Source organism: Nomascus leucogenys, chromosome 7b (assembly GCF_006542625.1).
Source record: "Nomascus leucogenys isolate Asia chromosome 7b, Asia_NLE_v1, whole genome shotgun sequence".
Taxonomy (NCBI): Eukaryota; Metazoa; Chordata; class Mammalia; order Primates; family Hylobatidae; genus Nomascus; species Nomascus leucogenys.
The window spans coordinates 7801112-7920939 of NC_044387.1; the positions used below are offsets into that span (position 1 = coordinate 7801112).

Below are 119828 nucleotides of genomic sequence, written 5' to 3' on the forward strand. Positions count from 1 at the left end.
ACCTCCCTTAGCCTCCCCCCACTTGCCCCAGTCCTGGTAAGACGGCCTTTTTGAAAATTGTAACAGTGAAGGCCGGGTGTGGTGGCTCGTGCCTGTAATCCCAGCATTTTGGAATTGAGGCTGAGGTGGGTGGATCACCTGAGGACAGGAGTTTGAGATCAGCCTGAACAACATGGCGAAACCCCGTCTCTATTAAAAATAGAAAAATCTTGGCCTGGCGCGGTGGCTGACGCTTGTAATCCCAGCACTTTGGGAGGCTGAGGCAGGTGGATCACAAGGTCAAGAGATCGAGACCATCCTGGCTAACATGGTGAAACCCCATCTCTACTAAAAATACAAAAATTAGCCGGGCGTGGTGGTGGGCGCCTGTAGTCCCAGCTACTAGGGAGGCTGAGGCAGGAGAATCGCTTGAACCCGGGAGGCGGAGGTTGCAGTGAGCCGAGATCGCGCCACTGCACTCCAGCCTGGGCAACAGAGCGAAACTCCATCTCAAAAAAAAAAAAAAAAAAAGAAAAAAAAAAACTTTATGAATTTGTGTTGGGCCACATCCAAAGCCGTTCTGGGCCACCTGCGACCCACAGGCCAAGGGTTGGACAAGCTTGGTTTAAATGATCATGGCCTTTCCCCAGAACTGAACCACCTTTGTAAAGCGAATGAAAGACCCACCAGGTTAAGAGGATGAGGAGCCTGAATTTTGCTAACGTGTAGACGTAAATCATTACCAGCCATTATTCCAGAGGCCACAAGATTTGCAACTCCCCCAGTTATTTCTGCAGATAACATCCCTACTGCAGAACCTAAGATTTGGCCTTTCAAGATGTCTTCTCAGGCTTTTGCGTTTCTCGTGACCGATGACTCCGCCCAGACCCTGACGCCCACAGACTAGTTCCATGGCCACACTCAGAAGTTGACTCCCTGACTGGGCAGTCCTTGAAAAACCCTAGTCTCTGAATTTTCAGAGAGATTGCTTTGAGTCATAACTACATCTCCCATGTGGCATGGTTGGTTTGGTATGGGTTCAAGCAATTCTCCTGCCTCAGCCTCCCGAGTAGCCGGGATTACAGGCATCCACCACTATGCCCAGCTATTTTCTTTGTATTTTTAGTAGAGACAGGGTTTCACCATATTGGCCAGGCTGGTCTCGAACTCCTGAACTTGTAATCACCCACCTCAGCTTCCCAAAGTGCTGAGATTACAGGCGTGTGCCACCGTGCCTGGCCTAAACTCTCTCTTTATTGCAATGCCCTACTCTCAGTGAATTGGTTTTGCCTGTTCAGTGGGCAGCAAGAATCCACTGAGGGGTTATCTGGTCAGAGCTGGGAGCCCTTCTTCCTCCATGTGTCCTCAAGGAGCTCTGCCCAGGCCAGGCAACTTTCTCTGGCTCACTCCTGGCAGGCTGCAGCTTTCTGCCCCACCATGCCATTTCCCTGGGGCAGCAAACACAGGGAAAGGGAAGAGGAAAATACAGGGGAAAACAGGGAGAACATCACGATCCTATCTCTCCACACAGGCAAAGCACCTGGCACCTGTCAGAAGCTCCATGTAGCTCATCACAGGGCGCCGCCCTTCCTCCATCGTTTGCATAAAATCACACAGCGTGTTAGGTCCTCAGAGCTCAGATGTCACCTCCCTTGATTTCACCCGTCAGTGAAGAGCCTGGTGTTCCTACCCACCGTTTTCAGCTTGGTGTCTGTCTCTGGGGACTGAGCCTCATTCATCTCTGGTTTCCCAGTCTAGCCCTGGGCACACTGTTGACCCTCAGTTAATGATACCTCTTGTGTGTGTGTGTGTATGGGCGGCGGGGGGGAGTATTTGTTTATTTATTTATGAGACAGAGTCTTGCTCAGTCTCCCAGGCTGGAGTGTAGTGGTGCTCTCAGCTCACTGCAACCTTTGCCTCCCAGGTTCAAGACATTCTCCTGCCTCAGCCTCCCGAGTAGCTGAGACCACAGATGCGCTCCACCATACCCAGCTAACTTTTAGTAGCGACAGGGTTTCACCGTGTTTACCAGGCTGGTCTCGAACTCCTGACCTCAGGTGATCCACCCACCTCGGCCTCCCAAAGTGCTGGGATTACTGCCACCGCGCCCGGCCCTGTTTTTGTTTTGTTTTGTTTTGTTTGAGACAGGGTCTTGCTCTGTCGCCCGGGATGGAGTGCAGCGGCTTGATCTCAGCTCACCGCAACCTCCACCTCCCAGGTTCAAGCGATTCTCCTACCTCAGCCTCCCGAGTAGCTGGGATTACAGGCATGCACCACCACACCTGGCTAATTTTTTGTATTTTTAGTAGAGACTGAGTTTCTCCATGCTGGTCAGGCTGGTCTCGAACTCCGGACCTCAGGTGATCCACCTGTCTCGGCCTCCCAAAGTGCTGGCATTACAGGCCTGAACCACTGCGCCTGGCCGTGCCTGGTGTTTTTATTCACTCAATCTGGCAATCTAGTTCCTGCACCCCTAACAGTGACTTAGGGGACTGCCTGGGTAGTACAGCTCCTACCCAGGCCCAAAACTCTGCCCTTGCATCTGCCTAGGAGCCTCCTTCCCAAACTCCCCCTCTTGGCCATGGAAGGGCTGGAGCTCAGAGATTCCTGGAGGAGTTGCTCCACTACCCTCCTGATTCTCTGCTCTCTCTAGGCCTCCTTTTCCTCCTCTAGAAAATGACTGTTTCTCTGCCCCGCCTACCTGCCAGCCTTTCCCAGGGATCAAACTCCTGAGCGGGATGGGTCAGGGATCCTCAGCTAACATGCCCGAAGGAAAAGGGGTTTGTAGGGAGTTTCTGTTCTTTGAATCACAGCAGGACTTTGAGGGAATAGGACAAGGGTCTTTTTTTTTTTCTCCCCCGAAGCAGTTTGTAAACCAGTTAAACCACTCAATGATGATTGACTCAGGCCAGGATCCCGGATAGATGCAGAAACCATTATATGAAGTCTATTGGGGATCAGGGCATTCACAGGGTATCAAAGCAAAAGGTTATCTTACATCGGGGAGGCCCGGCAGGCGCCACCAACAATGGGACAAGCTGACATCACATATCTGTACCTCCCGATCCCATCGGTCTCCAGATTAAAGGAGACTAAAGAGACTTTCCAAGTAAATGCAATGCTTGACCTGGGATTAGAGCCTGGGTCCGAAAAAAAAAGAATAGCTAGAAAGGACTTTATGGGGTAATTGGGAATATGGACAGATAATAGCACCGGGTCAATGTTAAGTTTCCTGAATTTGATAATCACACAATGTAGGAGAGCGACCCTGTTCTTGGGAGAAGCGCGCGGAAGTGTTTAGGGGTAAAGGGTCAAGTATCTGCAACTAATTGTCACATGGTTCACCAAAACCAAATAGAGAGATAGGGAGATAGAGAGAAAAGCAGGGAGAAAGAGAAAGAGCTGAAATGATAACCACTGGTGAATCTGATTGTTGTATTTATACTATTCTTGCAACTTCTCTGTACATTAAATATTTTTCCCAAACAAAAGTCTGAGGGAGAATAAATATAAAATATCAGAAGCAGAAGGAGCTTTAAAGACCTCGAGGTCTGCCTGCCCTCTCTCAGACAAGGGCCCTGAGAAGGAAAGGTCTTGGCCTGCGGTCACTCCATGAGCCATAGCAGAGCTGGCCAGACCCAACCTTGCTAGCTGCAAACACGAGGCCCCAGCCCAGGGTCTGAGAGCTCCCAAGAACAGCAGGCGAGCATCTAGTCAATGTCATTCCTGTTTCGTCTCCCTGCTCCCCGGGCTGCCTCACAGTCAGCCCCTTGCAGTAGGTGAGCAGCCCCCACGAGCTTCAGGGGAGAAACCTACCCTTCTCTTTCCAAAGAAACTGGACCCCCAACTTCCCTCAGCCTGCTCTGCTGACCACACTGGGGAGACATCCCTACCTCCCTGGGTGCAGGCAGGATTAGACCTCAGGGTAAAAAGGAGGGCTCAGAGAAAAAACCATATGTAATTTTATTTTATTTTTTTAATTTTATTTTTTAAGACAGAATCTCGCCCTGTCACCCAGGCTGGAGTGCAGTGGTGCGATCTCGGCTCACGGCAACCTCCAACTCTCAGGTTCAAGCAATTCTCCTGCCTCAGCGTCCTGAGTAGCTGGGAATACAGGCGCCCTCCACCATGCCCGGCTGATTTTTCTATTTTTAGTAGGGACAGGGTTTCACCATGTTGGACCAGGCTGGTCTCGAACTCCTCAGGTGATCTGGCTGCCTTGGCCTCCCGAAGTGCTGGGATTACAGGTGTGAGCCACCATGCTTGGCGGAAAAAAAGACATTTTAACAGTGTCCCCTGGAAAGCAGCAAGTTCTGGGGCCTCTCCTGGCTGTTGCAAGCAGATCCAAACCCCAGAAAGGAAATGTGTTGGAAGCTGAGGCCCAGATCAATAAAAGGGCAAAATAAACACCCTTGGCACAGTCCCGTGCCAGGTTGGGGGCAGCCAGAGGACAGGATTGCTGGAACTGGGGACCAAGGCAGCTGGAGGGTATGGATGGTGAGGGGTCTCCAGTGATCCCATCTTCATAGCTCAGAGGTCACAGCAACTGTACTGAGCACATGAGTGCTCCAAGCAGACAAAATCTGCTCCCCACTTTTGGCTTCAGCTTCAGCCTTTATCTGCTTCTGCATCAGGTCTGCCTAGAACTCACACAGCTAGTTAGGAGCCAATGCCAGTTCAAGGCCAGGTGTGGCACAGGGGTCACTCTCTTGGGGAGCTTTAGGTGTAACCAGGAGTGAAATTTCCTCTTGTGCTTTACATATTGAAATTGTGTCCAGGGGTTGAGGTATAAATGCAGAGAGAATTTATCACAGGAGGAGCAAAGTGCTTCAATAATATATGTTGACTGTGAATGATGTTAATCTTATGTACAGAAACAATCACGAAGGGGTTCAAACAGACCGTCAACTGAAAAGAAACCCAGAGAGATAGGATCTCCAGAACAAATGATTTTATTTGAGAATAGCAGGAGGATTGCAATCCAGGGTATGCAAGCTATGGTGGGCCATAGGGTATTTGTTGGCTTTTCTTTTGGGAAGCAGAGGTGGGTGGATCACGAGGTCAAGAAATTGAGACCATTCTGGCCAACACGGTGAAACCCCATCTCTACTAAAAATACAAAAATTAGTTGGGCATGCCTGGCGTGGTGGCTCAGGCCTATAATCCCAGCACTTTGGGAGGCCGAGGCAGGCAGATCACCTGAGGTCAGGAGTTCGAGAACAGCCTGACCAACATGGAGAAACCCTGTCTCTCCTAAAAATACAAAATTAGCTGGGCGTGGTGGCGCGTGCCTGTAATCCCCGCTACTTGGGAGGCTGAGGCAGGAGAATCACTTGAACCTGAGAGGCGGAGGTTGAGATGAGCCAAGATCACACCATTGCACTCCAGTCTGGGCAACAAAAACGAAACTCTGTCTCAAAAAATATAATAATAATAATAATAATTAGCTGGGCATGGTGGCATGCACCTGTAGTCCCAGCTACTCGGGAAGCTGAGGCAGGAGAATCGCTTGAACCCCGGAGGCGGAGGTTGCAGTGAGCCTCGATTGCAGTGAGCCTGGCAACAGAGCAAGACTCCGTCTCAAAAAACAACAACAACAAAACAAACAAACAAAAAAAACAGTAGGTCAGGTGGGTGGGTAGGCAGACAGGCATGGTGACTCATGCCTGTAATCCCAGTGCTCTGGGAGGCTGTGGTGGGAGGATGGCTTGAGCTGCAGTGAGCTGTGACTGCATCACTACACTCCAGCCTGGGCATCAGAGCGAGATCTCTTCTCTGGGTAAATAAACCCAGTAAGTCACTCCCTCACCTACCTAGATCCTGCAAGGCTCCCCATTCTCCTTGACATTCCAGTTCTTTCCACCCGGGGCTCCACATTGCCTCCCCAACGTCACATCGCACCCCAGCTCAGCTGTATCAACCTCTCTAACCTTGCCCATCAGGCCTCTGTTCACCTGTCTCCACCTCCAGGCCCTGCCAGCAAGGCGCTTCTCCCTTTCTCTGTCTGGTCTGTGCCACGTTGCCTGAACACACAGCCCACCCAATCTCCTCAGAGCACCAGGAGCTCACATCTGGGTCCAAGACACCTACCAGGAGAGCAGGGTGAGAGAATGACGCTAAGGCCCAGCATGAGCCTACACAGAGAAGGTGACCACTCTGTCGAATTCATCCATTCAACAAGTATTTAGGCTGCTCATGGTGGCTCACGCCTATAATCCCAGCGCTTTGGGAGGCCAAGGTGGGAGGATGGCTTGAACCCAGGAGTTCCGGACCAGCATGGGCAACAGTGAAACCCGTCTCTACAAAAAATACAAAAATGGTTCCTTCCTTCCTTCCTTCCTTCCTTCCTTCCTTCCTTCCTTCCTTCCTTCCTTCCTTCCTTCCTTCCTTCCTTCCCTCCCTCCCTCCCTCCCTCCCTCCCTCCCTCCTCCCTTTCCCTCTGTGGCGCAGGCTGCAATCTACTCAGCTCACTGCTGCCCGCGCCGCGGACTGCCTGGGACTGCGCCGCGCGCCACCGCTGCCTGCTTTTTCTCGTTTGCTGCAGGCGCGCGGTCGCCATGTTGGCCACGCTGTTCACCAGCTCCTGACGCCGAGTGCTCTGCCCGCCTCAGCCTCCCGAGTCCCTGCCCGGCCACCGCCCCGTCTGGGAGGTGGGGAGCGCCTCTGCCCGGCCGCCCCGTCCGGGAAGAAGTGAGGAGCGCCTCTGCCCGGCCGCCCCGTCCGGGAAGAAGTGAGGAGCGCCTCTGCCCGGCCGCCCCGTCCGGGAAGAAGTGAGGAGCGCCTCTGCCCGGCCGCCCCGTCCGGGAAGAAGTGAGGAGCGCCTCTGCCCGGCCGCCCCGTCCGGGAAGAAGTGAGGAGCGCCTCTGCCCGGCCGCCCCGTCCGGGAAGAAGTGAGGAGCGCCTCTGCCCGGCCGCCCCGTCTGGGAAGTGAGGAGCACCTCTGCCTGGCCGCCCCATCCGGGAAGAAGTGAGGAGCACCTCTGCCCGGCCGCCCCGTCTGGGAAGTGAGGAGCGCCTCTGCCCGGCCACCCCGTCTGGGAAGAAGTGAGGAGCGCCTCTGCCCGGCCGCCCCGTCTGGGAAGAAGTGAGGAGCGCCTCTGCCCGGCTGCCCCATCTGGGAAGTGAGGAGCGCCTCTGCCCGGCCGCCCCGTCCGGGAAGAAGTGAGGAGCGCCTCTGCCCGGCTGCCCCATCTGGGAAGTGAGGAGTGCCTCTGCCCGGCCGCCCCGTCCGGGAAGAAGTGAGGAGCGCCTCTGCCCGGCCGCCCCGTCTGGGAAGAGGTGAGGGGTACCTCTGCCCGGCCGCCCCGTCTGGGAAGTGAGGAGCACCTCTGCCCGGCCACCCATCGTCTGGGAAGTGAGGAGCGCCTCTGCCCGGCCGCCCCGCCTGGGAAGTGAGGAGCGCCTCTGCCTGGCCACCTATCGTCTGGAAGGTGAGGAGCGCCTCTGCCCGGCCGCCCCGTCCGGGAGGAAGTGAGGAGCGCCTCTGCCCGGCCGCCCCGTCCGGGAAGAAGTGAGGAGCGCCTCTGCCCGGCCGCCCCATCTGGGAGGAAGTGAGGAGCGCCTCTGCCCTGCCGCCCCGTCCGGGAAGAAGTGAGGAGCGCCTCTGCCCGGCCGCCCCGTCCGGGAAGAAGTGAGGAGCGCCTCTGCCCGGCCGCCCCGTCCGGGAAGAAGTGAGGAGCGCCTCTGCCCGGCTGCCCCGTCTGGGAGGTGAGGAGAACCTCTGCCCGGCCACCCATCGTCTGGGAGGTGAGGAGCGCCTCTGCCCGGCCGCCCCGTCTGGGAATTGAGGAGCACCTCTGCCCGGCCACCCATCGTCTGGGAAGTGAGGAGCGCCTCTGCCCGGCCGCCCCGTCTGGGAAGTGAGGAGCGCCTCTGCCCGGCCGCCCCGTCTGGGAAGTGAGGAGCGCCTCTGCCCGGCCACCCACCGTCTGGGAAGTGAGGAAAGCCTCTGCCCGGCCACCCCGTCTGGGAAGTGAGGAGCGCCTCTGCCTGGCCACCCACCGTCTGGGAAGTGAGGAAAGCCTCTGCCCGGCCACCCCGTCTGGGAAGTGAGGAGCGCCTCTGCCCGGCCACCCCGTCTGGGAAGTGAGGAGCGCCTCTGCCCGGCCGCCCCGTCTGGGAAGTGAGGAGAGCCTCTGCCCGGCCACCCATCGTCTGGGAAGTGAGGAGCGCCTCTGCCCGGCCGCCCCGTCCGGGAAGAAGTGAGGAGCGCCTCTGCCCGGCCGCCCCATCCGGGAAGAAGTGAGGAGCGCCTCTGCCCGGCTGCCCCGTCTGGGAAGTGAGGAGTGCCTCTGCCCGGCCGCCCCGTCCGGGAAGAAGTGAGGAGCGCCTCTGCCCGGCCACCCATCGTCTGGGAAGTGAGGAGCGCCTCTGCCCGGCCACCCATCATCTGGGAAGTGAGGAGCGCCTCTGCCTGGCCGCCCCGTCTGGGAAGTGAGGAGCGCCTCTGCCCGGCCACCCACCGTCTGGGAAGTGGGGAGCGCCTCTGCCCGGCCGCCCCATCAGGGAAGTGAGGAGCGCCTCTGCCCGGCCACCCACCATCTGGGAAGTGAGGAGCGCCTCTGCCCGGCCACCCACCGTCTGGGAAGTGAGGAGCACCTCTGCCCGGCCACCCCGTCTGGGAAGTGAGGCGCGCCTCTGCCCGGCCGCCCCATCTGTGAAATGAGGAGCGCCTCTGCCCGGCCACCTATCGTCTGGGAGGTGAGGAGCGCCTCTGCCCGGCCGCCCCGTCCGGGAAGAAGTGAGGAGCGCCTCTGCCCGGCCGCCCCGTCCGGGAAGAAGTGAGGAGCGCCTCTGCCCGGCCGCCCCGTCCGGGAAGAAGTGAGGAGCGCCTCTGCCCGGCCGCCCCGTCCGGGAAGAAGTGAGGAGCGCCTCTGCCCGGCCGCCCCGTCTGGGAAGTGAGGAGCGCCTCGGCCCGGCCGCCCCGTCTGGGAAGTGAGGAGCGCCTCTGCCCGGCCGCCCCGTCTGGGAAGTGAGGAGCGCCTCGGCCCGGCCGCCCCGTCTGGGAAGTGAGGAGCGCCTCGGCCTGGCCGCCCCGTCTGGGAAGTGAGGAGCACCTCTGCCCGGCCACCCATCGTCTGGGAAGTGAGGAGCGCCTCTGCCCGGCCACCTATCGTCTGGGAAGAAGTGAGGAGCGTCTCTGCCTGGCCGCCCCGTCTGGGAAGTGAGGAGCGCCTCTGCCCGGCCGCCCCGTGTCTGGGAAGAAGTGAGGAGCGCCTCTGCCCGGCCGCTCCGTCTGGGAGGTCTACCATGGAGGCCAGAAGCAATGTGGGGGCTGGACGTGGTGGCTCACACCTGTGGTCCCGGCACTCTGGGGGGCGAGGCGGGTTGATCACTTCGGGCTAGGAGTTCGAGACCAGTCTGGCCAACTTGGCGAAACATGAAAAATACAACAGACAAACCAACCAACCAACTCAGTGACAACAAAACAGGTCTACCCTGGAGTCATACTCTAATTTTTTCTATTTTCCTCCCTTTCTGATCCTTTATCCCACTTTCTTTTTCTTCCTCTTCCTTCTCCCTCTTCTTTGTCAAATAGAGGATTGAGTTATTATCACTGATCCACATAAAGTCCCTCTCTACCTTATTTTAACTCCCACCCCCCATTTCTATTCCCCGACTTCCCATGTGTAACCTTCCTAATATGTTTGATACGCATCTTTTTGTTTGTATGTATTTTTAGAAAATGTTTATTGTTTTTGTGTGCAAAAAAAATTAAAAAAAAAAATTGAAAAAAAAAAAAAATACAAAAATGGCCGGGCGCGGTAGTTCACGCCTGTAATTCCAGCACTTTGGGAAGCCGAGGCAGGTGGATCACCTGAGGTCGGAAGTTCGAGACCAGCCTCACCAACATGTTGAAACCCCGTCTCTACTAAAAATACAAAATTAGGCCGGGCGCGTTGGCTCACGCCTGTAATCCCAGCACTTTGGCAGGCCGAGGTGGGCGGATCACGAGGTCAGGAGATCGAGACCATCCTCGCTAACACGGTGAAACCCCATCTCTACTAAAAATACAAAAAATTAGCCGGGCGCAGTGGGGCACCTGTAGTCTCAGCTACTCGGGAGGCTGAGAATAGCGTGAACCCTGGAGGCGGAGCTTGCAGTGAGCTGAAATGGTGCCACTGCATTCCAGCCTGGGGGACTGAGCGAGACTCCGTCTCAAAAAAAAAAAAAAAAAAAATTAGCCGGTTAGCCGGAGGTGGTGGCACATGCCTGTAATTTCAGGAGGCTGAGGCAGGAGGATCTGTTGAACCCTGGAGGCGGAGTTTGCAGTGAGCCGAGATCGCGTCATTGCATACCAGCCTGGGCAACAAGAGAGAAACTCCGTCTCAAAAAAAAAAAAATTAGCCGGAAGTGGTGGCATGTGCCCAGCTACTCAGGAGGCTGAGGCAGGAGGAACGCTTGAGCCTGGGAGGTTGAGGCTAACGTGAGCTGTGATCAGGCTCCTGCATTCCAGTCTGGGCAAGAGTGAGACCCCGCTTTACAAAAAAAAAAAAAAAAAAAAAGATATTTATTGAGCACCTACTATATGCTAGACTCTGGGTGTGCTAAGCTCTGGGGATGTACGGGACTTCAAACCAGACAGGGCCTTGCCCTCCGGGAGCCCACAGTCCACTGGGATGGGGTGGGAGTGGGGGAAACACGCAGGAGGCCTTCTGCTAAGTGGGACAAAAACCACTCCACAGTGGGACAATGGCGTGGGGAGCGGAGGCGCCGCCGGGGAGGAGGCTCTGGGCGGGCCGTGCTGAGACCGCAGCATTTGACCTGGGACGTGAGCAATCAGAACGGCACGGCCCGAGGCAGCTGGGAACAGTGCTGCCCAGGGAACTGCAAGTTCAAAGGCCTGGGGAAGGGCCGCGCTGAGCAGCTGCGAACACAGGCCCAGGCCAGGCCAGGCAGGACCGGCCCCTTCAGGCTCGGAGTCCCACGGAAAATTCCGCCTCTTATTCTCGCTCCCATCCGGGGGGCGCCATCTTGCTTCCTTTATGGCGGCGAACGAGGCCCAGAGAGGCCACCGTCCCGCGCGGGGCCGCACAGCGGCGGGAGAGCTCCGAGCGCAGAGGGGAGCATCCCCAGTTCCCAGTCTCCAGACCCCGGCAGAAGTAGGCGGAGCGACCCGGTCCCCGCCCCCGCGCCCGCCCCGCGCGCCCGCCTGGCCCCCCTCGGCCCCGCCCCTGCTCCGGGGTGACGCGGGCCGGGGCGCGACGGTCTCGGCGGCGGCAGCGGAGGAGTGAGCGCAGCGCGGGGCCACCATGGGGGCCCAGCTCAGCACGGTAGGCGGGGAGGGGGCGCCGGGGCCCCGGGGCGTCGCGAGGGACGGGGACCCGGCGGCGAGGGGGCGGGCTGGCCTGCGGGAGGGGACGCGGGACCCGGGCCGCACCCGGCCGCACCCACTTCGCCCGCCCAGCCCGCCGCACCCCACCCCACCCCACCCCACCCCACCCCGGCCTGGGCGAGCTACGTGGTGACCGCGACTCACGCCCTGGCAGTCTGCAGCGAGGACCCAGCCCTTCTGCCCGGGGGGCGCGCCAGAGCCCAGCACCCGGAGGCACCTGGGCCCTGCCCTGGCCGCCGTGGGGCCTTGGCTGCTGGAGGGACCCGTGGTTGTGAGCGTGTGTGCCGCTGAGTGTGAGTGTGTGAGCGAGCGTGTGAGTGGCTTGAGAGTGAATGTGTGTGTGAGTGTGACCGTGGGTGTGAAGGGCGGGCATGGAAACGTGTGATGGGGTGTGTGTGTGTATGGGAGTATGTGAATGGGCGATGTCACTGACGGCGACTGAACGTGTGTGTGTGCGATGTCACTGAGTCAGAGGGTTTTGCACGTTTAGCAACAAGGAACAGAACCCGCATGACACTGGGGCATCCTTCCAATGCTCAGTGGGCCAGCCTCCCAGCAAGGCCAGGCTCTCACTGACCCTGCAAGCTGTGCTGGGGACCTCACACTTTGTGGTGTCAGCGCTGTTTGCCCCATTTCACAGATGGGGAAATGCAAACTAGTCTTGGCCACCGTCCCACAACGCCGCCGCCCGAGGGAGCCTGCTCCATGGGGTTTCTTTTTTTTTTTTTTTTTTTTTTGAGACGGAGTCTCGCTCTGTCGCCCAGGCTGGAGTGCAGTGGCGCGATCTCGGCTCACTGCAAGCTCCGCCTCCCGGGTTCACGCCATTCTCCTGCCTCAGCCTCTCCGAGTAGCTGGGACTACAGGCGTAGCTGGGACTACAGGCGCCCGCCACCACGCCCGGCTAATATTTTTTGTATTTTTAGTAGAGACGGGGTTTCACCGTGGTCTCGATCTCCTGACCTCGTGATCCGCCCGCCTCGGCCTCCCAAAGTGCTGGGATTACAAGCGTGAGCCACCGCGCCCGTCCATGGGGTTTCAAAGTCCACTCTGCTGCTGTCACTCCTGGGCTGGCCTGGAGCCACCTTCCCTTCCCCCCAGGCCGCCTCCTCTCCCCAGTTTCTCAAAAGTTGACCATGGTGAGGCTGGAGGCTTGAGTCTGTGTGGACATGTGGAGGCTGTGGCTGCAGAGGGCAGCTCTCCTGTCAACTGTGACCCGCTAGGCATGGGGAGGCTGGCACAGGAGGAATCAGCCCAGCGCCCCTCCACCTCCACCTCTATGCCTGGCATCTGCCACTTGGAAGGCACCTGGGTCCTCCCTCTGGCGCTGGAGTCTCCTCCTTGGAGAACCAGGCAAAAAGCCTCTTGGCTTGGGCGGTTGCTCAGGAAAGTGTGGCCCAACCCAGAACTTGGGGATGTTCAGACCCCTGGCAACCTTGGCCAGGGTGAACCTGTGGGCATCACCCCAGCCTCCATGCAACACCCGGCCCATTTTTCCCCAGAAAGCACCCGCCTCCTTTATTGTTGAAATGTCCTGCCTGTGTCTCTAAAGCTTCCTCTGGTCTCCACCCAACCCTTCCCTGCTGTTTTTAGTGGTGCTCCTTACCTTCCAGCTGGTGGTTGGATTTATGGCCACGTCCCCTACACCTGGCTGCTCCATACATTTCTTTTTCTTTCTTTTTTTCTTTTTTGAGACAGAGTCTCTCACCCAGACAGTAGTGCAGTGGCGCAATCATAGCTCACTGCACCCTCAACCTCTTGGGCACAAGTGATCCTTCTACCTCAGTGTCCTGAGTACAGGCACGTGCCAATATGCCTGGCTAATTTTTTTTTTTTTTTTTTTTGAAACGGAGTCTCTCTCTGTCACCCAGGTTGGAGTGCAGTGGCGTGATCTCAGCTCACTGCAACCTCCACTTCCTGGGCTCCGGCAATTCTCCTGCCTCAGCCTCCCAAGTAGCTGGGATTACAGGCACTCACCATCACAGCTGGCTATTTTTGTACTTTTAGTAGAGACCGGACTTCGCCATCTTGGCCACGCTGGTCCCGAACTCCTGACCTCAGATGGTCCACCTGCCTCAGCCTCCCAAAGTGCTGGGATTACAGGAGTGAGCCACTGTGCCTGGCCTAATTTTTTGTATTTTTAATGGAGACAACGTCTTGCTATGTTGCCCAGGCTGGTCACAAACTTCTGAGCTCAAGTGATCCTCCTGTCCCAGCTCCTCAAAGTGCTGGGATTACAGGTGTGAACTGCCGTTCCTGGCCTCATTCCATATATTTCTGTTGAATGGCTGAGCAGTCCTCTGTAAGGGGCAGAGCACTGCCTGGGAGTCGGGAGACCTTCACCAACCCTCCCCCCACCAGCCCCATCTCTCCAAGGGTGGGTGGGGATTACCCTTTGTGGGTGCTGCTGGGATCCCCACTTGGCCCAGAATGTCTCCAGCACATTCTGAGCCAGGCCTCCTGGCTTAAGGGCTCCCCACAGTCTGCAGGAGGCTGGCTGGGGGCCTGGTGCTCTAGGTGTCTTATCAAAGACCCGCAGGCCCCATGGGAGGCCTCTCCCAACACTTTGGGGGATCCAGGCCAGGGGTTGGCCCTGGAGTCTGCCAGCCACACTGGGAGAACGTTGGAGCTTGGCCTGCCATCCTGAACTGTGGTTCCCCTGCCTCCCAGCCCGGCTGTGAGTGCTCAGCGACCCTGACAGGTTGACAGGTAGAGTCTGGTGGGCTTTCCTACTGTCCCTGGCAGCCCCATGCTTAGTCTGTGGCCCAGATCCCAGCTCTGTGTCCACCTGTTCCTCCTCCTGGGTTCCCTTCCCCCACAGTTCCCAGCCAAGCCAGAGCCCCCGACTGCAGAACTTCCTCCATACCCTCCCACTTCCTCCCGGTTAGAACAGGACCAGGAGGGAGGTGCCGCTCAGATTCTGGCGGGACTGCTCGTGGGCAGGCAGGGGAGAGGTAAGCAAGTCACTCGACTGGCTTGTCTAAGCTCCAGGGCAGGGAGCTGGCACCTGGGGAGGACCGGGCCTGCCAGGTCGCGGGCCCTGGCAGTTCTCTCTGCCTACCCCAAACCTGGCCTGGGCAGAGTGGAGGCCAGGGTCCCAGTGGGGAATTCCAGGGGTGGGCAGCTGAGCAGGGCATTCTATGCGTGGGGAGCAGAGCTACGCAGCCCCTCAGCTATGGTGCGTGAGCTGGGGGCTCCCTGGGACTCTGGCACCCTGTGTCCCTCTTCCCCTCTGTGTTATTAGAGGCAAGGAGAGGTGGGTGGTGGGTTCCCTGTTGGGGCAGAGCATGACCTGTGGGCATTAGGTCAGGGTCTGGGAGGCAGCTGTCCCCTGGGCCCCCAGGTGGCTGGGGTGAGGTAGGTGTGTGTGTGTGTGTGTGTGTGTAAGTGTGCACGCAGCACAACTGAGGAGGCACAGGGGTGGAACCTTGGCCTCAGCCATCTGCCTCCTGTTTACTTGGCCCACTGCTGGTGGGGGTGGGGGTGGTGCCGTGGACGAGGACGGGGCAGAGCCTGTTCTAACCAGTGTGGGTAGGAAGAGAGTGCACCCCACCGTGTGAGTCTGGTAGGGCCTCTAGCTTTCTGGAGGTGAAACCTTCGCCCCTCCACTGCTCCTGGCTGTGGTGCACCCTCTCTGCCGGTGTCTGTCTCCCCGTCTGGCTTGAACTCAGGTGGGGCCTCCTGGCCTGTGTCCCCCGCATCGCACATGGGACCTGCCACCTTAGTGCCCACTGGGGTTTGCGGACTAAATGACTGACAGACGGTGATGGTCTGCCTGTGGCTGCCTCCCCAGATAAGAACTTTTACCTATAAAAAGCGCCCCCCTTCTCTTTAGTGGCCAGAAGGTGTCCCCAGGCTCAAGTCTGTCCCCTGAGGCTTGGTTTCCTCACCTGAAGTGGGAGGAGTCATGAACAGGCTTGAGGACTGAATGAGGTGGCGTCAGCAAAAGCTGCCCGCCTGGCTCCGGGCAGCCCCTGTTGTTGGGAGCGGACACTGGAAGGAAGGCCCCTGACTCTCGTCTGCTGCCCACGGCGAGCCTGGCCTTCTGAGCAGTGCCTGACTCTCAGCTCGGCCCCGGGAGCTGCGTGTATCCTCTCTGAGTGTGGAACAGGCGTGGAGACAGCCTGGAGCCGGATCCTAAGCCCACCTCTGAGGCCTGTGCTCTTGGAGGACAAGCCGGCTTTTCTGACAAACAGGACAGGCTGTGCCCCGCCCTCACCCAGGAGTCTGGGCTCTTGTCCTGGTTCTGGAAACTTCTAGGCAAAATAAAAAGACTGGGAGGGTGGGAGCCTGTTGTCCCTTCACTAATTCATTCCACAAATATTTGTTGAGTGCTTTCTGTATGGAGTGTTGGAGATACAGTGGTGACGACAGACACAGATCCTGGAGTCTGCTCCAGGGCCACTTCTAGAGACTTGTGGGGAGCCGGCACCAGGGGTTGGAGGAAGGTCTGTGCGACGGCTGAGGCCAGCATTCGGAGACTTGCCATCGGAGCCACTAATACGTGGGTGTCTTTTTCTTGGCCCGGCGCCCACCCAGGCTCACGTCCATGGGTTTAGGTTTAGGGCAAGGGAGGGAAGTGGGAAAGCAACAGAAAATCAGAAACCAACGCCCAGGCTCCACCCTGGGCCTCTTTGAGCTACATTTGTCCCTTCATTGTCACACGGGGAGCATGGTTGTTCCCACCTTGCACCACTGTGGGAGGGCCAGGGAGGAAATGGGGGAAGGTGCCTTGCAGCCCGTGAAGCCAGCTGCCCGCAGAGGGGCCTTAAGCTAGGCTGTGCACTGACACAGCTGTGCTGGAAAAACAGAACTCCAGGGAGCACCAAGCACAACTCCAGCTCCTAATGTCATTCAAGTTCATTGCCAGGGCCCCCAACAATGGTGATTTCCTGTGAATGTAACTTAAGCCAACTTTTTCCCTAGACTCTATTCCCCATGGGCGTGGTTTCTGTGACTGGGAGAGGTTGATGGCAGAGGAATAGTCCTTGCCCCAGGGAGTTTCCAGAGGGGACCAGAGGCTGTGAAAAGTCTACCAAGGGCCTGATTAGCTAGGAAAGGGCTCATCAGGGAAGATTTGATGTTTGAGCTGGGGTCTGAGGAATAAATAGGAGTTTGCTAGTTGGATGCGTGCAGAAGGACATTTGGGGCAGAGAGGAGAGCATATGCAAACGCCTGAAGCAAGATGGGCCCGATGTTGAAAGAGCAGAGAGCTGGGAGGTGAGTCCAGAGTTGGGGCCATAGAGAGGGTGCCTTCAGGTAGGCAGTGGGGAGCTATGGTGGGTATTTGAGGAGGGGGTGGAGCCGCCTGTTGGTTTGGGCCCCTGGGGCTGGGGGCAGGTACTCAGACCTCACTGTGGGAGGCAGGATGTCAGATTTGGGCTGTGAGTATTGTGGCTGAAGCAGAGAGAGTGCCCCTGTCCTGGGAGGTGGCTCAGGAAGAGCAGCACTTCAGGCTGGACATTGGGAGTCCAATCCCGGCCCACCCCGAATGGCTACATGACCTTGGCAGGTCACTTCATCTATCTGAGGGACAGGTAACAATGTCATGTGGTGAGCGATGCTTGGAGGGCTGGCTTTGGTGTACTCGGGGCAGGTCACCCCCCTGTCCTGGTCTCGGTTTCCTCACATGCTGGGATGATCACAGTGCCCGAAGCCTAGGGTTGAGGTGGGGAATATCCCAGGAAACCCGCGGCCCCTACTCGGAACAGTACCAGCTCAGGGGCATTGACCGCTGTGTGCCTTCTTCCTCCCCACCCTCCCCATGCTCCAGGTAGGGCCCGGGGAAGTGAAGCGACTCTCCTGCTGTCCTTAGCTGGGACTCAAACCCTGGTCTCTGGGACCCAAGTCCACAGCTGCCAACTGGGGCCTTAAAGGAGGCCCGGGATGAGTGAAACACCTGGGCCATGCTGATTAAATGGGTGGTGGCCAGAGACCCCAGCTGGGTGGCCCTGGGCATGGGTGAGGGGTGGGCTAGGCATCCACAGCCCTTCCTTTAGACCCATGGGTCAAATACCAAGGGCCCCATGGAGCGAGGCCGCAGCTGCACCCGGCATGGAGGCCCTGCCCGGGAGAGAGGCATTTTGTTTTAAGCCCAACAAAAGGCCTGTAACTGTAGCCGGGCAGCTTGGAGCTGCTGGGCCGGTGGGGCGGGGTGGGTAGGGGCCAGGCCTGGTGTGAGGTTGTAGCACCCTGCCCTTCCTTCACTTGGCTATTCCACACCTCTCAGTTGGTAGTGGCCCCATGAGGGTGGCAGGAAAAGCTCCTGTGTATGAGCCGGGACTTCCCATGTTATAGACCCCTACGTGACCTGGGCCCCCGCTTATCTCATCTCACATCTCTTCAGGGAGATAGGCCAGACAGTGGCCCACGCCTTCTACAGACAGGACATGTGGCTCCACCAGAGCGCCCTCCTCAAATTGTTGGAGAGTAGGGACTCCTGGTAGGGTTTCCAGAAGTGGAGGGGCAATGGGGCTAGGCCTTGAGAGGTTAGGAGCATCTTACCGGGCCCCGAATAGAGCAGAGGCACTTGTCTGTGTTCTGCAGAATACGCTACCTCAAGGGGCCCGTAGCAGATCCCACAAAGGAAGTAGAGAGGCCTGCATGCATGCAAGGAACTTGTTTCTCAGCTTCCTGGCACTCAAGGTGAAAAGGGAACTTGTAGGGTAATGATAAGAGAACACACATGCACATTTGCTGAAGAGAACTACAGTCAGGGAGGTACATGGGGAGGGTGTATAAACAACCTCTGAAACAGGTTTCTTGAGAGCCAGTGTTTTATATGAACTTTGGCTTCTCAGCCTCTCTAGTTGAACTACCAGTATGGGCCTCACACTTTATTTTGAAATAATTTCAAAGTTACTGGCCGGGCGCGGTGGCTCATGCCTGTAATCCCAGCACTTTGGGAGGCTGAGGTGGGCGGATCACGAGGTCAGGAGATCGAGACCATCCTGGCTAACACGGTGAAACCCCGTCTCTACTAAAAATACAAAAAATTAGCCGGGCTTGGTGGCGGGCGCCTCTAGTCCCAGCTACTCGGGAGGCTGAGGCAGGAGAATGGCGTGAACCCAGGAGGCAGAGCTTGCAGTGAGCCAAGATCGTGCCACTGCACTCCAGCCTGGGCAACAGAGCGAGACTCCATCTCAAAAAGAAAAAAAATTTCAAAGTCACTGTAAAAGAGCGTTTATGGGCTGGACGCGGTGGCTTATGCCTGCAATCCTAGCACTTGGAAGGCTGAGGCTGGCTGTTTGCTTGAGCTCAGAAGTTTGAGATTAGCCTGGGCAACATGGTGAAACAGCATCTCTACAAAAAATACAAAAAATTACCAAGGCCTGGTGGTACGTGCCTGTAGCCCCAGTTACTTCGGGGACTGAGGTGGGAGGATTGCTTGGGTATAAGAGGTCAAGGCTACAGTGAGCTGAGATCACGCCACTGCATTCCAGCCTGGGTGATAAAGTGAAACCCTGTCTCAAAAAAAAAAAAAAAACAAAAAGAGCTCTTACGTACTCTTCACCCAGATGTACCTAATGTTATTATTTGCTACATTTGCTTTATTTCTCTCTATACAGTATATATCTAATGTATATTAAATATATTAGATACTACATGTTTGCATATCCATACAGTGGACCCTTGAATGGCATGGGGGTTAGGGGCTGACCTGTATAGTTGACAGTCCATGTATAGGCTGGGTGCGGTGGCTCATGCCTGTAATCCCAGCACTGTGGGAGGCTGAGGCGGGTGGATCACTTGAGGTCAGGAGTTCGATGAGACCAGCCTGGCCAACGATGCAAAACCCCAGCTCTACTAAAAATACAAAAACTGGCCAGGCGCAGTGGCTCATGTCTGTAATCCCAGCACTTTGGGAGGCCGAGGCAGGCAGATCACCTGAGGTCAGAAGTTCAAGACCAGCCTGGCCAGCATGGTGAAAACCCGTCTCTACTAATGATACAAAAATTAACTGGGTGTGGTGGTGGGTGCCTGTAATCCCAGCCACTTGGGACGCTGAGGCAGGAGAATCGATTGAACCTGGGAGGTGGAGGTTGCAGTGAGTTGAGATCTCACCACTGCACTCCAGCCTGGACGACAGAGCCAGACTCCGTCTCCAAAAAACAGAACAGAAAATAAAAATTAGCTGGGTGTGGTGGCGTGCGCCTGTAATCCCAGCTACTTGGGAGGTTGAGGCAGGAGAATCGCTGGAGCCCAGAAGGCGGAGGTTGCAGTGAGCCAAGATCGCGCCAATGCACTCCAGCCTGGGCCAGACCTGTCTTAAAAAGAAAATCCATGTATAACTTCTGGTTCCCCCAAAACTTTCCTACTAATATACTATTGACTAGAAGCCTTACCAATAACATGTTTGTATACCGTATGTATTATATACTATATTTTTACAGTAAAGTAAGCTAGAGACAACTATTATTTTAAAAATCATAAGGGGCCGGGCATGGTGGCTCACGCCTGTAACCCAGCACTTTGGGAGGCCGAGGCAGGAGGATCACGAGGTCAGGAGTTCAAGACCAGCCTGGCCAACATGGTGAAACCCCGTCTCTACTAAAAATACAAAAATAAGCCAGGAGTGGTGATGCGCCCCTGTAGTCCCAGCTACTCGGGAGGCTGAGACAGAAGAATTGCTTCAACCTGGGAGGTGGAGGTTGCAGTGAGCTGAGACTGTGCCACTGCACTCCAGCCTGGGTGACAGCAAGACTCCGTCTCAAAAAATAAATAAAGAGGAAAAAAAGTCATAAGGAAGAGAAAACATATTTACTATTCATTAAGAGGAAGTGGATCATCATAAAGATCTTCATCCTTGTTCTCACGTTGAGAAGGCCGAGGAGGAGGCAGGGGGTAGTCTTGCTGTCTTGGGTGACAGAAGCGGAAGAAGATCCTTGTATAAGTGAACCACCCAGGGTCCTGACCATGTGCGATGGCTCACGCCTGTAATCCCAGCACTTTGGGAGGCCGAGGTGGGCGGATCATAAGGTCAGGAGATCGAGACCATCCTGGCTAACACGGTGAAACCCCATCTCTACTAAAGATACAAAAAATTAGCCGGGCGCAGTGGCAGGCGCCTGTAGTCCCAGCTACGCGGGAGACTGAGGCAGGAGAATGGCGTGAACCCCGGGGGGGCGGAGCCTGCAGTGAGCCGAGATCGCGCCACTGCACTCCAGCCTGGGTGAAAGAGCGAGACTCCGTCTCAAAAAAAAAAAAAAAAAAAAAAAATAAGTGAACCACGCAGGGTCCTTCTGGGGGGTGACCTTCAGGTGGCCATTCGGGATGATGGACTTTCTATCCCAGAACCATGGCTCCATTTGTCCGTAACCTTGTGGAGAAGACCCTAGCACTGGTGAATGCTGCTGTGACTTACTCGAAGCCTCGATTGGCCACATTTTGGGACTACACCACGGTTGAGCTGGTTCCTCCCACCCCTGCTGAGATCCCTAGAGCTATTCAGAGCCTGAAAAAAATAGTCAATAGTGCTCAGACTGGTAGCTTCAAACAGCTCACAGTTAAGGAAGCTTTGCTGAATGGTTTGGTGGCCACTGAGGCGTCGATGTGGTTTTATGTCAGAGAGATCATAGGCAAGCATGGCATCATTGGCTAGAATGTTTGAAGACTAGTCTTTAACATCTGATTATATTTGATTTATTATTTGAGTGTTGTTGGACCAGGTGTGATCAGACTGCTATCTGAATAAAATAAGATTTGTCAAAAATTCCAAAAAAAAAAGTGAACCAAGCAGTTCCAACCCATGTTCAAGGGTCAACTGTGTCTATATTTTGAACCATTTAAGAGTAAGTTGCCCCTTTGCCCCTAAATATTTCAGTGTGTATCTCCTAAGAACAAGGACATTCTTTTGCGTAACCACAGAATAATTACAGGAAAGTAACGTTGGTACAACACTATTATCTAATCCACAAGCCTTATTCAATTTTTTTTTTTTTTGAGATGCAGTCTTGGCTCTTGTCACCCAGGCTGGAGTCCAATGGCATGATCTTAGCTCACTGCAACCTCTGCCTCCTGGGTTCAAGCAATTCTCCTGCCTCAGCCCCCAAAGTAGCTGGGATTACAGGCGCTCACCACCACGCCCAGCTAATTTTTGTAGTTTTAGTGGAGATGGGGTTTCACCATGTTGGCCAGGCTGGCCAGATTTCATCAATTGTCTCAGTATTGTCCTTTGTAACAATTTTTTCCTGGCCCAGTGCTAATCTAAAACCACATGCTGGAGTTAGTCCTTCTGTCTCTTTGGCCTCTGTACTAGGGCTGCCATAACAAATTCTCTGCAAACCAGGCAGCTGAAGACAACAGAACCTTATTCTCTTACAGTTCTGGAGGCCAGAAGTCTGAGATCCAGGTGTCCGCAGGGCAGGGCTGTGCTCTCTCTGAGGTGTAGGGGAGGATCCTTCTACCTCCTTTAGCTCCTGGAGGCTGTCAGCAGTTTTTGTTCATTAATTTTTTGCGTTTTTTTTTTGAGAGGGAGTCTTGCTTTGTCACCCAGGCTGGAGTGAAGTGGCATGATCTCAGCTCACTGCAACCTCCGCCTCCCAGGTTCAAGTGATTCTCATGCCTCAGCCTCCCTAGTAGCTGAGATTGCAGACGCCCACCACCACACCTGGCTAATTTTTGTATTTTTGGTAGAGACGCGGTTTTTCCATGTTGGCCAGGCTGGTCTCCAACTCCTGATCGCAGGTGATCCACCTGCCTCGGCCTCCCAAAGTGCTGGGATTACAGGTGTGAGCCACCATGCCCGGCCCCCCTCCCCGCCTTTTTTTTTTTAAACAGTCTCACTCTGTCACCCGGGCTGGAGTGCAGTGGCACGATCTCAGCTCACTGCTACCTCTGCCTCCCAGGTTCAGACGATTCTCCTGCTCCAGCTTCCCGAGTAGCTGGGGTAGCCCGCCACCACACCCAGCTAATTTTTGTATTTTTGGTAGAGACGGGGTTTCACCATGTTGGCCAGGCTGGTCTTGAACTTCTGACCTCAAGTGATCTGCCTGCCTTGGCCTCCCAAAGTGCTGGGATTACAAGTGTGAGCTACCGTGCCTGGCCTTTTTTTTTTTTTTTTTTTTTGAGATGGAGTTTCGCTGTTGTTGCCCAAGCTGGAGTGCAATGGCGTGATCTCGGCTTACTGCAACCTCCATCTCCTGGGTTCAAGCATTTCTCCTGCTTCAGTTTCCCGAGTAGCTGGGATTACAGGCATGCGCCACCACACCCAGCTAATTTTTTGTATTTTTAGTAGAAACTGGGTTTCACGATGTTAGCCAGGCTGGTCTCGAACTCTTGACCTCAGATGATCCACCCGCCTCAGCCTCCCAAAGTGCTGGGATTACAGGCGTGAGCCACCGCACCCGGCCTTTTTTTTTTTTTTTTTTTTTTTGGTATGGAGTCTTGCTCTGTCTCTCAGGCTGAGTGTTGTGGTGCAATCTCGGCTCACTGCAACCTCCTCCATAGACAACCTCCTGCCTCAGCCTCCTGAGTAGCTGGGATTACAGGCATGCACCGCTGCGCCCGGCCAGGGATTCAGGTTTTCTAACCAACTTTTAGGGTCTTTTGTTTTTTTTTTCAATAGAGACAGAGTTTTGCTGTGTTGCCCAGGCTGGTCTCTAATTCCTGGGCTCAAGCAGTCTTCTACTCTGCCATCCGAGTAGCCGGGACCACGGGCGTGTGACACCACAACCAGCTAACTTTTTTTTTTTTTTTTTTGAGATGGAGTCTCACTCTTGTTGCCCAGGCTGGAGTGCAGTGGCACAATCTTGGCTCACTGCAACCTCCACCTCCCAGGTTCAGACAATTCTCCTGCTCCAGCTTCCCGAGTAGCTGGGGTAGCCCGCCACCACACCCAGCTAATTTTTGTATTTTTGGTAGAGACGGGGTTTCACCATGTTGGCCAGGCTGGTCTTGAACTTCTGACCTCAAGTGATCTGCCTGCCTTGGCCTCCCAAAGTGCTGGGATTACAAGTGTGAGCTACCGTGCCTGGCCTTTTTTTTTTTTTTTTTTTTTGAGATGGAGTTTCGCTGTTGTTGCCCAAGCTGGAGTGCAATGGCGTGATCTCGGCTTACTGCAACCTCCATCTCCTGGTTCAAGCATTTCTCCTGCTTCAGTTTCCCGAGTAGCTGGGATTACAGGCATGCGCCACCACACCCAGCTAATTTTTTGTATTTTTAGTAGAAACTGGGTTTCACGATGTTAGCCAGGCTGGTCTCGAACTCTTGACCTCAGATGATCCACCCGCCTCAGCCTCCCAAAGTGCTGGGATTACAGGCGTGAGCCACCGCACCCGGCCTTTTTTTTTTTTTTTTTTTTTGGTATGGAGTCTTGCTCTGTCTCTCAGGCTGAGTGTTGTGGTGCAATCTCGGCTCACTGCAACCTCCTCCATAGACAACCTCCTGCCTCAGCCTCCTGAGTAGCTGGGATTACAGGCATGCACCGCTGCGCCCGGCCAGGGATTCAGGTTTTCTAACCAACTTTTAGGGTCTTTTGTTTTTTTTTCAATAGAGACAGAGTTTTGCTGTGTTGCCCAGGCTGGTCTCTAATTCCTGGGCTCAAGCAGTCTTCTACTCTGCCATCCGAGTAGCCGGGACCACGGGCGTGTGACACCACAACCAGCTAACTTTTTTTTTTTTTTTTGAGATGGAGTCTCACTCTTGTTGCCCAGGCTGGAGTGCAGTGGCACAATCTTGGCTCACTGCAACCTCCACCTCCCAGGTTCAGACAATTCTCCTGCTCCAGCTTCCTGAGTAGCTGGGGTAGCCCGCCACCACACCCAGCTAATTTTTGTATTTTTGGTAGAGACAGGGTTTCACTATGTTGGCCAGGCTGGTCTTGAACTTCTGACCTCAAGTGATCTGCCTGCCTTGGCCTCCCAAAGTGCTGGGATTACAAGTGTGAGCTACCGCGCCTGGCCTTTTTTTTTTTTTTTTTTTTTTTTTTTTGAGATGGAGTTTCGCTGTTGTTGCCCAGACTGGAGTGCAGTGGCACGATCTTGGCTCACTGCAACCTCCGCCTCCCAAGTAGCTGGGATTACAGGCACCCACCACCATGCCCAGCTAATTTTTGTATTTTTAGTAGAGATGGGGTTTCACCATGTTGCCCAGGCTGGTCTCGAACTCCTGACCTCATGTTATCCACCCGCCTCGGCCTCCCAAAGTGCTGGGATTACAGGCATGAGCCACTGCGCCTGGCCTACGACCAGCTAACTTTTTATATTTTTTGTAGAGACGGAGTTTCACCATGTTGCCCAGGCTGGTCTTGAACTCCTGGACTCAAACTGTTCACCTGCCTCCGCCTCTCAGAGTGTTCGGATTACAGGCTTGAGCCACTATGCCCGGCCCCCTTTCAGGGCCTTTGTGAGGCTGAGATGTCAGGGGCAGGGGCTGGGAAGGAACAGCCCCTCAGGGCCATGTGGCAGGGTCTGCTTGGGCCTGAGGTATTCCAGCGTGGTATAAGGGGATGGGTGGACTCTGGGTCAGCTCCCCACCTGCCAGCTGTGTGACTGGGTGAGTCGCTTTGCCTTTCTGGGCTGTTTCCTCATCTGCAAAATGGTGATGGTGACAGTGCCTACTGCACGGGATTGCTCCGAGGGCCGTGCCTGTGTGGTGCCCGACGTGGCCCTGGGATCCCAGAGGCTGTTGGCCTTGGTGATCTGAGCAGTAGGGTCTCAGCTCTGGGGGCCTTGCAGATCACCTGGTCCACTCTGGTTGAGAGGGGAAGGGACTTTCTCAGGGTCACACAGCCAGTGACCTTCCCAGTGCCTGGCTCAGTGCTTTGCTTCCCCTTACACCTGATGGCAGAACCCCAGGTCTCAGGGACACTCATGGATGTCATTTGGGGGAAGTGGCTCAGTTTACCCAGCTTCACTGGCTTGTTCTAGTGTGCTCTGTGGGAGAGCAAAGAGGAGAGCATCAATCCCAGTGGCCCCAAGGGACTGGATTTAAAGGTGCCATAGAGCCATTTGGTCAGTGTAGGCCTTTCAGATAGATTCTGAGTTGGGGTTATTATTTGCCTGTTTGTCTAAATCAAGCTAGAACTTGACATCACTTAATAAGACCAGGGAAGTTGACTAAAGGAAGGAAGAGAAGGAAGGAGCACAAATACATTATGCTGAAGTCCAATTTTACTCTGAGCTTCCTAGTAGCCAAAGTGAAAAAGGATATGTGCTTAGACCCACAGCTCTTTTTGGTCGTGGCTCTTCAGAGGAAATGGAGCTTTTTCTCATGGTACTGAGCATAGAAGCCTGGGTAATGCTTAATGACAGGTGTCATGAGGCTGGCCTTTATAGCTTCTCCTAGTGGGCACCAAAATGGATGATGAAGCTCTCTGGATGAGGGTGGTGGGGAGAGGGTGCTCCTGGCAGAGGGGGCAGCATGAGCAGAGGCCTGGGAGTGTGGACAAGCTGGTGTGTTTAGGGAAAGGCAGGCTCCTGCACTGACCCCACGGGTCCTGTCGTTTCAGTTGGGCCATGTGGTGCTCTCCCCAGTCTGGTTCCTGTACAGTCTGCTCATGAAGCTGTTCCAGCGCTCCACGCCAGCCATCACCCTCGAGAGCCCGGACATCAAGTACCCGCTGCGGCTCATCGACCGGGAGGTGAGTGCCAGCCGCTGCCACTGCCTCGTCAGCATCACAGCATTGCCCAGCACCTACTCTGTGCTCAGGGCATGGTCCTGCTCTGAAGTAGATACTGTTGTCCACCCGTTTGACAGATGGAGAAAGCAAGGTGATGTCCCTTGCTAAGGCCACCAGGAAGTAGCAGAGGGATTTAAACCCTGGTCTCTCTGTCCACAGAGCCCGTTCTCTGAACCACACTCACTGCCTCATGGAAGGTCAGAGTAGAAAGAACCCCTCAGAACTTTTAGGTCCAATCCCCCATTTATGGGGTAGGAATGCAGGGGGTGAGAGATTTGAAGATAAGGTCTCCTCCCTCCTCCCCCTCCCCCAGCGTCATTCCCCACAGCCTGGTACTGCTGGACCTGGACACCTTTCACATCTGTGCAGATTCCCTGGGTGCTCTGAGCTGTGTGGGCTTCCTCTGCCCTGTTTGATTCTTACTTTCTTTCATTAGTTAGTTCATACTTTTTTCTTTTGAGACGGAGTCTTGCCCTGTGTCCCAGGCTGGAGTGCAGTGGTGCGATCTTGGCTCACTGCAACCTCTGCATCCCCAGGCTCAAGTGATTCTCCTACCTCAACCCCCTGAGTAGCTGTGATTACAGGCGTGAGCCACCTCGCCCAGCCTAATTTTTGTATTTTTTGTAGAGGTGGGGTTTCGTCCTGTTGCCCAGGCTGGTCTCAAACTCCTGGACTCTAGTGATCCCCGCACCTCTACCTCCCAAAGTGTTGGGATTACAGACATGAGCCATAGTGCCCGACCTGACTCCTTTTTTTCAAAGCTCTGATTATGATTTAAAACCATCCTCTCCCTCTTTTGCCTTGCCGCCCAGTAAAGGCTGCTTCCCTCGGTCATTTGCCCTCTTCAGAGCCCCTCCCTTGCTCTATTTCTGGCCACCCCCAGCAGGCACAGGAGGGGTGTGGCTGGGAAAACTGAGTCACAGCAGAGAACATCATCTGCCAGGGCCCAAGTCTCCACCCTCGGCTTGTGCCTGGTGCCTCTGACTCAGGCTTCACAGGAATCTCAGGCTTCCATGGCACGGAGCTGGCTGCTTCCTGTAACTGTTGGGGCAAGTGTCTGTAATTGTTCCAGGAGCTCACAGAGAAGCTGACAACCAGAGAGAAGCAAAAAAATACAAAATGAAAAGTAAATTACCAGCCAGGCATGGTGGCTCATGCCTGTAATCCCAGCACTTTGGGAGGCCGAGGCCGGTGGATCACCTGAGGTCGGGAGTTCAAGACCAGCCTGGCCAACATGGTGAAACCCCATCTCTACTAACAATACAAAAATTAGGTCGAGCGTGGTGGCTCACGCCTGTAATCCCAGCACTTTGGGAGGCCGAGGCGGGCGGATCACGAGGTCAGGAGATCGAGACCATCCCGGCTAACACGGTGAAACTCCGTCTCTACTAAAAATGCAAAAAATTAGCTGGGTGTGGCTGGACTCACGCCTGTAATCCCAGCACTTTGGGAGGCCGAGGCGGGCAGATCACAAGGTCAGGAGATCGAGACCATCCCGGCTAACATGGTGAAACCCTGTCTCTACTAAAAATACAAAAAAATTAGCTGGGCATGGCGGCAGGCACCTGTAGTCCCAGCTGCTGGTGAGGCTGAAGCAGGAGAATGACGTGAACCTGGGAGGCGGAGCTTGCAGTGAGCTGAGATTGCGCCACTGCACTCCAGCCTGGGCGACAGAGCAAGACTCCGTCTCAAAAAACAACAAAAAAAATTAGCCGGGCGTGGTGGTGGGCACCTGTAGTCCCAGCTACTCCGGAGGCTGAAGCAGGAGAATGGCGTGAACCTGGGAGGTGGAGCTTGCAGTGAGCCGAGATCGTGTCACTGCACTCCAGCCTGGGCTACAGAGCAAGACTCTGTCTCAATCAATCAATCAATCAATCAATCAATCGATAAATACGAAAATTAGCCGAGCATGGTGGCAGATGCCTGTAATCCCAGCTACTTGAGAGGCTGAGGCAGGAGAATCGCCTGAACCCGGGAGGCAGAGGTTGCAGTGAGCCGAGATCACACCATTGCACTCCAGCCTGGGTGACAAGAGCGAAACTCCGTTTCAAAAAAATAAAACATAAAAAGCAAAAAAAATAAATCACCACCTCCCAAATGAGACCACACTTACCCTTGCGATATGATTTTTTGTTTGTTTGTTTGTTTGTTTGTTTGTTTTTGAGATGGAGTTTCGCTCTCGTTGCCCAGGCTGTAGTGCAGTGGCGTGATCTCGGCTCACTGCAATCTCTGCCTCCCAGGTTCAAGCGATTCTCCTGCCTCAGCCTCCCAAGTAGCTAGGATTACAGGTGCCCACCACCACGCCCTGCTAATTTTTTTTTGTATTTTTAGTAGAGTCGGGGTTTCAACATGTTGGCCAGGCTGGTCTCGAACTCCTGACCTCAGGTGATCCACCCAACTTGGCCTCTCAAAGTGCTGGAATTACAGGCGTGAGCCACCGTGCCTGGCCCTGTGATATGTTTTATACTTATATAAGCAGGCACACATGTTTTTTTCTTACCCAAATGAAATAATAACATTTTGAAACCTGTTTTTTAACATTATTTTCCCTTGTTATTGTTATTGGTGGGTTGTTTTGTTTTTGTTTGTGTTTTTTTAGAACAAGGTCTCGCTCTGTCACCCAGGCTGCTTGCTGCAACCTCAAACTCCTGGGCACAAGCCTTCTGAGTAGCTGGGACCATGTGCATGCACCACTATACCTGGCTCTGTTACTGTCATTCCTTTTTTTGTTTTTTTTTTTTTTGAGATGGAGTTTCACTCTTGTTGCCCAGGCTGGAGTGCAATGGCACAATCTCGACTCAACCACAACCTCCGCCTCCCAGGTTCAAGCGATTCTTCTGCCTCAGCCTCCCAGGTAGCTGGGATTACAGCCATGCGCCACCACGCCCAGCTAATTTTGTATTTTTAGTAGAGATGGGATTTCTCCATGTTGATCAGGCTGGTCTCCAACTTCAACCTCAGGTGATCCGCCCGCCTTGGCCTCCCAAAGTGCTGGGATTACAGGCGTGAGCCACCGCGTCCGGCCCTACTGTTTCTTAATTCCAGGAATAACGTATGATTTATATGTGCTCACAGTAAAAACTCTGTGAGGTATGACCTCCACCCCTGCCCCATTGCCGCATCCCAGGGCCCCGTGCAGAGGGCCCAGGTCACAGCTCAGCGTGAGCCTGCCAGACCCTATGTGGGTATCACGTTCATACACGGGTGTGTGGAGGTGTGGGTGTGTGCACACTCAGTTTCTTTTTTTGATAACCTGGTTTTTTAGCCAGCCATACAAGATGGATCCTTTTAGTATTTCATCATAGGGATGTTACACAAGAGAGCATGTGGCAGATGTCCTAGGATTGCAGCTTTGCCCCCTCATTGTGCCCATGGTGGCTTTGCGGGGTCCGCAGTGGGCCTGCTCTGGGTGCTCTGTGCTTTGCCCCACCCAGCTGCCCTACTAGAGGTTGGCCAGCACCATAATTTTTCGTCTTTTGTCCTCATTTCTATTCTTTTTTTTGAGACAGAGTTTCACTCTTGTTGCCCAGGCTGGAGTGCAATGGTGCGATCTCGGCTCACTGCAACCTTGCCTCCCGGGTTCAAGTGATTCTTCTGCCTCAGGCTCCTGAGTAGCTGGGATTACAGGCATGCGCCACCACGCCCAGCTAATTTTGTAGTTTTAGTAGAGACGGGATTTCTCCATGTTGTTCAGACTGGTCTCGAACCTCTGACCTCAGGTGATCCGCCCGCCTCGGCCTCCCGAAGTGCTGGGATTACAGGCATGAGCCACCATGCCTGGCCATCTCATTTCTATTCTTCCTCCAAATATTTTCTGGTACATGGGTGTCTGACCTTGACCCTTAGGACCAGTTGATAGTCCTGGAATCCACTTCCAGAAGGCCTTGGTGCTCTGTTTGCCCCTAGTGCAGAAGCTTCTGGTAGAGGCAGCTTTGAGGCCTGGGCTGCCTGGCAGAGGTTGGTGGGGCCCCCTGCACACCTGATCTTGAGTGGCGTTTGCACTGTCTTTCCTGCGATTTGCCTCTGCTCACACGTGTAGGGACAGGTCTCTCCTTGAGGCAGTTGCTCTGTGCTGGAACACTGCTCAGGTCGGAGAGTTCTTGTACTGAGCCAAGACGGGCATCTGTGATGTCCTGCCCTGTTGGAGAGGTCTGTTGTCCCCCTCTAAGTGATGACACCATCCACGTGTGGACTTTGCCACATTTGGACTTAAGCGCCTCTGCAGCGCCCACCTTCCGCATGGCTTCTTCACACTCCCTCTCCTGGCCATGCTGGGTACTGGGGACCCCACAGGGAGTGCACCCTCAGGGCTCTGGGTTTGGTTCCACCTCCGACTGGAACTGGTTATGTGATTGTCCCTGGCCTGAGCGTAAGACCCACTTAACAAGACCTCAGGGGTTTTAGTCTCAGCTCCTTCCCTGGCCCAATCTGGTTCTTAGCCAGCCCCCCTCCTCCTCTGCCACTGTCCCAGCCACTGACCATGCCCTGGGTGCCCACCCCATGCAGGGTGGAAGCCTGGCTTTGGGCTCTTGGAGTTCCTGGGCAGGGAAGGCTCCCACTTTCTGCCCTGTGAAGCCCACTTCAGTCTTGGCTGCCCCATTTCCCAAGGGGCTCTCAGGTGCAGTGGCTTTTGCAGCCCCTCTCTTGGGATGCAGGCCTGGGCACGTGCAGCCTTGTCTAGCTCTGCCCCAGTTTGCCCATCCAGCCCCTGAGTTCTTCCTGCCCCTTCAGGCCACTGCTTGAGCTGATGGCAGAGATGGATTCGTCCCTCCCCGTCCTGGAAGTTTTTAGGGCTGTCTGGCATCCTCCCTTTGGGACCCTGGATTCATTCCCTGCTCTGGCCACCTTGTTTGTGGTTCCTCTAGGCCAGCAGGACAGACACACCCAGCGTGCGCCTGGCCTCAGCACCTCACACGCAGCGTGCATGCATGTGCATCTGCGCTTGGCATCGGCGTCACTTCTTACAAGGACAGTCAGGCACTGGGGAAGGGTGGGGACACAAAGGAGGAATGGGATGGGGGCTCCAAGGCCTGGGAGCCCCCCTGGGAGGCCTCTGCCCTGGGGACCGTTCAGCAGCTTTGGGCCTCTCTCCAGATCATCAGCCATGACACCCGGCGCTTCCGCTTTGCCCTGCCGTCACCCCAGCACATCCTGGGCCTCCCTGTCGGTGAGTCATGCCCCTGCCGGGCCCACTCAGAGCCTGGCAGGTAGCTGAGGCACTAGATCAGAGAGATGGGGGCTTCACATTTCCACCAGGGAGAGCAGGAAGCCTTCAGGAGGCGATGACAGCTGCCCTGGGCCTTTGAGGGCAAGTCTGTTGGAATGAGAGTGGGAAGGCCCAGGGTCCCTGGCAGTGGCACCAGCAGGAGTGAAGGCGTGAAGGCAGGAAGCTGGGACGTGAGGGGAATCCCCGGGAGGGGTGGGAGGGGGCCGTGGGAGCTGAGGCCAGGCCAGACTTTGAATGCCGGGTGAGGTGCAGGGGAGTGGGTTGACAAGACCCAGGGGTCACGCACAGGATGATCTCTGGCCCAGAGTGACCCCATTCTGCCCTGCAGGCCAGCACATCTACCTCTCGGCTCGAATTGATGGAAACCTGGTCATCCGGCCCTATACACCCGTCTCCAGCGATGATGACAAGGGCTTCGTGGACCTGGTCATCAAGGTGAAGCCTCTGGGTCATGACTGTGGAGGTGGTGTGGGTGGGTGGCCATGGCAACAGCCCATGTGGACCCCCTGGACAGGGAAGTCTCCCGCTCCCGCCCTGTGCAGCCCAGCCTTGGTCATGGCTGCCCCACTTCCCCAGGGGCTTGCAGGGGCAGTGGCTTCTAGAGCCCCTCTCAAGTCCACGTGCCCCCACAGCCTGGACTCTAAAGACCCAGTGCTCCCTTGTGCCTGGTTTCTGAGTAAATAGCACGTCATCGTTTACCAACAAAAGCCAAAGAAGGGGGGTCTTGGCAGAGAACAGGGGCCAGGGTTCAAGGCAAGCGCCCTTAAACAAGGGCAGGTACCTGCAGCAGAGGCTCCAGGAAGGCCGGCTGGCGGTGCAGACGCCCCTGCTGCGAGGTGCGCAGTCCCATCCCTGCTCTCACGCTGGGAGATCCCTGGGAGTTGGGTCCCGAGTGTGCGGGGTGAGGCAGCCACTCCACCGTGGTCAGTGGCCGGGCCTCTGTGACATGCAGGCCCTGTTCTTACTCGTTTCCCTAAGAAATGTCCCTCAGGCCTGCTAGGGAAACGTGAGGGGCCCGTGAGGTGTTGTCTGGGAGCTGGGGTGATGGGCTTTCTGGGGTCTCTTGCGGGGTTCGAGGTGGAGGTTCACAGGAGAAGATGCAGCCGTTAGGGGCAGCAGCCCAGAACCTGAAACACACATGCCTAGTGGGAAGTAAGAGGCAGCATGATGACCCTAGCAGGGACATTTTTATGAAAATTGGAAATACAAGCTTTTAGCCAGGCACAGTGGCTCACGCCTGTAAGCCACTTTGGGAGGCCAAGGCGGGTGGATCACCTGAAGTCAGGAGTTCGAGACCAGCCTGGCCAACATGGAGAAACCCCGTCTCTACTAAAAATACAAAAAAATTAGCTGGGCATGGTGGCATGCGCTTGTAATCCCAGCTACTTGGGAGGCTGAGGCAGGAGAATTGCTTTAACCTGGGAGGCAGAGGTTGCAGTGAGCCAAGATCATGCCACTGCACTCCAGCCTGGGCAATAGAATGAGAGCCAGTCAAAAAAAAAAAGAAATACAAGCTTTCCTGCAGAACAGAAGCAGCCTAGACCAGTGGGAATGTGGGGTGTTGGAGACCCTCCCCAATCAAGGCCAAAGCCCTGTAGCCTCCCCAGCCCAGCACCCTCAGGTACCCCTGGAGCCCCCTTACTGGGCTGCAGCTGAGGCCCAGAATCTTGCCAGATCTAGGGGCAGGCACTGGATCTCAAGGGTGGAAGGGGCCCTGGCCTGGGATCCTTTCTTGCTGGGGCGCCCAGGCCTGGCCTCAGGAGCCTGTCTTTGGCTGGAGGACGGACACTGGGCACGTGGTCATGGGGAAGCCAGTGTTCCCTGCAGGGGACGGGTACCTGCAACCGAGCTTCCAGAAAGGCCACCAGAGATAGGTGGGGTTGGCTGGTGAGAGTGGCTCCCTAGCAGGTGACAGTGAAGGTGAGATCTGGGGCTGAGTAGGCACTGACCAGGTGAAGAAGGAAGAAAAGGAGCTTCAGGTGCAAAGGCCCTGAAGTCAGCAGCAGGCTCGAGGATTGAAGTGGCTGGAGGGTTGGGGCAAAGGGTGGGAGAGGTCAGTGGGGCCAGACAGGGCCTTGGAGGCCCCAGTAAGGTTTGGGGCTTTGTCCAGAAGCACAGAGGAGGTGATGAGGGCTCAAGCATCTGTTCACATTGAAGTCTCTCTGGCCAAATGTGGAGAAGCTATTAGGAGGATTCAAATTGAGGATGAAAAATTCACAGGTGACCAGGCCTCCCCTGGCTTGGAGACCTCGCTGGCTCCCTTGGTCCTTGATAAAGGTTAGAGTCCTGGCCTGGCACCCAGGGCCCAGGACAGTGTGCTCTGCCTGCCTGTCCCTGGCCCTCCACTCCCCTCTGCCTCTACGCCCTGTAGCCACCCTCTGTGCTGAAGCCACAACAGGCTCCCCTCCCTGAGGCCCTGTGTATACACTGTCACTCCCCCAGCCACCTTCCCCTTCTCCATCCATCAGACCCTCGGCAGGGTGAGCCGCTCCTCCTCTGTCTCCCCATCTCTTTGTAGGTGTCAGATCGAGGCCCTTCTCTTTCCCAAGACAGTAATCCTAGAGAGTGCAGGGCAGGAAGTAGTTCCAAGAGTGAGCGAGCTTTTTAACGACAGCACAAAACGGAAGGGACTGAGTGTCCACCAGGAGGAGTGTGGCTGACTGGGCCTCCCAGAGCCTTGAATTTGCTGAAGGGTGTCAGTGTCTCCCGTTGGGAGGGGGCCCCAGAGACAGTTGGTGAAATGTGAGCACATCCAGCCCTGGAGTTGGTTGGCCTAGTACATGAGGCTGGTGCTTTGCTTTCCCCGGATATGTCAGGTGGAGGGTGACTCCTGGGAGGACAGGGTGAAGGATGGGGTGCAGGACAGGTACGATTTGACGGCTGGGTGGATGGGGCTCCACAGGAGAAGGCCATGTGTGGGCCTCAGAAGAGCTGCAGAAGAGGCACTTGTCTCCCGCTGTGGGCAAGAGCTCGCCCCTGAGACCTGGAGCCAGGGACTGAGGGCTGCAGGGGTGTCTTGCAGGTTTACTTCAAGGACACCCATCCCAAGTTTCCCGCCGGAGGGAAGATGTCTCAGTACCTGGAGAGCATGCAGATTGGAGACACCATTGAGTTCCGGGGCCCCAACGGGCTGCTGGTCTACCAGGGCAAAGGTGATTTGGGTCGGAATCCCTTGATTACAGAGCAGGCTCAGAGAATTGGAGAGCTTGGGGGTGCTGGGTGTGGGGTGCAGGCCCCTGGCTCTGTGTGGATGGGTGACTCTCGTCGGGCCAGCTGTCCCTCTCTGGGAACTGAGTCTCCCTGGCTGTAGAGGGGGATAAGTTGCTGGCACAGGTGTTGCAGACAGGCCGCTCCTGGGGGCCATGTCTCACCCACTGCCAGCCTCCGTTTGGCTTTCTCAGCATCTGAAACAAGCAAGCAAGAGGACAGAGCTGAGCCTCCGGGTTCCCAGCCTCTCCACTGCTCCTGCACCTTCCTAATGGCTGGCGTAGAATGACAGCCGCCTCCACCTCGGACCTCACGGTGGGGGCAGGTTCTCCAGCCTCTCCAGCCCCCGCGCATGGCATGTTTGACTGCCAGGCCTCACGCCTTCTCTCTCCCCAGGGAAGTTTGCCATCCGACCTGACAAAAAGTCCAGCCCCGTCATCAAGACAGTGAAGTCTGTGGGCATGATCGCGGGAGGGACAGGTACGGGGAACCCCCTACTCAGGCGTCTGGCCGCTCATGTTAAGGGTGGGGTTGGGGTGTGGGTGAGGCGCAAGTTCTGAGTGCCTGGGAGCTACCGGAGGTCAGGGGCCCAGGCCCAGTGGTCCTGGCCCCTCTCACCCAGTACACCTGGGTGGGGTGGTGCCTGTGAGCAGGCCTCACTCAGCACGTGCAAGGCCCGGCTGGCTATTTTGCAGGCATCACCCCGATGCTGCAGGTGATCCGCGCCATCATGAAGGACCCTGATGACCACACTGTGTGCCACCTGCTCTTTGCCAACCAGGTCAGTGGGCATCCCCATGATGGGCAAACTCAGCTTCCCCTGAGAGGGGACTTAGGGCCTGGTCAGGGGCTGTTCAGGGGTCTGCACAGCTCTGCTGAGATTCTGGGGATGACCGGGATTGGGGGGGCTCTGAATGTTCTGTGCACTGGCGGCCTTGGCAGCAGCATGGCAGGCAAGCTTTGTGGTGCAGCGCCTGTGTCTGGCTGAGGGGGCTGCCTTGCGGGGAGCTCCCTGAGCACCCCCTCCCCTGGCTGCTTCCTCCAAAACTCAGAACTCCATTCACCATGAGCACGGTTTGGAACCCACTGGTGCAGTGGGAAGAATGCTGGCCTGGGCCGGCCTGGACGTGGAGGGGCCCATTTTACAAATGACCAGACGTTTGCACGAAGCCCCCGAGCTACAGGGTGTCAGGGCAGGATTTGAATGTTGGTGTCTCTGGCTTCTGATTCATATCCTTGTCCACGAGCCCACTGCCTGCCTGCCCTGGCCTGCTGTGTGGCCTTGGACGAGCTACTTTCCCTCTCTGAGCTTCACTCCCTCATCTGTAGAATGAGCTGATGAAACTGGGTTGTTGCAAGGTCTTTTCAGGTTAGTGTTTTGTGACCGATGACGTAGATTTGGGGGAGAAGATACTTGCCTGAGGTCCTTGGATGTGAGTCCTTGCCCCACCCTGCCTCCCCACAGCTGCAGAAAACTGCCCCAAGGCAAACCGAGATGGCCTTGCTAGGCCCAGGGGAGAAAGAGCCAGAAATTCTAAGCTGGCTGGTGTGGAGGGAGGGAGGGCAGCAGTGAGACCCGGTGGTGCTGGTTCACAGTCTATGGAGGCCGTCAGACCGTCTGTCACCTGTACAGGCCATCTTTGCAGCTGGTAGCAAGGGCAGTGGGGTCACCTCATCTCGTACCTCCGGACACAGGCTCTGGGAGGGGCTTGACTGTGCATGTCTCATGGGAAGTGCTGAAACCAGGACTCAAACCAGGGCATATTTTTATTTTTATTTATTTATTTTTTTTCTTTTGAGAAAAAGTCTCGCTCTTGTCCCCCAGGCTGGAGTGCAATGGCGCAATCTTGGCTCACTGCAACCTCCACCTCCCGGGTTCAAGTGATTCTCCTGCCTCAGCCTCCCAAGTAGCTGGGATTACAGGGTGCCCGCCACCATGCCCGGCTAATTTTTATATTTTCAGTAGAGACAGGGTTTCACCCTGTTGGCCAGGCTGGTCTCGAACTCCTGACCTCAGGTGATCCACCTGCCTCAGCCTCCCAAAGTGTTGGGATTACAGGCGTGAGCCACCGTACCCAGCCTATTTTTATTTTTATTTTATTTTATCTTTTGAGATGGAGTCTCGCTGTCACCCAGGCTGGAGTGCAGTGGCGCGATCTCGGCTCACTGCAGGCTCCACCCCCCGGGGTTCACGCCATTCTCCTGCCTCAGCCTCCCGAGTAGCTGGGACTACAGGCGCCTGCCACCACGCCCGGCTAATTTTTTGTATTTTTAGTATAGACGGGGTTTCACCGTGTTAGCCAGGATGGTCTCGATCTCCTGACCTCGTGATCTGCCTGCCTCGGGCCTATTTTTATTTTTAAAAAACTATATTTTAGAAAACATCATTTTGTTTTACATTTTTGCAAACCTTGGAATGTCTGGCTTCATAGGACAGCTGGATTCCTGTGTTTGTTTCTGCATCCCATCTGTGTGATGTTGCCAGTCACGCAGCCTCTGGAAAGTGGCCCCATCTACTCCTGAGAGAGGAAGAGTGAAAAATACCAATGTCTCAGTATTATATGAAAACCATTTGGCCTCAGGGATCCTCTCCAGGGTCCCAACCCCAGGGGTCCCCACGCTACACTCTGCCGTGCCAGTTGGGTCATTCCTGCTCATTTCCTCCTTCCTCCATGACCTCAGTGCCTGGTTTTGAGCTGGGAGCCCCCTACCCTCAAGTAGCAGCCCCCCAAGGTTCCATCCCTCTGTTCATCTGTCAGGTGGGTCGCGTCGGTGGCCACCTCACAGGATGGCGGTGAGGATTAAAGCATGAGACACACTTTAGCTCAGAGAGGAAGACATAACTTTTTTTAAAAAAATTGAGACGGAATTTCACTCGTATTGCCCAGGCTGGAGTGCAATGGCGTGAATCTCGGCTCACTGCAACCTCCGCCTCCCGGGTTCAAGCAATTCTCCTGCCTCAGCTTCCTGAGCAGCTGTGATTACAGGCACCCACCACCACGTCCAGCTAATTCTTTATATTTTTAGTAGAGACGGGGTTTCACCATGTTGGCCAGGCTGGTCTCGAACTCCTGACCTCAGGTGATCCACCCACCTCAGCCTCCCAAAGTGCTGGGATTACAGGCATGAGCCACCGTGCCTGGCCTAAAAAGAAAGTTAGACATAGTTAATAGAAAAAAAAAGTGAAAAGAGGCACACAAAAATCCTAAACAGTCATTATTTCTGAAGGGTTTCAGGTACTTTTTCTTTTTTCTTTTTTTTTTTTTTTGAGACAGAGTCTGGTTCTGTCCCCCAGGCTTGAGTGCAGTGGCACCATCTCGGCTCACTGCAAGCTCCGCCTCCCGGGTTCACGCCATTCTCCTGCTTCAGCCTCCCGAGTAGCTGGGACTACAGGCGCCCGCCAACACGCCCTGCAAATTTTTTTGTATTTTTAGTAGAGACAGGGTTTCACTATGTTGGCCAGGATGGTCTCGAACTCCTGACCTCGTGATCCGCCCACCTCGGCCTCCCAAAGTGCTAGGATTACAGGCTTGAGCCACCGCGCCCCGCCCAGGTACTTTTTCTTCCATATTTTCTGCATTTTTTTCCTCGAGTTCGTCTAGCCCAAAGCCTGTCCCTGTCCCTGTCCTCACCCCATTAGAGCAGAAAGGGCCCTCAGCCTCCTACCCTCAGAAACTGGAAAAACTGTTCAACACCCCGTGTTCCCTGGGATGTGTTGAGGCTCATGCCCCTCACACAGCTCATCTGCTGGAGGGGAGCACCGAGGAGCTGGACCTGCGATCCCCGACCCTGGCGATTCCCGTATTCAGGCGCCCTTGGGCTACGCAGAGGGTGGGTGTGGTTCCCCAGCCCTGGGAACAGAGGAGTCACATCTGTGGCTGCCTCCTGGGGAGAGTCAACCCCGCCCTTGCCCAGCCTGGGAGCTCAGTAGTGATTTGTTAGTGGGCAGCCCTTTCTGGGTGGCAGCGTTCTTTGGCCCCCGGTTTCTTTGAGTCCCATGAGGTCAGGGACACTGCACACTGGCCTAAGGAGCCCCCTCTGTCCCTGTGTGACCTGCAAACGCTGGGCAACAGCCTGTGATGTGATCAGAAGTGGAACGGGGGTTGGGGGGGGGGGAGTCAGGTGGGGGATTCAGGGGGAGATCCCTGATAGCCCCTGGAGGGTCCAGGAAGCTTTCCTGGAAGGGATGACGCTGGACTGAGTTCTGTAGGGCTCTGTGACAGCCGGTGGGGGTGGGGGAGCCACAGGCCAGCCACAGGGATGGGTGTGGGTAAGGCCCGAGGGGGCCAGGTGGGGTGGGGAGTGGTGTCTGTACTTCCTGGTTTCTGGAGGTACAACCTGAATGAGATCCCAGAACGCAAAAAGACTTGGTGGAGGGCTGAGGGTGCAAACCCTGAGCCTTCTCACGAGGCCATTGCTTATTGTGTGTGTTACACCCGCTCCCGGGCTGACCGCCTGGAGTATCCAGGCGCATTTCCCGTCTCTTCCCTGTTTTCTGTCGCACAGCTCGGCCGCCTTTAGTTTTTTCCATTTTTCCCACTCCAAGGACATTGAGCCCATTTCCCCACAACAGCAGAAGCAGTTGACACACTGAGTTTCTGGCGAACGCCTTCGCCCCTTCAGCAGCAGCTTTGAGGGGCTCCTTAGGCTAGACAAGGAGAGAGGAGTGCTGGGGTGATCTCTGGCCGAGTCCCCTCCTGGAAGCTCCGCAAGCGTGTGGCCCGCAGGCAGGCGCAATGACCAGGCGCGTCTCTGTTGAGTGTCTCCAGGGGCAGTCTGCCACCCATCCTTCCTGACCGCCTGGCCCTGTCCCCTGCAGACCGAGAAGGACATCCTGCTGCGACCTGAGCTGGAGGAACTCAGGAACGAACATTCTGCACGCTTCAAGCTCTGGTACACGCTGGACAGAGCCCCTGAAGGTGAGCGAGGGAGGCCCCTCACTGGGTGGGGGGGAGGTGCCAGCCCACAGTTCACTTTTGCCCAGCCGTTTGTGGCGTTGAGCCTTTGGACGACGTCTGGCACTCACTGTGGCCCTGTGGGAGGCAGATGGTGTGGCCCCATCTCACAGATGAGGAACGAGGGCAAACTGAAGCCACACAGCCAGAAACCACCACAGCCCGGCCTGGAACCCAGGTCCTCGCCTCCAGACGCAGAGTCCTCTCCCGGGCGCACTGCACTGCCCGGCTGGGCAGAGAAGGCCGGCGTCCCCTCCCTGGGCGGGGCTCACTTCCGGGCAAGTCTCGGGGCAGCGGTGGCGGCTGCTGCTTCCACGTCCCAGCGTGCATACTCTCAGGTGCTGCCGAGTACACCAAGGCCATCTTCTCTCCCATTGTCAGTCCTGGGGAGTGGGCTGGGCCCACGTTGGGGTTACCCTTGTTCCACCTGTCCAGTGGCTAAGCTGCTTGCCAAGGGAGTTGGGGGAGAGCCAAGCTGGAGGCAGCGAGGGAGGGCCGCCCCACGCCCACCACTTGCAGTGAGGTTGCCTCTGGGAGTTAAAGCGCCCTTTGCTTTTCGGCTTCAGATAGAGATGTAGGTATAAGTAATATCTCAATTTCTTCTTTGCTGTAAGAAAAGCAAAGCTCAGCCTTCCCTAGGAATCATTCTGGTGATGTTTAGCTTCAGGGCTGAGAGACTAGGGAGTGGCAGGGACTGCGGTAAATTGGAGCGCACCTGCCTGGTCCGGAGGACACAGCCCCATCCGCCGTGGGCAGTCCTGCTGTGGAGTGTAGCCCTGTGTGGCTAGGACCTCTGCTTTTCAAGAGAAGCTGGGGACCTGCATTTTCTGGGAAATTTCTAAACATTGGAAGCACCGTTTCTGAACACCCGTGTGAGCGCCAGTTTGGGGTCTCATGTCCTGCCATCTGCTCCTGCTTTGCCTCCGGCACCTCCTACGGCCCCACAGTTTCCCCAGGACTAATCCACGGTGGGGGGCGCACACCCTCTGCTGATGATCCACAGCGAGCGGGGGGTGCATACCCTCTGTTGATGAGGGAGCTCTGTCCACACCACCCTCCGTTCCTCCCAGAAAGGAGCACGTGGGCTCCAGGACTTGCACCACCTGGCTGGCACCTAGGAGCTAGGTCACCTGGGCCCATCCCTGAGGGAGGAGCTGCCCTTCTCAGATGACCAGCTTGGGTTCCAGGCCTCCAGGCTGAGAGAGCCAGGCCTGGAGGGGGCAGTGGATATGTGGGTTGTCACTGTGTCCGGCCTTCAGCTGGACCTGCTGTCCTGGGTCAGCCCACCCCCTCCAGGTCGGCGGCTCCACCTGGTGTGCTCAGGAAGCCAACCTGACCCCGCAGCTGACCTTCCAGTGGGGGAGGCAGAGGACTAATGGGAAGCAGGTTTCTTAGTAAATTATAGCACGGTTATGGTGGCGGGGTTCCTGTGATTCAGGGGGCCAAGCAGAGCCAGGCAGCGGCTGGAGCGGAGGTCGGCCAGGGCACTGGCTCTGGGAGTCTAGCTGCTGTTTCTCTTCTACTAACGAAAGGAGCAGGCCAAGCGTGGTGGCTCACGCCTGTAATCCCAGCACTTTGGGAGGCCGAGGCAGGCGGATCACGAGGTCAAGAGATCGAGACCATCCTGGCCAACATGGTGAAACTCCATCTCTACTAAAAATACAAAAATCAGCCGGGTGTGGTGGCTGGCGCCTGTAGTCCCAGCTACTCAGAGGCTGAGGCAGGAGAATCGCTTGAACCCGGGAGGCAGAGGTTGCAGTGAGCTGAGATGGCGCCACTGCACTCCAGTCTGGTGACAGAGCGAGACTCCGTCTCAAAAAAAAAAAAAAGGAGCATTTTATCCTGTACCCATGTGTCAGTCTAAAGGGAGGAAGTGATAGGCAGCTTTGCTCCCTTCTGACTGCAGTTTCTAATAGCATGGGCGGGGCCAGCTTGCTTCCAGGCAGGGTTTAGCCCCATCCCGATTCCAGATGAGTGATCCAGATCCCTGGTGTGTGCAGGAGCCCCTGCCCTGTGGCCAGAGCAAGCCCTGGTCCCCTAGGGAGGGGCCAATGCTGACCCCTGGTGGCAACAGGCAGCAGCACCTGCACCACCACCTAGGGACAGTTAGTTACCTGCCAATGAGAGGAATAGTTGAGTGATCTCCTAGCATTTTTCATGTACATTTGTTGCCACTGTGACCCACAATTCAAGACTAGTTGAGGTACTGCTGTAGCATTAGATGTAAGCTGAAATTCCAGAGATTGAGAAAGAAAGTGGTAACGGGCCAGTCTGGCTGTACCGTAGCTAATGAGGAGGGCCCCAAAGACTCCAGGCAGGGGTAGCGACTGTTTCCCCCACAGAGCCACTTCCAGGACAGGTACAGAGAAAAATACACCAAGCCATGCACGGTGGCATGCACCTGTAGTCCCAGCTACTCAAAGCTAAGGCAGGAGGATCACGTGAGCCCAGGAGCTCCAGGCTGGAGGGCATTATGACCACACCTGTGAATAGCCACTGCCTGCCAGCTGGAGCAACATAGCCAATTCCCGTCTCTTAAAAAAAAAAACAAAAACACACACACACTAAAAAGAAATCGCTGTGAAATAGAAAGGTGTCTTACATACCTGCACATTTTGTACACTAGCAAATACAGTTTATGCCCATGCAGTTTTTACAAAGTACTTTCAGATCCACTTCAGATCTATTGCCCAGCTACAAAAGTATTTTCTGTGCCTCACCTTGTTCCAGAGGGATTTTAGGAGGCTTACAAAGACTCATCTGGTGAGTCAGAGTGGCACAAATGGAAAGTGGGAGTGAAAGAAAAACAAGTGCAGGGCTATAAAATGAATGGAATCAGGACTGGGGTTTGTACAAAAATGGACTATAATGCACGCTTGCTGTGAATGGGCCATGCGTATCGCTCCAGGCTTCCCAGCAGCCAAGGTGGACAGGGAAATGGGGTCAGTTACTTAGCTCATGGTGTCCGTGAGATAAAGAGGATCCCCTTGCTCAGCACGGTAGACTCTTCCTGGTTCCAGGGCAAGCTGGGACTGTTTGGCCCCTCCCCGTCAGGACCTTCATAGCATGGACTGTCTGCTGTAAACTTTGGCCGTCTAGGCAGGGTGTCTGTGTCAGCCAGTGCCAGCCCTCCTGGCCTGAGGCTTCAGCAGCTTTTCTCTTGGTGTTGAGGGCTGTGGGGTGGCTGTTGCTGGTTGCTAAGGATAGAGACCAGCCATATCATCGTGGGTGCTCAGGGCTTGAGGGGGCAGGACACACAGCTGTGGATGAGACTCGGCTCCTCATGGGCCAACATTCTTGGGGAGTCACAGTGGGCTCATGGAGGTGGGGGCAGTTAGAGACTGTCACCCTGACCAGCCTGGGGCAGAGCACCAGCCTGGGGACCTCTGGATCCTGGAAGGTACATCTCAGTCATGTCCCTGCCTCATTGTGTGACCTTGAGTGACTCAACTGTGGGTCCTCTGGGCCTCAGTTGCCACATCCGTAAAATGGGATTCATATTCCCCGCCCTGTCTACCCACTGGGTTGTTCCAAGGGCCACATGGGAGGCCACATGGAAGCAAAAGGCTTTGCAAAGTGTAAAGTGCAGTCAGGGGAACCATGATGGGCTTTGTACACTGGTTTCAGGCTGCAGGGCCTGAGGCCATAGGCCTGAGTCAGGGTTGGGGGCAGGGGGTCCTGGTGACAGTTGGCTGGGATCAGCCTCTCCATTCTTCAGCATTTAAGGAATTCACCACCTAGGGTTGGTCAGTCAGCAGGTTGGTGACCACACAGCCACACATCAGCTTACCTGGTCTCTCACCCCACAGCCTGGGACTACAGCCAGGGCTTCGTGAATGAAGAGATGATCCGGGACCACCTTCCGCCCCCAGAGGAGGAGCCGCTGGTGCTGATGTGTGGCCCCCCACCCATGATCCAGTATGCCTGCCTTCCCAACCTGGACCGCGTGGGCCACCCCAAGGAGCGCTGCTTCGCCTTCTGAGGGCCGGGCACGGTCACACGGCCACCCGCCCCGCGCACCCCACGCCCTGTTCACGCTCACCCGGTCACCTCCCCACATCGCACACTGGGGCCCCGGGTTCAGCCTGGCCTGCCCGTGCCCTGGTGAATCACCTGGCTGAGCAGGCCCCCTGGGGCCCCTTCGGGAGCAGGGCTGTGTCCCACGTGGGCCACAGCTGAGCCTTCAGAGTAGATCCTGCCTGGCACTTACTGGTCCTTACCAGAGACGCCCAGCCCCATCCCTGTCCTCATGACCCCTCGTCCACCCCACACACACACTACAAGGCTGAGGGCTGCCAGCAGCCCAGTCTGCCCACCATTCCCGGCCGTGGACCACAGTCAGGATGTCAACAGACACACATGGGCAGCCCAAAGCTGCAGGTGCCAGGGCCCGCCCCAGCCTCGCCTGTCACCCCCCACCCCCGCCTCAGGGCCAGGCCCAGGCCTCACCACCTGACACTGCGTGAGACATTGACACCAGAAAGCCCTCTTGGGGGCGCTGCTCCCTACCCCAGGGCCTTGGCCGCCAGGAGCTTGGCTCTCCTCTGGCTAGAGTGGGAAGAGGGGGCTGGCCACGGGGCCCTCCCAGAACCTCAGCATTTCCTTCTAGCCCATCCGAACACTGAGGCAGCCTTGGGGAACCCCGAGCTGGGGGGTCAGCAGCCGGCTGCACCGCCTCAGGGTTTTGGGGTCCTGGGCTGGGGCCACCATCCCTGATGGCAGAACTCCCACAACCACATGTATTTATTCCTCTGTCCTAAACCGTCCCCTCCTTCCCTCACCCCCAGCACAGGGGGATTCTGAGCAGTGCCTCTCGTCTGAGGGACATATCGGTGACCTCGACGTTGCCTTTAGACTACAGTTGTGTTAGCCTCTTGCATATCGGCTTTTTCAGTCATTTATGAGCAGAAAAAAAAAAAGAAGTAAAACTTTGCTAATATTAACCCTTCTCTAGCTCCTCCAGGGTCTGTGACCTACATCACAAGGGGTGGGGGGGTCAGGAAAGGGCTGGAGAAGACCTAACATTTTGTTATTTTTCTTTTCTTTTCTTTTTTTTTTTTGAGATGGAGTCTCCCTCAGTCACCCAGGCTGGAGTGCAGTGGCATGATCTCAGCTCACTACAACCTCCGCCTCTCGGGTTCAAGCGATTCTCCTGCCTCAGCCTCCCGACTAGCTGGGACTAAAGGTGCCCGCCACCACACCCAGCTAGTTTTTGTATTTTTAGTAGAGACAGGGTTTTGCCATGTTAGGCTGGTCTCGAACTCCTGACCTCAAGTGATCCACTCACCTCGGCGTCCCAAAGTGCTGGTATTACAGGCGTGAGCCACTGCGCTCAGCTCCAGCATTTATTTTTGATGTATCTTTGTGGTAGAAAATTTGGAAAGTGCAGAGAAGTATACACAGGAAGAAAAATTCCCAACCCCCAAAGACAAACCAGCTGAAACCACGCAACCGCAGTCACCTCAATGCACCGCGAGGCTGCTGCCTTCTGTCAGGGTCAGATGAGCCTCAAGGCTCAGGGAAGTCAGAGGATGCCATCTGCACAGTGGTAAATTACAGAGGTGATGAGGCAAGGTGGGTGTAGGGCTGTTCTTAAAATGGGGCATCAGGAAGGCCCCAAGGAGATGGATTTGGGCTGGGACAGGAAGAGAGAGCTGGCCCTGCTGGGGTGGGTGGGTGTTCAAATGGTGGAAATGGCAGACGCAAAGGCCCTGCCGTTGGAACCAGCTTGTGGAATAAACTTTCAGAAATAGATCAAAGAAGGTGGATGGCTGGAGGGGGCAGCGACCATGAGGCTGGAGAGGGAGGTGGGGCTAGGCTGGTGCTCCGGGGACTTGCTGGGTGGCCCCAGGAGCACAGTGAGGCCAGTGTGGCTGGAGGGGAGTGAGGAAGAAGAGGGGATGGGGCAGGTTCACAGGAAGGAGGGTCCAAGACCAACCCTGGGGACCAGGAGAGCCCTGTCTCCTCTCACTTCACATTTTCCATTCTGTCTCTGGCCACCTCACTACCTACAGGGGCAGGAAAAGGAATCTCAGACCCAAAATGGTCTTCACACTGTGGCGGGGGACTGCTAGCAATGGACACGCGTTAGGTTTCATCCTCATTTCTGTCCCTGTCTGAGGCTGAAAGGCACAGGATTTGAACACAGGCCTGCCTGAGCCCACAAGAGGCTGCCTCCGGGACCTGGGAAAAGGGAATGAATTGGACCCGATTCCCACCCTTTCCAGGTCTGTTTCCCCATTCAGAAAATGGGAGAGGGCCTAGGGCAGTGATTCTCCATTCAGACTCGACACGTTTATTATTTTTGAGACGGAGTCTCGCCCTGTCTCCCAGGCTGGAGTGCAGTGACATGATCTTGGCTCCCTGCAACCTCTGCCTCCCGGATTCAAGCGATTCTTTTGCCTCAGTCTCTGGAATACCTGGGATTGCAGGCGCGCACCACCACACCGGCTAATTTTTTTGTATTTTTAGTAGAGATGGGGTTTCACCATGTTGGTCAGGCTGGTCTCAAACTCCTGACCTCAGGTGACCCACCCTCCTCGGCCTCCCAAAGTGCTGGGATCACAGGCGTGAACGCCACCATGCCCCGCCAACACCTTTAAAATAACAGTTGTAACAGGCCCTTTACACTCCAGAATTCACAGGCAGTGTCACCTACCTATGTGAAGAATTTTAAAAATCAACACAGCTCTAAATGAGTTTATAAAAGAGCAAGAAAGGAGGCTGGGTGTGGTGGCTCATGCTTGTAATCCCAGCACTTTGGGAGGCTGAAGCGGGTGGATCACCTGAGGTCAGGAGTTTGAGACCAGCCTCGCCAACATGGTGAAACCCCATCTCTACTAAAAATACAAAAATTAGCAGGGCATGGTGGCGCGTGCCTGTAATCCCAGCTACTGGGGGTGCTGACGCAGGAGGATCGCTTGAACCTGGGAGGCGGAGCTTGCAGTGAGCCGAGATCAAGCCACTGCACTCCAGCCTGGGCAACAGAGCGAGACTCCGTCTCAAAAAAAAAAAAGGAAAGGACGCTAGTGAAACGATTACTATTTTCCGCACGCAAACGCTAAGCCGGTCCCCGGGACACGTGGGGCAGGCGCAGAATCCCCGGAATCGCGGCGGCAGACGCTGCCAGGCTCTGCCGACTGGGGCGCGGCTTCCCAGGTGGGACCCGAATTCTTTCTGCTGCGGCGCAGCTCCTCTGCTAGAAACTCCGTTTGTTCCCACTGGGCAAAAAGTCCCGCGAGTCCACAGAAGACAGGGAGTGGGGCCCTGGCTGGGAGGTCCGCAAAGGGCTTCTCCACTCCGGGGATGCCCGGGGACGTTGGGAGGGCCAGGGCCCCTCCGGTCCGCACCTCCACGTGCCCGCCATCCCTGTCTTTGGGACCAAACGTCCAAACAAAGCTCTGAAATGCCCCGGGGGAGGGGCCATCCCAGATTTAGATTACCTGTTTATGACTCAGTTGTGCTGGCTTTAAAAAAAAAGTCGTCGGCCAGGCACGGTGGCTCACGCACGTTATCCTAGCGCTTCGGGAGACCCAGGCGGGCAGATCGCCTGAGGTCAGTAGTTTGGGACCAGCCTGGCCAACATGGTGAAACCCCCGTCTCTACTAAAAATACAAAAATTAGCCGGGCGTGGTGGCACGCGCCTGTAATCCCAGCTACTCGGGAGGCTGAGACAGGAGAATCGCTTGAACCCGGGAGGCGGAGGCTGCAGTGAGCTGAGATCGTGCCACTGCACTCCAGCCTGGGCGACAGAGCGAGACGTCGTCTCAATAATAAAAATAAAAATAAAATCGTCCTCCGCATCTGCCCAGCTGACCCCCACTGGCCAGCCTGTCCTCCTTTCCCCCCCCGCGCGTTCCTCCTGGCACGCCTGGAAGAGGGGAAAGGCTTAATGGTCCCGTTTTATGGGTGAGGAAGAGAGGCCTGGGAAGGAGCCCGGCGTGGTGGGGCGGGCCTGTAATCCCAGCTACTCGGGAGGCTGAGGCAGGAGGATTGCAGGATCGCTCTTACCCAGTTTCCTTCTTTCTTTCTTTGGTTTTTCTTTTTCTTTCTTTCTTTTTTTTTTTCTGAAACGTTGTCTTGCTCTGTCTCCTAGGCTGGAGTGCAATGGCGCGATCTCAGCTCACTGCAACCTCCGCCTCCCGAGTTCAAGCGATTCTTCTGTCTCAGCCTCCTGGGTAGGTGGGATTTCAGGCCGCGCCCCCGCGCCTGGCTAATTTTTTTTTTTTTTTTTTTTTTTTTTTCAGTAGAGACGGGGTTTCTCCGTTTTGGCCAGGCTGGTCTCGACCTCCTGACCTCAGATGATCCACCCGCCTTGGCCTCCCAAAGTGCTGGGATTATAGACATGAGCCACCGCTCCTGGGCTCTTACCCAGTTTCTGCACGGAGTTCCTGATGCCTGATGGCCAAGAGGACATAACCCGACCTGTTCTAAGGGCATGGAGTGTATTTTTAGATTGGACAAAATATGTGCCGAACACCTACCTGAGGGCTGGCGCATGCTGGAGGCTGGGGTTATATCAATGCAAAAGCCATCCCCTGTATTTAACACGTAAATGAATTAGTCTCTTTAACTCTCCCAACACCATATAAATTATTTGCTCCATTTTACATATTAAACGCTGTCACGAACTGAACTGCTGTGTGAGACCGGGGAAGGACGTATCTTTCTCAAGCGCAGAGAAGCGGTTATACAGAGAAGTTTGGGAGAACTGGGTAAGGCCGCACGTATGGAAAGTGCAAGTTCCGTGGGTCACAACGTCCATATTGCGGGCAACCTTAGAATGGCTTAATACGCAGTTGAGAACAGCGGTGAACTGCAGAGGGTCCCCAGGCAGCAGACAGACCGCCTAGAAACTAGCGCCGCCAGCAGATAAAAAAGCAGGTACCTACCACCCCCGTCTACTTTTTGTATGTAAGAAAAAACGGGCAGATCGCAACTCCCAGGCATCCCGCAAAGTAGGCGGGTCACCTTAGGGGCAACCTTTACCCGCTCAAAAATTCGTCTCACATTAGCAGTGAGGATTCGGGCGTCACCCCGAATCGTTATTTTCCTTACTCATAAGTTTAAGGCATAAACGTCTACGCGGCTTATTTCCCAGGTAAGGAATTCTATTCTCATTTGGCGTATGATGAGTATCGTAGTTGACTGTTGAGGTCATGATCCAGTTCCACTGAAGTTCGTCTTACGTGTTAATAATGTATTTTGTTGCTTTTCATTTAATTTTTTTCCGTCGGGGAAAATAAATAATTCATAATATGCCGACCTTCCGTATGCAGATAAGCAGCCAGCACCGCGAAGCCTCACGGGGAACGTCCCCGCCCCTTCCGGTTCTTGCCTGCTTTGAGCTGGCTATCGCGAGAGTTGGTCAGCGGACGCCGGAAGTAGTTCGTCGCTCCGTAGCGGCCGAAGGGGCGGGCTCGCGGGCTGGGGGTGTCTCGACTGCTTTCGGCTTGCTCGGCGGAGCAAGATGGCGGACATCTCCCTGGACGAACTCATCAGGAAGCGCGGGGCGGCGGCAAAAGGACGGTGAGAGGCCTTTCCTTTCTTCGGGGTTTAAGGTCCGCGGCCTAGTGGAGCTCGAGGCGGGGGAGGTAGCAGCCCGGGAGCGACGCGGAGGACCGGGTGCGCCCGCCCCCAACCGTAGCCGCGCTCCTCATTGGCCGGCTGCCGCCGTCCCCGCCGCGGCCTCGACCGCCCGCCCACTGGCCGAGGCGCACTCCCTCCGGCTGGCCTGGGAGGCCGACGGGGCCGCGGCGGGGATGGGGTTCCGCCTCGTGGACCTGAGGGGCTGCTCCCTGGGGCCCCCGCGTTCCGGGGTACTGGGGTCTCGGCGGCGCAGCCCCCTCGCCTGTCTGGACTGGCATTTGGGCCCCGCTCTGTGATCTCGGCGCTGCCTGGTCTCCACCCATTTTAGAGTTGAGACAGCCGAAGTTTAGTAGCAGGGAAGTGATTTGCTCCGACGTCCGAAGCTGAGGCGCAAGGCCAAATTCCCCTCCACGCGGCCTCTGTTAACACTCCCTTTGTGCGGCGTTTTAAGTTTTCTGAGCCTGTTCATATACACGATGCCTCATTTGATCTTTTACAGTCCTGTTGTCTGCTAGCTATTCATATTACCCCCCTTTTACTGATGGGGAACTTGAGGCTGGAAGTGGTAGAGTGACTTGCCCGAGGCCGCGGAGAACTGAGCGGCGGGCTGAGCGCGATTTAATTGCTGGCTGAGTTGGCCTTCTACATGGGCTTGAAAAACTGGTGGGTTGGGCAGGAGATTGGTTATTTCCTTAGGGAGAAGAAAGTGCTTGAGCTGGGTGAGGAGCCATGGAGGTGATTTGCAGTCATGTCTCCCAAACTTCCCCTAGACCCTTAAATGTTATTAGTCATTTCAAGCCTTTATGAGCCGAGTTCAGCTGTATGAAGAAGTGAGAACTTTGCCCAATAGTTTCCCAACACACATTAAGTTTAAATGTCTTTATAAATAGCCAGGATGTAAATATGTTAGATATTGTTTTCTCAGACATTTGTTCTCTCAGCAGATGTTTATTTATTTATTTATTTTTTATTTTTTGAGACGGAGTCTCGCTCTGTCGCCCAGACTGGAGTGCAGTGGCGCGATCTCGGCTTACTGCAACCTCCACCTCCCAGGTTCACGCCATTCTCCTGCCTTAGCCTCCTGAGCAGCTGGGACTACAGGCGCCCGCCACCACGCCTGGCTAATTTTTTGTATTTTTAGTAGAGACGGGGTTTCACTGTGTTAGCCAGGATGGTCTCGATCTCCTGACCTCGTGATCCGCCCGCCTCGGCCTCCCAAAGTGCTGGAATTACAGGCGTGAGCCACCGCGCCCGGCTTACTAGCAGATGTTTATTTTTATTTTTACTTTTCTTTTGAGACGGAGTGTTGCTCTGTCGCCCAGGCTGGAGTGCAGTGGTGCGATCGCGGCTCACTGCATCCTCCGCCTCCCCGGTTCCAAGTGATTCTCCTGCCTCAGCCTCCCAAGTAGCAGGGACTACAGGTGTGCACCACCACGCCCGGCTAATTTTTGTATTTTTAGTAGAGACGGAAGTTTCACTGTGTTGGTCAGACTGGTTTCGAACTCCTGACCTCAGGTGATCCTCCCGCCTCGGCCTCTTAAAGTGCTGGGATTACAGGCGTGAGCCACCGGCCTGGCCATTCAGCAGATGTTTATTAATACCACCCGTATACCTGTGGCTAGGTTTTTCTCTTGATGTCTGAAATGTATCCCTCACCTCCTTCCCCATCCTGGACACTTGTATCGACTACAACTGCCACCACCACCTCATAATTCACAGCCAGCACTTACCTGGCTTCTGGTTCATAACGGGCACACATTAGTATTTGTTTCCTCAACTACTGACTGTGAAAGCTCTCTCAGCTCTCCATCTAGTGACTGATGTGAAGTTGGTGCTGGCTTCTCCAGCAGGTTTTGTAGGTGCTCCTCCATCCAGGTTTTGTAGGTGCCTTTGGAAACGACAGAATGATCCACACCAGGTTCTTCTCTCTCTGAGGTCACTCCCCCAGTTTCTGACTGCAGGTGGACTGCTCTGTAGTCTATTTGATCTGTATGTTTTTGGCTTTAGTGTGTGCAGAGTTTTGTGTTGGGCAGTAGGTGGGGCTGCAGGAATGGGGTGGGGGGTATGTGTGGATCCACAGGAACAGGGGCCTTGCAGCTGGATACACTTGGCACTTGCCACTGTTGGGTTCTGTTTCCCTGGCCAGGGGACTTCTGAACTAGGCAATTTCCTCACTTGTAATGGTGATTCCTGGTTGAGGGGGATTAAATGTGAGAAGGGTTTTTTTTTTTTGTTTTTTTTTTTTGAGATGGAGTCTCACTGTATTGCCCAGGCTGGAGTGCAGTGGCACAGCCTTGGCACACTGCAACCTCTGCCTCTTGGGTTTAAGCGATTCTCCTGTCTCAGCCTCCCAAGTAGTTGAGATTACAGGTGCCCGACACCACGACTGTCTAATTTTTGTATTTTTAGTAGAGATGGGGTTTCACCATGTTGGCCAGGCTGGTCTCGAACTCCTCACCTCAGGTGATCCACCCCCTTCGGCCTCCCAAAGTCCTGGGATTACAGGCATGAATCACTGCGCCGGGCCAGAAGGTATGTTTTAAAGTTTGTGCCATGTGGCAAGTGTTCAGCAAAGGCTGGTAATTATCTTGGACCTTTCCTTAAAGGAACAGAAGCACACAATGCCCCTGGAGCATAGGTGAGCACTGGGACTCTAGAGTCAGACCGCCAAGGTTCCAATCCCTGCTTCTCCCACTTTCCTTAGAACTGTCTGCAAGTTACTTAACCATTCCTTGCCTCTCTTTCCTTATCTATAAAACATGGGTAATATCTACTTTATTAGGTATTGTTAGGACTAAGTGAATTAATATACCTAAAGTGCATTGAAAAGTTCCTGACAACGGGCACTTAAGTGCTTGATAGACGTTAGCTTTCGTTATGTCATTGAAGGCTTCTTAAAGTAAAGGAGTAACATGATTTAATTTTTAGCATGAAAATATTTCTTTGCCATTACATGAGGATTGGATTGGGGCAAAGAGTGCAGGCAGAGAGACTAGCATGGAAGAACCTGGAGTGCATGCTGAGTTTGAGTTAAATCTTCTGGAAACTCCATTTTTATCTCACTTGCACAGCCAACAAAGAAAAACTAGATCCAGAGGTCCCTGTTAAGATAATGTGAAAGATCTGAACAAATTCAATGAACAGATGTCATTTCCTGCAGTAAGTTTATTTTTGTTTTATTTATTTATTTTTTTTGAGATGGAGTCTCACTCTGTTGCCCAGGGTGGAGTGCAGTGGCACGATCTCAGCTTACTGCAACCCCTGGCTTCTGGGTTCAAGCGATTCTCCTGCCTCAGCCTCCCAAGTAGGTGAGACCATAGGCATGCGCCACCACACCTGGTTAATTTTTTTGTATTTTTAGTAGAGATGGGGTTTCACCATGTTGGTCAGGCTGGTCTTGAATTCCTGACCTCAAATGATCCACCCATCTCAGCCTCCCAAAGTGCCACCGTGCCCGGCCATACATTCTGTTTTACATACTGCCTAGAAGAAATCTACATACTTGGAACTTTGGTTTTAATGTTGCATGGATATTCCAGGAAGAATTTTGTTGTTTAAGAAAGCTTTTTTCCTCTTAGTAGAAATAGCCAAAGATCCAGCTTGCGGAAGTGTAAATAACCTCTTTCCCCACCACTCTGCTCACTTTGTTTCCTGTGATCCCAAGGATCACATTTGTGGAATGTGTTTGTTCTCAAAAGCAGCCATTCTGGTTTTTTTTGTTTTTTTTTTTCTTTTTTTTTGAGACGGAGTCTCGCTCTGTCGCCCAGGCTGGAGTGCAGTGGCGCAATCTCGGCTCACTGCAAGCTCCGCCTCCCGGGTTCACGCCATTCTCCTGCCTCAGCCTCTCCGAGTAGCTGGGACTACAGGCACCCGCCACCACGCCCGGCTAATTTTTTTGTATTTTTAATAGAGACGGGGTTTCACCATGGTCTCGATCTCCTGACCTCGTGATCCGCCCGCCTCGGCCTCCCAAAGTGCTGGGATTACAAGCGTGAGCCACCGCGCCCAGCCAGAAGCAGCCATTCTGTTTTGTGTTCCTCACACCTTGTGAGTCAAGAAAAGGGTCATAGCTGGATGCAGTGGTTGCTCTTGCCTGTAACTGCAGCTGTGTGGGAGGCTAAGGCAGGAGGATTGCCGGAGTTCAAGGCTGCAGTGAGCCATGCTTGCACCACTGCACCCCAGCCTGGTTGATGGAGCAAGACCTCATCTCTTTAAAAAAGAAAGAAAAGAGTCATTACCGTTATTATTACCTAGGCCTCCAATTAATTATTAAAAGATTCCTTGACTAATGGGAAATGATTGAACCAGAAGCGGGTGGTTTTGAGTGATACCTTCCTCCATGGTGAGGTGCTATCTTTCCTCACCACAGCACATCTCCAGTGACGTTAGTTGTGAAGGATCCGTAGAGAGTCTCCTCAGGATAGCATTAGGCACCAGTTGCAGTGCTGGCCTGACCCTCATGTTGGTTTTTTCCTTTATTTATTTGAGACAGGATCTTGCTCTGTCATCCAGGCTGGAGTGCAGTGGAGAGATCACGGCTCACTCCAACCTCTGCCTCCTGGGCTTAAGCAGTCTTCCTGCCTCAGCCTACCAGGTAGCTGGGACCACAGGCATATGCCATCATGCCTGGCTAATTATTTTTGTATTTTCTGTAGAGACAAGGTCTCGCCATGTTGCCCAGGCTGGTTTCGAACTCCTGGACTCAAGCAGTCCTCCTGCCTCTGCCTCACAAAGTGCTGGGGTTACAGGTGTGAGCCACTGTGCCCAGCAGTTTCTTCCTTTAGATATGAGGGCATCCCCAGTTAAGTCAGTTGACATGTCCCCTCTTGTTAGTTTGATGAGTTTAACCTCAGCGGATAGCTTTCTGTCTGCTGCCTCCAAGCAGTTCAGTGTGGCAGCCTTGAGTGTGCTGGAGGCTGGAGCTGAGCAGCTCACTGGGCCAGACTCCTCATCTGGGGAGTCCTTGGAGCTGGAAGTGGGAGGTTGTTGGGGGGACAGGGTGGATTGTAAACTTTGCAGTTCAGCCCAGGACTCTGATCCTAGTACTGATTGCTTGTTTCCTTGTTGAAATAAGATAAAGGAAATAAGGACCTAAACACAAAAGGGAGGAAATGAGTTATTACATAACTCTAGGCAAAGAATTATGTTTTAAAATGAAACATCTGCACAAGACTCTTGGGTAAGGGGATAGTATTTTATTTTATTTTATTTGTTTATTTTTGAGACGGAGTTTTGCTCTTGCTGCCCAGGCTGGAGTGCAATGGCGCGATCTCAGCTCACCGAAACCTCCACCTCCTGGATTCAAACGATTCTCCTGCCTCAGCCTCCTGAGTAGCTGGGACTACAGGCGTGCGCCACTACACCTGGCTAATTTTTTTGTATTTTTAATAGAGACGGGGTTTCACCATGTTGGCCAGGCTGGTCTCAAACTCCTGACCTCAAGTGATCCGCCCACCTCAGCCTCCCAAAGTGTTGGGATTACAGGCGTGAGCCACCGCGCCCAGCAGGGGATAGTATTTTAGTGTCTTGTTTTTCTTTGTGTCTCCTAACACCTAATTCAGAGTTGACCCTCAGTCATAGTTAGAATTAAGCTGTTTTCTTTCTATAAAAATGACCTAAACACACACACCCCCAACCCAGAAGTTTTTTTTTTTGTTTGTTTTTATAAGACGGAGTCTTGCTCTGTCACTCAGGCTGGAGTGCAGTGGTGCGATCTTGGCTCACGGCAACCTCCGCCTCCTGTAACCCAGAGGATTTTAAACCCATGGGTTAAAATCTGCTTTGTAATAATCCAGGGCCCCACTTCATGGGCCTGAATCCTTTGGACTGGACATCTGTCCAGAACGGGCTGTAGCCCTGCCCTCCCCAGACAGAGCCAGGGGGGTGAAATATTCCTTTAGCCCAGACAGACCCTCCCTGGTCATCACATGTATGCCAGGTTCCCATTGGAGGTATAGGGGAGACAATTTGGGGTCCAGGGAACATTTGCCTTCTCACCTGCCAGCAGCGCTCTTGCCAGGACCTCGTGGAATACCTGGTGAAGCCCTGGAAGCAGTTGCAGAGCTGTAGTTTCGGTGCGATGGAGGTGGGGCATTACGAGGACTCGTTCAAAACCTTCCTCCTTCCCCCTCCCAAACATTTACTGAGGATAAAAGTGCAGGATGTGTTTTGGGAATGTCAGTAGTCACTACAGTGGGGAGTAAGGCTGCAGCCATAAGCTGGAGCCAGAGCCGAGGCTCCCCCCAGGGGCTGGGCTTTGTTAAGGAGCCCTCAGCAGTTCTAGAAGCGGGAGGGTAACATAATTGAGTCTATGTTTTAGAGACCTACCCCTGGCAGGAGTGTTGATTTGAAAAATTTCCGATGACTAATGCCTGCCTGAAACCAGTACTGCTGCCTGCTGGGATGAATAGCTGTCTTTTCATGCAGGAAGAGCAGCTGTGATTATAAAAAGCCTGAACACTGAAGCCCCCTCAAGCTGTTCACGAAAGAAGTTGAAAGCACTGGTGGAACCGGGGAACTGAGTGCATCAGATTGAGGAGAAATCGCTTACTCCCTCCCACCGTGAGGAGCTCCGACTACATCCTCAACTACCGTTACCTCCCACCCCTAAATGTGCCTTTTAGGCTGTTCAAACAGATAAAAATGCCAGCACAAAGCATCTTGGTGGTCCTTCCTGCCAGGCAGGCACTGTGGTATGTGAGTTCTCAGTGCGTGCACCACCTGCTCGCCTGGCTGCTTGTGCTCACCCTTTGGTCGCTAGAGAGTGCTCCGTATCCCTGGGCATGACCGGAGTCCTAAGATTTCTTCAGCCTGGGTACAATGTTCATCCTTCCTTTATATATGTATAAATTTTTAAGGGTTTAACAACATATTGAAACTGAAATACCAGACAATAATAAAAAGGAAAATTGTTTCTTTTTGTTTTGGTGGTGGTGTTTTTTTTTTTTTTGGTTTTGTTTTGATTTTTGAGACAGGGTCTTGTTCTGTCTCCCAGGCTGGAGTCCAGTGGCGTGATCTCAGCTCACTGCAGCCTGGACCTCCTGGGCTTAGTTGATCCTCCTGCCTTGGCCTCCTGAGTAGCTGGGACTGCAGGTGTGCATCATCACTTGCAGCTAATTTTTTTGTATCTTTCATAGAGACAGAGTTTTGCCATGTTGTCCAGGCTGGAGGACAGTTATCACGATCCTGGCTCATGGCAACATCGCAGTCTGGGGCTCAAGTGATCTCCCTGTGTCAGCCTCTGGAGTAGACTCATGCTGCCATGCCCAGATAATTTTCTGCTTTCATTTTTATAGAGATGGAGTCTCACTATGTTGCCCAGGCTGGTCCTGAACTCCTGGGCTCAAGCTGTCCTCCTGCCTCAGCCTTCCAAAGTGCTGAGATTACAGGTGTGAGCCGCCATGCCCAGGGAGTCTCGCTATGTTGCCCATGCTGTTCTCGATCTCCTGGGCTCAAGCTGTCCTCCCATTTGGCCTCTCAAAGTGCAGAGATTACAGGCATGAGCCACTGTGCCCAGCCTTGTCTCTTAAAAAAAAAAAAAAAAAAAAAAAAGTCTTTGCCAAAAATTGTCAACCTGTAGTGAGTAATACTCAAAAGGTTTCATTGATCATGTCCTTTATTTTTTTTGAAACAGAGTCTTGCTCTGTCGCCCAGGCTGGAGTGCAGTGGTGTGATCTTGGCTTGCTGTAACCTCCATCTCCTGGGTTCAAGTGATTCTCCTGCCTCAGGCTTCTGAGTATCTGGGATTATAGGCGCGTGCCATCACGTCTGGCTAATTTTTGTATTTTTAGTAGGGACGGGGTTTCACCATATTGGCCAGGCAGGTCTTGAACACCTGACCTCAAGTGATCCACCAGCCTCGGCCTCCCAAAGTGCTGAGATTACAGGTGTGAGTCACTGCGCCTGGCCTAGCGGCAAGTTTCTGAGGTCACCCCAAAGCATAGCAGTTTGTCTATGGCTTTGTAGGCCATAGAACATGAAGCCTAGGGTAGCCCAGTCCTAGGGAGGGTGGATGCCATCTACCACATACAACCATTTCTTTCTAATCGTGCATGCCGGCCCCCTGAACACCCCCTTCCTTTGGCTTTGCTTTCTCTGGTGCCTCCATCTCCCAGAGTCCTCACATTAAAAAAATAGGGCAGGGATGGGCAAGTAAACCTTAAGCCTTATCTGATTAATTGTATAAATGACCCTTCTACCCAGAACCCACTGGAAAATCTTTAAATCTGAATTTGCCACTTTCCAAAGAGAAAAATGATAGCGTGCATCACTGTCTGTTTTAGTCCGTTTAGGCTACTATAAGAAAATACCTTAAGCTGGGTAACCTATAAAAAACAGAAACTACTGGGCATGGTGGCTCACGCCTGTAATCGTAGCACTTTGGGAGGCCAAGGCAGGCGGATCACGAGGTCAGGAGATGGAGACCATCCTGGCTAACACTGTGAAACCCCATCTCTACTAAAAATACAAAAAATTAGCCGGCCGTGGTGGTGGGCACCTGTAGTCCCAGCTACTCGGGAGGCTGAGGCAGGAGAATGGCGTGAACCTGGGAGGCAGAGCTTGCAATGAGCCGAGATTGTGCCACTGCGCTCCAGCCTGGATGACAGAGCGATACTCCGTCTCAAAACAAAACAAAACTAAAAAACAAACTTCCTTGTCACAGAGAGTCTGGGAAGTCCAGGATCAGGATGCTGGCAGATTCCATGTCTGATGAGGGCCTGCCTGATTCCTGGTTCTAGATGGTCTTTTTGCTGAGTCCTCACATGGTGGAAGGGGCCAGGGAGCCTTCTGGGGCTTCTTCCTTATAAAGGGCACTAATCCCGTTCGCGAAGTCTCTGTCCTGATGACTTAATCACTTCCCAAAGGCCACTACCTCCTACCACTATCACATTGCAGATTAGGTTTCAACAGAGGAATTTTGGGGGGACACAGAGGTTCAGTCTGTATTACCGCCTTAGGTTTGGTACTGGCATATTGGAGGCAGCCGGTGTTTTTCCATTATTTGAGGGATAACAAGATGAAGGTCCAGGTTTGCTTTTATTGGTACCAGGTAGACTCACCTTTGGCTGCACTTCTGGTATTTATTAGCAGAGGAACTGACAGCCAATCTCACTCCAGCCACTTGAATGCAGCAGTGGGAGAGTGCCAGTGACTGACCCAGTATGAGAGATGCCTCCTGGGAAGGTCCAGGCAGTGAAGTGGGAGGCAGTACAGGAACTCATTTATGCAGCAGAGTTTACCCTGTAACAGCAGGTCAGAGATCCTCAACATGGCTCTTCTCCAGAATCACCCATGGAGTTAAAAATGCAGATGGCCAGGCCTCCCCCCAGATTTTGGATTCAGTATCTAGGGTGGGATCTGGACAGCTCTGTATTTAAGAAGCTCCACAGGAGTTTCTGACACTCAGCCAGGGCTCGATGCTGCTTAGGAAGTGCTGAGCCCTGCAAAAGGGCTGAACCCTACTGTCCTCCCCCAGCCCCACCCAGGGCAGGGAGAGAAAAAAGGAAACAAGCAGGTGTAATAATAGGCACAGAGGAGAGTTGGCCTGGAGAAATCCAGGAGGGTTTCTCAAAGAGCACCCCTTGACATAGGAGTCCGTAGGCGGAGCGTCTGCCACATGAGTGGCCGTTGAGGGTAGCTGTTGTAGAGAGGCCTGAGGGTGGGAGGCGACGGAAGAAGCCCAAAGACCTTGGGGAGGATCTCCAGCGCTGTGCTCAGGAGGGCCTTCTGTTCACTTTCAAGCCACTGTAGGCCAACAGAGGAACCCAAGAAAGAGACCGGGGCCTGTTTATGGAATTTCATTCATTTCCAATTAAAAAAAAAATTTTATTTTAAATTCGGGGTACGTGTACATGTTTGTTCCATGGATTATATTGCATACTGGTGAGGATTAGGCTTCTAGTGTACCTATTACCCAAATAGTGAACCCTATACCCGATCATTTCCAATTTCAGTGGTTTCTGTATTTGATATTTTTGCTGTTGCAACTTTTTCTTTCTTTCCTACCAAGTCTTTGTGTTTTCTGTTTTCCTCTAGCTCTAAGCCAGACCCATATGTTTGCTCTCTTGGTCTTAGCCCAGTAGATGGTGTCTGCCTTCCTTAGAGACACTCTTGGTTAGTCATTGAGCCTCTCCAAACCTGCTTCTCCCACTGTAAAGTGGGCATAGTAAGTACTTCTCAGGGTGCTGAGAGGGCTGACTGAGAACATGGATGGGGATGGGCCTTGGAAACTAAAGTTACTCCTCAGATGAGTGGGATTAGATTTGGTGGATGTTTATTTTATTTGACTGGCCTTGTTGGGAAGTTATCGTCCATGTTGGTGTCTCAAGACACGTGGTCTAGGAAGCAAAACAGTCTTAACTAGGGATAAAACTTGCCAGCTCCTCTCTCTTAATTTTGCTTAAAATGCAAAGTTAAAAGCCATCATGAAACCAGGAAAGGAGTCATCATGTAGGCATAATTGTTTACTCAGGCACAGGCAAGGAGCCGCTTTCTGATTCTCCAGGGCCTCCTCTGTCCCCAGTGTTACCACAGTTCCACTTTCATAGACTGCTGTCGATATCCAGATCAACTTAATATTGACTGCAATTTATATTTACAGGCTTAATGCCAGACTGGGAGTTGGAGGTGTCCGATCTCGAGTTGGGATCCAGCAAGGCCTTCTCAGCCAGTCAACACGCACAGCCACCTTCCAGCAGAGATTTGATGCCCGGCAGAAGATTGGCCTCTCAGATGCCCGGCTCAAACTGGGAGTCAAGGATGCCCGGGAGAAGCTTTTGCAGAAAGATGCCCGATTTCGAATCAAAGGGAAAGTGCAGGATGCCAGAGAGATGTTGAACTCTCGCAAGCAGCAGACCACGGTGCCCCAGAAGCCCCGCCAGGTCGCTGATGCCCGGGAGAAGATCAGCTTGAAGAGGAGTTCCCCTGCTGCCTTCATAAACCCACCCATTGGGACGGTGACCCCTGCTCTGAAGCTCACCAAAACCATCCAGGTAACTTGTGGCTTTTGTCATGAATTCCTAGAAAGCTAGTAACAAAGGTAGATTTAGAGGCAAGGTGCCAGGAATGATTGGGCAAAAATACTATCCTCTCAAGTGCTGGTATAATACGCACTTTGCTCCTTACAGAGGCTTTAAGTACGTTATAGCCAAGGAACTATACAAGGAAGGAAAGATATTATCTCAGTTCTATATAAAAGAAAGAGGAGGCCCATAGAAATTTAGTGACTTTCCCAGGTGAGATACTGGTGGAAGAAAGAGAGGAAAGGACAAAAGATTTATTGAGCACATGCTATGTGGCAAGCACTTAACATGTATGACCTTACAGTCCTCACTCCACCCCCAGGCCCAATGGGATTTGGCCCCTAGTCCAGGGCCCTGGCCACCCTTCACAGCTGCCACCACAGAGGGAAAGGAAACAATGTCATTTAACCTTCATAGCAGCTTTGGTAATAGGAACGGCAGTGGCCACAGCAAACATTTACTGAGCCAAGTCCATTAAGCCCTACATGTGCATTACCGGCATGGTCTCTGGACTGATGATTCTTCTGTTACTTCCTACTGTGGGGGATGAGGCCCTCTGTAGTGCCTTTTACCAAAGACCAAAGCTGCATGCCCACCATGTATCAAGTTCAGTAACCCCCTTCTTCTAGAGAATGCATGTGGACCCTGTGGGGTGGATTCTGACTACTGAGTGTTTCCAGGTTCCACAGCAGAAAGCCATGGCACCACTTCATCCCCATCCTGCTGGAATGAGAATCAATGTTGTCAATAACCACCAGGCCAAACAGGTAGAGTGAGTGAGAGAGAGAGAATGTGTGTGTACATAGTGAACATGTAGGTGTGCACGTGTTTTGATGAGGCCTACTTGGGTGGATGGACTGAGGCTTGTTCCCAAGGTTCCCAGTTGGTAGTATTGGAGGCAGAGTTACAGCAAACTTTTTGCAATTAGAGTTTAAAGAAGAAATTTTTTTTTTTTTTTTTTTTTTTTTTTTTTTTGAGACGGAGTCTCGCTCTGTCGCTAGGCTGGACTGCAGTGGCACGATCTTGGCTCACTGCAACCTCTGCCTCCCGGGTTCAAGTGATTCTCCTGCCTCAGCCTCCTGAGTATCTGGGACTGCAGGCGCATACCACCACACCCAGCTAATTTTTGTATTTTTAGTAGAGATGGGGTTTCACCATGTTGGCTAGGATGGTCTTGATTTCTTGACCTCGTGATCTGCCCGCCTCAGCCTCCCAAAGTGCCGGGATTACAGGCATGAGCCACCGCACCCAGCCAAGAAGAAACTTCTTAATAGAGGAAGGGAGGCATAGGGGGCAGAGAGGCTAAAAAAATTTTTGTTTGTTTGTTTGTTTTAATTTTTTTAATAAAAGTTCTATGTGCTTAATACAGAAAACTTGCCAAAAAGTCCCTCAAGTTCCTATTCTCCAAAGCCAATCACTGTTGAAATTTTGCCATAGCTTCTTTTTTTTTGAGACAGGGTCTCACTCTGTCCCCCAGGCTGGAGTGCAGTGGTGCAGTCATGGCTCACTGCAGCCTTGAATTTCTGGGCTCAAATGATCCTCACACCTCAGCCTCCTGAGTAGCTGGGATCACAGGTGCATACCACCACATCTGGCTAATTTTTATAGAGATGGAGTCTTGTTGCGTTTTGCCCAGGCTGGTCTCGAACTCCTGGGTTCAATCGATCCTCCTGCCTCGGCCTCCCAAGTAGCTGGGATTACAGGTATGAGTCACCACGCCTGGCTAATTTTGTATTTATAGTAGAGACGGTGTTTCTCCATGTTGGTCAGGCTGATCTCGAACTCCTGACCTCAGGTAATTTGCCTGCCTTGGCCTCCCAAAGTGCTGGGATTATAGGCGTGAGCCACTGTGCCCAGCCCCAGTCTGTTTTTTGTGTTTTACTTATAGTTGTGGTTGTGGTTATATATCCTTCTTTTTTTTTGAGACCAAGTCTTGCTCTGTCACTCAGACTGGAGTGCAGTGGCGCGATCTTGGCTCACTGCAAGCTCCGCCTCCCGGGTTCACACCATTCTCCTGCTTCAGCCTCCCGAGTAGCTGGGACTACAGGCGCGTGCCACCATGCCCGGCTCATTGTTTGTATTTTTCGTAGAGATGGGGTTTCACCATGTTAGCCAGGATGATCTCGATCTCCAGACCTCGTGATCCGCCCTACTCGGCCTCCCAAAGTGCTGGGATGAGAGGCATGAGCCACTGAGCCCAGCCATGGTTATATTCTTATCCAATTTTGTATCACTTTTTTCACTTTGTAACTCAAGCATTTCTCTGTGACATTTCACATTTACTGTACATGTTTTAGTAACTGCAAAGTCCATATAGTTGGCATTCCAGTTTTATTTAAACCATTTTCCTGTCATTTTCACTGTTAGAAATCCTTCTGCTATGAACATCTTTGCGAATAAAGCTCTTTCTAGGGTTTGGATTTATTTCTGTAGGTCATATTAACAAGGATGGACTTTCCAAGCCAAAGGATATAAAGAAACATTTTAGGGACTCTTGGTAGATACTGCCCACTGGGAAAAAGGGACTTCTGATGTATCTGGAAGTTGTAGGACCTTCACTGGGCCCTTGTTGACAGGGAGTTAGCCTGTGAAGACTTGGGCCCCAGTCTTTCCAGGCACCATCACCCCTGTGCCCACTTCTCCTTGGTCCCTTTCATTCACTAGCAGCCATTTCCTTGCCATGCCTGTTCCAGATGTCTGTTGAGGGCCCAGATGCCACATTTGCTTATATTTCTTTATGTTATATTCTCAGAATTTATATGACCTGGATGAAGATGATGATGGTATAGCTTCCATTCCTACTAAACAGATGAAGTTGGCAGCTTCAGGCGGCTTTCTCCACCACATGGTATGGCATTTCATGTTTTCTTACACTGCGTGTCTGATCAGGCAGGTGGGAGAGGTTGTGTTGAATAGAGCCTGTTGTTTTTGGTTTTTTTTTTTTTTTTTTTTTTTGAGACGAAGTCTCGCTCTTTTCCCCTAGGCTACTGGAGTGCCATGGTGCAATCTTGGCTCACTGCAACCTCCGTCTCCTGGGTTCAAGCTATTCTCCTGCCTCAACCTCCCTAGTAGCTGGGATTACAGGCACCTGCCACCACACCTGGCTAATTTTTGTATTTTTAGTAGAGATGAGGTTTCACCATGTTGGCCAGGCTGGTCTCAAACTCCTGACCTCAGGTGATCTGTACGCCTCGGCCTCCCAAGGTGCTGGGATTACAGGCGTAAGTCACTGCGCGCGGCATGAATAGAGCCTTTCAATGCAGAAATATTTCTTTGTTTGGGCCATAAGATTTTCAGAGCTGGAACTAGTCCAATCCCTTAGTTTTATAAATGCTGAGACACTGGGGTGCCTTCTGATTTGTTCAGGGTCCCACAGCAAGTGAAGTGCAGGGCCGCAGCTCCTAGGTGCTATGTTTGAGACACTATAGGGAAAATGTGAGTGATCCCACAGTGGGGAGTCTGTGTTCTTTCCTTGGTGGCTGGCCATTCTGCATGGTTTGTAACCCTCTGTGGTCAGCAGCTCTGGCGCTGCTCTTGGAGTCTGGATTCCGTTGGTTGACATTAGCAGGAATACATCTCACCTGATCTGTGGGCTCTACCAGGTGCAGCCTGCATGCAGGGAAAGCTTGCTAGGCTAGAGTGTTGATCAGACATCATGCAGAGAAAGAAAGAAAACAACATCTGGGAGCATCAGGGAGGTCCATGCTGCTCAGCTCAGTGGTACAGCCAAGTGTCAGACAGGGAGGCCAGTGGGCTGCCCAGGTGTGTCCTTGTGGCAGGCACCTCCTTCATTTTTCCTTCAGACGCTCAAAGACTCAGTTTTGGTTACCGTCCTGAGTATGTGGACCAGCCTCCTGGTTAGTAAGAGAAACATGGGCCAGGTGCGGTGGCTCACGCCTGTAATCCCAACACTTTGGGTGGCAGAGGCCAGCAGATCACAAGGTCAGGAGATGGAGACCATCCTGGCTAACACGCTGAAACCCCGTCTCTACTAAAAAATACAGAAAAGTTTGGGCGTGGTGGCTCATGCCTGTAATCCCAGCACTTTCGGAGGCTGAGGTGGGCGGATCACGAAGTCAGGAGATCGAGACCATCCTGGCAAACACGGTGAAACCCCGTCTCTACTAAAAATACAAAAAAATTAGCCAGGCGTGGTGGTGTGTGCCTGTAGTCCCAGCTACTCTGGAGGCTGAGGCAGGAGAGTGGCATGAACCCAGGAGGCAGAGCTTGCAGTGAGCCGAGAGGCGCCACTGCACTGCAGCCTGGGCAACAGAGTGAGACTGTCTCAAAAAAAAAAAAAAAAATTATCCAGGGTGTGGTGGTGGGCACAGCTACTCGGGAGGCTGAGGCAGGAGAATGGTGTGAACCTGGGAGGCAGAGCTTGCAGTGAGCCGAGATTGCGCCACTGCACTCCAGCCTGGGTGACAGAGTGAGACTCCATCTCAAAAAAAAAAAAAAAAAAAAAAAAAACGTGAAGCTGGCTCGGCATAGTGGCTCACGCCTGTAATCCCAGCACTCTGGGAGGCTGAGGTGGGCAGATTACCTAAGGTCAGGAGTTGGAGACCAGCTTGGCAACATGGTGAAACCCCGTCTCTACTAAAAATACAAAAATTAGCTGGGCATGATGGCGCGTGCCTGTAATCCCAGCTGCTTGGGAGGCTGCGGCAGGAGAATTGTTTGAACCCCGAGGCGGAGGTTGCAGTGAGCCGAGACTGCACCGCTGCACTCCAGCCTGGGTGACAGGGCGAGACTCCGTGTCAAAAAAAAAAAAAAAAAAAAGAGATAGGTCGTGAAGCTGAATGATGCCAGTTTGTTTCTTTACAAAGGGACCAGGCCTTTCCAGTAATTAGACTGCTCAAGTCTGCTATCAAGGGAACTATCAGCTTGCTCAGTGAGTCTCTATCCCTATTTGATACCCTAATTGAATAAATGCCATATTTATACTAATGCGTTTTGTACCCTGTGAGATGGGTGCCGTTGATTACCCTCGTTTATGGATGAGGAACAGGCGTGGAGAGGTGAAATAAGCCTGTTCGACATCACCCAGCTGATGAGAAGCAGTGGATCTAGGAATGGAGCCTGAGCAGTCTCACTCTCAGGGCCCTGTGTGTAGTCACTGTGCTGTCCGGGCCCTAGAGACTCAGAATTCCATGTGAGGAATGTGGAATTCAGCATGGGGATGATGCTGCTTCACCCAGACTTGGAGAAGCATGGTGAATTGCCCCTGCCCATGCTCTGATGTGCCTCTCTGGCCGCTGCGTTCCTCCTTTCTCCCTGGGCCAGTGCCTGTAAACACTGCCCTAAATCAGCAGGGCCCCCGTCACTTCTGCTTTATGCACCTTTTTCCTCAGACACATTAATACAGGGGAGTTTTGTTTCCAAGGGACCACATCCAGACGGGAGGGGCTGTTTTTGGTGATCTGCACTGCCAAATGCCTGAGTGTCCCTGACAGTCTGGGAGCTGACGAGGCCGAGGCTATGTGTGGTTCCTCTGGATGGCCAGAAGAGGAACCAAAAAAACTGAATTCTGGGCCTTCTTAAGAGTGGTGATCAGCACATTGTGATAGAAGCATATCTGGGAATGAACTTGGCCTCAAGCTTTTGGCCTTTTAATTTTTTTTTTTGTTTTTTTTGGTAAGCAAAAGCAGCTTTATTAAGAAAACAAAGGAATAAAAGAATGGCTACTCCATAGGCAGAGCAGCTCTTCTACATTTTTTGTAGAGATGAGGTCTCACTGTGTTGCCCAGGTTGGTCTTGAACTCCTGGCCTCAAGCAGTCCTCTCACCTCAGCCTCCCAAAGTGGTGGGATGGCAGATGTGATCCACTATGCCTGGCCAAGCTTTTGGCCTTCTGACCAGCCTCATATTGTAGAATTTTTAGAAAGTCTAAGTGGTGTGGGTGAGCCTATGGCTCCTGGGTAATTTTCCAGGTCAGGGCTGTGTGGAAGCTTCCTGCCAAGAGCTTCTAGCACTGTGGGGAGTGGCTTCTGTGAGTGCGCGCTCAGGCTGTGTGTTTTTCTCTCCCCCTGCCCCTTCCCTATGGGATGTCACTGGCAGCCGGCAGCTTTTTTGGCTCCAGACCTCTAATAGAATTGCAGAGCTGGGAGGCATCGAGGGTTCATGCTCTCAGCAAGTTGTCAACCTCTTGGGGCTTCTTTAGAACATTCCAGGTCTGGCTTCTCAGATTCTTTTCTGTCTCTTTGTTTAGGCTGGGCTAAGCAGTTCCAAGCTTTCCATGTCCAAGGCCCTCCCTCTCACCAAAGTGGTTCAGAATGATGCATACACAGCTCCTGCTCTCCCTTCCTCTATTCGAACAAAAGCCTTGACCAACATGTCCCGGACACTGGTGAACAAGGAAGAACCCCCCAAAGAGCTGCCACCTGCTGAGGTGAGGTGACGGTAGTGACCACAGCAGTTGGGGTCAGGAGGGCTGTATGTTTATATGTATCTCATTGTGTTCCCCACGCCTTTGTGAGGTGGGCATTGCCACCCCCATTCTACAGATGAGCAAACCCAAGACCTAGGGACTCTCACCCTCAAAGACCTTGCAGGCTAGTGGGGACAGCAGACCTGCTGAGAGATTGCGATATCTGGTGATATGTTAGACTCTCCCAGAAGAAAGCTGTTAGGAGGGCTGAGGACAGATTATCTCATTCCAGTTGGGAAGTCTGGGAAAAAGGGCCCTTTTAGCTGAGTGGGTCTGGAAGCATGAGTAGCCTTCCAGGTAGAGGCTCAGGGCCTGAGAGGCTTGTGTATTTGGGAGATGGGAGAGGGTCCATGCTTTTAGCATAGAGTGGTGGGGGGTGTAGTGGACACTGAAGTTCAGGGGGCCCAGTTGCGGTGACTCTCCATGGAGCTTTCCTCTGGGCCTTCCTAGTCACGTGCCTGGAGGAATTTCTGTTGTGGGAATGCTTATCAGCTATCTGGCTTGTGGTAACACTCTTGTCTGTGTGGCAGCCTGTTCTCAGCCCATTGGAAGGCACCAAGATGACTGTGAATAATCTGCACCCTCGAGTCACTGAGGAGGACATTGTTGTAAGTACTGTGACCTACCAAACATTTAAATCTCAAACCGCCTCTGTGGCAAAGGTCTCTTAAGACCCACCCTCAGGTTTGATGCCTGCTAGGACTCACCAGACTCAGGTCACGCTCAGGGCTGAGAGTAATGACAGCAAAAGGATGCAGAGCAAATGGCTCATGGGGTGAAGTCGGGGGGAAACGAGGCACAAGCCTCCAGAGGCCCCTCCCAGCAGAGTTGCACAGGATGCTGGGCGCAACTCGCACCAAGTTGTGACAGCACATGTGACACCAGGGAAGCTCATTAAAGACTCACTACCCAAAGGTTTTACTGGGGACTCGTCACTTCGGCATTCTCTATGTAGCATGTACCAAAATTCCAGACACCCAGAGGGAAAGCAGCTGTTGAGCAGAAACCATGTTGTTTGCACAGTCCAGGCACAGTGAACTGTGGGGTGGCAGGAGCCCTCCTGAGATCCGAGTTCCCAGATGCCAGCCAAGGGCCACCTCTGGAATCGGACCTTTCAAACAATAGCAGTCAGCCCAGCTGCTTCATTCTTCTGCACAGCTTCTAACCAAGGCCAGGTGCCTGGCCTGAGTCTCAGAGTCAGGGGATATCTATGCTATAATGGGTCCTAAATGGGATCCTTTAGTCCCACTGGGCAGTATCCAGTAGTTGTGTTTTCCTTTGTCCTTTAGAGGTATTACAAGATGATTCCAAAGTGAAAGAAGTGAGATGGATTGGTGGTATCCACCTTCCTGGTCCATCCTGTCCCACCCATGGCAGTCATGGGCAAAACCTGTCAAATGCCTGTGAGTGGGGTTCTGGATGCAGCTAGGACTTTTCAACATCATTTTCATTCAGGCACCCAAAAGAGCCACTAGTTTAGAAATCCAGGCATCCTTTGAACTGTCAGTTCACAAAATGAATACGTTTGGAGAATCCAGCCTCTCCCTGCAGTTGAGTCCCAGACTAGCAGACTGCACTGGTCACTACATTTGTTAAATCTTTTTGTTTTGTTTTGTTTTTGAGATGCAGTCTCACTCTGTCACCCAAGCTAGAGTGTAATGGTGTGATCTCGGTTCACTGCAACCTCTGCCTCCCAGACTCTAGCAATTCTCCTGCCTCAGCCTCCTGAGTAGCTGGGATTAGAGGTGCCTGCCACTACGCCTGGCTAATTTCAGTAGAGACAGGGTTTCACCATGTTGGCCAGGCTGGTCTTGAACTCTTGACCTCACATGAGCCAACCGCGTCGATTTTTTTTTTTAAGATGGAGTCTTGCTCTGTCGCCCACGCTGGAGTGCAGTGGTACGATCTTGGCTCACTGCAACTTCCGCCTCCTGGGTTCAAGCGATTCTTATGCCTCAGCCTCCCTGGTAGCTGGGATTACAGGCGTGTGCCACCATACCTGGCTAATTTTTGTATTTTTCAGTAGAGACGGGGTTTCACCATGTTGGCCATGTTGGTCTTGAACTCCTGACCTCATGATCTGCCTGCCTTGGCCTCCCAAAGTGCTGGTATTACAGGTGTGAGCCACTGCGCCCAGCTAAGGTTAAATCTTAATTGTGAAACACAAACATGCTGTGAGATGGGTCACTCGTATGCCCTTCGCCTTTAGCAGGGACAGTGCTGTGAATGGTACACATGAGGATGGAAATTGTAGCCTATTTTGTGTAATACTTGACAAGTCATTAAGAATTAAAGCTGATTGCTGGGTGCAGTGGCTCACGCCTGTAATCCCAGCACTTTGGGAGGCCGAGGCTGGTGGATCACCTGAGGTCAGGAGTTCGAGACCAGCCTGGCCAACATGGCAAAACCCCATCTCTACTAAAAATAGAAAAATTCGCCAGGCGTGGTGGCGCATGCCTGTAGTCCCAGCTACTTAGGACACTGAGGCAGTAGAATCACTTAGAACCTGGGAGGTGGAGGTTGCAGAGAGCCAAGGTCACGCCATTGCACTCCAGCCTGGGTAACAGAGGGAGACTCTGTCTCAAAAAAAAGAAAAGAATTAAAGCTGTTAATAAGCGTAATAACAACTGCCATTTACTGAGTACTTGCTGTGTGCCAGTCACTTTAGGCAGACTCTTGGAAGATACATAATGGTGGAAAAGTAAACACCAGTCATGATCAGTGCTCAGGGGAAATTGCCAGTAATAATCACCCTCGCTTCTCTTCTACCCAAATAAGCAATGTTAAAAGGACAATGGTAATAAAATTGGAATTACACCTACTATTTATAGTTGGCCCTCCATATCTGTCAGTTCTGCACCTGTGGATTTAGCCAACCACTGAATGAAAATACTCAAAATTTTAAAAATAACAGTATGATGAGAAATAATACAAATTTTAGAAATACAGCACAACTATATAGCATTTACATTGTATTCGGTATTATAAGTAATCTAGAGATGATTTAAAGTATAGTGGATGATGTGCATAGGTTATATGTAAATACTACAGCATTTTATAGCAGGGACTTGAGCATCTACAGATTTTAGTATCTGCGAGCGGTTCTGGAACCAGTCTCCCGCAGGTGCAGAGGGGCATCTTGTTTTGATATTTACCATTAAAAACAAATCACGTCAAGGACCTTTTCATCAACCTTTGGGCCTCACAGCAACCTTGTGAAGGCAGTTGCAGGTGAAGAAATGGCGTGAGTGCTAGTCAGCCTCTGTCCATCTTCACATTTTGCTCCCTCTCTGGCCTTAGTCGTCTTGTCTGTAAAATGAGGTGGGGATCGGAGTCAATGATGTGTGCAAAGCACTGCCTTAAAAATTATCTCAGTTGAGCTTTCCAGTCACCCTGGGAAGTAAGCTAGTCCTTTTTATTTTCAAAGGAGGAAACAGGCTCAGAGAAGTTAAGTAACTTGCTAGACGTCTCATAGCAGATAGGAAGCAGAGCCTGGGGGATCAAACTCAGGTCTGACTTAGAGTGACCAACTGTCCCTGTTTTGCTAGGGACTCTCCTGGTTTCATCACTCAAAGTCTCATGTCCAGGGAAACTCTTCAGTCCAGCCAAACCGGGACTCTGGGTAGAACTCCAGAATTTGTATTTCTAACAGATTCTCAGGTGACAAATTAGCAGCTGTCTTTCTTTGTATACATGTATTCTAATGACAGGGCTCTCTGAGAAACTTTTCATAACTGTTTTATCCCTGTTGAGGTGGGCACTGAAGACTTTGGTGGTGGCTTGCTGGGAGATCCCAGGTGATCCAAGGCTTGTAAGCCCAGCCCCTTTCCCACTGCTGACCTCATCTGGTGCTGTGTTGAGGCCTGTGGATGTCTCAAGATCACCACCCAACGTGGAGCCTCCCTGCAGTCTCAGGCACAGGGGCGTATTTAGCTGCAGCAGAGCCACCACACCCTAGGGCCTTCAGAGTGTGTGAGTGGCAGGTGGTGAGAAATCCTTCCCCAATCCCAACCCCTCTTGTTGTGTGCAGGAGCTTTTCTGTGTGTGTGGGGCCCTCAAGCGAGCTCGACTGGTCCATCCTGGGGTAGCGGAGGTGGTGTTTGTGAAAAAGGATGATGCCATCACCGCGTATAAGAAGTACAACAACCGGTGTCTGGACGGTAAGTTAGGGAGAAAGCAGTCCCCTGACCCTCCCACTCATCTCTACTTGCTGTCAGGTAGCAGGCCTTCCAGGGGAAGTCTCTCTGAGATTGGTGGAACCTATCTCTGGGGCCTTGTCTGCACCAGGAACTGCTATGCAGTCTCTGAGTAGTCCTGAGCTGTGGGTTACACAGGGCCCTGGATTTTCACCCAGCCCTTACGCTTTTGAGCCCAGCAAAAAGGAAAACAGCATTTCTCCATGGATGGTTCTCTTAAGGGGTCTTGCCAGGGAAGCCAAGAGGCACAGCTGTTGCCTCCCAGATGTTGATCTGCTTAGTGCCAGGGCAGAAGTTCCTCCAAGCCCTGGAGTTTTGTCTGAATGCTGGCATCTGGGTGAGAGCTGCTCCTGGTGGGTAAACAACAGACTTTATTGACTTGAGGTTCATATTTTTCATCTCCAGATAGCCTGTAGAGAAGAATTCTGTCTGCCATGCTCCTTTTCCACTCATTTGTTCTTTCAGTATGTATTGAGTGCCTACTGTGGACCAAGGCCCTGTGCTAGAAGTGGAGAAGCAGAGACTAATAAAACAATACAACAATAAAAAAATTACAAATAAAAGACCTGGAGCCTTGGCTAAATCTTGGCACCTGGGTGAACTCCCCTGGGTGAGTCAGTGGAGTTCTGATTTGCATTTCCCCATGGCTAATGATGTTGAGCACCTTTTCATGTGCTTATTGGCCATTTGTATGTCATTAAAAAAAATTATTTTTATTTTGAATTTTAAATTTCTGTTCTTTTTTTTGTTTTTTCTTATTTTTTGTCATATGTTTGGATGTGGAAAGATACTTATTTTCCTTTTTCTTTCTTTTTTTTTTTTTTGAGTTTCCCTCTGTTGCCCAGGCTGGGGTGCAGTGGCGTGATCTCAGCTCACTGCAACCTCCACCTCCCCGGTTCAAGTGGTATTCCTGCCTCAGCCTCCCAAGTAGCTGGGACCACAGGCGTGTGCCACCACGCCCAGCTAAGTTTTTTGTATTTTTAGTAGAGATAGGGTTTCACCATGTTGGCCAGGCTGGTCTCAAACTCCTGACCTCAGATGATCTGCCCACCTCGGCCTCCCAAAGTGCTAGGATTATAGGCATGAGCCACTGTGCCCGGCTATCTTTGGAGAAATGCCTGTACAGAATCTTTATCTGCTTTTTAATTAGGTTCTTTTTTATTATTGAGTTGTAAAAGTACTTTACATATTCTTAAGTCCCTTATCAGATAAGTGATTTACCAATATTTTCTCTCATTCTGTAGGTTTTTTTACTTCTGCTTTTTAATGTATTCATATGCAGTATAAGGACTTTTTGGTTAACAGCAGACCACATATATGACAGTGGGCCCATAACATTATAATACCATATTTTTACTCTATTTTTTCTATGTTTAGATGTACAAATACAGTTGCCTACTGTACTCAGTAGAGTAACATGCCGTACAGCCGGATGTGGTGGCTCAAGCCTGTAATTCCAGCACTTTGGGAGGCTGAGGCAGGAGGATCGCTTGAGCCTAGAAACTTGAGACCAACCTGTGCAATATGGCAAGACCCTGTCTCAAAAAATAAATTAGCTGGGCGTGGTGGCGTGTGCCTGTAGTCCCAGATGCTGGGGAGGCTGAGGTGGGAGGATCACCTGAGCCTGGGAAGTTGAGGCTGTAGTGAGCTGTGATCGTGCCACTGCACTCTGGAATGTATTCCCATGGTTAAATGGTACATGACTGTGCGTTTACAGCTATATATTCTAAGCATTGCTTTAACTGCATTCCATGTTTTGGTATATCATGGCTTCATTTTCATTCATCTTGAATTATTTTCTAATTTCCCTTGTGATTTCTCCTTTGGCCCATTGGTTATTTAGGATTGTTTCAATTTCCATATATTCATGAATTTTCCAGATTTTCTTTTCTTCTATGAGTGTTTAAGGAAAATAGGGATTTTCTTGTTGTTAGGTGGAATGTTCTGTACGTGTCTATTATGTCTTGTTGCTTTGTAATGTTTAAGTGCTGTTTCATTGTTGATCTGCTTGGTTCTATCTAGTATTGAAAGTGAAATACTGAGGTTTTTGTTTGTTTGTTTTGTTTTGTTTTGTTTTTTTGAGACGGAGTCTCCCTCTGTCACCCAGGCTGGAGTGCAGTGGCATGATCTCGGCTCACTGCAACTTCCGCCTCCCAGGTTCGAGCAATTCTCCTGCCTCAGCCTCCCAAATAGCTGGGATTACAGGTGCCCACTGTCACACCCAGCTAATTTTTCATAGAGATGAGGTTTCACTGTGTCAGCCAGGATGGTCTTGATTTCCTGACCTCGTGTTGGCCAGGCTGGTTTTGAAGTCCTGACCTCAAGTGATCCGTCCACCTAAGCCTCCCAAAGTGCTGGGATTAGAGGTGTGAGCCACCGCGCCCGGCGAGATCTTTATTACTGTTTATCTGTTCCTTTCACTTGTGTATATTTTTATTTTATATATTTGAGGTTCTGTTGTTACTTGCATATATGTTTGATTGTTTTCTTCCTGATGAATTGACCCTTCAATCAAATTTAAATCTCTCTTTACCTCTAGTCACTTTTTTTGTTGTTTTAAAGTCTATTTCAGTTTATATTACTAACAGCTAATGAGTAAAAGACCAGCTTTCTTAGGGTTGGTATTTGAGTGATATATCTTTGTTCACTCTTTTTTTTTTTTTTTTTTTTTTTTGAGACAGAGTCTCTCTCTGTCGCCCAGGCTGGAATGCAGTGGTGTGATCTTGGCTCACTGCAATGTCTTCCTCCTGGGTTCAAGCGATTCTTGTGCCTCAGCCTCTTGAGTGGCTGAGACTACAGGTGTGCACCACCACACTTGGCTAATTTTTAGTATTTTTAGTAGAAATGGGGTTTCTGCCATGTTGGCCAGGCTGCTCTCAAACTCCTGGCTTCAAGTGATCTGCCCATCTCAGCCTTGCAAAGTGCTGGGATTACAGGCATGAGCCATCATGCCTGGCCCACTCTTACTTTCAATCTTTTTCTCTCATTGACTGTAAAAATGTATTTCCTAGGCTGGGCGCAGTGGCTCACACCTGTAATCCGCCAGGCGGATCACCTGATTGGGAGTTTGAGACCAGCTTGACCAATATGAGGAAACCCCATCTCCACTAAAAATACAAAATTAGCCAGGCGTGGTGGTACATGCCTGTGATCCCAGTTACTCGGGCGGCTGAGGCAGGATAATCGCTTGAACCCAGGAGGCGGAGGTTGCCGTGAGCTGAGATGGCGCCATTGCACTCCAGCCTGGGCAATAAGAGCGAAACTCCATCTCAAAAAAAAAAAAAAAAGAAAGAAAGAAAAATATGTCACCTATAGAGAGTGTATAGTTAGATCTTACTGGTTATTTTTTTATTTGAATTCAATCTGACAATCTGTCTTTAGATTGGATTATTTAATGCATTCATATTTAATATTGATAATTAGGTTTATTTCTTCCATTTTACTTTTTTTTTTTTTTTTTGAGACGTAGTCTCGCTCTGTTGCCCAGGCTGGAGTGCAGTGGCGTGCGGTCTCTGCTCACTGCAAGCTCCACCTCCCAGGTTCACGCCATTCTCCTGCCTCAGCCTCCTGAGTAGCTGGGACTACAGGCGCCCACCACCACACTCAGCTAAGTTTTTGTATTTTTAGGAGAGACAGGGTTTCATCATGTTAGCCAGGATGGTCTCGATCTCCTGACCTCGTGATCCACCCGCCTCGGCCTCTCAAAGTGGCTGGGATTACAGGCGTGAGCCACCACGCCCGGCCCCATTTTACTTTTTTGTTCCTCTTCAGTGGCTTTTCTTTCACATTTTTTTCCTAATATTTTAATTCCTTTAATGATGTATTCACTAACTTTACTCGAGTAAGATATGGAAATGTTACTCCCACATGGCCCTGTTCCTTCTTCCTCTTTTTTGTGCTATTACCATTACACGTTATGCTTGGTATACAGTGGGAGTGTGGTCTTCCCATCGTTTGTAGACAGAGTAGAAGCCTGCACGTAATGCTTTTGATCATCTTTTCACTGAATTTGATAGCATAAACCTTTTCCCTTACTACTTGGATGGCTTCACATTGAGTCTCGTTTCTCCCTCACTTCCCACTCATCTCTTCCTGTATGAAGCAAGGTTTGTGGCCACTTTGCCTCTTGGTGCTCCACTGCTGAGGTTTCCTCACGCCCTAGGATTTTCTTAGTGTTTGGCTTGACTGGAACCTAGCAGCCCCATCTCCATCTGTGGAGCCGGAACTGCCAGTGGTGGGTGCTTTGACCATTGATAATGGAGGTACAGCCCTTGTCCTCTTGTGTGAGGAGCTGAGGTCTCATAGCAGAGCCTTTTTCTTTCTTTGGTTTTTCAGGGCAGCCGATGAAGTGCAACCTTCACATGAATGGGAATGTTATCACCTCAGACCAGCCCATCCTGCTGTGAGTTCCAAAGGCGGGGTGCTGGGGAGAGGGAGCTCCGTCCATCTCTTTTTATTCTAATGGGTAAACTGCCTGCATGACAGCTCCCCTTCATCCCCCCATTCCGTTTCCTCTGTTCTAATGGCAGCTGGTCGTTTCAGATGCTTAAACTTGACCAAAATGGTTTGCTCTGTCATTTCCCCAGGGGTTGACCCTATAGGGAGGCTAGCATTATGATCTCGTTCTCAGCCTTCTGATTTAGAAACATCTGAGTGGAAGGTGGAGGGGGAGGCTGCTTGGGTCTCCTAGTTGTGTGCATCATCCCGGGAATACAGAACTCCACCTCATGATTGGCTCTGATGGAGACAGTGCCAGATGCTACCCCTTATTTTGTTCCCCAATGAGGTTTTTTTTTGTTTGTTTTTTTGTTTTGATTTGTTTTTTCAGTTATTTTGAGAGTCTTATTGTGTTGCCCAGGTTGGTTTCAAACTCCTGGGGTCAAGCAACCCTCTCGCCTCAGCCTCCTGAGGACCTGGGACTACAGGCGCACACCGTCATGCCCAGCTGGATTTGGCTTTAAGTACAATGGGAAGCCATTGAAGGCTTTTGTTACACACAGCTGAGTATACATGCCTGGCCCAGGACTGAGGGATGTTTTGAAGCCTGAGATGCATAAAATGTTGAGACTGTGAGGACTTCACGTTCTAGATAAGGAAGCAGATACCAGGGAGGAGGTTAGACTTGTCAGGGTGAGTGGGATAGTGTGGGGCAGGCCTGAAATAGACTTTGAGATTTAAGAAGACTAGGATTTGAACCCTGGGTAATGAATTATGTGATTTGGATAAGTTCTTAAACTGTGTTCTAGGAATAAGAAATATTTCTTAGGGTTTTGTAACCTAATAAGTTTGGGAACCACTGGGCTAAACAGAGTTACATCTGTTTCACTTTTGGGCTTCTCAGATTGTGTAATATGCTAATGTATGTTACCATCCAGAAGGAACATGCAGTGTTTCCTAAACTTAAAACCACAATTAGCCAGGTGTGGTGGCATGCACCTATAGTCCCAGTTACTTGGGGGGCTGAGGTGGGAGGATCGCTTGAGCCTGGAAGATCGAGACTGTAGTGAGCCATCATCATGCCACTGCACTTCAGCCTGGGTGACAGAGTGAGATTCTGTCTCAAAAAAACCCCACAAAACCCTAGAACATACAGCACTGCCTGCATCTCCATTTTCTCATCAGTAAATAAGAAAAACGCAGCCTGGGCCACATAGCGAGACCTGGTCTCTGCAAATAATTTTTAAAAATTAGCCAGGCATGGTGGTACACACCTATCGTCCTAGCTCCTCAGGAGGCTGAGGCAGGAGAACTGCTTGAGCCTAGGAGATGGAGGCTACTGTGAGCTGTGATTGAGTTTGCTGCAAGATGGAATGAGATGAAGGGGTATGGAAAGTGTTACACCCAGTGCCTAGCTCATGACAGATGCCCAGTAAATGGTGGGTCCCCTCCCCATCTAAGGAAGAACTGACAAGAATTTTTGACCCTTCTCTGCTCTCCACAGGCGGCTGAGTGACAGCCCATCAGTGAAAAAGGAGAGCGAGCTGCCTCGCAGGGTGAACTCTGCCTCCTCCTCCAACCCCCCTGCCGAAGTGGACCCTGACACCATCCTGAAGGCACTCTTCAAGTCCTCAGGGGCCTCTGTGACCACGCAGCCCACAGAATTCAAAATCAAGCTTTGAGCAGGGGAGTGAGGCAGCCAGAAGTGGGGGCAGAGGAGGGTGGCTCTGTTTCCCCAAGGCAAAGCTTATGACCATTGGGCCATCGGACTGGAGACCCCTGATTGTGGGAAGGGTTGCCAGGGGTAAAGAGCTTCCTCACTGGATGGGACCCGCCTTTCTGTGTTGTGTTCTGCCCTGTGCTCTTCTCTCTACATTAACGTTTCCTGTAGTATGTTTCTTCTCCATCTCATCGCCAAGGTAGGCTTGTGTTTTTCAGTGTGTGCCTCCCCCAGCCTCAGCCCCAAGCTGATTTGTTATCTGGAAATGGTACACTGAATTCTCTGGGTGGCTTTCTTGTGGCCCCATGGGATGCAGCGCGGGGGCTGTCTGAAGGACCCTGCTTTTTCCAGGGGCTGAGGGGCTGCCTTTCCTTTATGTGTATTAAGCTTTTCAAACAACAGAGGGTATGGAAAGCCGTGGTGTCCTGACGGGAGCCAGGTCGGCCTGAGAGCTGTGCCTTTCCTGTCTTGTCAGTGGAGGTGCCTAGGTGGGGAGCAGGTCTCAGGCCTCTTGTCCTCTCCCCAGTGGCTCCAGACCTCACTAGTGGCAAGGGCAGGATGAGGCTGCACTGCTGGGAAGAGTCTAAGCTCTTGGCTTGGAGTCCCGTGTCGTCTCCGCCCAGAGGAAGTTCTCCAGAGTTCACTTTTCCCTTTTTCTTGAGTTGTGCTGAATGCCCCACTCCAGCTAGCTCTCTTTCCCTTCTGGGTGTCTCTGCTGGGAGGGGGCTGTGTTGTGAGCCCTCCGGGTTCTCACCTCGCCTGGCACTTACCACACCCTGGTTTTGTGTAGCCGCCAGCTCTCTTCTGGTTGAGCCTTTGAAAGGCTCAGCCTCCCATTCTGCAATGCTGTGGGTTTGGAGCTTATTTGAATGGAAGAGGTCAGTTTGCTCCTGGCTCTCCATTTCTGGCCTCAGTTGTCTACAGAACAGTGGTCAGGGATGCCTGGAGGCATATATCTGGCTGCCACCAAGGGGCAGTGTTTGTTCCCACTTATGTGAGTGACCCATCTATCCATGACCAGAGGATTATTTTCCTGCCTTGGCAGAGGAGGAGTCAAGGGAGCAGGGCAGCTCTACCAGGCAAGCTGTTTCCCCAGCATAGGCGCAGGCAGTTGGGACAAAACTTTAGAGCCCAGGGGCAGTCCCTGAATGACCAGGCCAGTGTTGTCCCTGGTGTCACTGAGTGGTCCCCTGCTGGTTGGGAGTGAAGGGAATCCAGGCTGGCAGAGCTGGAGCCAGTTGGGGAGCACGGTTCTGGGAGCTCTGCAAAATCAGTAGCAAGTGCTGGGAAAGGCGCATGCCGGAGACACTCAGGAGCTCCCAAGATTTGCTTGAGGCTAGTCCAGTGAAGAAAAACCAGAGACTCATGTTTCCAGAGGTCAGTCTGTCAGGCAGGAAGGACCCAGGGTTTGAACCCAGCTTCATTGTGCAGGCTCTGAGGCTGCCCAGTCCGGGAAAGTCCAAGGAAGGGGCCTGGTGGTGCTCCACTTCCCAGTTCTTTAAAGAATGCTGCTTTTTATTCTCCTAACCCTTTCAAGTGGGTGCAGACTTCTCGTTAGCAGCTGGAAGACATTCCTCCCACACTTTACCCTTCCTGGCCCAAGAGAGCATCCAGAAGGTAGTAGGACCGGGTTTTTCAGGTACTGGGAGCAGGGGGCTCACTGCTTGCACTCTGCTTAGGGTAGGGACGGTAAATATCCTGCCTGCATGGCTTTACCCTCCCTCTCATCCCAAAGCAGGTATCTTCTGGTTGTCACAGAGTTTCATTGAGTCCAGCTGCAGCCACCTGGCCATCTGGAGCTGGTGCTATAGGTGACCATCTGGTACATTGAGGGGACCTGTTCGCCTCCTCCGCTCTATAAGCAGTCATCTTGGGAGACTGGGAAGAGAAGGTGGTGGGCTAGTCCTGTGTCCTCCTCCACTTCCCATGCCTCTATGTTACCCATCTGTGTCTCCTGTGCAGGAGGAGAGGAAGGGGCATTAAGAGATGAAGGGTGATTATGTATTACTTAACCATTTCTGAATAAACATTTGTTATTCCTACCTTTGAGTTATTTATTTATTTATTTTTTTGAGACAAAGTCTCACTCTGTTGCCGAGGCTGGAGTGCAGTGGCACTATCTCGGCTCATTGCAGCCTCCGCAGCCAGACTCAAATAATCCTCCCACCTCAGCCTCCCAGTTAGCTGGGACTACAGGCGAGCATCACCATGCCTGGCTAATTTTTGTAGAGATGAGGTTTCACCATGTTGCACAGGCTGGTCTTGAAATCCTGACCTCAGGTGGTCTGCCTGCCTTGGCCTCCCAAAGTTGGAATTACAGCCATGGGCCACCATGCCCAGCAAAGGGTTTTAATCTTGCAGGGATTTCAACATTTGGGGTGCAACTTAATTATTTAAAAAATAGAGACAGATTCTTGCTATGATACCCAAGATGGTCTCGAACTCCTGGGCCCAAGTGATCCTCCTGCTTCAGCCTCTCAAAGTGTTGGAGTTACAGGCATGAGCCACTGCTCCCCGCCAGGGATGCAAATTACTTGATACCCCTCTCTTCAGAAGGTGGGCTCCTGTGCCCCTCCTGAACCCAAGTGTGCTCCGTTACTACTTTGACCAGATGTGACTCTGCCATTTCTGGGCCTAGGCTTTTAAAGATGGCCACTTCTCCATTTCCTGTGCCTGGAACATTCTCTGGGATCCTTGACACCACATTTGAAGTTGCCTATTGGGGCCGGCATGGTGGCTCATGCCTGTAATCCCAGCACTTCAGAAGGCCGAGGCAGACAGATCACATGAAGTCAGGAGTTTGAGACCAGCCTAACCAACGTGGTAAAACCCCGTCTCTACTAAAAATTACAAAAATTAGAGGGGCGTGGTGGTGGGCGCTTGTAATCCCAGCTACTCAGGAGGCTGGGACAGGAGAATCACTTGAACCCGGGAGGCGGAGGTTGCAGTGAGGTGAAATCACGCCACTGCACTCCAGCCTGTGCAACAGAGCGAGGCTCTGTCTCAAAAGAAAAAAAATAGCTGACTATCGGTTCAGCATGGTGGCTCATGCCTCTAGTCCCAGCACTTTGGGATGCTGAGGCAGGAAGATTCTGGAGCTCAGGAGTTCGAGACCAGCTTGGGCAATATAGTGAAGGCCTATCTTTACAAAAACGAAAAATTAGCTCAGCTACTCAGGAGCCTGAAGTAGAGGATCATTTGCGCCCAGGAGGCAGAGGTGGCAGTGAGCTGTGATCATGCCACTGTACTCCATCCTGGGCAACACAGTGAGATGGCAGAAAAAAAAAATAGTTGACTACTGAGTCTTTATTGTCAGTGCCCACCTGACATCTCCCCTGAGTGGCCTAATGAGCATCTCACCACGGCCCACAGAGAACTGATCTCGATTTTCCCTAAGCTGGCCCTTCTGCAGTCTTCCCATTTCAGTCAATGGCAACACCATCCTCTTAGTTGCTCAGACTGAAAACCTAGCAGCCATCCTGGATTTCTCTCACACTGCCTATTCAACGTGTGAATGCATGAGTGGAAAGCTGAGTTCGCACTCCTGACTGGTCGGGATCAACTCTGTGACATTCGCTCCCACTTTCGCGCGCTGATTTGTTTCAGCGGATGAAGGTTGGGCCCTGGCGGGCCGGGCTTGGGAGGCGGGCTTGGAGCGAGGGGGCGGGGCAGGCGCTACGAAAACGTGCTCGCGTCGGCGCCGAACCACAACTCCCGGCGGCCCCCCGCGCTCCCAGGTGGCAATATGGCGGCGCGCACGAGGAAGCTCGCGGCGCGGGACCCGGAGGACCGTACCCCGAGCCCACCGTGCTACGCAGGTGAGCGGCTCCGGAACGCGAGACCGGGGGCGGCCAACATCGCCGGGAGGTGTTTGGGGGCGGGCGGCGGCCGGGGGTCCCCAGGAGCGGCCGCGCAGTTGGGTGTGAGCCCAGGTGGCCCCTGGCCCCAGGCTCGGCAGGTCTTGAGGCTCCGGGGCCCCGAGGACCCACGCAGCTTCCTTCTGTCTGCCCACTCTCCCGGGCGAGCCCATCTTGGTCCACGCTTCCCTTGGGTGAGCCCACCTCTGTCCACACTCTCACCCAGGGCAAACCCATTTCCGTCCACACCCGCTTGTCCAGGTGAGCTCATCCGCTTCTAATCGCCTCTGCTCCTAGTCCAGCCCCCATCAGCTGTTACCGGGGCTGTTATAGGCCCTCCTACTCAGTTGCCCTCCTCCTCCTCTTGTCCCTGCTTCTGTTCTCCACCCACGTGCCAGAATGTTCTTTTTAAGGCTATTTACATTAGATCATGTCTGACACGCCCACGATAGGCCCCACACCCACTGCATTCCCTCCAGTGGCTTTATCAGGTAGCTTCTAAAACAAAAACCAGACTGCTTAACCTGTGTGGGCCACGTGGTCTGGCTGGTGCTGACCTAAAGCTCTTTCTGTTCCTCTGAGGCAATATGCTTTTTCCCGCTCTGGGTTTTTGCACGTGCTGTGCCGGTTTGTTGCACACTGGCGTTTCTGGTCTGAGCTTTAATGTTGCTTCCTCAAAGAGGCCATCTGTGATGGCTTATGGAAAGAAGACCTCTGCCACCCCATCACCCTGTAATGTTTGTTTCATAACTGATATAAGTTTGCTGTATGCTTACTTGTTAATTGTCTTCTCCGTTATTGCAACTGAGCTTCCTGAGTTCAGGGACCGCAGCTCTATACCAACCGGTACTCTGACGGAGGTGTGAGAAAAATAGCAGCCGTTCCTAGCTTTATGAGAATTACAGTCACGGGTGTGCCAGCGATTAACCAAAGAATCTCATCAATATAGCCTACAGACTGTTAGGAGAAGCTGTGAAGGCACAGGCAGTGGGGTCTGACCTGGCAGGAGGGGCTGGGGGTGATGCTGAGGCTCTCCTGAAGAAGCGAGGTTTGAGCTAAACCTGAAGGTTAGCGGGAGGGAAGAGGGTGACACGCCAGGTAGAGAGGCGAGCATGTGTGAGGCCCTGGTGTACTCGGGGGAACAGGGAGAATCCAAGGTGCTGGGGGAAGATGGTATGAGAAGAGGTCACAGTGGCAGGCAGGGTCTCACGGGGCTTTCAGCCATGGTTAGGATTTTGGTGTTGACTCCCAAGAGCTGCAGAGTTCGAGCTTCCCTCTCACTGCGCCCGCGTCTGTAATCATTTCCCATTTAGCTTCTCTCTCCCTGCACCGCCTTGGGAGGCCCTCCTGGGCAGACTCTTAGAGTCCGCACAGGCTTTGCCAAAGGGAAGGGTAGGGGGGTGTTGGTGAAGGGATGGATGGATCGATGAACAGATAGGACTAGACAGGGATGTGGAGAGAGGAAGTTGTGTGAGTGTCTCACTGGCCTCAGCTCAGGGTAGCCTGGCCATCCCTCCCCTCCCATTTCCTTTCCAGCTATTCCAATCAAGTTCTCTGAAAAGCAACAGGCTTCTCACTACCTCTATGTGAGAGCACACGGCGTTCGACAAGGCACCAAGTCCACCTGGTCTCAGAAGAGGACTCTTTTTGTCCTCAATGTGCCCCCATACTGCACAGAGGTGAGCTAGTGTCTGGGAGACCTGTGGGCTCAAGGTGGGGGCTCCCATGGCCTTCACCAAGTCCTTGGTGGTGAGACGGACACAGCTAATGGGAGCCCCAGAGGAGAGTGTCAAGAGGGCTACCTTGATCTCCAGTCAGGAAACTGGCTTTTTAAAGATGTCTTTAAAAGTATAATCCTGCCAGGCACGGTGGCTCATGCCTGTAATCCCAGCACTTTGGGAGGCTGAGGCGGGTGGATCACCTGAAGTGAGGAGTTCAAGACCAGCCTGGCCAACATGGTGAAACCCCGTCTCTACTAAAAAACACAAAAAATGAGCCAGGCATGATGGCGTGCGCGGGTAGTCCTGGCTACTCGGGAAGCTAAGGCATGAGAATCCCTTGAACCTGGAAGGCAGAGGTTGCAGTGAGCCGAGATTGCGCCACTGCACTCCAGCCTGGGCGACAGAGTGAGACTCCATCTCAAAAGAACCCAAAAAGCCCCCAAAATTAGCTGGACGTGGTGGCGCACGCCTGTAATCCCAACTACTTGGGAGACTGTGCCACAAGAATTGCTTGAACCTGGTAGGCAGAAGTTGCAGTGAGCGAAGATCGTGCCACTGCACTCCATCCAGCCTGGGCGACAGAATGAGACTCTTTCTCAAAAAAAAAGAAAAAAAAAAGTATAATCCTAAGTAGCCCAAGGCATTTTTACATATTACCCAAAGTTGTTTGAATTACGTGTTTTCTTCCAGATTGTACATGTCCATAATTTAAAAGTAGGAAAATATAAGAAAATAAAAAGTGCCTCTAATTTTATCCAAACACAACTGTTAATTTTTTTTTTTACAGAAACTAAGGGAATTGCTGGATTATTATTATTTTTTTTTAAGACAGTTTCTCTCTGTTGCTCAGGCTGGAGCGCAGTGATCACAGCTCACTGCAACCTCCGCTTCCCGGGTTCAAGTGATTCTCCTGCTGCAGCCTCCCGAGCAGCTGGAATTACAGGGGCCCACCACCATGCCCGGCTCATTTTTGTATTGTTAGTATAGACAAGGTTTCACCATGTTGGCCAGGCTGGTCTTGAACTCCTGACCTGAAGTAATCCGCCCCCTTCAGCCTCCCAAAGTGCTGGGATTACATGCGTGAGCCACCGCCCCTGGCCAAGGGAATTGCTGATTTGTTTTCAAAAAAGAAACCCTAATTTGTAAAAGATTCCTCTAAACTTAGAGAAAAAAAGCAGCATGTAGAAGAGGGGGTGTGAGTTCTGACCCTTTCTGAAGTGCAGCATGTGTGCCAGGAAGGGCCCCAGTGGCAGGTGTCCAGCTCGCTGCATTCCAGAGACAGAACATACCTGTGTAGTCAGCACCCAGGTGGAGACACAGCAGCACATCCCAGAACCCCCGCTGCCTCCACCACAGACAACCATCATCCTGACTGTCACAGCATAGGTGAAGGGGTGGGTTGCCCCTCCACACCTGTGGGTGTTTCTCGTTAGGTGGAACGAGAGACTTGGAAAAGAAAAAGACACAGAGACAAAGTATAGAGAAAGAAATAAGGGGGCCCAGGGGACCAGCATTCCGCATGTGGAGGATCCCGCCGGCCTCTGAGTTCCCTTAGTATTTATTGATCATTCTTGGGTGTTTCTCGGAGAGGGGGATGTGGCAGGGTCATAGGATAATAGCGGAGACAAGGTCAGTAGATAAACATGTGAACAAAGGTCTCTGCATCATAGACAAGGTGAAGAATTAAGTGCTGTGCTTTAGATATGTATACACATAAACGTCTCAATGCCTTACAGAGCAGTATTGCTGCTCGCATGTCCCACCTCCAGCCCTAAGGCAGCTTTCCCCTATCTCAGTAGATGGAACATACAATCGGGTTTTATACCGAGACATTCCATTGCCCAGGGACGGGCAGGAGACAGATGCCCTCCTCTTGTCTCAACTGCAAAGAGGCGTTCCTTCCTCTTATACTAATCCTTCTCAGCACAGACCCTTTACGGGTGTCAGGCTTGGGGACGGTCAGGTCTTTCCCTCCCCACGAGGCCATATTTCAGACTATCACATGGGGAGAAACCTTGGACAATACCTGGCTTTCCTAGGCAGAGGTCCCTTCGGCCTTCCGCAGTGTTTGTGTCTCTGAGTACTTGAAATTAGGGAGTGGTGATGACTCTTAACGAGCATGCTGCCTTCAAGCATCTGTTTAACAAAGCACATCTTGTACAGCTGTTAATCCATTTTATCCTGAATTTGACACAGCACGTTTCAGAGAGCACGGTGTTGGGGGTAAGGTTACAGATTAAGAGCATCTCAAGGCAGAAGAATTTTTCTTAGTTTCATGCGCGTCCGTGTGAAGAGACCACCAAACAGGCTTTGTGTGAGCAACATGGCTGTTTATTTCACCTGGGTGCAGGTGGCTGAGTCAGCAAAGGGTGGTGGATTATCATTAGTTCTTATAGGTTTTGGGATAGGCGGTGGAGTTAGTAGCAATGTTTTGGGGGCAGGGGGTGGATCTCTCAAAGTACATTCTCGGGGTAGGGAGAATTACAAAGAAACTTCTTAAGGGTAGGGGAGATCACAAAGTACCTTCTTAAGGGTTGGGGAGATGACAAAGTACATTGATCAGTTAGGGTGGGGCAGCAACAAATCACAATGGTGGAATGTCATCAGTTAAGGCTATTTTTACTTCTTTTGTGGATCTTCAGTTCAGGCCATCTGGATGTATATGTGCAAGTCACGGGATGAGATGGCTTGGCTTGGGCTCAGAGGCCTGAGATTCCTGCCTTCTTATATTAACAAGAAAAATAAAACAAAATAGTGAAGTCTTGGGGCGGTGAAAATTTTTGGGGGGTGGTATGGAGAGAGAATGGGCGATGTTTCTCAGGGCTGCTTCAAGCGGGATTAGGGGCAGCGCGGGAACCTAGAGGGGGAGAGATTAAGCTGAAGGAAGATTTTGTGGTAAGGGGTGATAATGTGGGGTTGTTAGAAGAAACATTTGTCGTGTAGAATTATTGGTGATGGCCTGGATACGGTTTTGTATGAATTGAAAAACTAAATGGAATAAGAGAAGGAGAAAAACAGGTATAAAAGGTCTAAGAATTGGGAGGACCTAGGACATCTGATTAGAGAGTGCCTAAGGAGATTCAGCATAGTCCTGCCGGCAAAGATTATTTATTTGCTTCAAGAGTTTAGAGTGGCAGTTTGGGGATAGCACCAGGAGATTATCAGCTGTGATGGCTTGGAGAAACAGTGTAAACTGGCAGTGTAAACAAGCGCAGGGCATGTATGAGTAGTTGAGAACGGTGAATAGGAGTATGACTAGACAGAAGATAGTAGGGATGACAAGTTGTTTTGGGGCACAGTCTAAGTTGGTCTGGTGTCTGGAATGAGACTGGGGCCTAATAAAAAGGAGCGTCTGTACAGGAGCTTAAATGGGCTGTACCTTGTAGCATTCTGAGGACAGGTCTGACTTCTGAGAAGGGAAAGTGGTAAAAGTATTGTCCAGTCCTTTTTAAGTTGGTGGCTGAGCTTGGTGAGGTGTGTTTTTAAAAGACCTTTAGTCTGTTCTACTTTTCTTGAAGACAGAGGACCGTAAGGGATATAAAGGTTTCACTGAATACTAGGAGCCTGAAAAACTGCTTGGCTGATTTGACTAATGAAGGCTGGTCTGTTATCAGACTGTATAGAGGTGGGAAGGCTAAACTGAGGAATTATGTCTGATGGAAGGGAAGAAGTGACTGCGGTGGCCTTCTCAGACCCTGTAGGAAAGGCCTCTACTTATCTAGTCAAAGTGTCTACTTAGACTAAGAGGTATTTTAGTTATCTGACTCTGGGCATGTTGAGTAAAGCTAATTTGCCAGTCCTGGGTGGGGGCAAATCTTCAAGCTTGATGCATAGGGAAGGGAGGGGGCCTGAATAATCCCTGAGGAGTAGTAGAATAGCAGATGGAACACTGAGAAGTTATTTCCTTGAGGATAGATTTTCATGAAGGAAAGGAAATGAGAGGCTCTAAGAGACGGACTAGTGGCTTGTACTATAGCATAGCCTGCCTTTGCTGGTGTGTGGCGATTAGGCCTGGGGGAACTGCCATCAATAAACCAAGTGTGATCAGGGGGAGAAACAGGGAAGAAGGAAATGTGGGGAAATGGGGTGAACGTCAGGTGGATCAGAGAGACACAGTCATGGGGGTCAGGTGTGGTATCAGGAATAATGTGGGAGGCCAGATTGAGGTCCGGGCCAGGAACAATGGTAATTGTGGGACTTAACATAAGAGTGAGTACAGCTGAAGGAGCCAGGGAGCAGGAAGTATATGCGTCAGGTATGAGGAAAGAAAATAGATTTTGGAAGTTATGAGAAATGTAGAGTGAGTTGAGCATAGTTTGTGATTTTTAGGGCCTCTAAAAGTATTAAAGCAGCGGCAGCCGCTGCACGCAGACATGAGGGCTAGGCTAAAACAGTAAGGCCAAGTTGTTTGGACAGAAAGGCTACAGGGTGCGGTCCCTGGGTCTTGTGTAAGAATTCTGACCGCACTAACCATGCCTAGGAAGGAAAGGAGTTGTTTTGTAAGGGATTGAGGTTTGGGAGATTAATCAGCACGATCAGCAGGGAGAGCTCGTGTGTTTTTAAGAATTATGCCGAGCTAGGTAACAGATGAGGATGAAATTTGGGCTTGACTGAAGTAATGGGGGCTGTCTGTGAAGCCTTACGGCAGTACAGCCCAGGTAATTGCTGAGCCTAATGGGTGTCAGGGTCAGTCTAAGTGAAAGCAAAGAGAGGCTGGGATGAGGGGTGCAGGGGAATAGTGAAAAAAGCATCTTTAAGATCAAGCACGGAATAGTGAGTTGTGGAGGAAGGTATTGAGGACAAAAGAGTGTACGGGTTGGGCACCACAGGGTGGATAGGCAAAACAATTTGGTTGATAAGGTGCAGATCCTGAACTAATCTGTAAGACTTGTGGGGTTTTTGGACAGGTAAAATGGGGGAATTGTAAGAGTTTATAGGTTTTAGAAGCCCATGCTGTAGCAGGCGAGTGATAACAGACTTTAATCCTTTCAAAGCGTGCTGTGGGATGGGATATTGGCGCTGAGCAGGGTAAAGGTGATTAGGTTTTAATGGGATGGTAATGGGCATGTGATTGGTTGCCAGGGAAGGAGTAGAGATGTCCTATACTTGTGGGTTAAGGTGGGGGAATATGAGAGGAAGACGCAAAGGAGGCTTTGGGTTGGGGAGAAGGGCGGCAATGAGATGTGGCTGTAGTCCAGGAATAGTCAGGGAAGCAGATAATTTAATTAAAGTGTCTCGGCCTAATAAGGGAACTGGGCAGGTGGGGATAACTAAAAAGGAGTGCTTAAAAGAGTATTGTCTAAGTTGGCACCAGAGTTGGGGAGTTTTAAGAGGTTTAGAAGCCTGGCCATCAATACCCACAAGTTACAGAGGCAAGGGAAACAGGCCCTTGAAAAGAAGGTAATGTGGAGTGGGTAGCCTCCATATTGATTAAGAAGGGGATGGGCTTACCTTCCACTGTGAGAGTTACCCGAAGCTTGGCGTCTGTGATGGTCTAGGGGGCTTCCGAGGCAATCGGGCAGCATCAGTCTTCAGCCGCTAAGCCAGGAAGATCTGGGAAGGAGTCAGCCTTGGGCCAGATCCAGGGGCTCTGGGAGTGGCTGCCAGGTGAGTTGTACAGTGTGATTTCCAGTGGGGTCCCGCACAGATGGGACGCAGCTTAGGAGGAATCTGGGGCTGCAGGCATTCCTTGGCCTGGTGGCCAGATTTCTGGCACTTGTAGCAAGCTCCTGGGGGAGGAGGTTCTGGAGGAATGCCTGGCTGCTGCAGTTCAGGTGTTTGGAAGTTCTTGGGTGCTGGAGATGTGGCTGGGGTTTGTCTCACAGTGGAGGCAAGGAATTGCAACTTTTTTCTATTATTGTACACCTTGAAGGTGAGGTTAATTAAGTCCTGTTGTGGGGTTTGAGGGCCAGATTCTAATTTTTGGAGTTTTATTTAATGTCGGGGAGTAGATTGGGTAATAAAATGTATATTGAGAATAAGACGGCCTTTTGACCTTTTAGGGTCTAGGGCTGTAAAGTGTCTCAGGGTTGCTGCCAAACAAGCCATGAACTGGGCTGGATTTTTATATTTGATGAAAAAGAGCCTAAACGCTATCTGATTTGGGATAAAGAAAAAGGAGCATTAACCTTGACTGCCTTTAGCTCCAGCCACCTTTTTTAGAAGAAATTGCTGGGCAGGTGGGGGAGGGCTAGTCACGGAACAAAACTGGAAGCCAGACGGGGTGTGAGGAGGGGAGGTGATAAAAGGATTATAGGGTGGAGGAGCGGAGGCTGAGGAAGAATTGGGACCTAGCTCGGCCTGGCGACGAGGGGAGAGGTCAGATGGGTCTGTAGAAAAGGAAGATTAGAAAGACTCAGTGATGCTTGGGGTTGGGACTGAGGGGACAGGCAGGAGCGAAAGAAGATTTGGGACGAGTTGCGTTGGGCACAGAGAAAAGGAAGGGACTGATGTGTAAAAGAATGCCTGGATGTCAGGCACCTCAGACTGTTTGCCTATTTTACGACAAGAATTACTTAGATCTTGCAGGATGGAAAAATTTGAAGTGCCGTTTTCTGGCTATTTGGAACTACTGTTGAGTTTATATTGGGGTCAAGCAGCATTGCAGAAGAAAATAAGGCATTTAGGTTTTAGGTCAGGTGTGAGTTGAAGAGGTTTTAAGTTCTTGAGAACACAGGCTAAGGGAGAAGAAGGAGGAATGGAGGGTGGAAGGTTGCCTATAGTGAAGGAGGCAAGCCTAGAGAAAAGAGCGTAGAGACATGGAGGGAAGGGGTTCGGGGGTTTCCTACCTTCCAGAAAAGCAGGAAAGGGGTTGGGGCACGGAAATAAGGGATTGGGGGTTCTTGCCCCTTAGAGAAGCGGGACTTGCTGCCAAGGGTGAAGGAGAAGGGGTTGAGGGGTTCTTGCCCCTGCCCCAGAAAATCAGAGAAGGGGTAGAGACACGGAGAGAAGGGGTTGGGGTACTTGCCCCTCCCCCAGAAAAGCGGGACTTGCCGCTAAGGGTGAAGGAGAAGGGGTTGGGGGTTTCTTGCCCCCCAGAAAGGCAGAGAAGGGGTAGAGACATGGAGAGAAGGGGTTGGGGTACTTGCCCCTTCCCCAGAAAAGCAGGACTTGCCGCTAAGGGTGAAGGACCAAGGCAGGCGTCCCTGCGTGGTCTGACACCTCTGAAACGTGGGTGAATAATCAGAGAGGTGTCCCTGCAATGATTAAACACCAAGGGAAGGCTGCCTTCCCTAGTCTGTGACCGGCGTGGAGTTTTGGGTCCACGGATAAAACATGTCTCCTTTGTCTCTACCAGAAAAGGAAAGGAATTGAAATTAAGAGAAGGGAGAGATTGAAGTGTGGTGCCAAGATTGAAAGGAGAAAGAGGTTGAGGGATAGTGAGGGAAGTTGGAGAAGAGAGTAAAATGAGGCCGCTTACGGGATTTGAAATTGCTGAGATGTTTCTTGGGCTGGTCGGTCTGAGGACCTGAGGTCGTAGGTGGATCTTACGGAGCAAAGAGCAGGAGGACAGGGGATTGATCTCCCAAGGGAGGTCCCCGATCGGAGACAGCACCAAATTTCATGCCCGTCCGTGTGAAGAGACCACCACATAGGCTTTGTGTGAGCACCATGGCTGTTTATTTCACTTAGGTGCAGGTGGGCTGAGTCCGAAAAGAGAGTCAGCAAAGGGTGGTAGATTATCATTAGTTCTTATAGGTTTCGGGATAGGCGGTTGAGTTAGGAGCAATGTTTTGGGAGCAGGGGGTGGATCTCTCAAAGTACATTCTCAGGGGTAGGGAGAATTACAAAGAACCTTCTTAAGGGTGGGGGAGATCACAAAGTACATTGATCAGTTAGGGTGGGGCAGCAACAAATCACAATGGTAGAATGTCATCAGTTAAGGGTATTTTTACTTCTTTTTTGGATCTTCAATTACTTCAGGCCATCTGGATGCATACATGCAAGTCACAGGGGATGCAATGGCTTGGCTTGGGCTCAGAGGCCTGACACTTAGTACAGAACGAAATGGAGTCTCCTATGTCTACTTCTTTCTACACAGACACAGTAACAACCTGATCTCTCTTTCTTTTCCCCACACATAGGGTCACTACTGCTGATTCAGGTAGTAAAACTTGTCATAGGAAACCAGAATAACAGCAAGAATGTCCCCACCTGTCTCCAATGAGAGAGCAGGAATATGCCGGGCACAGTGGCTCACGCCTGTAATCCCAGCATTTTGGGAGGCCGAGGCGGGCGGATCACCTGAGGTCAGGAGTTCAAGACCAGCCTGGCCAACATGGCAGAACCCTGTCTCTACTCAAAATACAAAAATTAGCCGGGTGTGGTGGTGGGTGCCTGTAATCCCGGCTGCTTGGGAGACTGAGGCACGAGAATCACTTGAAACCCAGAGATGGAGGTTGCAGTGAGCCGAGATCACTCTATAGCACTCCAGCCTGGGCTACAGAGCAATACTCCAACTCAAAAAAATAAAAAAAGAGAGAGCAGGAATTCTGACCTCCATATTGTCCCTGGGGAACAGGTCAGAGGCCATGGTGCCCACGGGATCCCGTCTTGGGCAGATGTGGCTGTGGCTCTGAGTCCTTCAGCAGCACTGGACCCCTGGCAGCACCACCTGTGGTGGAGGGAGGCTTTGGGATGGCCCTGCGGATGCTCACACTTGGCTTCCCTCTCCCTGAGGCAGGAGAGCCTGTCCCGCCTCCTGTCCACCTGTGGCCTCGTCCGGTCTGTAGAGTTGCAGGACAAGCTGGAGCTGGCTGGGAGTCAAGGTCGAAGTTTTTTCGTCAGAGCATTCTCTGGTCCTGAGCCCATCCTCACCGTGTGTGGTGTAGGAGACTGTCCGGGTGACAAAGCCTGCGATTCCTTCCCAGATTTGCCACATCCTTGCACCTCCTGCCTGGCTTTTTCCGTCCCGTGTTAAAGCTCAGGGACCGTCTCTGCTGGCCGCCTGCAGGGCCTTCCCCGGCTCCCCTCCTGCTTCCCCACTGTGGGAGCTCCTTCCCCAGGGTTGGGGGCCGGGTCTCCAGGAGCACTGTTCTTCACAGCTTTCCCAGTGGCCCTGGAGCCCACACCTCCTCCCCACACAGTGGCATCTGGCATGGTGTGTGGGCCCAGGCCTGGCCTCCAAAAACCTGCCCTGGCCCAGGGCGACCCCTGCGTTTCACCGCATCCCTCCCGTGACTGGAAGAAAGGAAGCCTGTGTATCCCCTCTTCCTGGGGAGGAGGAGGGAACAGCTGTCACTTCCCACAGAAGCAGGATCACTGGAAGTGTGGCTGCCCCTGACCTGGATTATGGGATGGCCCATGGTTCTCTTCATGACTCAGGAATAGCCTAGCACCATCTCGCCTGGTGTAGCCACCGGCTAGGCTGAGGGCAGGCATGGAGACCTTGCGTCAGACGTGGGAAGGAGCCCCCAACCTATATGACATCTCTCTCTCTCTTCAGGGCTTCCAGGTAGCCTACGTGGTGTTCCAGAAGCCAAGTGGGGTGTCAGCGGCCTTGGCCCTGAAGGGCCCCCTGCTGGTGTCCACAGAGAGCCACCCTGTGAAGAGTGGCATTCACAGTTAGTACTGCGGGAGGTGTCTGGCACCTCCTTTCTGGGCTCCGGGTTGGCAGGACACTCTATGGGGACAGTGTCTGAATGTCACAAGCCAAGTCCATGCTCCCTGAGAGCGGCGTGTGGAGGCCTGGGCAGGAGGACCATGGGGCTGTGTTTGGGTCCCCAGGGGAGTCGTTAGCCTGAGCCCCTGGCACAGAGCGGCACAGGCATCTGGGCAGGCAGAGTGAGGGCCCAGCTTGTAGCCCCTGGGATTTCCTTAGCACCTGTGCCCCAGGCCCTGTGTGAAAAGGTCCCAATTTGCCTGACAGGCCCTGGGGTGAGGCCCAAATGCCAGGCCTGAGGAAGCCCCATTTCCTGGCTCTCTTTTTCTTCAGAGTGGATCAGTGACTACGCAGACTCTGTGCCCGACCCTGAGGCCCTGAGGGTGGAAGTGGACACATTCATGGAGGCATATGACCAGAAGATCGCTGAGGTAGAGGCCCCGCAGGGTCAGCTGAGCACCGCCTCGCCTGTGTAGCTGTGGGAAGGTGGCGCCCCAGAGGGAGGGCGGTGGCGGCCTGTCCTGGGCCACTCTGTAGAGGCCAGACTCCCTGTTTCCCTGCTGGATCCTGGGCTGCCTGGCTGGGTGACACATGTAGTCTCCACATGGTCTATAGTGGAGAAGGAGGCAGCGCCGGCAGGTCCGTGCCCTCCCCACCACCCTTAGCCCCAGTACTGTGCTGGGAGGAGGGGAGCAGCCCTCCCCTGCGGGGCTCAGGGCGGTTCTGACTTTGGGAGGAGGGCGTGGAGGGCACGCTGCTGGAGGCTGCAGGAGGTCCCAGGTGCCCACCGCACGACGGGATCACCTTCCTTGCAGGAAGAAGCGAAGGCCAAGGAGGAGGAGGGGGTCCCTGATGAGGAGAGCTGGGTGAATGAAGGTGACCCGCTGGGGCCGGCGGCCTATGCTCCCCCGGACTGAAGCAGCCAGCTTGCGGGTGCTGGAGAGGGAGAGACGGAAGCGCACCCGAAAAGAGCTGCTCAACTTCTATGCCTGGCAGCACCGAGAGAGCAAGATGGAGCGTAAGCCACCCCCAGCCCATCCTCAGACCCCTCGGCCTTGGCCCCATCAGCATCGATGAGGGCTGTGGCCAGTGCTCCTGAGGGCGGGCACTGGACCTCAGGGACAGGGAGGGAGGGCATCCCTAAGCACAGGGCTTGCACCAGACTCTGTGGAAAGAGGCCCAGCCTGGCAGCACCCTGTGTGGCGGTCCCCGATCACCTACCCCCCCAGCCAGATGCCTTTGCTCAGTGGGTGGGGACCCTAGATCGTCAGTGCCCACCTCTGGGCCCCTGTGCACTTAGTGCTGGCACTCGTCAGCCTCCAGTTAACAAGGAGTTCGAGTGCAGAGGAGGCTTCTGAACCCACTGTGGGTGCAGAGAAAGTGCTGCAGAGTATGTGTGTTGGGTTGTTGGTGGTGGGTGTGTAAGTGGCCCTGCACAGGACCCTCCCATGGCTGTGCGCCCGATCGACTCTGGCCCACTCCTGGTGCTGTGGCTGAGCCTCCTTGCCCCACTGCCTGGTGTCCTTGTCTACAGTACAGCTTCCTTGTGGGCACAGGGACGGGCTCTGCGGCAGGCCCTGAGCCACCCGCCCAGTCACTGGTGCTTTCCCTGCCTTGCTGGCCCTCCTGGCTTCCACTCGTGCTCGCTCTAGACCCTCAGCTTCCCTCTCAATGCCATCAGCCTCCCACTGACCTGGGCCACCCGGTGACCAGAGTTGCCATCTGTATTCACCGGCACAAGGGCTGGGGTCCCTTCACTGATTCTCAGGGTTCCTCCAGGCTGAGCGGTCAGGACTCCTTCCTTCCCCCTTGTGCAGGGGTGGGGGGGGGGGCGGGTACCTTTGCTTTGTCGCTAGGGCTTCATCTCCAGGCTAGGGGTGCCAGCATCTCCCACTTTGGCCTTGCCCTTGGACTCGGCCTGCCCTTGTGTTCCGTTTCCTGACAAGATCCAGACCCTGCCCCCACAGCAGAGCTGGGAGGGGGATGGACTGGTGGGGGAGACATAGCCCCACCCCCACAGTAACTGGGAGGAGGGGTAGGGCATGAGCAAGCCAGCTCCCCCTGGGGCGCGCTGTCTGACCCTGCCCCGCGCCTCCTTTCACCCCCAGATCCAGCGCAGCTGTGCAAGAAGTTTGAGGAGGACAAGCAGAGAATCCAGCTGCTGCGGGCCCAGCGCAAATTCTGACCCTACTGAGCTGTGAGAGCCGCAGTGGATGGCTGGAGGTGCAGGGCCAGGAGGAACATGAGGTGAGGCAGGGCCTGCAGCTGTCGCTGAGAGGCCGAGCTCTGGGAAACGGGCCCCAGGTTAAAGGCCACCGTGTCCAACAGCCCAATGAGAGTCCACACAGGCCAGGAGTGAAGGACCAGGGCACCCCTTGGGTCTTGTGCTTCAGCAGTCCTGGGGACCCAGATGTGCCCAGAGGAGGACTTGCCCTTTCTGCCTCCACACCCTCCCTCTCAAAGACCCTGGATGAATCTGTTCTGTTCTCCCTTTTTCCTCAATGGAAAAGCCCTTGCTGGCAACGAAACCGCCTCAAAAGCAGTGAGAATACAAGAACCTTTTATTTTCCATGCAGTTGGGCAGCAGGGAAAGGCTAGGTGGGCCCAGCCTGCCCTTCCTTCCTCCAGCTGGCTGGAGATTATTAGCCAGGAGACAGCAGCCCTCGAACCCAGACAGACTCTATCTCCCCATTGAGGCCACAGATGTTGAAGTTGGAATCTCGCTCCTTCCCCTGACTACCATCCTGGGCTGGGCCTGAAGACCAGTGAGGCCTGTCCCCACCACTCCTGGCCTTGTTGTGGGGCTGAGGAACTCAGAGTCCCAGTGTTGAGTCTGGGAGCACTAGGTCTTCATAGTTCCAGGCCCAGAGCTGCAGCTGGGCTGGGAGCGTGTGTGTGCACTGTAAGAAGGAGTGGATGATACTGGCCACGTGCTGGGGTTCGCTCATGTGGACACAGTGATTGCCTGGGACCTCCACAAACTGGAACCGCTGGAGAGGGGAGGGGGTGGGTGGTGAGGTGTGGCCAGAAGAGCTTAGGGAGCTCCATGGGCCCTGGGGTCAGGACCCTCCCACAGCCTTCCAGCTCCCTGCAGGTCAGGAGCACCTCCCACAGTGAGTTTCCCCCACACTCAGCTCCTTGGAGCCCTGACAGTCCATAGCACCCCAGTAGGTGTCCAACTCTAGGGACTTGGAGGCTTCCCAGGGTTCTAGGCCAGCTGAGTTGTGAAGTTGCATGGCAGGGACAGGGCGGGGCTGAGGCCAGGGTTGCTGTGATTGTATCAGAGGAGGTCTCCATGAGAAAAGATAATGAGATGACGTGGGCAGCCTGCAGACTTCTGCCTGCCTTCAAGAAGCCAGACAGTGCCGTGCGCGGTGGCTCACGCCTGTATTCCCATCACTTTGGGAGGCCGAGGCGGGCGGATCACGAGGTCAGGAGATCGTGACCATCCTGACTGACAAGGTGAAACCCCGTCTCTACTAAAAATACAAAAATTAGCCGGACATGGTGGTGGGTACCTATAGTCCCAGTTACTGGGGAGGCTGAGGCAGGAGAATGGCGTGAACCTGGGAGGCGGAACTTGGAATGAGCCGAGATCGGGCCACTGCAACTCCAGCCTGGGCAACAGAGCAAGAATCCATCTCAAAAAAAAAAAGCCAGACGGGAAGGCCCTGCCTGCCTTGGCTCTGACCTGGCGGCTGGCCAGCCACAGGTGGGCTTCTTCCCTTTGTGGTGACAACGCTAAGAAAGCTGCAGAGGCCCCAGGGTCAGGTGTTTGTGGGTAGGTGACCATAAAACACCAGGTACTCCCAGGAACCTGGACAAAGGCCACCCCCACGTACAGCCAGCACGCCCACTGGCATGATGGGTGCAGAGGGATGAGGCAGCCAGGTGTTCTGCTGTGGTTTGGGAGCCTATAAAATGTGAGACTAGGCCGGGCATGGTGGCTCCTGTCTGCAAAACCAGCACTTCGGGAGGCCAAGGTGGGTGGATAGCCTGAGGTCAGGAGTTTGAGACCAGCCTAGCCAATATGGTGAAACCCCATCTCTTAAAAAATTAAAAATTAGCTGGGCATGGTGGCAGGTGCCTGTAATCCCAGAACTCAGGAGGCTGAGGCACGAGAGTCCTTGGACCCGGCAGGGGTTCCCCACCAAAGGTCTGTTTCCTTAATTCTGATTACTTGTGTCCCCAGGCCTCTAGGGACTGACCACTGGCACGTGAGGCCTGATAGATCCTGGTGGTCACTTGTTGGGCCTGGGGGCAGACTAGGGTTCTTCCCAGTGCAAGAGAAGAGATGGGTGAGGTGGGACCAGAGTGGGCGACAGTGGCCGGACACCAGCTGCCTGAGCCCCGCCTTACCTCTTTCAGGGTGGATTTCATCGTGTCTATCATGAACGGCAGAGACTCCACAGAGTAATTCTCTCTTGAATCAAAATATCCGTGGACTGCTCTGGAAAGTGAGGAGTTGGGGTTGTTGGGGTTCATCTTAGAACCGCCTCCAGCACTGCCCCCATCCTGCCCTGGGTTCAGGCCTCTGAGGAGAAACCAAAGCCTGGGCTACCCCAACTCCCACAGCTGGGTCCCTTGACCCTGGGTTGGAGTTGAGGCTCAGTTAATCTCACGCTTAGCTAGCACAAGCCAGGTGCAAGCGAGTGCTGAAGGCACAGCCTTGCTGGGGCGCAGGGATTTCAGGACTTGGCCACAGTCAGCCCTGAACAGCAGAGCTGGGATCTGAACAGGCTCTGGAGCCCACACTTGCTCTGAGAGAATTGACATCTTAATAATCCTCCCACTGAAAGTCTACAGTCCCGGCCGGGCGCAGTGGCTCAAACCTGTAATCCCAGCACTTTGGGAGGGTGAGGCGGGTGGATCATGAGGTCAGGAGATCGAGACCATCCTGGCTAACACGGTGAAACCCCGTCTCTACTAAAAATACAAAAATTAGCCAGGCATGGTGGCTGGTGCCTGTAGTCCCAGCAACTGGGGAGGCTGAGGCAGTAGAATGGCGTGAACCCGGGAGGCGGACCTTGCAGTGAGCTGAGATTGCACCACTGCACTCCAGCCTGGGTGACAGAGCCAGACTCCATCTCAAAAAAAAAAAAAAAAAGTCTACAATCCCGTGGCTTTTAATACATTGAGTTGTGAGACCATCGTCACAATTACAGAACATTTTCATCACCCCCAAAGAAATCCCGAACCTCTGAGCTTTCACACACACACCCCACAGGCTTCTAGTCCTGAGCAAACATGACCTGGCTTTGTCTCTGTGGTGTGCCCTATTTGGACTTGAACGTGAATGCAGTCATACAACACGTAGACGGTTGTGTCTGACTTCGTCCACTTAGCACAATGTTTTCAAGGTTCATCCATGCTGGAGCCCGTGGCAGTGCTTCGTTTCTTTTTATGGCTTAAAAATCGTCTATGGTGGGGCAGGCACATTGGCTCACGCCTGTAATCCCAACACTTTGGGAGGCCGAGGCGGGCGGATCATGAGGTCAGGAGATGGAGAGCAGCCTGGCCAACATGGTGAAACCTAGTCTCTACTAAAAATACAAAAATAAGCCAGGCGTGGTTGTGGGCGCCTGTAGTCCCAGCTACTCGGGAGGCTGAGGCAGAAGAATCGTTTGAATCCAGGAGGCAGAGGTTGCAGTGAGCTGAGATTGGGCTCACTGGTTATGGAGCCTTACCTGGGCATGCCCCCCACTGACACCTGTGGAAAGGCATGGGCCAGCCCTGGCCCATCCTCTGGTGCCCGAGCCCTCCCCTCCTCTGACCTTCCTCCTTCCATGACCCTGCTGCCAGGGGGGCTTCCCAAAAAAGATCTTGAGCCTCAGTGGTGTGGTCAACACGCAGAGAACTTGGAACCTCATGCCAGGGCTCCCTCCCGGAGATTCCTGGTGCCCATGTCTCCTTGGGGGTGACTGAAGGGGATGGGTCCAGACTCACTTGATAAACAGCACGTGGGCCTGCAGCTTCCTGATGGAATACGCATACAGCTCCCTGCTGATGAAGTCAATGTTGTTCTCTACCTGCAGAGACAAAAACGGTGAATTCACAACGGTGAAGTCACAAGGCACAGGCACTCTCGTGGGCACGAAACCCATCTCTGTTGGGGTGGCTAAGCCCTGGCGAGGGCACCTTAGCCACCCACCCTGGGTCTGAGCCCAGGACCCCACCACATCACCGTCTCATCGAAGGCTCTTTAACCGCTGGTGGCCTGAGACTCCTGCCCTCTCTAAGTCTGTTTTCCCCTCTTCCTGGGCTCGTGGCTACCCAGCCTGACTCCATTTCCCATACTCCTTTGCCACCGGGTATGGCTGTGTGATTAAAGGCAGAGAAGTGAGTTGGGCCACTTCTGGGCCTGGATTTTAGGACTTAGGTGTGGCCCTTTCACACCCCTTTCCCAGTCCATAGGCTGCACCTCACACTGTCCCCTGCCAGCCTGGGACAGGCTTCTTGCCAGGAGGAAGAAACTTGCTGGGACCACAGTGCAGCATGGGCACTCCATGGTGGCCCCTGCCAGCCCCCTCCGCGGCCCTGCCTGCCCTGTCTTGTGACTGTTTCACATCTGGATGGTGGGGATGTGGCCAGCTCAAGTGAGATGTGCTGTAGGTGTGACACGAAGCTGGATTTGGAAAACAGCATGCAAAATAATACAATCAAGCTTTATGTTGATTACATCTTAAATCACATTGTGGATGTTAAATAAAAATATGAGGAGAATTTATAGAGCCTTTTTTTTTTTTCCTCTATTTTTTGCTCTTGTTGCCCAGGCTGGAGTGCAATGGCGTGATCTCAGCTCACCGCAACCTCCGCCTCCTGGGTTCAAGCGATTCTCCTGTGTCAGCCTCCCGAGTAGCTGGGATTATAGGCATGCACCACCACACCCAGCTAATTTTGTATTTTTAGTAGAGACAAGGTTTCACCATGGTGGTCAGGCTGGTCTTGAACTCCCGACCTCAGGTGATCTGCCCGCCTTGGCCTCCCCAAGTGCTGGGATTACAGGTGTGAGCCACCACACCCAGCCTTGGGCCTGTTTTAATATAGCTGCTAGACATATGTCAAGTTCTGTGAGGCTGTGCTTCCATTGGACTGTGCTGCTCTGATCTGGGGACTCTTAAGGGCAGGAGCTCTCAGCCTTTTCTCTATCCCTAGTTGCCAGCACACGGAGTGCAGAGGAGAAGCTTCATAAATGCAGCTGAGTGGATTAATTCCGGGAAGCTCCTGTAAGGACCAGCTCCATCAAGTCACACCCAATACTCCTCCACCTCCACCATTGTGAATATAAAATTGCTATGAACACGCACACCCGTGGAAACTCACTGCCCTGGTTCCACCCTGGCCTTCCAGCTATTTTCTGCTTCTCAGACTAAAATGACCTGAAGTGCCTTCCCTGAAACAGGGGTTCCTGTACTGTTCCCAAGGCCTGCCTGCTCTCATATGTCAGCTGCCACATCTCACAGCGGGGTGTGACCAAGCCTTTCGGGCCTGCACACAGGAGGGGCTTCCTGGGCACAAGGTGAACAGGCAAACTTGACCCTGTCTCTACTAAAAATAAAAAATTAGACTAGGCGCAATGGCTCACGCCTGTAATCCCAACACTTTGGGAAGCTGAGGAGGGTGAATCGCCTGACGTCAGAAGTTCGAGACCAGTCTGGTAAACCTGGTGTAACCCCGTCTCTACTAAAATTACAAAATATTAGCTGGGCGTGGTGTCAGGCACCTGTAATCGCAGTTACTCAGGAGGCTGAGGCAGGAGAATTGCTTGAACCTGGGAGGCAGAAGTTGCAGGGAGCCAAACTTGGGCCACCGCACTCCACAGTGGATGACAGAGTAAGACTTGGTCTCTAAATAAATAAATAAATAGAATGTAGGTGCTTTGCTTCAGCAGCACATATACTGCCAAATAGGAACAACGCAGAGATGATTAGCGTGGCCCCTGTGCAAGCATGATAGGAAAATTTGTGAAATGTTCCTTTGCAAGAAAAAAAAAATTCAGATCATCTGAGGTGTCAGGAGTTCTAAACCAGCCTGCCCAACATGGAGAAACCCTGTCTCTACCAAAAATACAAAAAATTAACCCAGCGTGCTGGAGGGCGTCTGTAATCTCAGCTACTTAGGAGGCTGAGGCAGGAGAATCGCTTGATCCCAGGAGGCGGAGGTTGCAGTGAGCTGAGATCGCACCACAGCACTCCAGCCTGGGTGACAGAGTGAGACTCCATCTCAAAAAAAAAATTTATGAAGTTTTTTTTTTTTTTTTTTTTTGAGACAGGGTCTCACTGTCTCCCAGGACTGGAGTGCAGTAGTGCGATCTCGGCTCACTGCAATCTCCGCCTCCTGGGTTAAAGCGATTCTCTTGCCTCAGGCTCCTAAGTAGCTGGGACTACAGGTGTGTGCCACCACTCCCGGCTAATTTTTGTATTTTTTGGTACAGACAGGGTTTCACCATGTTGGCCAGGCTGGTCTTGAACTCCTGGCCTCAAGTGATCTGCCCGCCTTGGCGTCCCAAAGTGCTGGGATTACAGGCGTGAGCAACCGCAGAAACTTAAGCTTAGCTGGCCAGAAACTTAAAAAATAAAAGAGAATTTTGGGCCAGCTCCATCTTGTAATGTGTATCTTCTGCAATTTAGTTTATGTCCTAACGAAGTCTTTCCATCCCTGGGAAGCCTCCTCCTTCCAGCATTATGGGTGACCACAGCTCCCACTACAGAACAGGTCACATAAGCCATGGTCCCTAAGGACAGGGAAAGGGGGCATCTCCAAAAGCCAGATTGACTAGGATCTGGCAATAAACTCCCACCACAAAGGTCAGCACACACAAGGGACAAACCAGCAGTGAGTGAGCCTCGGTGGGTAGGGAGGACCACCCAACAGCTGGTATTGGAATAACTAGCTGTTCATCTAGAAAAACAATTACAATGGCTGGGTGCAGTGGCTCACACCTGTAATCCCAGTACTCTGGGAAACTGAGGCGGGAGGATAGCTTGAGCCCAGGCATTCAAGACCAGCCTGGGCAACGTGGCAAGACCCTGTCTCTACAAAAGTAAAACTTAGCTGGGTGTGGTAATGCACACCTGTAGTCCTAGCTACTCGGGAGGCTGAGGTGAGAAGATCACTTCAGCCCAGGAGTTTGAGGCTGAGCTATGATTGAGCCATGGCACTCCAGTCTGGGTGACAGAGGGAGACCCTGTCTCTAAAATTAAAATAAATAGACCAAACACACTGGCTCATGCCTGTAATCCCAACACTTTGGAAGGTTGAGGCAGGCAGGTCACCTGAGGTCAGGAGTTCGATACCAGCCTGGCTAACATGGTGAAACCCCATCTGTACTAAAAATACAAAAATTAGCCAGGTGTGGTGGTGGGTGCCTGTAATCCCAGCTGCTTGGCGGCTGAGGCAGGAGGATCGCTCGAACCTGGGAGGCGAAGTTTGCAGTGAACTGAGATGGTGCCATTGCACTCCAGCCTTTGCAACAAGAGCAAGACTCTGTATCAATAATAATAATAAAATTAAAGAAAACGAATCACTACCTGACACCATGCTCAAGAACAAATCCCACATGTATCAAAGACAAACACGTTAACATTCCCAGACCATTGGCTGATGCCCTAGTCCAAAAGCCTCATCTCTTAGCCTGGGCCTGGGCAGCAGCTCTCAGCGGTCTCCCTGCAGTTAGAGTGTCCCCACCTCTAATGACAGTGTCTCACATGTGTCCAGTGTTCTACCATCTTTTTTACTTTTTTTTTTTTTTTTTTTTTTTTGAGATGGAGTCTGGCTCTGTCGCCCGAGCTGACTTCGAGCTTTTCCCTGTGTAGCAGCCAGTGCCTGGAATGTCCCCCTCCTCTCCTCACCTCCATCGACTGTATTTAATGCCACTGAAGTGCACACTTACAAATGGTTAAACTGACAATCATTATGTATTATGTTAGCTATGTAATTTTTTTTTTTTTTTTTTGATATGGAGTCTCGCTCTGTTGCCCAGGCTGCAGTGCAGTGGTGCTATCTCGGCTCACTGCAACCTCTGCCTCCCATTCATTCAAGTGATTCTCCTGCCTCAGCCTCCTGAGTAGCTGGGATTACAGGCATGTGTCACCACACCTGGCCTGTAATTTTCAAAAACAACAAAGACGCTAACAGGCAAACCTTGGCGGGGTACCCACAGGCAGTGGTACTCACCCAGGAGAGCCTCTGGTCTCTGTTCAGAACCAGACCTGGAGGCGGAAGCACAAAGACAGTGGCGTCAATGCTGTCTCTCAGGGTCAGGGGACGCTCCGTGACTTTGCTGGGACCCCCCAGGCCTTTCCAGCCAGGGCCCATTCCTCCCACCTGCCCCTGACATCCTCAGCTGCCCAGGACTCCCTGTCCTGGGGTCCAGCTGGAGCAGGGCTCGACCACGGCCACCTGGCCATGGACCTCAGCCCACATGGGCCCTCACCGGCCACCCCAAAGTGCCGGTGCAGAATGAGGGCAGGAGCTTAGGCTAACAGCCACGTGGACAGTGGAGCTCTAGGCTCTGAGAAACTCATTCATTCCTTTAGTCACTAGGAAGAAGCAAATAAGTACCAATGGTGTCATTGGTTATGGTGAGCTGAGATCGTGCCACTGCATTCCAGCCTAGGCGACAGAGCAAGACTCTGTCTCAAAAAATCAAACAAAAAAACACTAAAAAACCATACATATATGATATACCAACAAGATTTTGAGGGGGGGGGCCTAAGCCACCTGATTCTAAAGTTCACGTGGAAAAATTACACAAGCAAGAACAGCAGGAGATCAGGCACCTGTAATTCCAGCACTTTGGGAGGCTGAAGTAGGAGGATTGCTTGAGACCAGCATGGGCAATGGAGCAGGACCCCATCTCTACACAAAAAAACTAAAAATTTAGCCAAGGACGGGCATGGTGGCTCAAACCTGTAATCCCAGTACTTTGGGAGGCCGAGGCAGGCGAATCACGAGGTCAGGAGTTCAAGACCAGCCTGGCCAATATGGTGAAACCCGGTCTCTACTAAAAATACAAAAAATTAGCTGGGCGTAGTGGCAGGTACCTGTAGTCCCAGCTACTCGGGAGGCTGAGGCAGGAGAATCACTTGAACCCAGGAGGCAGAGGTTGCAGTGAGCCGAGATCAAGCTACTGCATTCCAGCCCGGGTGACAGAGTGAGACTCCGTCTCAAAAAAAAAAAAAAAAAAAAGCCAAGCATGGTGGCGCACTCCTGTAGTCCTAGCTACTGGGAAGACTGAAGTGGGAGGGTTGTTTGAGACCGGGAGGCAGAGGTTGCCGTGAGCCAAGATCCTGCCACTGCAATCCAGCCTGGCCAACACAGCAAGACCCTGTCTCAAAAAGGAAAAGAAAAAAAGACTAGTAGAAAAACTCTGTAAAAGAGCCATGAAGGGAGACGGTCCCGTCAGATATGAAAATCCTCAGGCCGGGTGCGGTGGCTGACGCCTAAAATCCCAATACTTTGGGAGGCCCGAGGCAGGTGGATCACCTGAGGTCAGGAGTTCGAGACCAGCCTGGCCAACATGGCGAACCCCCATCTCTACTAAAAATACAAAAATTAGCCAGGCCTGGTAGTGGGCACCTGTAATCCCAACTACTTGGGAGGCTGAGGCAGGAGAATTACTTGAACCCGGGAGGTGGAGGTTGCGGTGAGCCGAGATTGTGCCGTTACACTCCAGCTTGGATGACAAAAGCAAAACTCCGTCTCAAAAAAAAAAAAAAAAAGAAAAAAAAAGTCCTGTGTCGGGCCTCAGTTTAAAACGTGTGGTACAGTAAGATCAGAGACAGGCAGGCAGAGACAGAGCCAAGTACAGATGCGCATTCAGTGTCTGACCAAGGCAGCCCCTTACATGAACAGGGTAAAGATAGACTTGTCTAAAAATGGCATTAGGCAGCTGAGGAGCCATCTGGAAAAAGACGAAGAAAGATTCAAACCTCACTCTGTACACTAGATAAGGATCCAGTGTAGTAAATATTTAAATGCAAGTGCCAGACCCAAAATAATTAGTATCAAGCATGACCTTTTAACTATGACTCAAATTCCAGAAGCCATACAGAAGACATATTTTTCTTTTTCTTTTTGAGACGAAGTTTTGCTCTTGTTGCCCAGGCTAGAATGCAATGGTGTGATCTCAGCTCACTGCAACCTCCACCTCCCGGGTTCAAGTGATTCTCTTGCCTCCGCCTCCCCAGTAGCTGGGATTACAGGCATGCGCCATCACACCCAGCTAATTTTGTATTTTTAGTAGAGATGGGGATTCTCCATGTTGGTCAGGGTGGTCTCAAACTCCGAACCTCAAGTGATTCACCCACCTCAGCCTCACAAAGTGCTGGGATTACAGGCGTGAGCTGTTGTGGGAAGTCAGGGACCCCAAACGGATGGACTGGCTGAAGCCATGGCAGAAGAACGTGGATCGTGAAGATTTTATGGACATTTATTAGTTCCCCAAATTAATACTTTTGTAATTTCTTATGCCTGTCTTTACTGCAATCTCTAAACATAAATTGTAAAGATTTCATGGACACTTATCACTTCCCCAATCAATACCCTTGTGATTTCCTATGCTTTTTTTTTTTTTTTGGAGATGGAGTTTCACTCTTGTTGTCCAGGCTGGAGTGCAATGGCGCGATCTCGGCTCACCGCAACCTCCGCCTCCCAGGTTCAAGCAATTCTCCTACCTCAGCCTCCCAAATAGCTGGGATTACAGGCATGCACCACCACACCCAGCTAATTTTGTATTTTTAGTAGAGACGGAGTTTCTCCATGTTGAGGCTGGTCTTGAACTCCTGACCTCAGGTGATCCGCCTACCTCGGCCTCCCAAAGTGCTGGGATTACAGGCATGAGCCACCGCGCCCGGCACCTGTCTTTAATTTAATCTCTTAACCTGTCAGTTGAGGAGAATGTGTATCGTGTCAGGACCCTGTAATAATTGCGTTAACTACACAAATTGTACAGCATGTCTGTTTGAGCAATATGAAATGTGGGCACCCTGAAAAAAGAACAGGGTAACAGCAATTGTTCAGGGAATAAGAGAGATAACCTTAAACTCTGACTGTTGGTGAGCGGGGCAGAACAGAGCCATATTTCTCTTCTTTCAAAAGCAAATGGGAGAAATATCGCTGAATTCTTTTTCTCAGTGTGAGATATCCCTGAGAAAGAGAATGCGCACCTAGGGGTAGGTCTCTGAACTGGCCCCCCCTGGGGCGTACCTGTCTCTTATGGTCGAGACTGCAGGGGTAAAATAAACCCCAGTCTCCCATAGCACTCCCAGGCTTATTAGGAAGAGGAAATTCCTGCCTAATAAATTTTGGTCAGACCAGTTGATCTCAAAACCCTGTCTCCTGATAAGATGTTATCAATGACAATGGTGCCCGAAACTTCATTAACAATTTTAATTTCGCTTCGATCCTGTGATCTCGCCCTGCCTCCACTTGCCCTGTGATATTCTATTACCCTGGTTAGGTACTTGATATCTGTCACCCACACCTGTTTGCACACTCCCTCCCCTTTTGAAAATCCCTAATAAAAACTTGCTGGTTTTTGTGGCTTGTGAGGCATCACGGATCCTACCGACATGTGATGTCTCCCCTGGATGCCCAGCTTTAAAATTTCTCTCTTTTGTACTCTGTCCCTTTATTTCTCAAACCAGCCGACGCCTAGGAAAATAGAAAAGAACCTACGTGATTTTCGGGGCAGGTTCCCCGAAGGTGAGCCACTGTGCCTGGCCTAGAAATCTGTATTTTTACATGAAATCTTTCTATTTAAATAATAGCCCTTGTGCTCTGGCCCTTGAGCCCTTCCTCCAAAAAATAAAAATAGTATAATAAAAAATAAATAAAATTTGGGCAATCTATTCAAAATTCCCCCCATGCCAAATGTTTTTGTTTCAACTGCACAAGTTAAACAAATCATACCTGCAACCTGAATGCAGCCCAGCTTATGATGAAGATTTGAGCCCCACCACAGCACGGGGCTTCAGGGGCCAGATATTTTTGTTTTGTTTTTAAGACAGGGTTGGCTGGGCATGGTGGCTCACACCTGTAATCCCACCATTTTGGGAGGTCGAGGCAGTAGGATCGCTTAGAGTTCAGGAGTTCGAGACCAGCCTGGGCAACATGGTGAAACCCCATCTCCACAAAAAAAATACAAAAATTAGCCAGGTGTGGTGCTGCACACCTGTGGTCCCAGCTACTCAAGAGGCTGAGGTAGGAGGATCGCCTGAGCCCATGAGGCCAAGGCTGCAGTGAGCCATGGTCACACCACTGCATTCCAGCCTGAGTGACAGAGCAAGACCCTGTTTAAAAAAAAAACAACAAAATAAACAGAAAAACACAGGGTCTTGCTAGAGTGCAGTGGCACAATCATGGTTCACTGCAGCCTCCGACTCCTGGGCTCATGTGAGTCTCCCACTTCAGCCTCCCAAGTAGCTGGGACCACAGGTGTGCCACTATGCCGTTTATTTTTGAATTTTTTGTAGAGATGGGGGTGTCTCCCTGTATTGCCCAGGCTGGTCTTGAACTGCTGGCCTCAAGCGATCCTCCCACCTGGCCTCCCAAAGTGCTGGGATTACAGGCATGTGTGAATATGCTTAGCCAGGAGCCAGATACTGACACAGACTGTCCCTCTGTCTTTAGGGCACCCCAGACAGAGTGGGCTCCTCCCTCCTTCATGGGAACACCTCAAGATGGTTTCCAGAAAGCCAGTATTGTGAACTTAGATGAGAAGATAAAGACTTCATCTCTGCTGCTGTCTCCCCATCCTGCACCACCAGCTCACACCTCCAGGCCTGTCCTGACAGCCCCTCTCTCCTCCTGGAGTCCATGGGAGCAGCTCCCGCACCTCCACTGCTTTGCTCAAAAGTCACCTTCTCGTGAGGCCCACCCAGACCCTCCTATTCAAAGGAGGAAGTGGAGCTGCAGCCTCTCCAAGCATGCTCGCTGCCCTCCCCACTCTGCGTCCTCCACGAGCCCTCCCCGTCTCACGCACTCTGTAACCCACCCGGAAGACCTCACACACAAGCCAATGGGCTCCTGAGGCTCCCAGCAGCTGGAGAAGTGGGAACAGATTCTCCCTCACAGCCTCAGAAGGAACCAGCCCTGCCGAGGCCTTGACCTTGGACCCTGAACTCCGGAACTGGGGGAATGTGTCTTGGTTGTTTAAGCATCAGATTCTGGAGGGATCAGGTTGGATGATGGGGACAGGGGAGGGAGGTTATCCCAGTTGTCTGCCCGGCTGCAGAATAGAATGTGAACTCTCAGGTGCTCTGGGGCTGGAGGGAAGCGTTTGGGAGGAATCTACATTGTCCTTGAGGCACTGGGTGGGGGGTTCTGGCTGGGTACTGTCTTCTTTTAGGTTAACGCTGGGTCCCAAAAGGCCACAACTGCTGCAAAGGGCTTATCCGCACACAATGTTCCAGCCAGCTGACCACTTCCCCAGACCCGGGGGTCACCTCCTTCTCAGCCCTCCCTCTTGCCTGTTCCCTCACCACCCTGACACCCACATAGGGGTACCTGGTCAGCATCCTGCATTCACCATTTCCTGTGACCTGGGCCTAATCGAATTCCCTGGCCTCATTCCAGATAGCTCACTTCTGTGCCTGGGGCTCCCTAGGTCAGCCATCTGTGAGGCATGTCCAGGAAGCCTGGGCCCGGGGTCCTTGACCTCCCCTCCCCATGATGGGTTTCCACAGGGAGGCAAGATAAAGGTTCAAGATGATCACGAAGACCCAACGGGTCCCAAACTGGCGACCCGAGGCCAAAACAGCCCACAGGTGGCGCTTCTTAGACCCTCAAGGGATGCTGTCCATTTCTAGACCCATGACACCTAAAAATACACACCTCAGCAGATCAACTGCAGAGCTGAGCAACTGGCAATTCTGGTCACACGAGACTGAATTCCCACTTGATTAGCACCAGCCCAGCTGCCTACCAGGGTGGGCTGGCTTCAGCTCCAAAGTCCCTATGCATCCCATAGCGTTCCTCCCAGCCTGCACCCTCAACTCCACAACACGCCCCCACCCCCACCCCCACCCCCGCCCCCAGGTGCTGGAGTTTCTGACCCCTGCCTCACTCAGCACTTTATAAAGGGAAGGCACAGGCCCACCTCGCCTGGTCCGATGAGCGCAAAAAACCCAAGATCTTGTTTGTCACCTGAGCAAACAAGGGGAGTCTAAAAGGGAAGGGACTGTCCCAAGATCACTGAGCTGGCAGTGTCAGGAAGCCGGGTTGTTTTGCCCAACTTAGCACATTTTCCATCCGACGACACCATCTCCCTCCAGCTGTTCCCTCACCTGGGGAGAGCTGCCTCCTGGACCACCCCTCTGGAGCAGGCCCCGCCACGAGTCTGTTCTAGAGCACTGTGTATTTCCTTCGTTACATCTAGAGAATGTCTAACCGCTCATGTGCCTGTTCACCTGTTGATCATCTGCTTCAGGGGGCGCCATCTGTGTGCAGCAGCCCCTGGAGTTATGATGCTGGAGGTCTGGCCCCACTGAGAGGGACAGTCGGCTCTTGCTCACTGCAGCCTCACTGAGCCAGGCCTGTAGCGGACCCTTAGAAAAGATTTCCTGGGCCAGGCACAGTGGCTCACACCTGTAGTCCCAGCTACTCAGGAGGCTGAGGTGGGAGGATCTCTAGAGCCGGGAGGTGGAGGCTGCAGTGAGCCATGATGGTGCCACCGCACTCCAGCCCAGGTGACAGAATGAGACCTTGTCTCAAAAAGAAAAAAGAACGAAAGAAAGAAGAAAAAGTTCCTGGGTAAAAAGCAAAGTACAGAAATCGCTTGTGCCAGAAGCTGCTCTGAAACCAACACACCAGCTCCACTTCTCCATTGTGGAAAGCCTCTCCCAAGTCACTCAGCCCCTGGGACGTCCTCACAGCCTGCCCCTGACGCTGGGCACCCACCCCAGGTCCAGCAGAGCATGGCCGCGACATTCACCAACATTTAGTCCAAGACACCTGACCAAACTCTCCCAGAGCGTGGCTTTCTGGGATGTGCAGTAGCTGTATGGTCTCACCTGGCTTGCTCGGCAATGCTGAGCCTTGGTTTCTCCTGCTGTAAATGGGATGAGGGTGAGGCAGGAGGGGGATTCAGTGAGATGCTGCTTGCAAAGCGCTTAATATCCTGCCTGGTCTAGGGCAAGTCCTTGACATCCTCGGTAAGAATAGTGACAAATATAAAATGGCCTTGGACAGCAGAGTCCCTTACCTGTGGCCACCTTCTTGGTTCCTCTTTGCAGGAGGAGCTCCCCGCAATCCTCACTCAAGTGGCTATTGCTCTTCAGTAACCTGGGGGAGACACAAGGATGCTGGGTGCCTGGAGGCCAACAAAAAGGAGGTCAGATAAAAAGGAAAGGAGGGCTGGGGACACTGGCTCATGCCTGTAATCTCAGCACTTTGGGAGGCCGAGATGGGCGGATCACCTGAGGTCAGGAGTTGGAGACCAGCCTGGCCAACATGGTAAAACCTCATCTCTGCTAAACATACAAAACTTAGCTGGACATGGTGGCGTGTGTCTGTAATCCCAACTACTTGGGAAGCTGAGGCATGAGAATCACTTGAACCCAGGAGGCAGAGGTTGCAGTGATTGTGCCACTGTACTCTAGCCTGGGGTACAGAGCGAGATTTGGTCTCTAAAAACAAAACAAAAAGAAATGGAGACAAGGGCAGCGAAAGGGAGGTCACCCACAAAGCGTGCACGTATCCCGTGATTTTTTTTTTTTTCGTGAGAGTCTTGCTCTGTTGCCCAGGGTGGAGTACAGTGGCGCGATCTAGGTTCACTGCAAGCTCTGCCTCCCGGGTTCACGCCATTCTTCGTTACATCTAGAGTATGTCTAACCCCTCTTCTGGATAGACATTCAGGCGCCCGCCACCACCACGCCCGGCTAATTTTTTGTATTTTTTAGTAGACACGGGGTTTCACCATGTTAGCCAGGATGGTCTCAATCTCCTGACCTCGTGATCTGCCCGCCTCGGCCTCCCAAAGTGCTGGGATTACAGGCGTAAGGCAGCGTGCCCGGCCCTTGTATTCAATTGAGACAGGGTCTCACTGTCACCCAGACTGGAGTGCAGTGGCATGATCGTGGCTCTCTGCAGCCTCGACCTCCTGGGGCTAAGCAATCCTCCCAACTAAGGCTGCCAAGTAGCTGGGACCACAGGCATCTGCCACCATGACCAGCTAATTTTTTTTTTTTTTTTTTTTTTATACAGGGTCTTGCTATGTCGCTCAGGCTGGTCTCTAACTCCCGGGCTCAAGCTATCTTCCCACTTCAGCTTCGCAATGTGCTGAGATTACAGGTGTGAGCCACTGCGCCTGGACTGTGTCCCGTGTTTCAATGGCATGTTTACAGCGGCAGGGTGTGTATGTGTGTGTGCGCGTGCATGTGGTGGGGCAGTGGAGGGCTTCTCCTCCTTCAGACAACAAATATGTGTGGAGCTGCGACCTACCAGGCCCACCGCCAGATGCAGGAGGCACAAACATGACCAAATCAGCCATAGTGGGGGTTGCGGGGCTCACAGGCCTCGGGAAACGGGAGTCAGTAGGCTCTTATTGGACGGTGTAGTTACCTGCAGGGCAGGGAAGGACAGCTCGCCTGAGGGTGGCAAGGCAGGGTTCCCAGCTGAGGCCCCAAGGAGTGGGGAAGCCAGTGAGCAAGCACAGGGGAGAATTCCAGGTAAGGGAGCCCAGGCTGGAGTCCCAGAGGGGAGAGAAGGCGTGGAAGCAGCATGTGCTTGGGGCAGAGGCGGGTGCGTGAGAGGTGTGGGGTGGGTATTGGAAGTAAGGGGCATGGCTGGAGCAGGGGCAGAGGGAAAGGAGATAACGTCCCTGAAGACTCTGGGAAGCCTGGTGCTCAGTGTGACCCCAGGGAGAAACAGGCTTGTTGGGTGAGAGGGAGACCCTTCCCCATGTCTCACGGGGTGTCCTCCCCTGGATCCCGCAAACTCCCTCTCCACACCGGGCACCCACCTCTGCAGCAGCTGCTTCAGGCTGAACGTGCACGAGGGCTCCTGGGAGGCCTCTACCTGCAGCACATGCTCTATGGTCCTCCGCTTGTATCTCAGCAAGTTCTCCATTTCCTAAGGAGGCACAGTTGGCTGGGTGGGCAGGGATCCAGGCTGCAGATGAGGCCTCCGCCTCTCCCAGCCCTGCCTTCTGCTCTCAGCTGAGCCCCTCTGGGCAAAGGGGGACACAGCCCCAGCCCTGGCTAGTCAGCCCCACAATTCTGAACGAGTCTTTACTTCGTCTCAGTCACAGCCAGCCTGGTCTTGCCTGCGGCCAGGGACAGTTGAAGAGATCAGGTGGGATGATGGCGAGGAAGGGGAATCTCTGTCAACTGCCAAGTGCTTTGCAAAGGCATGAAATTAGGGTCCGGAGGCCATGAACCATCTGGGGTTGGCGATTTCATCTGGTTCAAGGAATGCCATCATTCTCAGTGGCAGAAAGGGACTGGCAGAAAGGGCGCAGTTCTGGGGCTTCCAAGCTCCCCCACGATGTGTGGCTCACTCTGTGAGGACAGCCTCAGGCCCACTGCCTAGGGCTGCAGAGAGGGGCAACTCCCATCTACCCACCCCTAGGAATGGAGGACAAGAGGACTAAATGCCCCTCTTCACTCGCCCAGGAGGAAGCCCCTGGGGGCACTGCGCTTGTCAATTCAGTGGGTGAAATGCAGAAAGAAGGGAGTGTCTGCTGTCTGCCATCTGTGAACTGGATCCTTACAATAGCCCCTGAGCTAGCTGAGCTCATGCAAGGAACATTTACTGAGCCCTTACTAGGTGCCAGGATTGGGGATGTGGTGACAAAGAGATGGACATGATTCTTGTCCTTATGGGATCTGTGGTCATCCTTTTTTTTTTTTTTTTTTTTGGAGACGGAGTTTCACTCTTGTTGCCCAGGCTGGAGTGCAATGACGCGACCTCAGCTCACTGCAACCTCCGCCTCCTGGGTTCAAGCGATTCTCCTGCCCCAGCCTCCCGAGTAGCTGGGAGGACAGGCATGCGCCACCACGCACAGCTTATTTTGCATTTTCAGTAGAAATGGGGTTTCTCCATGTTGGTGAGGTGATCCGCCTGCCTCGGCCTCCCAAAGTGCTGGGATTACAGGCTTGAGCCACCACGTCTGGCCGATCTGTGGTCATTCTATGGACAAGAAAACTGAAACTGATGAGAATTGTGTCACAATTGAGAGGCTGAGACCTTGGCAAGAAAATGACAGGATGTCAGAGCTGGCCAGGTCATTGAGCCCAACCTCATTTTACACGTGCGGGAACTAAGGCCCAGAGAGGCAAAGTAACTTGCCAACGGTCACCCTGCAGGTAAACCAGGCCAGGACTCAGATGCAGGGACAGTACTGGTTATGGGTAGTGGTGGTCAGAGGAGTCAGTACTTGTTCCATCAGTTCATATTTAGGGCTGTCATGTGTGGTGGTGCAATGTGTACACAGTGCAAAGGCATTCGACTGGGTGGGAGTGCAGTGTGCCAGCCCAGCTGTGTGCCCTAGAACATCTTCCACCCCATGGCTGCTGCCCTCTTCCACCATCTGCCACTGCATGATCAGCCGGGCATTCTGCAGATCCCAAGCCACACATCCAGTTTCCAAGGGGTCCCCCACACCCCTTCTCCTGACCACTGCTAGGGGTATAAGCAGCAGAAGGCTGTCCTCTGTTGGGGAGCGTGTCCCTGACTCCCCTTTCCCACCCTCTGCTGCCTCCTCCTGCTTCCCTAGTGTCCACCAAAGAAGACAGGGCTGGGAGCACTGCCCGGGGCCCAGGTCCTCCCTAGTGACAGCATGCACAAAAGCCCACTTCTCACATTTGATTCCAGGAGAAATAGCGGCGCGTCCAGCAAGATAAGTTTATCCACCATCTCGGGGAATGTACAGGAAAACTGTGAGGATGCCAAAAGGGGAGAATGAATAGGGGGAAGAAGGAAAGGACACTCCCGCCTTTCCCTGGGGACCCTGGAGTTCCCCGAAACATCTTTTAGGCTGGGGGGAGGCTGCTGACCAAGAGGCCAGAGGAGAATCTTCTATCCTATGGTGTGCCTTCCCCCACCACCCCTAAGTCTGCACCCAGCACTGAGCTCCAGACCCTGGTGATGGCTGGACTCCAGGGTGCTGTGGGACCGGGTATGGGGGCATGGAAACATTAACTCTACCAGGAGTCTCCACCGTTTACACCAACTTCCTGGTATAACGACTATCCCTGTGACAGGAGGAGGCACCTTCTGTCCCAGGTACCTTCTCCTTCCTCCTCTGTGCCCCCCTCCCCACCCCACCCAAGGGAGCCCCAGTTGGCCAAAGCCATCTACTCACCGTTGCACCCACGATGCCACCTGGGGGACAGAAGAGCTGTGGGTGACATTCCCTCACTCCCTCCCCAATTGCATACCCTAAAGCTTCTTCCCACCAGTGGTGGAGAGAGTGGGGGGCACCATATGGGTGGCTGGGGGCTCAGCACTGGGCCGTGATGGCCCCTTCATCAGACCTGACCACTCAAAGGACCACATTTCCCTCATCCCTGTGTCCCTTGCAGCAGTTGCCTGAGGTCAGAGGGTACAGTGGTCCATCTCTGACTGACCCTCTCATCTCTCTTTGCACATCTCCTAAGTGCAGGGGAAAGGGGTGGGGCAGCAGCTCCTATCCTTCCCTCCCAGCCCTACTCCGGGCCCGGTCAGCTCCTGGCCAGTGTACTCACCGAAGCTGTGGCCCAGAATGGAGAATCGATTCCATTTCAAGGCTGGAAATGCAAGGAGCCAGAAGGTCCGGCTGGGCACAGGCTCAGACCGCGATCTCGCTTCTAGTCCCCGGGCTCAGGAAATCCCTTCCCAGCATCTGGGGTGTGTCCACCCAGGAGACTAGCTTGGGGGACCCACTGGAGGAAGCGAACTCTTCAACTTTCCCAAGATCTCCCGTGAATTCCTGGCAGACCTGGGGCCAGAGCCCAGGCCTCACTCCCAGGCCAGCGCTGCTTCCTGGATCCTACCCCGACTCCAGTGATAAGAGGGGGTGCCCTAGAGCACCCCCCACACCGCCGAAAAATACACACTCTGCTTCTTACCTGCCACAACCCTCCGGATCTCACTCACAAAAGTCTGGAGGTAATATGGGACACCTGGGCCGTAATGGGACGAGAGCCCATGACCTCCAAAATCCATGGCAACGTAATAAAAGTCTGAAACAGAGAGAAGTGGGTTGGAGGGTAGGAAGAGGTGTCTATGCCAGCTGTCTCCCCGCCCTCATTCCCCTGCAGACCTGCCCCCTTACCTTCTTGCCCACTTTCCCCCTGGACTTCCCTTCAGCCCCAGCTTCACACCTTGCGGGAGAAGAGGGATGAGTCTGTCGAAGGAGTTGGCATTGTCCAGCCAGCCGTGCAGGCAGAGAACTGGAGGGCCCTGCAGGGAGCCCCAGGCTTTGGCTGCGATGTGGCCCCAGGGCACAGCCAGCTTCAGCTCTGAGATCAGACCTGAAAGCCAGAGCTGGGTCCTTCATTCCTTCATTCATTCATCCATGAAGCTAGTGCTCCCTGAGCCCCTTATCTCTGCCTGATGTACTTGAGCCAGGGACTCATGCCCAGAGTCAGAACGTTAGCTGCCCCCAGAAGGTTATGGGGAGAGAAAGCCATACATGGGTGTGGAGACTCCCAGAGGAGGGAAAGACAAGATAAGCCAGAAAAACCTGGGACAGACCTCACAGCATGCATCCCATTTAAACTGGGGCAGAACCTTCTAGAATGTGCTGGGGCAGGGGCGCTGGTCAGGCCTGGACCCTACCACTTGCTGGCTGGGTAACCTTGGACAAGTTACTAAAACGTCTTGAGCCTGTTTCCTTTCCTGTAAAACCGGAGTAAACAGAGTAAACAGCCAGTTTCCTAAGCCTTTCCCAAAGGCCAGAGGGGTGCCAAACCCTCACACATGCAGCAGGTGGGACCACTGTCACTCTCCCTCCACAGAGCAGAAAACTGAGGCACTGGGAGCTGCAGTACATGCCCAAGGCCATGTCACAGTGGGCGACAAGGGCAGAGTGGAAATTTAGGGGAGGCAGTGGGACTCCAGGACCTACTGCCGCCCCCACAGCAGGCAGCCTCCTCTGTCCCTGCCAGGCGGGAGACCTGCGCACCCCCGACAGCCACGCGCATCCTCAGCTAACTCAGGGGCTCCTGGAACCCTGCAAGGCCACCTGCGGCCGTGTCCCGGGGCCCCCACCTCCCGGCCGGTCGCGCTCTCACGCCCCGGGACTGCCGAGGAAGGAGCTGCGACACCCAGGAGGGCGACGCGGTCGGCGAATCCTCCACTCCATCCTGCCCTCCTCTACAGACCCAACCAGGTGGGTGGGAAGTGGGGCGCTCCCGCGAGGCCTCCCGGTCCCATCTAAGTCCAAGGCGACCTGGCGAGTCTAAGGCGACCTGGTGCGCGTTCTCAGCCATCGCTGTCGTCCTGCGAGTGCGCGGCTGCCACTCCCTCACGCCTGGCTAGGTCGCAGGAGCAGAGTGACGCCCGCAGTTCCGGGCCCTATCTCTAAGCTGTCCTGTCCTGTCCTGTCCTGTCCTGCCCCGCCCCGCCCTAGGCAGGCCACTTCTCCACCCCTCACACCCTGCCTTCACCCCGCCCTCCCTGTGCCCTTGCAGGTCCTGCTCCCATGGCTGCGGGCCTCACCGCTAGGCCACCCTGCCCCACCCCAGGCAGGCCCTGCAACTCCAGCAGTCCCCGCCCCCACTCAGAAGGCCCCGCCTTCCCACCACACTGCCGGATCCCCGGCGGGCCCTGCTCCCACAGCCGCCTGCTCCACCCCAAGAAGGCCCGCCCCCACCCGCCAGGCCCCGCCTTCCAGCCACCCTGTCCGCGCCCACCGGCTGGAACCCAGCAGGGCTCCAACCCCCGGGCAGTCCTTATGGCCGCCCCCACGTCCGCGCGGGACCAGGCCCGGGTAGCAGCCACAGCGAGTTGAGCCTCTGAGTGCTCGCTGGCCCGCGCCGCAGGGCTGAAGGCTACTCTGTTTAGTGGCTTACTAGCCCCCTTGACAGACAGCCTGCGTCCACGGTGTCCCCACCACGTCCTGGGGTCCTCAGCAGAGCCTGGCACAAGCCAGTCTTAATGATTGTTGTACAGGCCGGGCCCGGTGGCTCACGCCTGTAACCCCAGCACTTTGGGAGGCCGAGGCGGGCGGATCACGAGGTCAGGAGATCGAGACCATCCTGGCTAACACGGTGAAACCCCGTCTCTACTAAAAATACAAAAAATTGCCGGGCGCGGTGGCTCACGCTTGTAATCCCAGCACTTTGGGAGGCCGAGGCGGGAGGATCACGAGGTCAGGAGATCGAGACCACGGTGAAACCCCGTCTCTACTAAAAGTACAAAAAAATTAGCCGGGCGTGGTGGCGGGCGCCTGTAGTCCCAGCTACTCGGAGAGGCTGAGGCAGGAGAATGGTGTGAACCCGGGAGGCGGAGCTTGCAGTGAGCCGAGATCGCGCCAATGCACTCCAGCCTGGGTGAGAGAGCGAGACTCCGTCTCAAAAAAAAAATAAAAATAAAAATAAAAATAAAAATAAATAAATAAATAAATAATAAAAATACAAAAAATTAGCTGGGCGTGGTGGCGGGCGCCTGTAGTCCCAGCTACTCCGGAGGCTGAGGCAGGAGAATGGCGTGAACCCGGGGGGCGGAGCCTGCAGTGAACGGAGATTGCGCCACTGCACTCCAGCCTGGGCGACAGCAAGACTCTGTCTCAAAAAAAAAAAAAAAAAAAAATTGTTGTACAGGTGAACAAACGAATGTATAAATTGGGGACATGGAGGAACCCTCCAGGTGAGGGATTATAAACCATATCTGCCTGGAAAGGATCGAAAACCCCAAGTTCTGAAGAGGATGTTTGGGGTGAGCAGATTCATGCACTAAATTCTACAATGAAAGAGGGAAAGTGTATCCTTTGAGTCTGAAACAGTGGCAAGTCTAGGACAAATAAGAACAAGTACTGATAGTGAATTCTTTTTTTTTTTTTTTTTTTTTGAAATGGAGTCTCGCTCTGTCGCCCAGGCTGGAGTGCAGTGGCGCGATCTCGGCTCACTACAACCTCAGTCTCCCGGGTTCACGCCATTCTCCTGCCTCAGCCTCCCGAGTAGCTGGGACTACAGGTGCCCGCCACCATGCCCGGCTAATTTTTTTTGTATTTTTTAGTAGAGACGGCGTTTCACCGTGTTAGCCAGGATGGTCTCGATCTCCTGACTTCGTGATCTGTCCGCCTCGGCCTCCCAAAGTGCTGGGATTATAGGCGTGAGGTGAGCCACCACGCACGGCCAAGTACTGGTAGTGAATTCTTTTTTTTTTTTTTGAGACAGAGTCTTGCTCTGTCGCCCAGGCTGGAGTGCAGTGGCGCAATCTCGGCTCACTGCAAGCTCCGCCTCCCGGGTTCACGCCATTCTCCTGCCTCAGCCTCTCCGAGTAGCTGGGACTACAGGCGCCAGCCACCACGCCCAGCTAATTTTTTGTATTTTTAGTAGAGACGGGGTTTCACCGTGGTCTCGATCTCCTGACCTCGTGATCCGCCCGCCTCGGCCTCCCAAAGTGCTGGGATTACAAGCGTGAGCCACCACGCCCGGTTTTCTTTTTTTTTTTTTTTTTTTTTTTTTTTGAGACGGAGTCTTGCTCTGTGGCCCAGACTGGAGTGCAGTGGCGCGATCTCGGCTCACTGCAGGCTCCGCCTCCCCGGTTCACGCCATTCTCCTGCCTCAGCCTCCAGAGGAGCTGGGACCACAGGCACCCGCCACTACACCCGGCTAATTTTTTGTATTTTTAGTTGAGACGGGGTTTCACCGCGTTAGCCAGGATGGTGTCGATCTCCTGACCTTGTGATCTGCCCGCCTCGGCCTCCCAAAGTGCTGGGATTACAGGCGTGAGCCACTGGGCCCGGCTGGTAGTGAATTCTTATAATTTTATGTTGCCTTGGCATCCATTTTGATAAGATTTAAATTTTTCCTACCAGAAGCAGGGCTCAGTCTGTGGGCGGCAAGCCACCCAGGTGCCGAGGCAAGAGACCGAGGGCACGAGCTGTTCCAATATAATAAAATATGTAAAATAAGAATAGTTATACTAGATATAGATCATAGATACGATTATATATGAATATAATTAATCATTAGTTTGTAGCAATTACTCTTTATTCCAATATTATAATAATCCTCGCTCTACAATCATAACCTAGGAAAAACCAGGCCATACAGGGATAGGAGCTGAGAGGACGTAGCGAGAAGTGACCAGAAGACAGGAGTGCGAGCCTTCTGTTATGCCCGGACAGGGCCACCAGAGGGCTCCTTGGTCTAGCGGTAACGCCAGCGTCTGGGAAGACGCAGGTTGTCAGTGTCAAGAAAAAACCCCCGCTACTTAGCAGACCAGGAAAGGGAGTCTCCCTTTCCCTGAGGGAGTTTAGAGAAGACTCTACTCCTCCACCTCTTGTGGAGGGCCTGACTAAACATTAGTCAGGTCCGCCTGCAGTTATCCGGAGGCCTGTCTCCCTGTGATGCTGTGCTTCAGTGGTCACGCTCCTAGTCCGCCTTCATGTTCCATCCTGTACACCTGGCTCTGCCTTTTAGATAGCAGTAGCAAATTAGTGAAAGTACTAAAAGTCTCTGATATGCAGAAATAATGGCATAAGCTGTCTCTCCTCTCTCTCTGCCTTGGCTGCCAGGAAGGGAAGGGCCCCCTGTCCCATGGACACGTGACCCACGTGACCTTATCGATCATTGGAGATGGCTCACACTCCTTACCCTACCCCTTTGTCTTGTATCTAATAAATATCAGCACAGCCTGGCATTCGGGGCTACTACTGGTCTCCATGTCTTGGTGGTAGTGGTCCCCCGGGCCCAGCTGTCTTTTATCTCTTTGTCTTGTCTTTATTTCTACAATCTCTCATCTCCGCACACGGGGAGAAAAACCCACTGACCCTGTGTTGGCTGGTCCCTACACAGTCACCCTTGGCAGTTTCCAGGTCTACACTACACCCAAACGACTACAGAGATAAGTTAGAGGCCTGACAGGGTGGGAATAGGCTCAGGCCTGTAATCCAAGGTAGGAAGATCGCTTGAGGCCAGGAGTTCGAGACCAGGGCTGGGCAACATGGTGAGACCCCCCCCACCCCGCCACCACCACCACGACCACTAAAAAATAAAATAACACTTAGAGGCATCTCTTCTGCCTAGCAGACTGTGCTCCTGCTTTCCTGGTGCTTCCTTTAAAAAGAACAGTCAGGCATTTGGCCAGCAAACTTACTGACCCATGACCATTCCCTTCTATCTGCTGTTAGTTGCCACACGCTCTTTCTGCCCGACTCTTTGCTCCTGCCTCCCGTAACCAGGGACGAGGACTTCCCTCCAGTCTCATTACACTTTCCTTGCCCAGGTTCTGTATTAAAAATCTTTGGACTTGTTTCCTCGTGCGGTGGTGGGGTGAATTTTCACTTTCCATCAGAACAACCAGGGGCTGCCCGAGGCCGGGCTCCCGGTGCCAGAGCGATGGTCAGGCAGCACAAACGACATGGGTCTCACCAGAGCCACAAGGGCCTTTCCCATGTGAGGGACCCCTGGTCATAGGTCAGACACTAGGCATGAGGTCGTCCACTAGTTACAAGAAGTATCCTGTGAAAGGTGCACTGCACACATCCACGTCTAGCCCCCTACCTTTCTACTTAGGGTAGGTTGCTGGCTGCTCTGGTACTGGAACCCCAGTTTAGCTGGAGGCTCTCAAAACAGGACTTCCTGTTCCTTCACTACCATTTGCTAGTTGGAAGCTCTGGGAGTAAATGGGATGTGGTCCCTCAGGCTCCAGTCCAGCAGCGCTCCTGAGTGGGGAGCTAGAGTCCAGCACGCTAAGGTGGGGAAGGATCTGTACAGCGAGTTCTCCCTGGAACGGGACAGGGGAGCCAACCCCTGGAGACAGAGAAGACCTTGGGCTGCAGAAGT

At 53.0% G+C, this 119828-nt stretch overlaps 4 protein-coding genes, 1 long non-coding RNA gene, 2 other non-coding genes and 1 pseudogene across 10 annotated transcripts; 6 read left to right on the forward strand and 2 right to left on the reverse strand.

Moving 5' to 3' along the window:
- The first annotated feature begins 10977 nt into the window (after positions 1-10977).
- On the forward strand, positions 10978-44268 carry LOC100595503 (NADH-cytochrome b5 reductase 3). Of its 2 annotated transcripts, none has more exons than XM_030815423.1 (9): positions 10978-11252; positions 25761-25892; positions 31026-31098; positions 31487-31593; positions 34181-34310; positions 34762-34845; positions 35061-35146; positions 39185-39284; positions 43130-44268. In XM_030815423.1, the coding sequence occupies exons 1-9, from the start codon at positions 11232-11234 to the stop codon at positions 43300-43302; spliced, it is 906 nt and encodes a 301-aa protein (XP_030671283.1). In that variant the 5' UTR covers positions 10978-11231; the 3' UTR covers positions 43303-44268. The 2 variants fall into 2 exon arrangements, with proteins under 2 accessions (XP_030671283.1, XP_030671284.1); XM_030815424.1 differs by lacking the exon at positions 10978-11252 and adding an exon at positions 14177-14265.
- Positions 20610-20912, forward strand: ATP5MGL (ATP synthase membrane subunit g like). The gene has a single exon (XM_003264838.4). The coding sequence runs from the start codon at positions 20610-20612 to the stop codon at positions 20910-20912; it is 303 nt and encodes a 100-aa protein (XP_003264886.1).
- A 3299-nt stretch (positions 44269-47567) lies between the features above and the next one.
- POLDIP3 (DNA polymerase delta interacting protein 3) lies at positions 47568-78750 on the forward strand. Of its 3 annotated transcripts, none has more exons than XR_004030903.1 (10): positions 47568-48034; positions 48599-48848; positions 59509-59899; positions 60610-60696; positions 62682-62777; positions 66137-66316; positions 66886-66963; positions 70386-70515; positions 71017-71161; positions 74887-74954. XR_004030903.1 is itself a non-coding variant. In XM_003264833.4 (10 exons), exons 2-10 carry the CDS (start codon positions 48790-48792, stop codon positions 76668-76670), a joined length of 1266 nt encoding a protein of 421 aa, XP_003264881.2. In that variant the 5' UTR covers positions 47568-48034; positions 48599-48789; the 3' UTR covers positions 76671-78750. The 3 variants fall into 3 exon arrangements, 2 of the variants coding, with proteins under 2 accessions (XP_003264881.2, XP_003264882.1); XM_003264833.4 differs by lacking the exon at positions 71017-71161 and adding an exon at positions 76493-78750 and having other exon boundaries at positions 74887-74953; XM_003264834.2 differs by lacking the exons at positions 60610-60696; positions 71017-71161 and adding an exon at positions 76493-78750 and having other exon boundaries at positions 74887-74953.
- LOC115836206 lies at positions 48245-48394 on the reverse strand. The gene has a single exon (XR_004031180.1). It is a non-coding gene; the product is annotated as a U12 minor spliceosomal RNA (small nuclear RNA).
- A 1664-nt stretch (positions 78751-80414) lies between the features above and the next one.
- Positions 80415-94081, forward strand: LOC115830393 (annotated as a pseudogene).
- A 492-nt stretch (positions 94082-94573) lies between these two features.
- On the reverse strand, positions 94574-115426 carry LOC115835935 (serine hydrolase-like protein 2). The gene is made up of 10 exons (XM_030815426.1): positions 115197-115426; positions 113940-114053; positions 113195-113214; positions 112693-112767; positions 110852-110961; positions 109094-109173; positions 102064-102098; positions 97834-97916; positions 96247-96337; positions 94574-94877 (listed from the first exon to the last, which is right to left on the reverse strand). Exons 1-10 carry the CDS (start codon positions 115246-115248, stop codon positions 94701-94703), a joined length of 837 nt encoding a protein of 278 aa, XP_030671286.1. The 5' UTR covers positions 115249-115426; the 3' UTR covers positions 94574-94700.
- On the forward strand, positions 99762-99866 carry LOC115836132. The gene has a single exon (XR_004031130.1). It is a non-coding gene; the product is annotated as a U6 spliceosomal RNA (small nuclear RNA).
- LOC115835936 lies at positions 110142-114065 on the forward strand. The gene is made up of 2 exons (XR_004030904.1): positions 110142-110181; positions 112607-114065. It is a non-coding gene; the product is annotated as an uncharacterized LOC115835936 (long non-coding RNA).
- Positions 115427-119828: the final 4402 nt, after the last annotated feature.

Excerpts from the sequence above, each read along its gene's own strand:
- ATP5MGL (XM_003264838.4), top strand. The coding sequence starts at position 20,610 with ATGGCTCCATTTGTCCGTAACCTTGTGGAGAAGACCCTAGCACTGGTG.
- LOC115835935 (XM_030815426.1), bottom strand. The coding sequence starts at position 115,248 with ATGGGACCGGGAGGCCTCGCGGGAGCGCCCCACTTCCCACCCACCTGG. Across the intron at positions 113,215-113,939 it reads GATCCGGAGGGTTGTGGCAG|GTGGCATCGTGGGTGCAACG; the intron begins GTAAGAAGCAGA and ends TCTGTCCCCCAG. Across the intron at positions 109,174-110,851 it reads CTGAAGCAGCTGCTGCAGAG|GTTACTGAAGAGCAATAGCC; the intron begins GTGGGTGCCCGG and ends TGTCTCCCCCAG.
- LOC100595503 (XM_030815423.1), top strand. The coding sequence starts at position 11,232 with ATGGGGGCCCAGCTCAGCACG. Across the intron at positions 25,893-31,025 it reads TGCGGCTCATCGACCGGGAG|ATCATCAGCCATGACACCCG; the intron begins GTGAGTGCCAGC and ends GCCTCTCTCCAG. Across the intron at positions 35,147-39,184 it reads ACCTGCTCTTTGCCAACCAG|ACCGAGAAGGACATCCTGCT; the intron begins GTCAGTGGGCAT and ends TGTCCCCTGCAG.
- POLDIP3 (XM_003264833.4), top strand. The coding sequence starts at position 48,790 with ATGGCGGACATCTCCCTGGACGAACTCATCAGGAAGCGCGGGGCGGCG. Across the intron at positions 59,900-60,609 it reads AGCTCACCAAAACCATCCAG|GTTCCACAGCAGAAAGCCAT; the intron begins GTAACTTGTGGC and ends GAGTGTTTCCAG. Across the intron at positions 66,317-66,885 it reads AAGAGCTGCCACCTGCTGAG|CCTGTTCTCAGCCCATTGGA; the intron begins GTGAGGTGACGG and ends TCTGTGTGGCAG.